The sequence below is a fragment of the Passer domesticus genome, chromosome 2 (genome assembly GCF_036417665.1).
Source record: "Passer domesticus isolate bPasDom1 chromosome 2, bPasDom1.hap1, whole genome shotgun sequence".
NCBI lineage: Eukaryota > Metazoa > Chordata > Aves > Passeriformes > Passeridae > Passer > Passer domesticus.
The window spans coordinates 58,124,010-58,268,188 of NC_087475.1; the positions used below are offsets into that span (position 1 = coordinate 58,124,010).

At 35.8% G+C, this 144,179-nt stretch overlaps 1 long non-coding RNA gene across 1 annotated transcript; it reads left to right on the forward strand.

Moving 5' to 3' along the window:
• The first annotated feature begins 26,472 nt into the window (after nucleotides 1-26,472).
• Nucleotides 26,473-71,273, forward strand: LOC135295446 (uncharacterized). The gene is made up of 4 exons (XR_010357548.1): nucleotides 26,473-26,674; nucleotides 67,800-67,891; nucleotides 69,685-69,742; nucleotides 71,022-71,273. It is a non-coding gene; the product is annotated as an uncharacterized LOC135295446 (long non-coding RNA).
• Nucleotides 71,274-144,179: the final 72,906 nt, after the last annotated feature.

Here is a 144,179-nt window from a genome sequence, read left to right on the forward strand (position 1 = left end):
ACATGAATATTTTGGGGTTTCGTTATGAGATTTTGAATAAGAATATTTATGCATTAAAGATAAATGTCCACGTTTTGAGGATAAACAATGATAAATGTTGTTTTAAAAAAATCATGTCATGAAGCACATTTTTGTTCATGAAGAAGACATAATGGCTTTAAACATCTGTTTTCCTTTGTCTTTTCAGAATTTGGATGAGGGATTAGGCACCCCAGTGGGAAAATGGGAATCTCTAATTTCCAAGAAAGCAAGCTCCCATTTCTAGCTCTGTAGAGAAATGCAGTAATAAACTTTAAAATCACAGTGTGTTTGTGTATAAAAACTTGTTACTGATCCAGGACTGATTCTTCTACAGCTTTGGCCTCCAGCCCAATTGCTTCAGAGAAGAAATGCCAAATCTGTAAGGGGAAGGAAGAAACATTTTTATGGCAATTTGATTTAACAACAAGAACAACAACAAAAGAATCCATTTGAAGCAATTTAAGGATTACGAATGGAAAACTTGGGTTTGATGGGACATCAGGAACAGAACAGATGAGGCAGTAAAGATACAGAGGAAATAAATATATAAAATTCAGTTAAATATTTAATTCTGTAGTGCATATATATTTACTGTATATGAACATGAACATAATCTTGTATCCAAGTTTGTACTGTTTTAAGGCTACACCATTTCAGTCAAGTCTAAGTTTTATATTTATTTTAGCTGCCACTAGTTAGGCATTTAATCATTATGGTTTGAATGAATTCATTATGAGCTGATCTGAAATAAAGAATACTCCTTTACAACAACCTGGCTAGAGGTGAATTTGCTCTGCCAATATTACTCTAACTATGACTGAAATCTACTTTAAATTCAGACAGAAATTTCCTAACTGCAGAATTAACTGTTAAATTAGACCACTTCTGGAAAAAATTAAAGAAAAAAGAAAAGGATTGCCAAATAAAATAAAGTTTATGGATTGAGAATTGTATTAAGTGAGCTCTAGAAAATGAAATAAATCCTGAGGTATCAAAAAATGGCTGATAATGGACAGTTGACCTTATATCCTTTGCTTAAAGAAAATTCCCTAAAACTTAATCTGTAGAAATCCCTAATTGTGGACTAAGATAGACCACTAGGTTTTCTACAGGTCAGTTTTAGGAAGCAGACCATGCACATAAGCTAATTTTTTTGTAGAAATGAATAGTTTAATATGTTACCGCATACTCAGTTCTGACATAAGTGCATTTGACCTGGCTCAGAAAACCTTGGATCTGCAGGCACATTTATTGGTACTTTGCACTTGGGGTGGTTAAGAAATTATTAAGAATGCTTTAAGTGAGGAGTAATTAATCCAAAAGACAAATAACCCTGAACAGCCAAATTCATTTCATAAGTGGAGATTTTATTTTTTCTTTATGAACCAGTACCAAATGGCACTTAAGATACTTATCTACCAGGATTTTGACCTCAGAAATATCAGCACCCCAGCAAATTGATGAAGCCTTCTGTTTTTCTTCAGTATACATAAAGATGTTCAAATAAGACAGTGAAGGGTATTAATCAAAGGTTTAATTTGTGCTTACATAAAGTAGGCAATTGGCAAATGATAAATTTTATTCTGTGTACATATGCATAACCTCTGAGTGTTTACTAACCATTCCTAAATTATTTATAAAATTAAATGTAATGCACAATCAATGATACAATTATTTTATCAAATTATACAATTTTATTTGTTTCAAATGGTGTAAATCCCAATAGTACTTCCTAAGTGCAAGAAACAATGGGTTGTAAATAGCAAAACTTTCCAGGTATTTCATAATGATCTATGTTTCTGCAGAATTGCAAGTCCTATTGCTCAGGTTTCCTGAATAGGTCCCATAAGAAACTTGTGTATCCACTTTACTGAAAAAAAAAAAGAAAAGGAAAAAAGAAAATGTAGTCATCCAATTGAAGGAACTAGAATTTGGGGGGCTGGTATATATATTTACCAGCTTATGCAAGGAAAAGAGCCATTCAAAATCAAACTTCTTAAGAATTAGCAAATATGTCAACATTAGTACAGGATCAACAGTGTTTGAAGAAGCTCAGGAATCTAATCTTAGTGTGATCATTTGATTTTCACATATTGTACTTCAGGCAGTCACATAGGATCATGACCAAGTCTCAAGCTAAACTTTGCAGAAAATCAGAGGACTTCAAAATTATAAGTCATGCTTCAATTAAAAAAAGAGCTCCATACAGATCTGTAGCTCACCTGACTGGTCTGAGACTGTCAGCAGCAGAGATTATATAGAGGAAAGCCTGGCTTTGGAGTGACATCATCTTCACTCTCTCTTGGTGGAGCATGTTGCGCTATCAGGCATGATGATGCCTGGTGAGATTTTAATTCAAAGTAATCGATTTGAAAAGGAATTCAGAAGAGTGATAAAACACTAAGGCAGATTATTGATAATGCGAGTAAATAAGTGAGTAAGTGTTGAAGTGTGATTTTTAAAATAGGGATTAGAGTTCCATTTCTGTGTGCCCTTTATCATTTAATCAGACTCATCCTGACTATCCTGAAACAAAGTTCACATCCTTATCCCACCGGTGTAGTTAATTATCATGGTGTTTTACCTATTTTACAGTGTTAGAGGGCTTGGATTAATTTTATTTTAATGCATCTTGATTTCATACAGATAAGTTGCTATTTAGCACGTTATTTCACTGCACAATATGTCTTCAAGAGTAGGAAAGAAGAAGGTTAGCACAGATGCATGCAGAGTTTCTGAAAACCTGTGATATTGCTAGTCCTGCCAAGATCCAAGTTGTTCTGTGTCAATAAGGATTAAGAGATTAGTTCACAGTATCACAATTAGTTTTAGACTTGCATTCAAGATCAGAAATAAGAATAGAACTGGCAAGAGTCTGACTTCTTAGAAACAACCTGGTCCAACTCCTCTGCCATGGACAGGAACATCTGGCACTAGATCAACTCATTCAGGAGTGAAGCGTGACACTCTGCAGAGGGGGGACACAGCTGGTCAAACTTTGCTTCCAGTGGTGGTTTGAGCAAGCCTCCTGTTTGGTGGGGCAAGAGGGGTCTTCTGACCAGTGATAAAGTCGAGCAAGGAGGGTCTCCTGTTCTTAGTGCCGAAGAATGCTGAGACCAGCTTGACCAAAATACCAGGCCCACCATGAGGACATGCAAGACAAGGAGACCCTGAATGAGGCTGGGAGCAGCAAGGATGTGCAGACACTGATACAGAGTCAAAAGTGTTGAGTAGAACTGCTAACATTTTTATTATCACATATCATGTTTTGTTGAACAAGCCTGAAAGCACATATTCAAAAAAATGAATATATATGACAGTCAATCACTTTAAAATGTAAAAAGTCAGTCTCATTTTTGCAAAGTGAGGACTTCTAGTGTACCTCCCTAAGATATGTGAAGATCCTGGCCTTGTATGAAGAAGTCCCTCAAGGTTACTTCTCCAGCCTGAGAGAAAGAAATTGCAGTATGGTGGTTGGTATAGGTAAGTAACACCAATCTCTACTTAGCAATTGTTTTGTTAGTTTTAATATTGCTTCCATATAATTGCTTTAATATAATTGCTTCAATATTGCTTCAAAAATAGTGCACTATACTAGTGTACACTATACTAGTGTATAAGTAGGTATATCCATACTAGGTATAAATCATTCTGATTAAGGTATTTTTGTCTAGTCATTATTGCAATCAATTTAAATAAATAATTTTATTTATATAAGGATATTTGGTTTTCCATCCTTCATCCTGAGGATGAACTTTCATTATAAAGTTGTATAAAGGTCCACTTACACATGTATAATCCATTAGCCATAAACCCCTGACAAAGACTGGGCCTAAGATTCAAATCAGCTGTATCTAGACTCCTCTCTGAGAAGGACCTCACAAAGCAAGGGGATCCTTTTTGCACCTCATGACTCGCTTGGAGGCCTTCTCTAATAAACTTTGTCTGAAACTCCCACTCCGCCTGTGACACTTCATGATATTTATGTAGAGCCACTCCTCAAGCCTGTCAGGACCTCCCCGAATGGCAAGCCCTCCCTCACACAGATCAGCTGCCCCACCCACCAGCTGCCATCATCTGCAAATTTGCTAAGTGTATTCAATCCCAGGTCCATGTCGCTGATGAAGACATGAGTAGTATTGGTCCCAGTATGGACCTTTGAGAGACATGATGCATTACTGGTCTCTACTTGGATGTTGAGACATTAATGATGTCTCAACATCTCAACATTAGCTCTTTGGGCATGGCCATCATTTTCTAATCCATCTAACAGTACATCAGTCAAGCACATACATCCTCAATTTAATGGCACTTACTGATCACAGAGGTAAGGCTGATGGATAGTTCCCAAGGGGTTTTTTTTCACTTTTTTTAAAACTGGACATATTTCCCTTTTCTAAGGGATGTGACTTTTATTCTTATTCTTCTTAATGCTTCTCAAATGTTATACTATATAAAATTTGCCAGAATTTTCTATTTTCAAAGTCAGGTCAATCTTAGAACCAAACACCTCTTTAGAGATTGCAGACACCTGGACTTCTAGTAGTGAATCTAATCAATGTAGTCTTAGAAGCTGCAGTTCTGTCATTGATTTAGGTAGACTGGAACAGTCCTATGCACTTGTACTTTATTAAACACTTTAGCAGTTGCAACTGGTCTGATGGTTACTGTAACACCACTTATTTTGCTGCTTATAAAAAGAGGGGTGTGATGACTTCAAGAATTGCAAGAAAAAGCAACAGAAGTATTATTAATGTATAACATGAGGAAGAAAATCAGCTGTTCTCACTAAACTCACCTTCATGTTTTAAAAATTAAGGGACTCAATAATATTCAAACCCTCACAGTAGACAGCATTAGAACAACAGAGAACAAGGAGAACAGAGAAGGAAGCATGTGCCATACAATTGCAAGTCTCATGAATGCCTTTCATTCCTTAAAAAAGGAGAGAGAAAGAGAAGATGTAGCAAACTAATTTAAAAGCAAAAAAGTGTTTTTTTCTGAATTGCAGTTTTTAAGCATTGACTCAATTTAGTGTCAGAAGCAGAGAGTAGCATCATTCTAGATCTCTTTTCTGGAAGGCATTCCTTTTCAAGAGAAGACTTAAATATGTGCTTAATGAGATGAAGGCAGATGCTTAAAGATAAATTTACATGCATGCTTGAATCAGGGCCTACAAAATTATAGGCAACAGGCTGGAAATATAAGCCTGAAATTCTGTCCTTCCCATCTGGACATGTAAATACTCGTCAAATGTTCCATACCAGAGAGATGGGGTATTTATCTGCATGCTGCAAAACATAGCCATGCAAAAAAGGAAAGAAAATTCTTACAGATAACAAATATGACAATTTTTTTCCTTCTTCAAAGACATCTAAAAACAATTGAGGAAATCAAAATACACTTAATAAGATTTTTTTCTCCATGATTAAATTTGACCTGCAAATTTTTACATTTTGTCATGAGTACAGTTAGTGCTCTGGTGACAAAGTTCATAAATCATGTAGAGTTCTTCTATATCTTGACTGAATAGAAAGAAAAATTGCAAGAAACAATCCACAAAAATATTGTAATAACACAAAAAATGCTAGAATTTTGAATTTATTTTCAATAAGAATTTTAGAAGAATTTGCAAGAGTGCTCATGTTAGCTTTCAGTAAATTTCAAGAAATGCTTGAAATATAAAAGAAATTAATTAGATTTCAACCCACCTGTCTTTGTAGGTAGACATATAATTCCATTTGGTGCTGTTTACATTTTCTCTAGGGAATGTATTAAATGTATTAATGTATTTCTCTAGGTTAATGTATTAACAATGACAGTGCATTTCTTATCATCATGCTTCTACTAAGTGTACTTACTGTATTAATAAAGGAATCTAGATTTATTAAAGGTATATCAGGTGCATCTTCTTTATAAGAGCCACATGTCAAACCTTTCTGCTTCATTTTTTTCCTAATTTTAACATTAATGGACCTTAACCTTTTGCGTTATATACACACAATATCTGCATGGTGTAGTCATGACTCTCTGCAGTATTTCATTTTATCCCTGTCATATCTTGCAGAATAATTTAAACTATCACTGTTCTGGTTAATATCCCTCCCTACCCAAATCTTCTGGAAAAAATCCTTGCCATTTCCCTGAAATGTACACGTGAAAAGTTAACTCAGAGGAGTCCCATTTATTATCTGTTAAAAGCAATAGGGAGTTTTTGTCACTGCATTTGCCTTTTAAGAGTATTTCCCACTATGTCTTACTTTGCACTTAGGCACTTATGATCTTAAATCTTTATAACTTCTCTGTGAACTCAGCTATTTCTCTTAGTGAAGAAAATTACTAATGATTTACTTAAACTGGAGGCATCAGTCTTTTTCTCCTCATGATTAGTTATGTCCAGAGATATTAAAATGATTCCTTTTCCTTCCATTGTATTCTTCCACAGGCTTCTTATTCTCTGTATTTCCTTCCTTCTCTCTACTTGTTCGAGCGAGATGACACACAGACTTTTACAGAAATACAAAGTGCCTGAGAGAAGCCACTCTGTTATTTGAAGAAGGTCTGGTATTGTCTGACCTATGAGCTCACTATTGGACCTCGAGACTATCTCAGGTAATGCTATTGTTCACTGAAGCAGATCCAGCTCTTGCAAATTACTAGTTGTCATATGTTTTCTCTTCTCTTTCAAGGACTGCTTCACAGGCTAAATGACTAGTAATGAAAAGAAGAGGATAGTCTGTATTTAATAAATCTATTTTATAGCAAAACACACTGGAATCATGTGATTTGTAGGCTTACCATTTATTTGTGCAGAATAATAATACTGTGTGACTGAGCACATAGGTATAAGAAATTGCAGTTTTATATAGGAGTATTGTAAGGGGCACAAGAGAAATTCTCCCACTCTTACAGGGTGGAAAGTGCTGGGAACTTTGTGTTGGGCAAATATAGTAAGTTACTTATTTTTGACTTTTTTTAAAGCATGCAGTGTTCAAAGAGAGGCAGTGTTTCTTCATGGCTGGTAATAAAACAGGAGAGAACTTGTCATAAATCAAGACTGTGCAGCAGACTTGGCGAGGCAGCAAGACAAAGGAGAGTGGGCGGTGAGGTTACCATGTGAAAAGTAAATAAGGACACACTGTACACTCTCTCTCTTTTTGTTCCTTTAAAAATTCTTATTAGCTTGCTACCATTTTTCTTTACCTGCCTTGAATATTGAGATCATAAGCCTTTCAAGAGCAGTTCTGCTGTTTCTATATTACATAGTCTATAGGCCAGTAATACCATGTTCAGATTCACCAGTGCTATAAAACTAAACTTTATATAATATAAATTAATATCCAAGAGACATCATGATATTTTTCCATTATATATCTTACAACCTGTTAGCTTAAAAAATAAATTTAAAGACACAAATTTGTAAAAACAGAAATAATGCATTTAGATGTAATTATATTTATGTATATGAAATATAAACAAACATGCACACACATGTATGCATGCACACAAAAGTATATCCTTTTGTTATGTTTTTATCATACATCCACATGTAACAAAGTGTCTCTTTAGTGGAGAAAAAACCCAAATAAATTATTAGGTGTTTGTCCCATGAACCACATAATCTACCCCTACAAACTATTGGTGTCTCAATCTCTGTTGATTTAAATTTCATCTCCCATCATGTACCACAACAGAACATTGGTTTTTACCTTGACCCTTCTTTCAGTTTCTACACTTGAGGGAAAGTGCAGATCTCATACCGTTCTTACCAGTAAAACAACAGGAAGTAAAATTACAAGAGCAGTTTGTTCAAGTTTGATAAGGATTAGACAAGATATTGTAACAATCATTATTCTACATTCAAGGGGAAGACATCAATTATATTAATACAACTTTCCCTGGTGTGATAAAGGCTTTTCATGACAGCAATTAAGTTAATCTCCTACAATAGTGAGGCTTTGTGCTATAGTAAATCCCACATGAGAATGACCATAAGACTCCACGTCATGTAGTTTCATGTCTTGAAGTTAGCCCGTCTCATTCTCTAGTGAATCACAGGGTTTGTTAGATTAGTTTGTAAAGCAGAAGCAGAGGCTGAACCAACTGCAACTGTGTTGAAGACAGGAAGGAAACAACAAACACAACTGACCCAGGGACACCCAGAGCCTAACAGAGGATTCAGGTTTACAATTCCATATGCCAGTGATTACTCAGGTTCTTGAAAATGACCCAGATTTATCCCTCTAATTGTAAAACCTTCCCCTAAGGTAACAGATTGCACCTTTTTGGCAATACTCAAGGGTTTCTAATCAGTGCTTTTTTATGTTACTACTTTCCCATACATCCAATTGCTTATATCTCACCCCTATCTTTTATTCTTCTGCTGTGAACTAAATAAGTTCTTAAAATTAAGTGAGATAAACCAAGAGCTGAGATGCATGTTCATCTCACTAGAAGCAAGAGTTCAGTTTAGGATTCCCAGTGGCAACACATAGTGGTGTTGGTCAAGGTAAATCCCTTTCTCTTGACAAATCATAACAGGCATTTAGGAAACCTACATTCATCGTATATAAAAAAAACCTACCACTGCAGCCAAAATCTTTCCTACTCTTTCAGTTATCTGAACATGGGCATCTAGTGCCATCTGAGTGATTTCAAATTAGCCTGATTGTCCTCCAGTTACCAGTCCAGAAAGGTATATATCTCCCGTAAAACCTCTAACCACTTCCATGCATGGACTTTCTGGTTCTCATGTCATGTCCAGACAAACACATCATCCGGTTGTCCAGCTAATAAAATCTGAACTTCTCATTTGTCCCTCAGAGGAGAACATATTCTCACTAAAAGGTAGTAAAGTACTAAAGTAGAGGAAGGTAGATAATGTCAGTAGTAGGCATTTTATGGTACAAAAATGTAAAGAAAATAGAAGGAAAATTAAAAAGTGAGACAGTCTGATGCATATATCTGATGCAAAATTTCAGAATGTCTGTTATGGCCTGTGGAGCCAGTAGGCTGCTCTTGCTGGCAGTGAGGTGAGGAAAACTGGCAATGTCCTTGCTCAAGATGAAGGCTATGTCTCCACAACCATGTCTCCAGAAGCCTTTCTGTCACCTTAACATCCCTGTTTGGAGACAACTGTGCTCAATCATCCAGAGAACTGGTCTTCTCAGCAGCAGAAGTAGCACTGGCATTCATGATGGTAGTGATGGCAGCTGTCAGCTCTGTAACACAGGCAAGGCCCTCTCCACCTGCATGCTCTAGGCAGAGGGCTGAAGGAAGCCACAGAGACCCCAAGGTTTCATACTGAAGTTTAAAAATGTCACACTGCCATCCCTTCAGCACTGTAGCTGGAGATCATCTGCATGATGAATATTCCATTGGAAGAAAATGATCTGGAAGTTGCCATCTTGTCATATCTTGAGGTAGCACTGAAGAATTCATACGTGTCCCTGCCAATTCAACAGAAGAAACTGGTCTGTATGCTTTATTATTTATAAAGAGAAAGATATCCCTTAACTGAAAAATTAATCAAAAATTCATATAACCCTTTCGTTTGGTAAGCATGCTTTATATTGTATTTGGCAGCAAAGAAGGTGAGTCACAAATCTACAGAAGCAGGAATGACTTAGTTAGGACAAGAAGTCTGTTTAACTCTCCAGATATTTAGCTTTCCTGTAGTTTTATCACAACGCAGATTTTTAGACATTTTATATTCCCTTAATTTTCCTTTTTTTAAAATATCCTTGATATCTCCTTTTAGTATTAGTTACCTTTTACTGTTCTTTTTATGGACTTTTTTCATATTTTCTCTACTTTAATTCTGCCTTATCAAAATTCTTCTTGAGGAATACCTTCAGTGCAGGCAGCTCAGGGTGCAAATACAGAGCCAGCTGCAGGTTGAGCTCTGGGTGGTTAGAGACAATGATTCCAGAATGATTTTGCTTTTATTACTGTCTTCATATATATATCTATATATATATATATATATATATATACACATACATATTATTTATATATTTATATATATTCCAACTTTACTGTTGAATATTTATATGGTTTGTATCTAGCCCCAGTACTTTTCCCTACCCTGACAGGCACAAAGAGGCTCCAAGCTGGGGCTCCAAGTCCCTATATTATCTTGGCTCTTCCTGGGAGCCAAGGTTCAAACCAGGTCTTTGAGACATTTTCATAAACAAAGTTTAGTTCCTATCTAAGGGAAGAGGATTTAGAAAGCGGTTGAACTGAGGAAGAATAACCTCACCTCTTATATCTCTAATTGGAAATTTTTGTGTTATGCTAATTTTCTAAACATGTAAAACTGTATTTACCCCATGCAGGGGTGGGCATTTTCCATATCTGCTCTCCATATCATTTCCATATCTTACCTTCAATAAAGACAAGCCTTTATATTGCCTCCTACACTAATATTGTCTCAAAAGTGCGTTATTTCTAGGTCCTCATCAACATCAACAAAAGGCTGTGAACTGCTGATTTTTTGCATAAAAATGGGCTCAGGGATGTGGGGTGACTGGGACCTGTTGTCACTCAGTGACTGCACACTCAGTGACACAGCAGAGGCAGAGGATTCAGTAGGAAGAGACAAGACTTTTTTGAGGTTTCTATAAATAGTGTTAAGAAAAGATTGAAATGAAGGGATTCATATATTTCCTGCTAACTTAATGATATATAGGTGTGAAAACTCAACCTTATACCTGTTCTAAGCATCAAAGTAATTGAGCTTCTCAGTAGACTTTTAGACATAGAGTCATGAAAAACAGATTCTTTTTTATACAAGGTCTAGAAATAGTAAAAGAAACAGAAAGAGACCTATGCAAAGCTAAGCAGCAAGAGTTTCTCTAATGTTTCAAGAATATAAAATTATATTCTGAATTATGCTTGGAACAGTTGTATCTTTTGATGACCTGAGATTTGAAATATGTAGATTTAATGTGCTAACATTAGCTAACAGAGAAGGCCAACACACACTAGAGTTTGAGCATAAGGATAAAAGAAGAGGGTGTCAAAAGGGGCCTCATGTGAAATTCTGTTGCTGTACTAGTGTCACACATGGTGGTAACGTCATAGGGCACTTTCCTCTGTAGGTGTTAGAGCTGCTGTCCCTGGGTAGAGGCTTCAACACAAACTTAAGTCTCAGGAAGCAGAATCAGCTCTGCTCGTTTGAGGATGGAAGGAATTCCACAAGAGATGCACTTCTATCCTGCGGGGAAGGTTTGCCATCATGGAGGAGCTGCTCCCACAAGTGGAGGAATTAAGAGCAGAAATGAGCATCAGAGAAGAAGAAAAGGAAAAAAATCGGCACTGAGACTCAGCAGCTTGAAAAGCTTCATGCACCATCTGCAGAATAGCAGCAGTCAGGATTCGTTCCCACCGTCAATGTGAATGAAAATTTTGGAAAGGGGGAAGGATGGAAAACTAGTGGCTGGCTATACAGGATTGCTATCTGCCAGGGATCAGTTTAACAAGGAGATGTGCCAGGTCCTGCACCTGAAGAGGAACAGCTCCATTCACCAGTACAAGCTGGGGCCATCCAACTGGGAAGCAGCTTGGCAAATAAGGACCTTAGGGTTCCAGCCGGGAACCATGAACCAAAATGGTATCTTGGACTCTCACAAGAGTATTGGTATCCTGGGCTGCATGAGGAATAATGCCTACTTGTCAATCCTTCCCCCATACTCAACACTTGATGAGACCACACCTGGAATGCTCTGTCCAGCTTTGCATTGCTCAGTACAAGAGAGACATGTCAAGATTCCAAAGAAAGGTCATTAAAATGGTTAAGGGACTAGAGCACCTTTCATATAAGGAAAGGCTGAGAAAACTGATGCTGTTCAGCCTGTAGAGGAGATAGCTCATTGGGGATCTTACTAATGTATAAGCATGGCTGAAAGAAAGGAGGGAAAAGGCTGTTTCCTGTGTTGCCCAGTGACAGGAACAGAGGAAATGAGAACAAACTGAAATACGGGTGATTCAGTCTAAACATCAGAAAACACTTTTTCAGTGTGAAAGTGACTGAGCAGTGGCATGGGTTGACCAAGGGTGTGGTGAAATCTTCATGCTTGAAAATTTTCAAAAGCTGTCTGGACATGATCCTGTGCAACCAAGTCTAGGTGGCCCTGCTTGATCAGGGAGATGGATGAGATGATCTTGAAATCCCTTCCAACTTCAGCAATTCTGTGATTCTGTGATATAGCTCAGATTTACCTTTTCCTGAGGATTGAGCCAATAGAGTCAAGTCCTTAACCTTGTGTCTTCTGCGTTTAAACACCTATATGATTCTGATTTATTGTACACTAAATCTAAAATCCAACATATATTTCTCAGTCCAATTCATTCACAGCAGAATTGACTATATTTCTAATTAAGATTCCATATAAATTTCAGTAATTATGAGATGCTGGTTAGAATGTGAGGGTAGCTGTTTCATTTTTGTTAATGAACATTTCTACATGTAATTGTTGTAAACTATCTCTGAACTCTGTTTTTTGCAGATTCTGCTATTCAGGGAGGAAACTGAATGTGAACAAGGGACCCATGAATAAGTGAATCTAAGACCTACAGAAATAGTTTTTACATGTTCTCTATCATAAATAAATGTAGCAAGGAAGAGGGGACATGTCAGGTAAGTACAGTAAAGCTGTATTTTTCACCAAGTCTCTTACTCAGTTTCTGTCTTTAACTTAAAATGACTCACAAATTTAAATAATGCATGGCAGGAATGGTAAATCTTATGAATTACCGAAGACACTGGGACAGCTAAAATAATCTAAGAAATTGAGACTGACACTTTCGTCTGGTCATGCCATTAAAGAATCAGAATCAAGAAATGGTCATCAGGCTGCAAGGGACACGCACAGGCAGTGTATCTTACTATGTACTTCTGCAACAAACCCCTGCATACAGAGTAGGATTTTTGCTGACTAATTACTTTCTTCTATTAAAAATGTGTTTCAATGTGACCGATAATGTAGATTTTCCAGAAGTTTATCTTGCCTACTGTTTGCATGTGTCTGCTACTTCAGCAATTGCAGTTTGTTTTGTGTAATGAACCCATATTTAAATGTCCAAAGCATTTCCAATTACCTTTGCTTCCTGTCTCATGACTGTACTTTCCATCTTTCTCACTGCAGACCCTGTTGGTTTGCCCTCCTCACAGCCATTTGAAATTTTGATGCAAATGCCATTTTCCTATCTCATTGCTTTGATCATCTTGCTGCTCAGCTTTGCATTATTTTCTTAGTCCTCCTGTATGGCACAAATTAAGTGACTTGTTTCAATTTTAGAAGCTTTCCATGACCTTTTCCATTTTTTATAACTCCCATCTCTTATCTGAAGTTCATTCCCCAACTCAGAGTATTTTTGAGTAAGCACCTTTTTATTTATTTTTTTTTTAGTGCGGAGACATGCCTCTTGCTGAGAGGAGTTTTTTATAACACCATTCTTTTCTTATTATGTGTACAAAAACATGAAAAGTAAGAAGGCTGTTGTAATACAGTACTTATCATGCTGACAAACTTTGTCCCGTGGCCTCCCTGTACTGTGTCATCTGTGTATCTCTATTTACTTGTTATGCCACCACTTTGGAACAAGGATTAATTTTTATTTTTTGATTGTAGACCACCTTTTAAATGGGCCACTGCTTCAGAACTAGACTTCATAGACATTGTAGGAAGTACAAAAGTACTCGTAATGGGTCAGAAAGAAAGAAATTAATCATGCTCCAAAATCTTGCAATCTAACTCTAAATCTAGAGATGGCAGATGGATATGGACAGACAGATGGTGTTGAGCAAAAATTAATACAAACAATTACCAATAATAGAAATAATACAAACAAAAGGAATAAACATACAAATAACACTTATGATATGCATAAATAAAATGCTAAATAAGAAAACAACAAAATTAGACATATCTAGAGGAGAAACATTTACAGATTGAAAACTAGCTCAGAAAAATACTATTTTCACCCTTCTCAGATAGTCATAGATTCAAAAAATTTAGTTGTCTTGCCTAGGTTAGAATCAAGAATTCATCAATAAATAATATATTTTGAGCAATGTGCACATATTCCTAAATTTAGATCTTCAGCTTAGTTGCCTAAGTTACAAAATCAATCTTTATAAATCATTTTACTACAGAAAGGAAAGAACCACTTCTAGGGGACAATCCCTATAATATTAGGACAGGATACACCAACCATTATGAGAATCTATATAAAAAATTCAGATAAAATCTTCTAACTTTAAAGTCAGATAAGGAAAATGAAGATGTGTATATATTGGAGAAGAGATATAAAGCCTGGGAAATAGCTTAAAATTGAACCTAGATTTCTCAAGTCTTGTCTAATCATCATAGTTCTGAAACTTCCTTACCAGGAAGCAACAGTCCAGTAATAACAAGGTAGATTTCCAGGGCAGGATGTCAAGAACTCAGTTTTAAAGTAAACAGACTTTAAATAGAAATTGTCCTTGAAGTGCAGACAATTTCAGAAAATAGATCCGTCCAAGTCTCCAATCAAAAAATAATAAATAATTTCCCTTGAAAATTTAAGATTTATTTACTTAATATCCTATTATTTTTAGTAATTTTTAGGATAAAATGTTTATATTATCCTTAAAGGTGTCCTGTATTTAGGTTGGCATTGTAGAGAGGTGTGCTATATTTAGGTTTGCATTTTGCCTTCTTGTAGCAAAGCTCAAAATTTCTGGTGTATAGCTCTCTAGTTGATAATACAACATATAAAGTCACTATTTCTGCAGTCAATATTTGGATTACTGGGTCAACATCTTGTCAAGTACACATGTACAAAGCTTCAAATGACTAGAGAGTATGTTAAATGTTACTATATAAACTGATACCAGGAATCAAGTGGAATTAAAATGTAGTCAATTGGGACATCAAACCACAGACCTCTTTTATTCAGATGTTTGAAAATTTGAAACACACAAGAAAAAAACAGCATCAGAATTGCTTGAAAAAAGATGGGGGAGGGGGAAGTCAGTTATGTAGATAAAGGTGTTATTAAAGTAATATTCTTTCATCCTTTTTTCACCTTTTTATTTCTATATTATGTACCCATTTTCATAACATCTGTGTTTTGCAACATAGAATTTGACATTTTACTAGAAAAGGGGGAGAAACAATGTATTTCAGCTGTAGTAGTAAATCAGTTACTGGGTCTGTTTTTCTGTAGTTTTGTATATGGAGTTTTCATTGTAAGCAAGACATTTGGCAGTGTATTCCTCCTCTGCCCTTCTGAATATCTATGGTAAATTTGTTTAGTGAGGGCAGAATATAAATACAAAAGTGAGGATTACTTTGTGGTCTGTGTGACTAAGTCAGAAAGTGCTTTTGCAGACACAGATGATCAAGTTTGGCAGAGCACACTGAAGTGCTGGGTGTTGCATGGAGCATGACTGGGGTCTCTCAGGGGTAGGACTTCTGTCTGTCTGGAATACTCCAAATTGATATACTACATGCCATTCATGGCGTGGATATCTATGGATGTGCTTGTCAGCTCCAGAGCCTATGCAATTTAAAGTAATGGATTTACACCTCTTTAAAGTGAGATTTTTTTTCTCAGATGGAAAGCAAAGGCTTAGCCTATTGATGTGAAAATCTCCTTAGATACCACAGCATATGTAGACATCTGACTAAGCTCAGCTTATGAGGAAAGATACTATCCTACAGAGGAACTCAAAGACAGCCAAGGAAATACTTTCCTCAAATCTGTAGTATTTTGGATGTGCGCTACAGACTACTGGAGGAAGTGAGGAGAAAAATCAGTTATTAACCCAAGTGCAGGTTACTCAAAAATATTTGTACACTCAACAGTACTCCGAAGTAGTTTCAAAGGATTCAGATATCAAATCTCTGAACACTGGGCAGTCCAAATAACATAACATAACATCTAACATAATCATTATAACATAACTTATTATGATTTTATAGGGAGTTCTACATATGAACTTCTACAGACATGAACAAAGTTATTTAGGTATAGCAGTTACATTGCTGAGGGCTATATATGAACAGATATAACACCAAGAGAACCAAAAAAAAAGTTACATGAATAATAACCTTTTTAAAAAAATCCCCACAATGTTCAGAAATGTTTAATTCATTACTTGCAAGAAATTCTGTCTTCATTCAGTTTCCTTTTAAAAAAAACCGTAATGGTTCCCTTTTTGTTTCGGGCTTCTATTTTTAACCTCATCATAGGCTTGTAGTTGAAATAATTCTCTTTTAATGTTTAATAAAATATTTTAATTTCCCATATTAGTATTTCTTTCCCCAGAACTTATTGGGAATCATTAATAAGTTTTCAAAAGGTTTTCTATGCTCTGAAGATATGTAATATCCTCAAAACATAACCTGAAAAAAGTAGTGTAATGTCCTGAACTGATCTGAGATGAAAATCAACTCCAGGACCTTCATTTCCAGACATCCTAGAGGCAAAACTGGCCTAGGATTTTTTTTTCCCAACCCTTCTTCATAGCTCACCATTCATCACTTGTGGTGTACCACTCACTCATTGGTGCTGGCCAAAGTGGCCGCGGGGCTGACCTGAGATCAGTTCTGGAGCAGAAATGAGAAGAGGACGAGAGGAAGCAGTAATTCATTAAGTTCACATGAAAGTCAAGAAAAAGCAAATCTAACTGTGCCCCAAGGTGGTAGCCAAAGAGGAATGTAGTAGATTTAAATAATATAGAGGGTTTTAATGCATCTGCTCACATTATCTTGTATTAGCACTGTAGACTTACTTCCCTCAGCAAAAATAACTTTTGTAAAATGTATAATTTTGAGTGCTCTGAAATATATACATATACATTTTTCTTTCTTTTCTTTTTTTTTTTTTCTTTTATTGTAACATCTAAGGTTCTCTTTCCATTGCTAGGCTGATACAATTTAACAAGAAATTTCACCCTTTGCTACCCTGAATATATGGATATAAAGTCGAAGGTGTGGACACATTTTTGGCATGGGGAAATAGATTACTCAGTTGTTAGCAGTGCTATTACCACTTGCAATTGTTAGTTTCTCATTTCCTCTTTTTGTTTGAGAAGAAACTTTATATCCATCATTAAAAATAGTCTTACTTTTATGTGACGCAAAAGAGAGTCTGGATTCAATATTGACTGTATCAAATTTGGATATTTAAATCAAAGTTCCAGTGAGGTCAACTGCACCATCTGTAGTGACAAAAAAGAAAAACATTCAAGAACCCTGATACACATTTGTAGATTTGTTGATTTTCAGAAACCTACATTTCTCAGCTCAAAATACAAACTCAATGCCCAGACTAAATTATATTAGTTCAAGAGATTACTAAACGGCATGGACTTTCATAATATTCAGCTTTAAAATGACATAATTTTTCTATTTTAATGGACCTATGCAGTGCAATTATTCATAGAACTACTGTGCAGATAATTAATATTTTTCATCACCTTAAAAATGTTGGAGAATTTCTGTGTTTTTGAGGTGTTAATGAACGACAATAATTTTTTCAGAACTTGAAACTGCAGTAGGTCAAAGAGATGCTTTGCTAAATGCACATTTGTTAAATACATAGAATGGGACAAAATTTCAAGATTAAGCTACTAAATACATAGTTTAGGCATTCAAATCAGTGACTTAACCTTAGGATTGTTGACAGCTGTGTCTTCCTTTCATTGCTTATCTGCAGTGAAGGGGGAAAGTTATTGCTGCCACTTCAGCCCTGGATTTAACTGTGGTACTTCATTGACTTCTTATTATTCATTGATATTGAACGTACTAATATGAGGAAAGAAAGAGGTAAAGCCTTAAATGGTTGCAGATGTTTGACAGCAAAATTAGCTGCCAGTTTTCTAGATAAGATGTAGTATTTTTACCTAAGAAAAGATTAATCCTCCACACAGATTCTGTCTCCCCTAGGATGCCCTTGTACTCCAATGTACGATTCATTACCAGAACTTTTAAAGACAAATACCCTCCTCTCACAAAGTCACTGAGCTGCAGCAGTAAAGAATGACATGAACCAGACAGACAGATAAATAACACAGTCTAACACTGAATAAGGTTTGACCACTTGGGGGATAAAATGATTTCTATTTTGTTTTGTGATTGTGTGTTAGATTCCGTGACTAATGAATACATGGCTATGTCTCATCATCTGTAGCAAAGTGCCAGAAGTCCATCTTTATGGAATAAAGTTTCCTGTGCTGGAACAAAGGGATTTTTATGGAAGCATGCCTGACTGTTTGTAACTCTCTTTACAGAAACAGCATCAGGAAAAGATGGGGTTCTGTTCTAAATGATCACCAGAGCTGAAAAGATGCAATATCTAATTACAAATTCAATACAAGGATTGCAAATGAAATGTTGATTGCAAAGCGGATAGTGAATTCCTACATCAGATTTAGTGCAGCTAGTCACTTTGTTAAATACTTTATCACCTTCTATTGCCACAGCATCCGCACAGCCTCTCCCCCCAAAATAAATGACAAAAGCTTCAAAGCTCACCTGGACCCAAACCCATGAATGCAAAAATCAATGTCTGGCACTGGAATATTCAGAAATGTTATCTGCAGCATTTCCAGTGGTGCACAGTGAGAGACTGGTTTTGTACAAAAGTGCTTCTACTGCTACAGGGACCAATTTTTTTCCATGTAGAACAATCCCATTCCTTCAGGTAAGTGAAGGATTACCAGTCTGGAACATGCCTGTTCTTTTTTGCCAGCCACAAACTAATCTCACCTTATTCACCATGGCAACATTGACACAGCTGTCTATCCCTCTGTTTCCATGGTAAAGGACTGGTAGATAGTGCTCCACTGCTTTATGCCAGACTTCTGATTCTGTCACAGATCTCCAAATATTCTAATGGTTAAAATTTGTGTAGAAGCCTCTAAAATGTCACTGCCCCTGATCTGGGCTTAAACTCAAAACCAAACCTTGAATATTAAAACACACAGGAAACAGCCAAAATCAAAGCAAACCAGAGACAAAAGACCTGGTCTTCAAAAAAAAAAAAAACAAAACAAAGAAAAAAATAAGATAAACAACAGTCTGTGAAAGAAACAACCAATTAAAGCTTTTTTCAACCATAACAGATAATGTTGAAACTTTTCCACCAAATCATAGGATTCTATTTAGGCCTTTTTTTGCTCCTCTACCCATAGCCTTTAAAAAAAAATCTCCTAAACACAGCCCTTGTCAAAACTTTCACCAGTTAGAAAGCTTTGAAGCAAGAGTTATTTCCCAAACACTGAACTCTTTAAAGTTGCTTTACCACACAGAGACACAACATTGAATTTACAGGTAAAAAACTACAAATAGCACCATAGTCCTTCTCAGCAGAGTGAATTAGGAGCTCTAGGCACATTTTCAAGTACTATGTTGTAGCAAAAGTTACCCTGCATCGTTGGGTCTGAGCACTCCCAAATGCTCTGGGTGATGCACATCCATTACTTTAGGGACCTTAAAAGCCCAATGTGCATGAACTGCTTCTGAAGAGTCTCCATCAAGCCCTGAAGTCACTTTGATGCTTTCAACATGTTTATCCTACCTCTGTTGGAACACAAGGCTATCAGAAAAAGTTCAAAAATTGTATGTAGGGAGTTGTGTCTGTGAATAACTACCTTATGTGAGTAATTATCTGCTATAGAAATTATTGCTTTGCTTCTGATAAGACAAATACCTACCAGTTACTTTGCCCCGAGATTTCTCTGTTTTTATGACAAGTCTGTAACACTGACTTTAGTGTATCCATTCCTATGGACTTTATTATTATTCGAATATAATATGCTACTGACATGGTTTTGGGAGCTGTGCTCAACAGCACTGATTCTTGATCTGAATGCCAAGACACGTTTTGCAGTTTCTAAGTGTGTAGTCAGTAGTTAGGTATAGAGATGCGGTCTGGAAAGATAATTTCAAAATTTCCTTTCAAAAGCATAGGCGTAAATACATGGGTTTATTTAGATACCTGACATTATCACTAAATTTCTGAGCCTGTAGGTATTACCTTGCAAAATACTTCAGTAGGAGAGTCAGTGCTATTGTATCTTTCCAGCAAGTTCCTAGTATTCATTTAGATTTTCCTTACTAGGTCACTTCATTAAAAAAAGATTAAAGTCTACTCCAGCTAGAGGCATGAATTCCCACTTCTGTTTTCAGAGAAGTCTGATATCAGTGCAATTCTGAAATAATCTTGGTTATAAAAGCAATGTTAAACACAATCGTTAGGAGACCATACATCTCTTCTGAGTCTTTAGTGGGTCACCTAATTCTAACCTTTGTAGCACTTCAATGAAAGGGAAGTCTCCTGAAGAGTGTAGCTTTAAAGGTGAAGGAGCTGAGGTAAGTCCAAAGGTAAACACAACACAAAATCACAACAGTGACATCTGCTGCAGTATTTTCCTTACACCTTACTTACAAATTCATAACTTCCCACACATGCCATTTGAAAAGAGATTCACAGAGATCAGTATCTGAGATAGCAGTTCCCTGAAATACTTTTGAGGGAGAGAGGCTTTCGTCAATTAAACAGCATTCTGCTTGGAGGGAAACCACCTTGGAATAACCAGCAGATTAATAGTATATCATCTCTAAATCATGGTCAGGAAAGGATTGCCTATTCTTCATATTAATCCAATAACCTTCCTAATTCTTCACATTAATCCAATAACTAGAACTAGAAATTAAATTTTTGAGGGAAAGTGGGTGATATTTACATTCCTCTCTAGTCAAACAATGGGGTTTGAAACACTGGGAAGGCTCACACATAAAAACTCTTGAACAGAGAAGTTTTCACTCCCGATTTGCACGTGCAAAGCACACTGATCATGTGAGAAAAGCATGAGGGAGGGTTAGCCATGGTATGAGCACACATTGAAACATGCCTCTGTGCACAGCAAAAAAACATCCATTTAATTAAGGTTGGGGGGATTTAGGTGCAAACTGGTCACTATTAAACGGCTTTGTATCAGAACCTTATGTCACAGCAATAACTTGAATGTCGTGGGGGCCTCACCATCAGAAACACAGGAATGGACAGACCTTAACAGTAACAAGGCAAAGGCAATTGTGAATACTTCTGATTGCTTAAAGCCTGAACTTTGGCCACTAAAAAGGGCTTTGAGGTCACAAATTTCACATGCTAAGTCCCCTTCTGACTTCTGACTCCGGTCAGCTGAACTGTGCTGACTTTCATGTTTTACTCAAAAGATTAAGTGTATTCATTTGGCTGTGCATGTTTCAAGAGCATTAAAAGACTGCTAAAGCACATGCTCACCATGGGCCTGATCAAAGCCTTCTGAGATCAATGGGAATATTTCCTTTGACTTCAATGGGCTTTTGATAAGATTGCAAATTACCCAGTGGAATGTTAGCCTCTGAAGGATGGTCCTGATGTTGGCATACCCATGGGCACAGCACTGGAAAGGATCTGGATCTGCACCTGGGTGATGCACAGCATCTCATGCTGGAGCAGATGCAAGTGTGGCATCTCGTTCTGACATCTCATAAAATGCCACAGTGGTGATAAAGGAAGCATATTTTGATTGACAGCTTCCATACTAGCTGGTACTTGAAACAGCTTGCAGCCACATCAGGATCTGGCAGGAAGCCAGACCCCATTCACAATAATGGGACATCATACAAATATCAACAGGGCTGTATCCAAGCCAGCTGTTATTATTAATTTCATGTCTTTTAAGAAGAAGAGAGGATTTCAGCCATCTGAAAGGATTTTTCAAAAGAATAATTATACTGTTTGGTGATGTTTAATTTCTGTTTACCTCTGAATGCTTCTAAAGTTGTAGCTAGTGGTCCCATATGAATTGGATTTAGAGATACAATTGCTGTTTAATTTAGCTGATTCACTTGAGATGTCTTCTGTATTTTTGTTACAGGAGGTGATTTTTGAAGAAAATGGAAGGCAACTGAATGTTGACAAAAATAAAAACCCATGAAGATGAACTTTAGAAAACTGTGCATTGATATAAGAATCTGCAGACAGTTTAGAAAATAAGAAAAAAAATTGTTGCTGTTGTAGAAAAAGGTTCAACAATTGGAGATTATAAGTGAACAAGCAATTCACAGTGAATCATCTCAACTCCATGGATGTTTCCAGTATCTTCATTCTCTTCTGCCTTAAGAGCTAGCTTGAGAGTAGATGTGCTACTCTTTCCTGTTATACTACTTTCTTTTTATTAGAGAGAATTTTCAACAAATACAGATTCAAGTTCAGCTATATCTTTTCTTCTGCAACAGCTGAAAATTTCTAGATGTTTTATGGAAAAGATTTAGTCCCTGTATTACCAGGGTGTGTTAGAGTGAATACAAACATAAATGATAGTGGAAGAATAAAGAAAACCCTAACCTCAAAGATTATGTGGACTGATCAGGTAAAAGGGGTAGAGGTATAGTCAAATTTACAACAACTTAGAGTTTCATAGCTCTTTTAGGGGATATAGATATGATATTTTTGTGTGCAACAGATTGTCAATTCTTCTTTTGCCACTGTTTCCATCCTTCTATTGATATAATAATCTGTACGTGTGTGTGTGTGTGTGTGCATACATATATGTATATATGCAAATATATATATTTGCATATATATATATAAACAACAAAAACTACAGATACTAATGTTAGATGAACCCTGCAAAATGTATTTTCTTAAGCCTAATGTGGAGTTACTTTGAATGACAGATTTCAGAAGAAACCCAAAATTATATAAGTGGGTAGATGACTTTTAAAATGTGGAGAAAATTCAAAAAGGTTTGCTTATGATACAAAAGCTGTAGGGGCAGGAGAGGGAGGGTATCAAAGGAAACTTCTGTTTCTGCATGACTGAGGGTGGTAGCATGAAACCTTTAAAGGAAAGCTTTAGACAGAAAAGAAAGATTATGAGCCTGGTTTAGTCATCCAGGTTTTGATAAATTAGTGAGCTGCTTAAGATGAGATATGTGACTTTAAAAGAATAAAGGTATTTTTGAAGATTTTGTTTAGGATACAGTAGTGGAAAACCCTGCAAGCATAGAAGAAATGAGGGGAGGGAGGGGAGGGGAGGGGAGGGGAGGGGAGTCCTGATCCCAAAGAGAGGTAGTGGGAAAAAACCCTACTATCCTGAAAGAAACCCCAATATTGGTCACACACATATTGTGAAAATATACAAATACAATGGGATTTAGTTTCATTTGTAGTCATCACTGACACTGGTGGGTTCACTGCTCTAGAGAGTTTTACTTTCACACTAGAAAGTAATTGTTTAGACAAATAATACATTGGGGTTTTTCCTTGACAGATTTGAGTACTATTTTCAGTCCTAATCTTGTTATCTCAGTCTCTATCTTTTTGTTTTTTTCTTGCTGTTTTATCTTCAGATTTCAAATAACCAAGTCAAAACTTGGGTTTCAGAAAAAAATATACTAAAAAATGAGCTCTTCAGAAATACACTTGAAAATGTATGTATCTCTAAATTAAAGCTGCTAGACTTTTTACAGCTCTACCTTAGGAAATTTCCAACCTGCATATGAAATACATCTGTGCTTTCTGTGCTTTTAAAGTTGTTACTAGCCTGACTGAATGTGCAGCTGGTAGTGATCTACAGTTTTTGTTTATCCTGCTGAGTGAAAATGAGGGAGGACATATTTGTAGACTCATTCAGCTAAAATTCTGAAATGCTGTCTCATATACTTTATTCTACTGAAATGATGCCTCGTTCAGTCAGTTTTCTCAGAGGTTCCTTTTGCTAACAATAAAGCTTAATAAATCAAGCACCCAAACTTCTCATGTTTAAAAACAGCTGTATGTCAGAGTTTATGTTCACCTTAAGCTGAAAGAGCTTTCTTAGCACAGGATTAGAAAAATATGGGATTGAGGGCCAGTTATTTTAGGTAGCAAATAAAATTTCTAGATTTAGAAATTTTTAGGTTAGCTTTGTTATGATTACTACTTATGAGCTAAAATATTTTTACAGAATTACTTTGACACATGCATTAGTAAAGCAGCATACAACTTAAAAGTAAAAACCTTGTGCAAAAACTACCCCTCAAGTTATTATCTTCTAAAAATCTCACCTCTGTTTCTATAAGTTTGGACCCTGAAAATTTCCAAAAATTTTAAGATCACATTTATAAAAAGAAAAGTTGCTTTTACTTAAAATACATGGAAGACAATATAGATGGGTTTTATGCATCAGTCTCTCTGTATGGTATCAATGCTTATAAGTGTATTTGCCACTATTAGTAGGTACTATAGGTATATCCCTCTGCTTCCTTTTTGACAGTGTCCTTGTTGCTTCTGTTTTTCCTTTTTTTTCCTGCCTGTGTTGTAGTAGCTCTTTTTCTGTCTGTGATACACCAAGATACAGTATTCTATGTTTTTGTAATATGCTGTTTTATCTATGTGGAGTTCTGTCTTTTTGCTCAACATCTCGTTGAAAAGGACAATTATTTTCCTGAATCAACACTCCAACACTTCAACAACTGTTGTGAGTAGCTGGGCAGAGAGGGAGGGGGGTTATGTATTTGTTGATGTTTAGGGGGGTTTTCAGTTGCCTTTTTTTTTATCTTTCCTTGAAGTCACAGATAAGCATTTCTCATCTATTGAACTTTTTACTCCGTGTGGATAAAATCTGATATTTTATGCTACAGTGTGGGATTCTCTTTGCTTTTACAGCTACTGGTGCCCATGAGTCTATTTATCTGTTCATGTGATTTATCTTGAAATTGCTAACTCAAAAAAAAAGAAAAGGGGGGAAGGGCAGGAAGAAAGAAAACTTACCTATCTATTTGCAAGAAGTAGAAAAAATTGTTTTATTTCTGCTGCCTTGTTCACTAGCTTACTCTTGCATTGCATATACATTTTTTTACTTCTGAGCTTTGAGGGTTCTACAATTTTTGTTCATTAAAATAGCCTTGTGGCTTAAAGTATTTGGTAATAATGACTGTGTCTATCACTTCATAAAAGTGCTATGCTTTTCCCACATAAGCCATTGTTTTTCTCAAATGCTGGGTGTCTATTCTGCAAGGCAGTCCCTCTCCATAGCAATAGCAGAATTTTTTTTCTTCAATCTTTTTCTTTTATATACTTTTCATTCAGAACACACTTGTAAATCACTCAAGTAATAGTCTATTTCTTTGGGCTGAATTTGTTACTATTCAAGTCCTCTGGTTATTACCAGTAGCTCTGCAGTTCATCTCAGATTTTAAGGATTTTCTGTTCAGTAGACTTAATGTGTAAGAAATTATAGATAGTTTTTTATTTCTGGAACTGCATTGTTAAAGTTACATGTTCTTTTCAATTCTTTTGGTCTTATGAAACAGTTATCTTCATTTTCATCCATGTTTTATTTCCATTTCTCATTTAAATTTTTCATGCACCATATTCATTCTGAAACCAATGTATTCATTCAATGTCTACTTCTGTTTGCCATACAATTGTATAATTTAATAAAACTTTTGTATTGACATAACTTAGCAGTTGTCATTCTAAATAGAATGGGAAATATTTTGGTGTTATTGGCTTATCCATATTGTATGTAGACAATTAATTGGAAATGGATCTATTTCATAAATCCAAAAGCTAAGTTACTGGAAGCCATTCTTTATTAAAGAGGTTAGATATTTGCCTTGTCTTTGATTATGCCATCTACTCTAAAAAGTATGGAGATTTCTAGCTGTAAATCACCATTTTTTACTTCCAGATTTTCTAAAGAAGTATAAGAATTGGTTGAAAGAACTCTGCCATAAGTTTTTTGAGGAAAATTTTTCTTTCATAAAATTTAAATGCTCAAGAAGATTGCACTCTTCTGGGCAAATATTATTTTAGAAAAAGTTCTTCATAACTGCAGGACCAAAACAAGGTAGTTTTTTGCCATTTTATAATTTCAATATTCCTTTTGCTTTTTTGGATCACTTATCTTCCAGTCCTCATTCCATATTCCTCCACACTCCATCTTTCTGATTTCCCTAAATTTTATTTTGGTTTCTGTTTTGTATTTGCATGGCCAAGATTTGGTAGTGGGTGGCTACAAGGGGTGTTTCCTCATCCATCAGCTCCCAAGATGGATGTGCCAGTAGCCAAGGCCAGCCACTTAGAAATGGTGATAATGCCTCTGTGATAACAGATTTAAGAAGGAAGAAAAGACCAAAAGTTGCTGTAGAGTTGTAATTGTGTTCAGAGAAGAGCAGAGAAAAAACATGTGAGAGGAGCAACTCTGGAGACATCAAGGTCCGTGGAGAAGGAGAGGTAAGAGATGCTCCAAGTGCTGGATCTGAGATTCCCCTGCAGCCTGTGGTGCAGACCATGGGGAGGCAGCTGTGCCCCTGCAGCCCATGGAATGCAGAGATCCACCTGCAGCCCATGGAGGAGACCCATGCCAGAGCAGGTGGATGCCTGGGAGAAGGCTATGACCTCATAGGAGACCTGAGGAAAGGGAAGCCCACACTGGAGGAACCTGTCCTTGAAGGACTGCACCTTGTAGAAGAGTCATCCATTCTGCAGCAGTATGGGGAGAACTGTTGCCTGTGGAATGGACTCACGCTGGAGAAATTAATGGAGAACTGTCTCCTGTGGGAGGGACCTCACAGTGCAACAGGGGAATGACTCCTCTCCCTGAACAACAGGAGAAACAACAGGTGATCAACTGGCCTTAACCCCATTCTGTGCCTCCCTCCACCTCTGGGGTTGGATGTAGAGCCGAGAAGGAGAGGGGGGTAAGGGAAAGATGTTTTGAAAGTTCTACTTTACTTCTCATTATCCTGCTCTGATTTTGTAAGTGATAAATTCAATTAATTCTAATTCTAATTCTGGTTTGTTTTTCCTGTGAGTGATCTCTGCCAGTCCTTATCTCAGTTTATCAACTCTTCATTACATTTTCTCTCCTCTCTCCAGCTGTGGAGTGATAGAGAGCCTTTGGTAGATTCCTGGAATCCAGACATTGTCTACCCACTACATTTTCTTTACTTAATTTCTATATGAAAACAAGACAATGAGGTAGCAAATTGCCACATACTTCACTGTGTCTTCTTTCACTACATAAGAAGGAATTTTTTCAGATCAATTGTATTTCATGTGGACCAGTATGACTCCCAGCTCCCTGAAAGTGTTTGAGCTCAACCTTTTGGGTAAAATAGTAAAGTTGCATGACTGGAAGCTATATTTCTGACAGATTGATAGGTATTAGGTCAGTGTTCTCCATAATTTCCAGGTATTACTGGAAAATACTTTCTCTAAATCAATATTTAGAGTGTCTTATTTCAGAACTGCAGCAATACAATCTCCATGTGAGCCTGCTCACTCTGGGGCAGGTTACTTGGGCAGAAAAAGGTAAGGACTGATGAATTTGTCTTTAGGCCCTGCAAAGAGAATGGGAAAGAGTGAGTGCCAGATGGCCAAGAGAAAGATATAAGGAATCTGTTATGCTTAAGAGTAACAAGTGATCCAGAGGGTAATGTTTCCTTAAGGCATAATCAAGCATTCAGGAGACAGATGGTGGAAAGAGTAGGGAGTCAAGACAGTTCTAATTAGTCCAACACCATATGGAGTTGCTTCTTTTCTAGAAGCTCAACCTTCTAGACAGGCCTGTGGGTTTACCTACTGGACATCCCAGAGATCTTTGAAAGTGTTTAATGACTCACAACCAACCCACTTGCCCAGATTTTTATTTTACAAAAATAAGTGGATGATGTTAAGTATGGGAAGCCCGATTCATAAATCTCCAATATGAAACTAAGATGTAGCTGGACTGGGACTATACCAGTGATCCAAGAAATTAGTTGACTTCTTAAGTCTGATATAGCTAGAGTCTACAGAGGTACCTGAAATATTACTTCATTTTGTTTTCATTCATAAAAACTCATCTTCTTGCTTCCAGACAGCATGTGGGAGAAAGTATTGCAATTCTGCTGCTGTTATATATGTGGGCTGTAATCCTGTTTTGCAGCTTTTCTTGGCCACTGTGATTATCCCCTTTATCACTACTCCTAAAAAGTAGAAGATATCTTTTGTGTCTTAATTGTATTTATCTCCACTTGTATCCTTTTTCTATTTTGTTCACAAAGTCCCACACCATCTGTACATGCTGGGAAAGACAATGGCTTTTAGTCCTGGGAGAATATGAAAGAGAAAGCCACTAGAAAGCATATCTACAGTTTAGGGTAGATTGCAGTGCAAAAAGGCAGGGACATTTCTAAGAGGTGGTGATGGTGGTCATATAGGGACAGTAAGACATGTGAAATCAGGATATACCAAATCACATCTGCACAGCACAACAGGCTTATTCAGTTGACTGGAGTCCTCATCAATACCTTTACAATGAACATAGCATCTTCTGTATGTGTCAAGAAAATATTAATAAAAAATATAGTGATATATTTTTCTGATACTACCTGGCACCATTAAGAAACCCTGAAAACATGTAGATCTTCTTCAGAAACAGAAAAGTAGTTTTCTCCCACTATCTTATACTTGTATATGTCTGTTGTGAGTTCAATTTTAAATAAAACTGTTATAATTTGCAGCAAGTGATGTTTAAGTCCCACTGTCGCAAGAATCTCTGACAAGTGGTTAAGTGCATTTGTCAAACTTTGTCCTCTACCTGAAAAAGTAAATACAGAATCCAGATCACCTAGTATTCTAATGCCAGAAACTGCATTGGCATTCATCTTTACGTGTTTGGTATCTCAGTGTCTTTGAGTATAACTTTTTAGCTGACTCCTAGAACTTTTGCACAAGACAGACTGCCTCCTTATTGTCACCAACCAACTACTGCATATTTTTATCTTCATTCATATTTTAAAGAATTTTAGTTTTTTCACTTCCTATGTTGAAGAAAAAGTCCTTATCAGCCCATTCTTATTTTTTTCTAATATATTTATTGAACTTAACCTAAATGTTTATAAACCATTCATTTAAAGACAGGAAAATATTTTAGTGGAGATTTAGTGACTCCTTTTCAATTCAACTTTTTTTACATACTGCTAGACATCATTACAAATAAACTGAGACTTATCAACTGGCACTCAGAATCTGAGGCACTCTGGGTCATGCTTTCTACAAAGATAACGCTCATAAGCTATGAGTGAAATTACCTGCTTTTATTTCTTCTGTTACCAAATTCAGAATTTAAGGAGTGATCTAGGCTGCTCTTCTTTTCAGCTCTGAGTCCAAAGCTTTACTATCCCCTAAATCTCTATCTCTGTTCAACTACCCTCTAAAGCTGTTGAGAGAGGTAAGGACTAACAAGAGCTGAAGTACCAGCATTACACAAAACCTAACCCCTAGTGTTTCTCAAAAATCTCAGTACTCCTCTGAAATCAAAACTTGGCTTAAGAGCAATTAAAATACAGAATACAGAAATGTGAAAGTAATAGTCTTAAGAGAAGCATTTGTGCTCTATCAGTTTGTACAGGATGAAGCTGATTTGCAGTTTCAGAATAATTGCCCATTATTTAGAATTTGGTCTGGTCAGTGTGACATCTTTATTGACATATGTTTTCATGGAATTAACTGTAAGAGAATAATCTCAACAACTCATTTTAAGTTAGATGTGTACCTAACCTAATTGTCTAGGTTCTGTGTATAGTCAGAATGGAGGGTCACCTCCAGGGTACAACTGATGACATCCACATCTTGCTCAACACAGTAATTCAGATTCTGTATCTGATTCATCTTTTCTATCGTGATGTGTCTTCTTCTCATTTAAAAATACATTTGACTGGTAAAATTACTGTGGTCCTCAACATTAAGTACCTAAGTAAACACACTGTAGAAATAAATGTTTTTTATTTATTTTGCCCTCATGCACAACACCTCTGGATCACCTGACCACAGATTCCACCTGCTGTCTCTATGAATTAGTTATTCATGATCCTCAATATAGAGTTGTCGCTTCAATATGTCATCTTCATTAACAAACTCCTAATTTCTCCTGAAAATGACTGCCCTGGTGTTTGTACAAGGCCAGATACTTTGCTCCTCTTTATTACTAGGTGTGCAGTACTTGGTGGCAGCTAATCTTTCATTATGATGGACAGGAATGAAGTGTACTGGAACATAACAATTATAGCTTGTAAGGTGGAAAAGAAAGCAAACTCACAAAATCTGTAACTGTTAGGGCTATTTGAAATTTTTTCTCCCAAGATGGGCATGAAGGGTTTGACTATAAAAAGCCCAAGGAAAAGAAATTGAGGGCTGATACAAAGAGCAAGTAAAGAGGCTGTGTGCATAAGTCCATGCTGTTGTAGAATAAAGTCTTTACAGCACCTAAAATCAACGCCAACCCCTCAAATAAAACATGGCTTTAATCCATCAATGCTTGAAATGCATTTTATTTTACCATAATATTCTTTTCTTTTGATACAAGTCAGTGCAAATTTCATTGGTAGTTTTCTATTCCTGAATTCTGTTTTATAAATTATATTTTACTGCGGATTTTGTTTGTTTTGTTTTGTGCATTTTCTTCTTAAATTAATTATTCATTAAGCATTAACTTTGGGACTGAAATTAATTTCAATAAAAACTAAAACATATAATCATATTTTTCATGACAATTACTAAGTGTACTGATTGTATAGAACTCTGAATGTTAAATCGGCCAAACTTTTAATTCCTATTTTTAATATTTCATATATTTAAAACTACTATTTAGGCCAGATTTTCTGTAGAGATTTTTTTTAAAAAACTATTTTTCAGTAGAAGACTTCTGGGATTGTTCTTCTCCATTCCTATTCAGATTCCAGATTTAAAAATAATTCCAATACAAAGAACATCTGTTTTGAAGAGCTAATGAAAAAGATTGCTAGAAAGAAAAGGAAAGAAGGTTTTGGTTTTTTTTTTTCAGTAATAAACTAATTTGCCACCAGTAGGACTGTGTCCCAATCGATTCACTACATTCATTTAATAAAATGAAGTTATCTTGTCTTAATTTAGTGTTTTTATATTAACATAGTTGTTTTGAAAATCAGATTCTTATTCATTATGCCTTGCCTATGAACATCCTTTAATTCCAATGAAAATATAATTGCACAGGATTGTAGAAAGCTCTTTTTTTTCCTGGAAAGTTAAGGTGGTAAAGAGGTCAAATTATTTTGACATCAATTTTTAGCTGGACTAGCTCTGCTTTATGAGGAAGAGGGGACAGTGATCTGTTGAATGTACATTTCCTTGACTGATGTCCCAGGAGAACAATTGCAGGGTCAAGACAAGTGATTTCCTGGAAGGGACTGAGACTCCTTTCTGGAGGTTTTGTTAAACCTGCTGGGAATGTCTAGTTCTTCCATAAGCTTTCATTTTTTGAAACATTTATCTGTCCATATGGGCTAACAATTTTTCATAAACTAAACCTGCCTTACAGAAAGGAACTGTTACACACAAATTAAATATTTGATATGTGGTAATGTGATTTATGCAGATTTTTTTCCCCCTGCATGTATAAAGAGAAAGATGTTGATAAACTGTAGCTAATTCAGTAGAGAGTTACCATAATGGGACAGGATGGAGCACTTGTTCTGCCAGGAGAAGGCAAGGAACAGGGGCAGATACAGTCTGGAGAAGAGATGGCTATGGGGGCAACCCACAGCCATCCTCAAATGAAAAGAAAATGTCTCAAAAGCATTAGTAAAGAAATAGTAGTGTACAATACTCATTTGTTATCCAATAGATGGAGTTTTTTCCTGAGCTTTACTAGACTTTACCCAGTCCAAGTTCAAAGAGTTCAATGTTAAAAAAATCATTATATTAGCATTAAGAAAATGTTTTGGTTTGGCATTGCGAAGAAAAAGGAGAAATCTAAAAAGCAAAACAGCATGAAAATTCTACTGTTGAAAACATTGAACAGTAAAACACTCAGTTTTGTCAGTCGACAAGGTGTAAAGTTAATTGTTCTAGAAATGTTTCTACTAGCTGTTCCTATATAACATTAATGTAAACTTACTTTGAGAATACAAATTATTTGTAAACAATGGCTTAATCATGGGAATTTTACACAGTGATATTTTCCACCTGCAATTACTGAATTGTCTGCTGATGGTGTTGTCCACTTTTCCATTGCCTTTTCAAGTTTCTCCATGAGAAGATGAGAAAAACTCATTTTAGGGGTATTAAAAGTACACAGTTAGAAAGTAGGTCTGGGTAAATGGTTTGGAAAAAATCCATATTTTATCATGCATGAAAAGCACAGAGCACAAAAATAATGCAAGGAAATAATTTCTTATGCTATTTTAGCCATCTTGTGTGTCCACATTTATCTGAATACCAAACCCAAACATCTTGGGTGATTGATCATTGCTTCATGAAGCTTCTAGTCTGGATTTAGCTTGCCTTTATGCAACCATGCAATGACACAAAATGTCATATGTGATGGATATGGCTTTGAGAAAAACACAAAAGAACACAGAAACAGCATTATGAAGTTTTCTCTGCATGATTTTGATTTATTTGTCATCCATTCTGAACATTAGTGAAAATAACAGAAAATCCATTAAGGTCTTTGATCTTTGAAGAGAGGTTTTGCGCAAAAGAAGCTTTACCAGGAATCATGGAATCCACAGTATCATTTAGGTTGGAACAGACTTCTAAAAGCATAAGACCCCATTGAGTCATCTTCCTTTGTCTTTCCATTCCTCACTTCCTTGAACACATATCCCAGCTACAAGTGAATTTGAGATGTGATGGCCTTCTTGAATTAGATATGTCAAGGTGTAACTTTCAAAGCTCTTGGGACTGAAGTTTTTTGCCCTGCTTAAAAACCCAAGCAATGTAACTATACATGGAAATATACAGGACTGAATCCTCTGCTCAGTTCAGAAATTCTGTGTGACACAGACACCAAGTGATAATCATATGGTTTCTTTCTATTTAGCACCACTACAGGTTGGCTTGCAGGGCTGTGAGAGCATTTCTGCTACCACCACTGCACTCCACTGGTACATGGGATCCTTTCCATCCTTGTCAAGTTCTGCTTTGATGTCCATAGTTCAGGAAGACAGTGGTTTATACTGTGCCACAATATTTGTCTGAGTAAAGTCTCTTTCACAATAGAGTGGCAGTAGTTCTGTTGCTTTTGAGAAAGATTATTTCTACACTAAATAGGACTAAAGATTTCTAACTTGGTGATTGTGCCAAAAAATGGCCTTGAAAAAGTTGAAAATGGACCTTAAGGACCTCAAGGATCTTAACAAGACATCTTGCCATTGTTATATCCATCCTATTCTCATGGAGTCTACTGTACAAATTAATGAAAGGTCGTTCCAGAACCCTTTCCTAGATTTCAATCCTCAACTACACTCCTCAAAGGTAGACCCTTTGCACATTGCAAAGAAAATGTTAATAATTAATACAATACTTAATGAGCTGGGTAGGAGAAGTTTGCTAATAAGCCACTTACAGAAATTGTAGCACTCATTTTAAGCCATACCTCAGTGCCTAGATTATTGAATCACACACTTATTGAGTTGCAAGTTAAGACAAAACAGCTATCTTTTTTCAAATACATTAAATTATTATATGCATACTATACTTATACATACATTTTATATCTATTTTGATTAGAAAACACTTAGAAACTCTCATGATAAGCAATTTGCCAAATAAAAATATCATCACTTAGGTATTAGTAGAGTTGGCAAGAAAACAGAAAATGCTATCTATTGAGAAATCCCTACATTTTGAATAATCATAATTCCCTAAGAGAAGAGAAGTCAATTTTTCAAGGCATTTTTTGGATTCAAAGGGCTTAAATGTTTTGTTTTGGAAACACTGATGTAACCCTTCAAAACATTAGACCAAAGAAATATGCTTTAAATTTTTAAGTGTAACTAATATATATATATATATATAACATATTAGGTATAAAAACTGAAATTGAATATCTTATTTTTGCTTTCAATCATACATGTCAAAGAAACTGAAATATTTTTTTCATACTTTTTTATCATGACAGAATTTTTTAATCAACTTGATCTCTTTATTTTCCTTCTAATTTTTTTCCTATTAACTGCTAAAACTAGTCAGTCATGTACTGATCCTCATAAAAATGTGTGTAGTAATAGACGTTGAGGGCATTTGAGGTGGTGGAAGATGAAAATAGGAAAAAAATAACTTGAAATACCTCCCTGCATAATAAGTGCAATCCTTGCAAGAATAAGGCACTAGTTGCATCTGTCTGGAGGAGTATACACAATTCTGGTGAAGTTCAAAAATATTAGTTCAGACTGATTACTAATATGAGAAAGGGTTTTGAAACTTTCCAGCCTTTTCTGTTGGAAAATGTTTCAGCCAAATAAAATCAAAATAGACTTATTTTAGCTAAAAAATAATTTTCAATAGAATAATAGTATATATATTGTCAATTAATAACTTCTGTTCATAAATTACAAGCAGATTCTTAAAATCTGAATTTTTCAAGTGTGTGTCATGAGAATACAGCTGATAAAATACATATTTTTAAGTAGTAGTTTCCTAAATTTAGGATGAAATTGTGCAATATGTTTGCTTACAATCGCAGGGATTAAAACTAAGTAGTCCATGAGCTGCTGGGTGGTGCTTCAATAAGTACCTGAGGTTTTTTTAAAGCAAACAAAACTCTTGTTTGGCTTGCAAGTTTTCTTTATATGAAAGATAGGACAGAAGGGGCATTTTTGATAGGGAGAGAAGCAGCTAAAACTGCAACCATTAGCTTAAAAGCACTTTCAAACCCAGTAATACAGAGATAGCCATTAAATGCTTTTCTAGTTCTATATGCTACCCTCTCATGTTGCTAAAGGACAGCGTTTCCAAGCATGCCAACCGAGGAGTATTTTAAATGAGGTCTTTAAACAGCGATGTGGTGAGAAGGCAGTCTGCTGTGTTAACACCTCTGTTGTTAAAAGATAAGGTCATATTTCTCATTGTGACTTTAATGGCTGCTTCTTACTCTGTGTTTCTGCTCCCTGTGTGGTCTGTACTTATATCTACTACTTTAATAGCTACAGCAAATTTTTAGCATGACCATTAGCACAGTAGAACAAATGCAGCATGAAAAAACTGCTAAATTATTTCTCAATTAATGTACCACCAGCAAATTTGCTTCTTCTTCTTCTTTTATTATTGAGTCTATATCCTTTATCCAGAAAGCATAATTTCTAATTTCCATCTTGCATTTATTTTATCTCAGAAATCCTTCTGAGTTGGCCAATATGTCAATAATAACATATGGACTATGAAACAGGATGTCACCTTTAAAAGTCATAGATCTTTACTTTTATATTTTTATTGTTGTGTTTGATTGAGTTAATTTAAAGATAGGGAAAATAGAAAGTGACACCTTTTTTTTACGTCTTTAAAGAAAGTAAAATATAAGAGGCATTACTTAATATTGTTTTTATGGGGTCTTTTTCATTATAGCAGTTACTGCTTTTTAGATTGTTTTCATTGAGTTATTCTTTTCCTCTCAGTATGTATAAAGTGAATTCAGATTTCTACAGCATAGGATGGAAAGAACCATTATGATTATCTATTCCAAACACCTGTGTAGCAGCCCCTAAAATATGAACCTATACTTCAGGCATCAAGTTCATATCTTCTGCTTGAAGGACAACAGATCTTTAAGAAACACCCAGTTTTGATTTAAAGTCTTGATTCTCTCTGACTGATGTTTGCACCATTCTAACAAATGCAGCAGGCTTCGAAGCATTCTATAAGCAAATGGGATCTTGAAGTTCCCCCTCCTTGAGTTTCATGTTAAAATTGTTCATTTAATATTGACTTTCACTGTATTTTTAGTGTGTTCAAAAAAGAAAAAAAATCTCTTAACGTTACCAAAAACGTTAAAGAATGAGTGACGGTTTCTACACAAAATAACATAATTAATATAATATAATATAATATAATATAATATAATATAATATAATATAATATAATATAATATAATTTCTGAAAACAAAAAAAAAACAACCCAAAACCCATTACTTTAGTTATAGCAGCTGCAGACACAAAGCCTGCCCTACAAATTATAAGTGAGAGTCGGTCAGAAAGCCCACCTTGATCTTTGTCCTTCTTCCTTTGATTGCTAAATTGCATGAAGTAGATAAACACTTCCATCAGTTCTGCTAATCCTTCTTATAAGATTGTACTTACATAGGTTTTCTGTGACTAATCAAAGGAAATATCTGAAAATTTTGTGAAAGTGAACGTTTTTTGGTGTTCACTAAGAGGCGTAGCAGAGACTTCCGAGTAGATTTCTGTTCTTCAGAGATAAAATAATTTACAATAAACAAATATACAAACAAAAATTAAAATTAACTAAATCAACTTGAGAAAAAGTAATTTTGCCTCATGATGGACCTTATTTTAGAAAGCATACTTTTTTTTCAGATGAAAGGAAGAACAAATCTTTTATTTGGGATGAAGTAAAAACTTTTACATTCAAGAGTCTTGCTAAATATCTTGTGAAGAAAGAATCATATTTTTTGTCTACCTACGAACCTAATGAGATATTACATACCCATTTTCTTTACCTTTATAGGAGAGGTGGCATTAAGGGAGTGATAAACATTGATAAAAGAAGCTCTGAGAGGTCATCTAACCTGTCCCTCAGTCCAAAGCAAGATTAGCTACCAGTATGTTATTCGTGATTGATACCTCTTCAGTCTGGTCTTAAATGCTGTCAAAGAGTGTTTACAAGATCCTTAAGAAACCTATCCCAAAGTTTCCCAGTTCTTATTGTTACAAATTGTTTTCTATACATCTGAACTACAGCTCAGCTACTACAATCCTCTCTCCACTTGGGCTGCCTCCAGCTTGCTGGGCACATTGCTGGCCACTGCACGTCAGCTAAGGCTTGAGCAGTGGTGAATAAGCACAAGGATTACTGGCTGTGTTTTGCAGAGGAGGCTCTGCTTGTACATGGCAGTCTGATATTTGCTTTCTTTGTAACAACATGACACAGTTGACTCATGCTCAGAGAGCAATCTGCTATAATTCCCAGATCATCCCCATTTGGCCAGTTGTTTCACATCCTATATTTGTGCAGCTGATGGTTCATGCATAACTGGAGTACTTTTCACTTGCCCTTTAATCTTGTTATACTGGATCAAATTCAAATCATCAGCTGTTTTATTCAGTGTTCCTTGGTGACAGCTACTTGAAGTATTGCTGGACATAGATTAATTTTCTGTGGGCAATTATTTTCTAACAGCAGATCTACACAATATTGTATCTGTACCTCCTTATTCCTTTTTTCCCACCGACTCTAGATTCTTAAGTAGTGACTTCCACAGATTTGCTACATGATGGTGCATAATTTTTAATTCACTTTATTAGGCCAAAGAAATGCCAAAGAAAGTGTTTTGTTTTTCTTTTTATTTTCTTTACAACACACTTTGCTGGTTAAGAGAAAGACAAAACAGACCTGAAGGATCTGACAATCATACTATTGTTTATAAGCCCTTTTAAATCATAAGATGAGATACAATTGCAGGACTAGGATCCTTGTCAGGACTTGTTGGGGGTGTGTGGTGTTATTTTTTGTATTAGTTATTTCCTTCTGCCTCAAAACTATTTATACTCATGTACACAGATGCTGAGTGAAAGGCTACAAGTGTCACTGTCGTACACGTGGGGTCACTGCAGCAGAACTGTGTGCAGCACAGTTCAAGGGGTTTACTTGTACACCATATTGAATAATTTACTAGGCTGCACCAAAAAATATGTATCATAAGGAAAAAAAATATATTGTATACATGATTAATCAATGTTTTAACCTAGCCAGTCAGTTCTCAGCATTGCTTTGTTATCAATATGAGCTTTATAAGGTGCTGTGAAGACAGTGCTAGCTAGGACACCACACAAAACCCCCAGAATTTGCCTTACAAATTTGAACTACTTTGTTTTCCAACATGTATACAACATCATATGTTATATATTTTCTATTTATTTTTATATATCAATTTATATAACTATTTTGAGCCTTACAGTAAATGTGCTAAAATAAAATCTTTGAAAGGCTATTGGTAAGCCACCTAAATATTATTAGTATTTTTGTTATTATTCTTCTTTAATATCAACCAGACATGTCAAGGGGCATCATTACAGGTGAACCTTAATACAAGAGCAAACCTTTTTTGATGTGAGGAAAATATGACGGAGTATCAGAAGGATTAAGTGTTCTGTCAAGGATGGTGCTGCAGTTCTGAATTATTTACAAAACATGGAATTCAAAATACTGAATTCTAGCTTTTCAGAGTCCCAGTTTTAAAACTGCACATCTGAGAAATACACTTTTTGATGCTTTCCAACTTTGGGGGCAAAGTTAAACACAAGTCATTTCTCCAGACTTGAATACTTCTATTGATTTTGGACTTTGAGTAAAAGAAAACTCAGCTGAGGTCACAAAGTTTCTACTGTGGCAGCCACAGTGCAAGTGATTAAAACCCTGTCTCTCACCTTAAGTGTTCCAATTCAGTCCTGTGAAGTTTAACACCTCACCTCAAGTCCCAGCCAAATCTCAAGGGACTTTGAATTGACATCACAAACACACCTCCAAGTTTAACAAAGAAGCCTAAAAAGACAAACAAGGAAAAAGAAATACTTACATGCCAGGAGCAGCTATTCCACAGAGATTTGATCCAAAGAAAGCTGGAAGAAAACACTGCAAAAGCACATTTTTTTACTTTCAAGGGCTGTAACTAGCCCCTTCTCATACCATACCAGGGCTCAAGACTGTCCAGATAAAACACTCTCATCTTTTACCTTAATGAACTCTGAACTGACAAGTCTTTTATGACAAATTCAGCACTCTAGGAGTAGCTTCAAAACTACGTGAGATTTAGAGCCCCATTTAAAGCCATATCTGGTTTGTCTCGCCTCTGTGACAGTTTCTCACAGTTCTCATCTGGGTCAGTAAATGGAGATCCCATGATAGGGAAAACTGACATCCCATTCATCTTGCTTTGCATGAGTGCTTTGCCTGTCAAAACAGCCACACAACAATGTTAGTTTTATATACTCTTAAGAAATGCAGCCCCAAATTGGCTGCCAAAACACAAGCAGGAAGAGTGCAGACAGGAGCATACACCAAGATGAGGAAACAAATTGAAAATTTAGATGACTACAAATAAAAAACAAGAGGTGTTGTCATCCTTCCTTTTTTTAGCCAGAGAGATGTATTGCCTTCTCTTTCCCCCCACATGCTAGTCAAAACCAGATACATGAAAAATGTCCTAGAGTTTGAGGTCAGTAAGGATGATCTGATCATTCAATTCATCCTCCCCCCAGGGTCTTATATCTGTTCCAGTACTCTTTAATATAACTCAATGACCTTGGTTAGGATCAGGCATCTTTTTCACCACACCAGAACAATTGGTATAGGCTTGCATTTTAGATAAGTGTGAGAGAAAGTGAAACACACCATGAGCAGATTGGACCACTTTTGTGCAGGGGAATAAAGTGTTCTAACAGACCATGGCATACTTCTGGTTGAAGATAGTGGTGTGCGTAATTTGACTACAATTCTTATTTATTCGAAATTATATGTAATAGGGATGTGTTAAACAGAGTGATTTTTGTTTACAAAACCCTTCATAAAAAGATGTCAACTACAACTTTCAGAGACCCACAGATTTTAGAGCCAGAAGAGGCCACCAGGCACTGTGCAAATCTGAAACTCATCAGAACAATAACCAAGCCAAAATTGGTTATCACCGGGGAATCATCATTAAAGGGGAATGTTATAAATAGCACTCAGAAGACTTTGAAATTCCTGTTTTGTTTGGGGATTTTTTTCTTTTTTAATTTGAAATAAATATATACTTAGTTAAATATATAAAAATTGAATTGTGTAAATTACACTAATAGGGGAAGTGATAAATCATGTTGAGCATAAGGCAGCTATAGAGATTAATTACAAGAATTTGTTAAGCTGGTCTCAGTAAATGTCTAAGAACTACTCATTTTCACTAACAATATCAACAATGTAAATGTGTTTATCTAGGGAACAGGAATGCATTCCCACTACACAGGAAAAGCTACTTTGAAAAGTGACTATGGTATTTAATGCAAAGGCAACTCAGATGAGGTCTCAAAGGCAGAACGACCAATATGTTCTTTGTGTGTATAGATTGTAGAAGTACTACTTCTCTGAGGAGGAAATAAGACAACAATGTGTCTCCTTTAGAGCTGTTCAGCATATGGAATGTTAAAGATAACAAATAAAGTTTTGCTGAGGTTCTCGAAAAAAAAAATCAGACTTAAAAGCCTGTAAAAAATAGTTCCTGAAGAACAACAGCAAAAAAATTATTTTGAAAACAGCTTAATCTAGGTAGTTTATCAAATTGAAACTAGAGAGGAGGTTTGTTTACAGTGTTTATATTCTTTTATATTAACAGAAACATTGTATTACATTATTGAAAGAATGAACAAATACCTTTGCTGTGTCATCATACTGAAGCTACACAACCATTCGAAGCATAAGCTTTTTAAAAATAAAAATTATGAGGACAAACATGTTAGTAAAATTGTCAGTTTGTAATATACAGCATATTAAAGAGAAATTATAGTAAAACCTTTACCCCTAAATTCTATCTATATTTCCAGGAAATAGAAATTAACTAAGAAAGTGAAAAACATACTGCTTGTGCCACAAAAAAACATTCAGTTATAGTAATTTTAACTTATATGATAGTAGAGAGAGGAAAGGAGTGATGAGAGAAGAACTCGTCAAATGAAATCCATTTCTACTTGAAGGTTGTAGGATTCTTTCTCTTGTTGCATTAGGATTATATAAAGAAGTACAATTGATTTTATTTTAATCTGCCTGAAGGAGATAATTATGTTTTATATAAATAAAATATACTTGCATACACACACACATATATATAAGAATAGGTAGTAAAATAAAGCAGTTCAGACTTTTCGTCTATTTGGCAAGATTTGACAGCATTTTAGCCTAAATAAAGTGAATGGTTTACTTTGGAACATTCTAGAAGACCTCATGCTACCCTTAATAAACAATGTGTTGCTTTAACTAGTGTTTAAATGATATGCAAGTCAAATTAAAGATGCCATTTGTCATCTGTACAAGTAAAGTGACTCATGCACAAAATTGAAAAAAAAATTGCCATCACAGTCTTTTATTTGCTGCTTCATCTTTATATAACATGAGGAAAAAAAGGCAGAACTACTTAAACTTTTATAAAGTCTAAAACAGATTATAAGGCAAATCTAGTCAATTGTAAATGCTTATGAAAGAAGAGTTTAAAAGGCATAGTGAATTTACTAGGCTCAAAGATAACCAATAAAAAGGAGATTAATTGAAAAGGGTAGGTAGATGAATGGCAGGCTTCACTTTACAGGCAAAGTAAATACAAATAGACTTCAAATTTCAAAAGCTTATGTTTGCAAAATTTTGGTATGTTTTCTACTGAGATATATTTCTATTTACATTTCATTGCAATTCTTTATAATTCTTTGACCATGATAATGCTGACATCTATATACGAAATTGAATAGAACAGTTTCCTTATATATGAACAGACGTGTCATATTTTCACTCTAGTTGTTTAAATCCCAGAGGAAAAATTTTACATTTGTTCCACACTGCCTTGTATATCAAAAGAAAATACACAAAAAAACCCAGCCTTGCCCACCTCTCCCGGAAACAATGGAAAATAATTTTAAAGCAGAGCATTTGAGATCTACTTATATTAGATGGAATTCAAGTAGAAATATAATATTTTAGCAATTTCATTACAAGCTTTCTAACTAGCATGGCTAAGGGCCACTTGTTAATGTGTAAAATAGTAAAACGGTCTAAAATTTTCATATCAAGTCAAAGTATCCTGAATTCCCAAGAGATGGCTGATTTCAACCCCATATCTTTAGAAGGATGTGGCATCTCTTAGTGAACCAGATATGAACTCTGTTTTATTTCCTTTCAAGTTTTCCATTTGTCATTATAATGGTGATATCATAGTGCTGTAGAAGTCAAAGGGACAGCATTACTGTTATAACTAGTGTCATCAGATATTAACAGTGTCTCATTTATAGTTAGATATTTATTACTGTCCAAATGTTCCAAATGTTTTCCTGTACAGGTCTGGATTTTGGGACTAAAATGTTTTTTTTTTTGTGTGGGTGTGCTGTGAAATCTTTACAACACAGTTTTAAAATGGGTTTTTCTATTTTTGCTCATATCAGTATGGTTGTAAGCACATTATTTTTTCTGTAATTTTAATTTGGATACTACTATAGTGTTTGTAAAGAAACAGCCCTTCTTTAACTCATTCACTACAAAGAAATGTTTGCACATCTAGTAGCCTTGCAAAGAAAGAAAAAGAAACTCCTCAAATCCCACACGTTTCCATAACAATCCTGCTATAGCTGTACTCAGGATAATTGCAGGTGCAACCTGATGGTTTCAATGCAATGACCTTTTAGGATCTTCACCAGAAAAAATGGAAAGTATTTCTATTATAGCGTCTTTATCACTGTCATCCTCCTCATCATCATAATCGCATACATTTGTATGAACATTTTCAGGACAATGAACCTTTGCCCACCAAAAAAAGGTTAGAAATTTTTGTTATGCCTCATATTTTATGTGGAGCAGGGCATACATCATATAATAATGAACAACTGTGGGAACATTTAAGTCAATAAACATTTTAAGGATGAGAGAAATTGAATCCCAAAACCTTAAATATCTAAAATACTAGTTGTTTATTTGGTTAGGTTTTGGAGGTTTAGCAAGAGAAATAGCAACTTTCTTTTTAGTTTTGCTGCAACTCTCATGAAAATGAATTTGTGTGTTTGTTTAAATGTTTGCCAAGGGCATGGGGAATGACAAACAGGATTCTCTTAGTTATGGTAACATTACAAATGACAATAGTTGTTAATGTAAGCACCAAATTAATTGAGCTGTAGCCTAAAAGTCAAATTTTATTGCAAGTGTGAGTGAAGACAATATTTTAGGTCCAATACACAATTGTTCATTCTTGAATGTTAACCATAGATTTGTTTTCATTTTGTCTCAATTATTTTTTTTTGTCTTTGTTTTACATTAGTCATTCTGCAGTAGCAAATGTGCAGGAAGGTGGTGGATAGACTCGTGTAGAAGAGATTTTTCCTGCTATCGCATCTTGCAACAATATGTTGACCTGAAACTCCACAGCAGTAATTCCAATGAATGTTACAGAAATTGCTTTCAATGGCAAATATTGCCTGTAGGCACTTTGCTCAAGGCCTGTGCTTCCTTCTTCTGTCACTCAAAGGGGCCCTCAACTCGTAAGAGCTACAGCTGGGCCCTCTCTCCATGGTATCTATACATGTATACCACACTGAGTTATCATAGGAGCACACTACAGCTGAGCCATGCAGCTCATAATCCCAGCTGAATGCTCCCACAGTTTTTAAGGCAAACACCGTGCAATGTTTTTACCTCATGTTTTCTAGACTCTATTCTGTGGGGTTATCTATGATATTCTGGAGTTTCAATAGTTTCAAGAAGCTGACATTATTTATGGAATTTTAAACAGTCTCCCCAAAACACTGTGTTCATTTTTTTAAAAAGTATAATACATCTTACTGACTTGACATAATTTCAGTTTAGACTGGAGAAGACAAAAATAAGGTTCTGTATCTTCCTTTAAGACTTAATACCACTGGGATATTGGGATTCCTGCTTTTCTGGTAGTATTCAATCGGCTTTGCTTTTGACAATAGTTTAGAAATTATACACCTGAAAAAATTTTGAAAATTATGTAATATTTAAAACTCCCTATACTTAAATCTCATATACTTGTCTTGAGATAAATTAATGTAGAGTTTTATAGAAGTAAGTAACAATAATACTAACAGCAAACACCCCTAATTCCCTAAGATCTTTTCCACAATGGTTTTCAGTGGGCACGTGAAGATGACATGACAATGGACATATGGTCATGTTAACAAAGATTATCTGGGGACTGTAATTCTTTTAAGTCTTCACTGTCAGATAATAAGGTGACAAGCTGATAAAATACTTTTATGACAACATCCTAGGCTGTATTTCCTAAATATGAAATAATAGGAAAATATCAATTTATTGGTTATGCAATCTACCTGTGACAATTCTGGAAAGATTAGTCCTCTATATCTGCATAAAAGGCATAGAACAAGAAGTGTATCTGCAGTCTTCTTGCCAATGTTCCACAGTCTTGACCCCATGTGGCTACTTTTTGAAATGAATCTCTGATCTTTCAGAATACATTTTTCTTTGCCAAGTCTGCTGCTGAAGTGCCAGCTACTTTCTAAAATTTGAGGTGTCTTCAAAAAATTATAGTTTTAAAATATATCTGAAACTCTTAGTCCAAAACTGTCCAATGTACAAAGCCAGTAAAGGAAAAGAAGCAAGGAAATCACACCAGGTGTGAAAGCAGTTACTTACCTTTTTAGCAGTTTTTAGCTCTTTAACCTTGGTCAAAACATGAATGCTGTACAATTTTTCTATTACTGAATAACATGCACTTTATGCTGTCCATTATAGCATCTTCAAAGTCAAATATGCTTGAAAGTGTAATAAATCAAATATTAGAGAATAATATACCTATACACAGATATTCTACAACCACCCAGGCAAGCTTTGTCATGCAAGTCCAAACAAATCAAATAAGATTTATCTTGCAGTCAGGAAGGTGATTCTGGATTTGTTTTTCAACTAAAAAAAAAAAAGACAACAAATTCCTTGGCTTCCTGAATCCTGTTTATTTCAATGTAGCATTTATTTACATGTTGCACATTATAAATTTACTTATTAATTTAGGCTTATACAATTTGATGGGTTAAAACTGTTTTGTGGAAAAAAAAGAACAGCGCTCTAGGTATTTCTGTTCAATGGAACTAGTGTTTATTTAGTACCTACCCAGTAGAAAAAACAATTAATTCTATGCTTTTACTTGACTGTGTCTGGTTTGTAGATTAGAACAGCTTTAAGACTTTACCAAGCAGAATTTAGTTTGGATTAGAGACTCATGGCTTTTTACATCACAAGTATCAGTTTGCTCACTGTTATAGTAGTTTCAGCTAATTTTCTTCATAGTAGCTTGTACGGTGCTATGTTTTCAATTTCTGATTAAATTAGTGTTGATAACTCACTGATGTTTTTGACACTGCCAAGGTTCTTTCTGTTTCTCACTCTGCCCTGCCACTGAGAAGGCCGGGTATGCACAAGAAGTTTGATGTTATGACATTGGTCTTTCCAAGTAAGCATGATCCATCCTGGAACCCTCTTTCCCTGGAAATGGATAAACATCTGCCTGACAAAGGGAAGCAGTGAATGAATTCCTTGTTTTGCTCGCATGCACGACTTTACCTACTAAACTGTCTTTATCTGAATTCACAAATTTTCTCTGCTTCTGCCCTTTTGTTTCCCTCCTCATCCCATTGTCGAGGTACTGAGGAACCTGTGTGGGGCTGAGCTCTGTATCAGGGTGAACCTACATTTACAAATATTTAAGTCCATTTTAAACCTAGGAAAGTTTTAAACATAGTAGGACAGAAATAGGTACTTTAGATACAGCTACCATGGTAAGTACAGATTTCTGCCCTAAGCAGGATAGAGTTCTACGGGTTTTGTACTTTGATGACATCCACTAGAAGACTAGTTCAAATTAAAAATGTAAATGTTAAACATGTTAATGACAAACAAACGCATTGTGTCAAAGAGACCTGGCAGAAAGCAGATCCTCAGTAGCCCATAGGCACTGTTCTGTTGCAAAGGCTCATGGAAGCTTGTTCAAAGAACAATGAAAACACTAATATTCTGATATCAGATTGACCTTTACCCACATTATATGCTGAAATGAACTAATACGATATCCTGAAAGGAAAATACAGAATTGTAGAACAGAATTGTGGAACAGCACAGGTTAGAAAGAGCCTCAAGAGACCATCTTGTCTAATGTTTTATGGGGAAGGGAGTCTGGATGATATTACCTAGCACCCTCTTCAATTGCACCATAAAAAACCTCCACTGAGTAGAGACTCTACAACACCCCTGGAAAGGTTGTTCCCCTGAATGACTGCTTTCATTGTAAAATATTTCTTTCTTATGTTGAGATGAAACCTTTCCCCGTGCAACTTTTACTCATTACTCCTTGTCTTCTCCATGTGGCTCCTCGTCAAGAGAGATCCTCTGTCTGGAATATTGTGATAATTTCCCTCTCAAGCCTTCTTTTGTCCAGGGAGAAAAGACCTAATTCCTTCTGTCTTTTCTCACAGGATCAGTGTCCCAGCTCGTTGCTAATTTTTGTGGCCATCTGTTGGATTCTTTCTAGCCTCCACATCTCTCTTGAAGTGAACTAGACACAATACTCCAGGTGGGGCCTCACACATGCTGAGTGGAGTGAAATGACTGGGTCTGTGTATCTGCTAATAATGCCCCTGTCCTTACTCTCTAGGATCTAATTTGCCTTTGTTGCTGCAGCAGTACTCTGACTTGTGTCCAGCTTGTTTTCACCAGGACACTCAGATTCCTTTCAGAGGGACTTCTCCTCAGCCACACGGATGCGAGCCCATACTGGCTCGTTGGTTATTCTGTCCCAGGTGCAGGACTTTTCACTCATCTTTGTTAAACTTAAAACTGTTCTTCCTAGGCCATTATTCCTATCTGTGCAGGTGTCCATATAAGACATCTCTCCTTTCTGGGTTGCTCATCTTCTGACATAGTTTGGTGTCATCAGCAAACTTGGTGAGGGCACTCTCAATCCCACGATGCAGATCACGTATAAAGATGTTTAAGGGCCCAGTACTGATCCCTATTGTATAATTGCATGTATAATTGCAAAATAGTTCTATTTAATAGAGGAAAAACACTAGTCCAATATGATGTTACTAACTGATATCTCAGTGCGCCGTGGTTTTGTGGAAAATAAACAAGGAAAAATGGAAGCCATTGTTTTTCATAATTTTAGGCATCATTAAGTCATATAAATATAAACTGATAACCAGGAGACCCTTATATATAGTCAGTAGAGGAATAGTAACATGTCAAAGAGATTTTAGGTACTCATTTCAGGAAAGAATGCTGACACCTATTTCTCTTCTGAAAAAGGGAAAAGAGATGACTGGCATCAACATAGATAATTACTCTTTAGCTGTCTGAAGATATAAGAGATTAATCCCATTCTGTGAAGTTAATTAAAACACCTTATAAAATATGAGGCTGTCATATTACTGTTTTCATATACATTTCCTCATCATTCTGTCTTTTAAGGGCTTGTCTTCACTCACAAGAAGACAAGCAAGCAAACAAGAAGCTGTGTTTATTAAAGCCTCAGGGAAACTAGCATGAGTAATATGAGAATACCCTTAACACAAGTCATTCTACTTTTACTCTGAAGTAAATTTATCCAAATCAGTTTCAGGTAGAGGAAAAGACTGACCTTAATGTGTTTACACATTTCTAAACTTCCCATCCTTTCTGCATAAGAGGGCTGACAGCTTCTTTATGCTTTCTCTGTATTATTACCCCTTTCATTCTGATAGTCACTACCCTCTGCAGTAGGACAATTTCCTTTTGATTATACCTTTCAAAAAGTCTGTATGAATATGGGATTCAAACAGATTTCCTAGGCAAGTCACCCATATCCCTCCTGTGAATATTTACCAGATTTCAGGAGAATGCCTTTGCTGGGAGTGATTGGTGTATAGCAGTACAGAAAGCTCTTGCACTGGCATGTTAATTGTGGGGTCAGTCTCAGGCTCTGTCCTTTGGCCTTTAGCTAACCTCACTGTACCCATGTTGATGCTGTACTGCTCTGCTAGTCCAAATAGCTTGGTTTAGTGATTTGGTTTTATAAATTGATAGAGTCTGATGCCTGAGTTGACAATTAGGTGCTCTAATATTACTGCATATTATAGGATGAGAATCCAAACTGAAGCCAAGTGACTGCATGTGAGCAGCCTCCTCCCATTTTCCTTCACAACAATAATTTGACTTCACAATACTAGAGATTGGGTGTTTTTTGTGATTTCACAATACAGCAAGAACTAATGAAATTCTAACATGCATATGTAGGAAAATTCAAAATTTAGTAATGTATCTTCTGGTGAGGAACATAAAAAACTTACCCCCTCATATTCTTATAAGAACATTTACTTGGATACACTAAAATAACAATATTCCTCTGAAATACTACTTGAGATTTTTAAGTTCTCATATGCAATGAAGTTCTAATTATGACAATGCAATACAAAGGTCCATCTCCTTAAACAAACATCTTTGCAATCTAAGTTAATAAAGAATGCTTGAAGGGACCTAGGACTAATTATGCTTATATTTACAGCATATTTCATATTAAATGAGAATATGTTTAAAAATAAAGTTTACAAGGAGAATTTATTTTTTTCAACCAGATGTGCTTTCCTCTTATTGCAGCTTAGACAAAAGTATAACAAATGCGATGATTTTTACACCAAATCTTGGTCAGCTATAAAATTCAGAGTAACTGTCTCATCTTAGTGGAAATGCTCTATTTTTACTCTGGAAAACAATAGAAGGCAGTGTCTATGCATTTCTCTCCTAATTGTATAAATCTCCTCAATAAATGGAATACTGAGTTGTCATGATTTGAGGCTGGCACAATGCCAGTGTCCTCATGAAAATAAACTTTCCCTAGTGGCTCCTGTGAGATGTGATCAGGAACAGAGCAAAGCAGGCTCCAACGTAGGAATAAAGGAAACAAACTTTATTAACTACAACATCTAAAAAGGAACAGACACAAAACTAAGAATGAAAACCCTCTAAATACATTCCTCCTCCTCCCCCCTTCTCCTCCACAGTATGAAATAACCCCATAGATTTCTACACCATCACCATCTCTCAGATAATCAACTCTTAGTCCATCACCACCCCTTAGATAATAGACTATCAAGTCCATCAGGGAGAGAGGAGTTCCCTCTTGCACCATAGGCGGCGCAGAAACACAACTGAAATCTCTTGTCTTTCCGTGTCACTTGTGGCACCGCCCGGAGAACATCGGCCCTCATGACTTCTTCCCTCCATGTCCAGTGCTCTCACCACTGCACATGGACCAGGACTGCCTTTCCCCTTTTAAGGATGTCCAGTTCCAACAAAAGCAGCAGTCTCTCAACTTTGGGACACCAGTCCCCCCCAGATTTCACCCCCTGGGGCCAAGGGGCCTCGTGGACAGAGATCTTCCCCTCCACAGAGACAGAGGGCATCTCACACCCTCCTCAGCCGTCTCTGTTCTCGCCACTGCTTCACTCCACTCTCTTTGGATTCAAGGCATTGCATCCCCCTAAATCCACTCTCTGTGTCACAGGAAAAACACAGGTCTGTCCATGGCCATACAACAAAGAGTCCAGCCCAAGGCCACTCCATCATCTCCTCCCACTTCTTCAGACATCTCTCATATGCACCAACTTTCATCACACCTGCTCATTTCCTCATGCTTCATCTCTCTCTCCTCATTCTGATTTAGGAGGATCAGTATTTGTAAGGTTCCCATTATTCTAGAAAGGGGTTAAAATCTTCATCTCTGTCTGCCCAGAACTCCCACAGCTGCCGGGCACTTTTTTCATGCTGCATCTCCCACTTCTTCTGGTTGGCTGGCCGTGCTGCCAGTCCATGATATCGAATTTCAAGTCAGAACAGGCACTGGCTCGCTCTCTCTATCTCCCGGGGGGTGTGTGTGTGGCAGGTGGGGGGCCTGATGCTTCTCAGGGCTCCTCCACCCTTCCATCTTGCAAGGCCTTCACCCCCCTCCTCTGCCCGAGGCTCCGGCCTCCCTCACCCGGCCCATGGCTTCCCTCCCACACCCAGCCCCAGCTGGGCAGGGGAGCTCTGAGCTCCTTCACCGACCGGGACCAAGAGAGAGTTCTCCTGGGAGTTCTTGCTTTTAACCCGCTGTGTTGTTCTCCCACAACCCCCCAAAAAACTCACTTCCTTCTTAAACTACGACATGGTTTATGTACTAGTCCACCTACTTTTTGATTCTCCTTAATTAATGTTAGACTTTTTCACTAAAATTAAGCTTGAAGTTAAATCAAGGAAAGCAGAAATAAAGTATCATAATTCCTGCACAAGTAAAATAGAGAAACTTGAAAATACAAAAATACAATTTGCCATCAGCACTAATTAGAGCTATGAATACAGTTATATCACAGCTATATGAAAAAATGGCATTTTTTAAAAAAACACAGATTTATTCTTTTCAGTGTCATAATTATTATTCTGCCACCTTCTGGAACCATTATGAGAAAAGAATTTAAGTTACTCTGTCAGAACAGGAAGAAAGACAGTTTTACTGTGTCGCATAACTTCTTATGAGACTCATATCATTATAGTCTTCTTAATCAAATCTGGATTGGAAGATCATTCAAGTCTACCTGTCGTTTTAAATCAAAATTTTTAACCTTGAGATGCAGCTGACAGTCGCGTTTTTGTCATTCTTTCAATCAAGGAGATAAATTAATAAAAAGAACATTTTTACAAAATGTGCACAGGTGTTGGTTCCTTTCATATAGCAAGACGTTAAATCACTTTTTTTTTAATGATTGCCCAGGATTAAAACCAAAACAAAACGAAGTAAAATAAAACAAAGCAAAGCAAAACAAAACCTAAGACTATAAGTTGGTTTGGATCAATCCCATAAAGCAATACGAAAATTAATAAAAAATATAATGTTTTTCAAATCCTTAGATAAAAAGTAAATGGCTAATTTTAATTTTCAACTGGCAAATTTAAATATAGGCTATTTGCATTTTGTAAAAATAAAGATTTATCAGGTAAAGTCTTTATTCTTAAAAAATATTGGTATATGGATTCTCAGTGTTTCCCTGGGACCAGAGTTTTGCCTTCCTGCAATTACAGAATATCTATCCAGTATTCAGAGAAGATACTGTGGTTTGCTTTATTTATGACTCTTTCTTTTCCTCCCATATTTTGGCTAGGTTCAGACTTCATTAAATGAAGTCACTGCAAGAAAACAATGTAGAGAGCATTGAAAATATAGTGTTGCAGTAAATGATTAGAAAAAAATGAAAACTTGTCTTTGAAAAACAAAAATAAAAGAAAAAATTAAACAATAAGTAGATTAAACTGGGGAGCTTAATATTGTACAACAACAGATGGAAGCTTTGCCTACAACATGAAGGAAATAAGGTAGTAAACCAATAATACCTTTAATATGTATCTGCATTTACTTATCATGCTACATGAAGCTAGCTTTATTGCTGATGGCCTGAGGATAAACATCTATGTTCTCAGAGCCAATATTACCTTTAGCATTTATATAAGGGTTGAATTATGTGTAAAACTAGAGAGAGAGAGATTAGTGATTTCTGGGCATCTGTTTGTTTGGCCTTGAGTGTTTTGTTTTTTACAATAAACTTTTATTTTTTAATATGATTTTTAACTTTAATTAGCTTTTTGACAATATGAAAGAGGAGTTTTAATTCTTCTTTTATCTCCAGAAAAAAAAAATATAGCAAGACAGAATAGAACTAATAACTGTAGCATTGCAGCCTGTTTTCAGTACTTGTGATGCATTATCCAAACATTTCTGAGATAAGGGAGGAAGAATAATATTTATGCGTGTGCATGTGTGACAGCGTGTGCTTGTGTGTGAGAGAGGAAATTACAAGATAAATCATTACATGACACATACTGTCTGAGGTAGTTTGGTTTATGTGCACTTATCCATGTAGCTGGATTATTGTCATTGTTTAGAACACACAAAATATCAACAGAAAAGTTTTTCTTGCTTTCTCCACAGAGCTGTTTCTCTAGAAAGATTTTCCAATGCAAAATGGAGGTCAACACAGTTTGCTTGTATGTAACTTTTAATACAACATTTCCTGTTAAATGAAATAATTTGTGGCTTAAGTCTTCAGATCTTGCTCCATTTACTGTACGTGTAAAGCTCATAGATCACACAGAGAAGAACATTAAGGAAACCAAAAAACATGGGGAAAAATCCTTTAGTTATCTCTGTGCAATCACTCTGTATTCAGAAATAGGGGTTTCAGATAATTCCAAAACCCCTGTGTTAGTGACTTAAAAATCTGATACATAAGAAATGCTGGATGCTGACAGCTTTGATCTACCTTTTTCTTCTTACTTTTGAGTAGGATTTATTTTCCTCCTGAAAATTCAGGAACTATGATCTTGATGGAGGAAACCAAAAGCAGGTTTGGAGAGAGGAGCATCACAGCTGCTAAGAGGGAAAAATATAACAGGAACCTAACTAGACACATGGAAAGAAGAAAACTTGCTAAGTCATAGAGAGGAACTGCAAAGATATTCTGGAAGTGTTTTTAGAAATAACAACTAATGGGGACAAAGGCATAATTCTTATCCCTTGGATTTTTCCCACAACTGTCTGCATGCACGCTTTCCCATAGTGACAATATTTTCGATACTCAGGAAATTTAAAACACTTTTGCAGATTAGTTTATTGTAGGGATGAGCAAAGTCCTAGAACAACTCTTGGGAATAACTGTTATCACTCATCAGGTAAGAAAAAGTACTACTAAAAAAAACTAACAGATTATTTTGCTATTTTTCTTATTTTTGCAGTACACTGTTAAGGGAGAAAAATACAGGGAAAGAGTTATAAAGGTTTTTTTGTTGTTTTTTTCCCTGTCCTAAAAAAATAGGAAGAATCATAGAAAGCTCAGAGACAAAGACAAAGGGAGTCACAAACATTAAAAATCATGCAGACAGAAAGGTTTAATGACCAGAAAGAATAGGAATTTTGAAAAAGAGAATACATCTGGAGACTGAAACAGAATAAACTGGTGGAAAGAATGTTCATATTTTCCTTTAGCCCATATTCTTTTTCTTCCAAAGGGCTAAAACTTCCTTTTGTAATATTGGTTTGGAAGATGGACAAATCTTATGAACATACCTATACCCCAAAGTTACTCAAATTAAATTGAGATATTAAGATATATGTATATCAAGATTCATACTACTGTTTTCTACTCTTTCCTCCCCACCCCTCAACACAATCATCAATACAAACTGATCATCCCTCAAATCTGTTGAGACTTCCAGGAAAAGTCTTGTAAGGGAATTCTAGTCTCAGTAATATGCTTTCCACTAGGACTAAGTATCCCCAGTGTTTTTAAATCTGACATTTAGAGCTACATGCAAATTATTTGTGACTGAGCAAATTAGCTAATTAAATAATTGGCTTAGGGCTTCATAAAATTTGGCTGCTATGGAAATGAGGCTGTCTGAACTTGCAAGCTTCATCTAAGCATTAAAAGTACTTCATGTCTTTACTTCAGATGAAATTGAGGTAGTAGCAGATTTGTTTTTAAAATGGTTGTTTATAGATTTCTTCTTGCATAGTTTCCAGATCAATGTGCAGTGGGATACTTCTCCTGAGAAGCACTGCTCCCAAGTAAGACTGCAGTCTACCCTCCTCAGGAAGAACTTTTAAGTCTTCGAAGCAGAGAACATCCCCTAGAACTGGCTCATTTTCTCCCACATTCTCCCAGTCTCTTGACTATCTACTCTCAGGGCAGATTCCAGAATGATCTTCCTAGAAAGCATTCTTGACCCTAAACACTTTTTGGGCTACACTGAGGTGACTTGGCAAACATAGCAACAAAATGTAACGTCCTTTCCTTAATATCCAAAAGGAATTCAATTCTCAAAAGGTGTTGTAACAGGCCTGAAGGAGGAAAAGGAGGGAGAAGGCCAGGGGAAATCATCCTAGCCTGTCCCCCCCATAGACTGGGTACAATTGCTAATGGTAGAACTTGAGCTAAGGGTAGGAGAGCAGCACTGAATCCACTCCCAAATGACCCTCACTGCCCTTGATAGTCCCATGCCATAATCTGATACCTCACAGTACAGCAACAAAGTAATCCTGATTCCTCTCCCTGCTCTGAAAATAACCCCTGTGAGAAGCTCATAAAGGAATATATGCAAGGTTAGGTACCACACCCACATAAAGTGATCAAGCCACATTTTAACTAGCGGTTCTATACCCAGCATAGCAAATGCTCAGATCAAATTTATTTCTAACGCAGTCTGGGCAGATCTATTGTTATCTCAACCCTTCCTGCCCAGCATTGTGAGCCAATTAAGGCTCTCATGGTCTGGAATAGTATTCCTCAATTTGCACCAAAAGCGTGCTGGCACTCTCTTCCCTTCCCCCTTCAACTGGAAGCACAAAAGGCATACAGAATGAGATATATGTTGAGATAAGAACAATTTGCTAGAAACACCAATAAGACAAGAAAAGGAACAGTAATAGAAATTATATGAATAACAAAAGTGTACATACAAAATTCCCACTAAACCCAGGAAAATTAAGGACAATAGTGAACAGGTCCTCCACTCAACCAGCTCTTTCCCTGACCAGAAAGGAACAACCCCTCTTCTAGGAAGCCAGAGTTGCTTTTCTCCACCTCTGATAAAAACATCAGATGGTATCAAATAACAAAATCTATTGGCTATATACTGTTTTGGGCTGGAACCAGACCAGTGGCAATGTTGTTACATTGCTGCAAAAGTTCCATGCCTTATCGGGGATATTTCATGGGCAGCACTTCAAACAAACGCCAACACCCTTCTCAGCTCACTAACACACTGTTTTATAGCACTCATCCTTATTGGACACAGCTGTGGCCTATTAAGGTCAGGCCTGTTCCTAGTCTTTGATAATTAGTACAGCTGCAACTCCTCAGGGGTGAGATTGCCTCCTACGCTATCTCTATTCTCTTACATATTGTCCCCCCACATGACAACAGAAAGACTAGGGAAAATGTGGGCCCATTTTTTAATGGAATGAGGGACCTCGTTACACATGACCAAGGCCAAGGTACTAAATGCTTCCTTTGCCCCCACCTTTACTACCCAGACTGGCTTTCAGAAATCTCAGTTCCAAGAGACTGTGGAAAATGTTGGAAGCAGTAAGATGGACCCTTTGTGGAAGACAATCATGTCCAGATCAGAGAATATATAAGCCAACTGAAAATCTAAAAATCCGTGGATTCTGGTAGGGTAAACCCACAAGACTTGAGGGAAATGGCAGGTATCATTGTAATGCCACTTTTGATGATCTCTAATAGATCATTTCAACTGGGAAAAGCTCCCAATGACTGGAGGAAAACAAACACCACTCATGTCTTCAAGAAGGGCAACAAGGAAGCGACCTAAGGAATTAAAAGCTAGTCACCTTGATCCCTGATAAGGTGATGGATTAGCTAATCCTGGAAGCCATTTCCAGGCTCAGGTACTAATAGAAATTAATCAGGATTAATCAGCATGGCTTCACCAAGGGAAAGGTATGGTTGACCAACATGATTGACTTATATGATGACATGACTGTCATGGTGGACAAGAAAACACCAATGATCACCAGTGCTGACCTGGACTTCAGGAAGGCCTTTGACAGTGTCTTCCCTAAGATTCTCATGCTCCTAATGTGCAGACTGGATGAGCAGACATATGCATAACATAAATATGGCTAAATGGCCGGGCCCTGACTGTGGTGATCAGCAGTAAAGATTATTGGAGACCAGTAATTAGCAATGTACCCTAGATGTCTGGGACCATGCTGTGATTCTCTGACCTCTATATTCTTTTTAATTTTAATAAAATTTTGTCTGTTCGGAGCTTTTTTCTTAGCTGTCATCCTGGAATACAGACACTGCCCGAATAAATAGTTGTATATTGCTTACTTTAAATTGAGTAATATTTTGGTTTTGCTAGCTAAGCAATTGCGATATATAGGATCCAACCAAATTTTTATTTCTATCTACATCTGCCATGAATTTATGGATATCATATTGTAAAAATATTCATATTTGTCGATTTTTTATTTCCTTGCCTATTTTCACTCAACCTTCAAAGCTTTCTTTGCTTCTTGTACTGCTGAACTTAACAGTGGGAATGGAGGAGTAGACATCCTATGACTTAGAATGAGAGGGAGCTCTATCCAGTACTGCATGAATTATGGAGGCAGCTGAATCTTTTGTTTTTATGAACAGGTGGTGAGATAAAAGATTTACATATGGGTATAAAATACAGAAACTTTCATGAGTAAATAAATTTTCTCTCTGCTTAAGAATTATTTCAAGAAAAAAGCATGACAGTCTGTCTTCTTTTTGTGGATATACCTGTAGCCCGACAAATATGACTTGTGCAATTATTAGTAAAAGGCCACAGGGGCTGTATTGACCTGACACTGCAGGGTTTCAGCAGTTATCTGGACTTGTCTTGGCTGGTTTTAGCTGTTAAAACAATTGTCTAATGGTCAAGTGACATGTTGACTACAGGCTAGCACTTTTTAGCTTAAGTCTGTAAGTGCTTACACATCATAGGGCTCTAACAAACCCAGTCACTCACTTTACAACAAGCAGTGGTGCTTTATTTGAGTCCCTTATCATTAAGTGAGGCCATTAATTGAAAAAGAGGTGGAAAACCAATTATGTTTATATAAAAATATATCTATATATGCATACATACATATATTTCAAATTCTATGTGGCTATTTCATTATCCTATTTTATTACATGTGAAAGTACACATATTCTTTTTGAGTACAGCACCAATATCTATCTTAGTAACTTTTTATGAAATTTTCAAAGGCCATCTTTGAAGTAATGAAAAAGATACCAGCAATAAGAAAATGTATAAAAATAACCCTAAGCTGACCCCAAGACTGAGACAAAAGTTTCCCAGCTATAAGCGTTAATGCATCCTGAGCACTGTGATGGTGGCTTCTCATAACGCTCTTTTACATTTTATTGGCAAAACCTAACACTGAGAAACACTGGGGAGGGTTCTGGAGAAGGCAGGAAGATAGCAGGAATTTAATGCATAGCATTTTCATGGGAATATTTTTGAAGAAGTGACTAGATAATTTACTCTAGAATTAGTAGCATCCATTGTAATTGTAGTAATAATTACAATTTTTATTTTGGGTGCAAGGTTAATACCTTATTTATACGAACAGTAAATACTTGAGTGCATCATACTGGGGTGGTGTGGTGGTGGGGTAAGGGGAAAGAGCAAGAAGCAGTGGAAGGAAACCACAGTGTTAGAGAAGGAAGAGCAGGTGGAGGTCCTCCATGGAGGAAAAAATAATCCCTGCAGCCCATGGAGAATGCACATTGCAGCAGATTTTCCTCATGGACCCATGCTAGAAAAGAGGAAAAAAGTATGGAGGAAAAAGTGGCCGACATGAACTGCTATGGATAGACTGTAACTCCCATTCCCCGTCCCCCTGCATTGCTCAGGGAGGAAGAGAAATCAGAGTCAGAGGTGAAGTAATAAGGAACCTGGGAATGGTGATACTTGGTGTTTGCCTTTTTGTTTCCCTATACCTCCAAGTATTTATTGTGTTTGGTAGTAAATTAAATGAACTTTTTCTAAGGCAAGGGGTTTTATTTCCCAAGACAGTAATTGGTAAGCAATCTCCCTACTCCAATCTTAACCCACAAGCGTTCTCGTTACTGTTCATAGATTTTTGCTTTGTCCTGCTGGTAGAGTAAGAAGGCAAGTGAGTGACTGGGAGGAAATTTAGCTCCCAAGGGCAACCCTGCACAATAATATTGGGATATTTGTTATTAGAATAATGTACTTGGTTCTTGCATATTGGATGACTAAGAAGACAAAGAAAATTGGAGACATTTATGTGAAAGTTTATGTGTCTTTTGTGAATAACATATGGAAAAAGACTGTCAGTCAAAGATATAACTGAGAACAAGGTTTACTTTTCCTGTTATGAGAACAAGAGTGAGACTTTTGATTTAAATATATATTGTAGGAACACTGAATTACCCAGTTTAGATTAGGGCTGCATATGTAATGTACAAAATCTTCTTTAATTGTGATTTGTTCCATTTTTACCCTAACCTCCAGTATTACTCCATATGTGAATACATTTTAGGAGAGCAGGGGGAGGTGGAAACACCATTAAGTGTCATCACAGAGAATAGGACTGATGGTGGTTTTAATTATTTTGCTAACATCATTGGAGCCATTACCTCATAATAACAAGTGCTGAATGGTCACCTTTTCCCAACCTTTCTTACCACTTATCATCAAAAATCAAAGCATAATGGGCAACAGCTGTTTCTGCTATTGCATGGATTTAGCTACACTCCCTAAGTGAGCAGTTTAGTTCACCAGCATTCATTACTCCACAAGTCCATAATTACAAACCCAAAGTTAATCTGCAAAACACTGGCATCTATTTTTAAGACAGATGAAGGAAGGCTTTTAGTTTTCATTATGATAATTTTCTTTTGGTTTTTGGCCTTTCTTTTTCTTTCCTTTGTCTCATTTCAAGATTCCACTGCCACATCTTCTCTCTTTTTAATTTTCAGCCTTATTATAATTCTGTCAGCCATTTCTCCTTCACAACTTTAAAGTTAAAAAGTCAGAAAGCTATGCTTCTCTGTTTGCTGGCCTTGCATCTTCGTAGGTCTTTGTTTATTTTGTTTAGTTTTTTAAATTTTGTTTTGTTTCTTTCTCCCCATTCTGAGACAGTGCCAATATCTGGGTGAAAAAATTATCAAAATCTAGAGAACATGTACAAAAGTTCAGGCAACTTCTACAGCAGAAAAGTAGAGAAAGAAAGCTGCTTATATATGCAATAAGTAATAAACATGGTAAATAAAATGTTTTCACTTGAATGGGAATGTACTGTTTGAGTTTTATAAGGGAAAATATTTTTTGCTCAAGGATTAATTTTAAAGTTGGGATGAATTTTGCAAAGAAGATTTTTCTTATTTAAACTATAACTGAAATTAGACATCCTCAGTTCACCATAAATATTCATTTTTCTATTATGTGAGGTACCTAAACAAAATTATCTCAATTTTCCTTCTTCATCTAGAAGCCTATTTTTCAAAACTCCCTGGAACTAACTGACAGTTTGTGTTATGTTCTTTCACTGCAAAAAAGAAAAATGTTGGCTTTTGACCATTTTTTGGCACAAGTCATAAATAAAAATTATGAATCAGATGCACTAAAAATATTTAAGTCTTAAAGATGACTTAATATTCCCAATGCACCAGAGGAGTTAACTCCTGCCTACATTATACAGAGGTACTGCACTGTGTATCCTGCAGTATCAGTTCAGAGAATTGTGCTGCTGACTTCTCTCTTTCAGTCCACATGGTTTCCTTTTCCTGGAAACAGAAGCACAGAATGTGATCTGACTGAATCTTAAAATCATGTGGAAGGCCTGGCCATATACCTAAACTAGATACCTAACCATGTATTTTGCAGAACACTTATAGCCTCTGGACTGAGTTTCTAAAATAGAGATAACTCAAATCAGTCCTCAATCCTGATTGATTTTTTTTTTAATTGGGCATCTCACTAAATTTCACTACTCAAAGGAAAGACAACAGATACTTTACGTTATTTCTTAAATACAATTAGTGTTATATTAGTTTATTTTTTTTCTGTATACTAGTCTCTGTTCAAAGCCATAAAGACTGTTGTCACAAAAAGGATTTTAAATGTTGAGGAAAAAGTGATTTTTACTATTCAGAACTATTTGAGATGTTTTCTCCAATTCCTATATAAATCAGACAGGTTTATAGTAAAACACCAGATAAAATGTAGTTCTTTTTATTCCTCCAGGGCATTACTGGAAGAGTACCAATAATGCAGCTTTTCAGATGTTTTGGAATCTGTGGGTTGCATAAACTGTTGTTCAAAGATCATTATGACTATCAGAGTTAGTTTTTCACAGGATTTTGATTGTTGTCAGCAATGAGTTCTATGCAAACTAAGACACAGTCACTAAAGTTCTCTATAGCCTTTAATCCCATTCAAATGGCCAGGCTTACATTATTAATTAAATTAATACACAAATTAAATACTTTTTATTTTTACAGCAGCGATGAGCTCCTTGACCAATTGATATACTGCCTCTCTAGCTACCCGAGCTTTCATCCTGACCTGTCACATGCCGTGAAATGAAGGACTATTAAAACACAGACCTACAGCTAGGATGCAAAAGACTGCTTTTTGTGCTGTTACAGGGAAATCTCTTTCATATGTGTAAGGCTTAAACCTGTGGATGTAAAATGCAAAAAAACATTTCCTTTCCAAAGAGAAGAGTCAGGCAAGTAGCCACTGTAGAGCACTCATTCTCACTGGTGATAGTAATGTGGCAAGTTGTGATGAGACAAGAAATTTTTTGGTTATCTCTACAGTTGAACATGGTATAGGAGTGTGACAGTGAGCTTCTAGTTGTTGATCCTGTAGAATTTATCATCTTTCGGGAACATATATGTCAACTGAGAAAGGATCTTGTCCTGTCCCCATGAAGTCAATGGCAAGCTTTATAACTTCAGGGACATCGTGATTTGGTTTGACAGAACAGGGGATGAACACTTCTATTTGGTTACTTACAATTGTTCATCGTTTCAGTTTCTTTCTTCCTAAATAGTTATTTTTACACATTGAGTTCCCTCACACTGACTTACTGATATTTTCTTCAGTATTTTTGGGATAAAATGCAGAAATGTTTATGTTTAAATGCTTTATGTTTAAATGCTTCTTTTAATATTTTCCTTTTTTTATTTTTTTTTTTTTAACATATTGCATCACAGTGGATATCTTCTTCATGGAACATTTTTAGACTTTGAAGGAATACCAGATTAGGTCTAGACTGGGAGGGGGAGATAATCCATTCTTTGTAGGGTTATTTGGATTTTCCAACTAAAAATGTTCTAACTTTCAGCATGGTTAATCTACCACTAATCCTTAGAAACCTTTTACCATAATGCTTCAAGAGAAGACAAAAATATATATTACTCATTATATACCTATTACCCATATGTTCATTTCATTTTTCTTACCTTTCATTTTGAGGAACAGCTGACCTCTCCAAAAGTAGGTTAATAGAATGGTTCTTAATTATGTCAAAGAATTACAAGGTAAAGAAAGGTAATTATCCTGTTTTCTTACTGCAGAATAGAAAACATGAAACTACTCACACTGCGGATGAAACTTGAAAGACATCCTACTTTTTAGATTCCTTACATCAGTTTAAAGGAGAAAAATGGAGATTTTAAAAAACACAATTTTGGAAACTGTTCTGTGTTTACTACATAAAGTAAAAAAAGATCTCTTGGAAATAAAAGTTTGTGATTTTTTATGTTATTGTAATTTTTTTTCCTTCCTTTTTGCTCATATCCCTTAACCTTCTTTATTGAAAGGAAATTATGCTGTTTGTCTTCACAAACACAATTCTTATAACCTTGACTTGTTCAAAAAGAAAAAGAAGATACTTTTTTTCAGTTTAATGTTTTAAGTTGGGTTTCTGTTTTTTTGCTTTTGATTTTTTTTTCAAAGATGTTTCTGAACTACAAAGCAGAGTTGAGCAATGAGAATTCAAATTCATCCATACAATGCATATATCAGTTGTTGAACTAAAGAGTTACTTTTTTTTTTTCAGTTCAAGAGCACACAGACATTTTCCTGAATTCATTTTTTTTAGCTTCCCCATTTCTGCTGATGTGGGATTTTTTCTGTTTATCCTTCAACATAGAGGAACTGGAACGCATTCTGTCATAAGGTCATCCACAGTAGATGTATATGTTCCAGTGTGACTAACTTAAAAATTTCTGATCTCAAGCTTAGGGTCTGGGAGCAAAATGAAAGACTAAAAAAAAAAAAAAAAAAAGTCTTCAATTATAAGAGAAACAAAAGACCAAACCCCCTCCCCACCGCCCATGAAACAGATGGTCAGAAATCTTTTTTAAAAAAGTGGTAAGAGATTGCTTGTCTCTAGAAGGATTAATAAACTTATTTCCCAGCAAGCACAGAAACTAATTTTTGAAAAGGCCTGCAAGAATCAGAATTTGATCATAGGAAGAGAAATATCTATATCAATTTATTAGAGTAATTATGTTTCATAAAGGCTCTTGGATTGAACTGTTGGTACATTGACACTTAAATATCTTAGTCTCCAGCTCACAGGAACTCTAAAACAGCTCATAGAATTGGCTAAACTGCAGTATATGAATACAGTACACAACATGTCTTAAAAAGGAAAGATTTATTTTTATGAACATGGATGTTTTTCATTTCATTGCACAGCAGTTGGTAGATGAAGCTTGGTGACAAGTAGTCAAAATGGTGAGGTCCTCCCTGACCCAGAATATGTAAAAACCAAAACCAGACAAAGGGACCCATACTAATAAAATTGTTGACTTTCCAGACAAGAAATTATGTCCATGCCTGGAAGCAGCAGATGTAAGAATTCAATCTCCTCATAGAACTGTTAATGGGAAGAGATAAGGAAGAGAAGAAGTGACTGAGAGTAAAGCTCTGAAACATTCAAACAGATGATAAAGGAATTGAAAGATCTTTTTTTCTTGTCAATTGTGGATGTTTGTTCAGTGCAGTCAGGTTTTTTTGGTGGGTTTTTTTTTTTTGTTGTTGTTGGTTTTTTAAATTTTTTTTTTTAATTTTTATTCAAATGAACACATAAACCAGAATTTGATACTCAAATTTTTGATTAAGAATTCTAGAACTTAGCTGTATTCTGAAGTGGGCATCTGGTGCAACTATAACAGGAGACATCTGTTTCTCAGAACAATCTAATATTGAATAAAGTATACAGATAGCAAGGGCATCTAAGCCAAGGAGCTAAAAGAACAACACAAGACTACTAGAGAACACAGATAATGTGAAATTCAGGACCAGAAAGGTAGAAAATACAATGCTTTCTTTTGAACAGTGAATAATAATGCTATTCTCTATTCAAATACTACAAGTACCCAAAACCAACACAGGGACCAGTGATATTAATTCAACAAGACACTGAAATGACTAAATCTGTTTTTCAATCCTATTTTTCCCCATAATATTCTCTGTGTAATAGAACAAATCCCATACATTTCTACTTACTCATCACAATTTGTTTTGCTTCTCCTTTCTTACTCTGTAAGCCTGTAGTCAACAGTACAATAATGTCTTATATTCCCCATGTTTCAGGATACACTTCTTTATTCAGTCGATGTTTTATCAAAATGTTCCAGGACCAGTGTCTAAAGTAGTTTTTCTAGCTTCCTTCTATGTTGATGCAAATGTGTGAATTGGATAGTTCAAAGAAATTTGCATAAAATTATCCTGTCCCTCAGTGGATATCTCTACTCTGTTCTAGAAGTGCATCTTTTAAGGTGTTTATAGGGAAATCATTACCTTTCAGAATATGTTATCCTCTGCTAGATTTTCTTCAGCTTATTAAGAGTATGCAAGTAGTTGGGGAAAAACACCAAGACAATATTTCCTCATAAACCTTTGAAGAAACTAATCTGAAAAGACATTTCAGGACTGAGAAACTCCCAGTGAAGAGGGCAGGTCCAGCATGACTTCTGCAGATCCAAAACCACTTTAAAGAACACTTCCAGCCATTCAACAACCTTACTTGCAACTATGCTTTGAGAGAAATAGTCAGTTTGATTGTAACTAAATTCTGGGTTCAATTTCATTGTAATCAGCTGCAGTGATGAGCAGCATTATTAGATTTGAAAGCATTAGTGACGTAGAGTAAAACCATGGAGAGGGCAATATAAAGAAATGTAGGCAACAGGTAAGAAAGAAGAAATATTATTGGATCAAATCTATAGCAGTCAACATACAAAATACTGTGCATTATTTAACAGAAAAAAAAAAAGAATAATGAGCAGAAGACACCAAACTGAGATATTGTAAAACCACATATACAGGTCATAAAAAATATTAAAACACCAAGAGAGCGAACCATCAGCTAATCATACAATGTCACAGCAGAAAGTGTATATATTGTAGTACAGTGTAATGTCTTAAAATTGTCTTACCTTGAGAAAAAATGGAGGAAAGTATGAGGTTCATGGGGATGAGCATTGATAGCAACCAGCAGAGCAAAGAGAAGGCAAGAACAAGCCTCCAAAGATGAAATTCCCTTATCAAGTGTAATAATTGAAAAAAGATAAGGGGATTTGATCAATATGCAAAATACAGAGGCTTTAATATTGATAGAAGTAAAAGGTATAATTTTTTTTTTATTTTAATCGGATCAAATGAAATCTTATCATTATCGTTGTTTTGTTAAATGTCTTTGGTTCTAAATAACTGCTTTACTTGTGTTGGTATGCTAAAATGTTTCCTTTTAAAACATTGGGGAAAAAATGAATTCTGTAGTTTCTAATACTCATTTAAACAAGAGAAGATTGGAATCTAACTTGAAGATTCTTCTCATGATAATTCCTCTTGAAGTATTTTATTAAGGTAGACAAAAGGAAGAATAAAGGGAAAATAAATGACATGACTACACAAATACATAGGATTTTGGTTTTCATCATTAAATCAGTAATTACAAAAATCAGTTATTAGAGACAGTTTATTCCTAAGGTCTTTTCCCTGGTCTTTTGCTGGGCATCAGTATTTCTGATTTCAATCAGCAGATTTAGGAATGGCTTTAAAGACTTTTCAAAACTAACATTAGGTAACATGAGAGACTTCAACGCTGCTTATTAATACACTTATATAACATTTTCAGTCCATATTGTCTCATCACAAAAAAAAAAGAAATTGTAAAGATTGATTTATTTGGGTTGTGACAGCCTTCAAAAATGCACATTATTTTTCGCACCTAATTCAGTGAGAAGAGCAGATGGATATCCAGAAACAAACTTTGGCCACTATGGCTACAGTTTCTTCAAGGAATTGCTCTTGCAGACAAATTACACTATACAAGAACTGTATTATGTATAGAATTGCTGCCCTACTTTAAATGCAGCTGTGATTTTAAAAAGGACTTTTTCTTCATACACTTTAGGTCCTCTATTGTTTTGTGGAAAAAAAAAAAAAGAAATCTCTTCTTAGGCTGACAACTAAAGTAAATTATCACAAGTTATTATGTCTTAGAAACCACTGGAATAGAGATATGTTGTTCTGTACTATAACCTAAATTTTCCTAAAATATGACGTCAATGTTTAAACAATGTTCTTGTTTAAAAAGTAAATCATAGAAATGTAGAATCATTTATTTTGGAAAGGACTTCTAAGACCATTGAGTCCAACCATAATTCTAACGCTGCCAGGTCAACCACTAAAACATTTCTCTAAGTGCTACATCTACACATCCTTTACATCCCTCCAGGGATGGTGATTCAACTATTTCCCTTAGTAGCTTGTTTCAGTACTTAACAACCCTTCCTATGAAGAAATTTTTTCCTAATATCCAATCTCAATCTTCCTTGGTACAACTTGAGGCCATATCCTCTTATTCTAGCCCTTGTTATTTGGGAGAAGAGACCAATACCCAATAGAGCATCCTTTCAGGTATTTGTAGAGAGCAATAAGCTGTGAGCCTGAGCCTCCTCTTCTCCAGAATAAACAGCCCCAGCTCCCTCAGTATCTCCTCATCAGATTTGTGCTCCAGACCCTTCACCAGTTGTCTTGTCTTTTCTGGACTCACTCCAAAACCTCAGAGGTTTTTTTGAATTGAGAGGCTCAAAACAACACAGGACTCGAAGGGTGACCTCACCAGTGCCGAGTATAGGGGGACAATCACTGCTCTGATGCTTCTGGCCATACTGTTTCTGATACAGGCCAGGGTGTCATTGGCTTTTTTGGCTACCTGGGCACACATTGGATCATATTCAGCAGCTGTTGACCAGCACCTATAGGTTCTTTTTCACTGAAAATCTTTCCAGCCACTAGCACTGCAGTCAAAAATCTTTCCCCAGCCTATAGCACTGCAGGGAGTTGTTGTGACCCAAGTAAAGGACCCAGGACTTGGCCTTGTTGTACCTCTTAGAATTGGCTTCAGTCTATTAATGCAGCCTGTCCAGATCCCTTTGGGGAGTCTTCCTACCCTCCAGCATATCAACAGTCCTGCACAACTTGGTGTGCTCTTCAACCTCAGATGGGTTCTTTGCCCTTTAGGACTGCTTCCACCAGGTTTTTATAATGTCTCATAATCTATCACATAGATTTCCTGTTACACAGTGGCTTTTTAGTGCACTGAGCAGTGTAGAATACAGCAATGCTCTTTAAATCCCAGTACCTCTGTCAAGGTTTCTAATGAAGTCACTATTACTATGTTCCTCATTTCTGTCCCCCTTTATTGATCCTATTGTTATTCCCAGCAATTGGTGACTGCTGAACTCTGGAATTCCCTCTTCCTGTAATGCAATCTTAAAACTGTTACCTACAGGGAAAGAGACACCCTTATTGGTCTCTGAACTTGGGTGTTGAAAGAGCCTAGAATGCAACCTTTGCCATCACAAACTGTATCAGAGCTTCTCCTGTAGCCCATTGTGAAATCTTCATGTTTTGGTATTGTATCTAACAGGTTATGTAGAAGACCCTACACATTGTACTCCAGTTATTAAATTCCTGTCTTACTTGGCAAAGGGGATTCTTTGTGTGGGTTGTTTTGGTGTGCTACATGTAATAATGAAGTCAGTAATCAGTTGTCTTAATATTGCTATTTTGACAGCTGGATCTTAGTATCCAAACACTTTTTATTTTTTTATTTTCTGAACAAATACACTTGGTCATCATTTATCTATACACAAGGAAACATTTATAAATAAATTTATAAATAAATTTATAAATATATTCTAGCTTTTATACAAGTGGTTAAATATCCAAGGCTATAGTAATGACTATGATGACAATGCCACCCTAGATTTTGGTAATACATGCCAGTACATTGTCTGCACCTAGCTGATCCAGAGTACTGATAAACTGTTCTTACTTTTCATTTCTTGTCATTGTGAGGTAAATCATCATCATTTTTACACTGGTCACTTACTTTGATATCTCTTTTAAACAATAGGTATTTTAAAACTGAAAAATGTTAATTGTAAAGGGTAAGATTTTTCAAAGTAATATCATAATTTCTGCTTCTGTTCTAGAAACTCGTAAGTGTGGCAAACTCCACTTTCTCCTTCAAGTCCAAACAATTTATCCAGCCAGTCCATTTTTATTCCTTTGGTTGTTTATATGAAAAGACAGATTGTCTCTAAATCCATAACACACTGAGTCATCCCACCCGGGTGAGATGACTATTTTTCAGACAAGAAAATGTCAAAGTGAAGTGTAAGAAAATCACCCTTAATGAATATTCATGTATTTAGCCCATAAAGGAACTTGAGACCGCGTAGCAATTCTATCAACAGATTATTTACCAATTTACTTGTGCTGCCACAGCTTTTTGTTTGGAATACTTTCTGCCTTTTTCTCTGGAAAGCACCATAATGAATTAATAGAAGAGATGCCTGAACTGAGGAGTTTGAACAGATATTTGAAATGTGACCTCTTGAGTAATAACCACGGTAAATGGCAAAGGCTGTGGCAGATTGAGTGGGTCATCACAGTGAGGTAATTTGCCTACATGCAACATCATAAAAAAAAAAAATCTTTAAAAATAGAACCACAATATTTTCGGTCTTACTTAGTTAATACTTTACAGTGCTGCAGAAAAAAAAAATTACACGTCTTGAAAAAGATATTTAACTTTTTAATTCTACTAAAAGAAGTCTATAGGCATTCCGCTGAAGTTTTTGTGATTTGAGATTGATCTGGCAGCAGGTGTGAGAGAGAAACAGAGATAAAGTCCAGCAAAAAGAAAGTCTGGTTAAAGGAAGCTCTTAGTAGTCTGGATCAGAAAGAATTATTCAGTGCACTGATATTTTAAATCACTCAGCTTACAGATAGGAGAGGAATTAGATGTTCCTTCATGTCTTTATTCCAAACAAGAAAGATCCCTGAAACAACATAAAATTTTTTTTGTGTTTTAGGTCAGCAAGAAATAGATGAATCCAGGACAGCTGCTCACTAGACCACGTCCTAGTTCTGCCTTGCCCTCCACTCTCTTTTGCCACTTGAACTGGTACAAAAAGCTCATAAATCATAATTGCAACATTGTAGAGTGTGTAAAACTATGATTCTCTGCCTATCAATTTTATATTGTCACAATGCTCTTTATTTAAAAAAATCTTATTCATAAAATTTGATGCAAAGGCGTGAAGAATCAAATGCATATTTGCACAGTTAGCCATTAGGCATATAGACATGTATATTCATCAACAGTCTCATGGAAAAAAGTCAATTTCAGAACTTTCCATAATAAATTCTTTTCCTACTGGGAAACAACAAACATGAAAAAAAAAATTCCTCTATTCTTAAAAAGGAGCTGAGATAAAGTTAGGTTTTCCAAAAGCAATGAATTCTTCTGTTCATTACAATGACAGAAATGGGATCTAATTAGTTTGCAAGGCTTTCTAATATGAAAAGCCATGCAAAGGTTTTGTTTTTTTAAGGGATTTGTCTCATTTTACCTCCCCTTCTGGTTTTTCTCAGTCTTCATGAGGAGCTTCACATCTAAGGGTCATAAAGATTGATTACTTAGATGTGAACTGTTTAAAAAAACGTGCTGCTTGCCCTAGTGGCAAGCAACAATCTCCTTTCATGTTGCTAGCTTGTCATTCTGGATGGGCAATGTAAAGAAATTAATTTTTAAGGCAATATTAGTCTTTTACTCAGTGCTTGAAAATGTAGATGGTGCAGCACACAAGTAATGATTTAACTAGATGCTAAGCTTTTCTTACTTCTACCTAGTTATAGTAGTCCTAATTGCAAAAATAATTCAGAATGAATTGGGAATCCACATCCAAAAAGTGCAAGTTTTTTCCAGCATCATATTATGTTAGTGCATTGAATGACACTTGCTGCTGGTGGTGTACAGCAGCAATGTGAACACTTGAGTTCCTCAGCCAAGTGCTGCACATCCCATGTAGTCTCAGTATTGCTTTATGGAAACCCTTTGGGCACATCTCCTAGGGACATAGCATGTGCTACACAGTATTCCTTCTATGCTTGATTTTGCTTTAGTAATAGACACAATGGGAAAGTGTCAAGATAGAGACTGAGGATATGTCAGTATCAGGCATTGTGGCTGAATAGATTTGCATTTGGGGAGAGCACACAACATAATGGGTAAATATGCACACAGCACTATGACTTTCTTGTTGAACATGGCCCTTCTGAACATCATTATATGTCAGGAATTTAAAAACTTTTGGGTTTTCTGGGTGACATAACTACTTCAGAAGGAAATTTTACTCCTGGAGAGAATATGCAGAACTGGTCTTCCCAGGCATTTATCTTATTTTCCTTAGAAGCCATAGATAATGAACCTCAGGTAGAAAACTGATACATTCACACTTCCTCCTACAATTCTACTAGATTCTAGTGTAGGGCAGCAGTGAGAATGCGATGACTAATGAAATAATGCTTTTCATCTTCCTAGCACAGTTCTTTATCTTATCTGGCATAATTAGAAGGCTGTCTGTACATTTGCAGTAGTCAACACCTTTACAGATTTGCTGCTTTCCAAGTTGGTATTAAAATATATGAATTTCCTCTCATTTGCACTTATGCAGAGAAAGAATATTTCTGCTGAGATCAGAGATATAAGTAAAGCCAGAATCAAATTTATTGTCTTAGGACCTCATTCTTTTCCACTCTGTATCTTTGCAGTTTTTTAATTCAAATTCAAAGACCCCATGAAGCTGTACATTTGTCTTCTGCAATACTTTATCCTGACCTAAGGAATAGTAAGCAAATATCTTGGGTCTGACAGATGTAAGCACCTTTTTTTTTTTTTTTTTTTTTTTTTGGCAGTGAGAAGTGGGTCTAAAGAATACATGGAACATAACTGCGATACCTGAAATGTATGAAGGTACTCCACTGAAATTGTAAAGTTTAACATATGAGGCTATGGAGAATCAAACTCTTTATCTAAATTTTGGACTTCACAGAGTAGAAAGCCCCAGTTAGTGTTTTAGCAAGGCTTAAAAGCTTCATTTTCTGTTGGGAAAACTGATTATAACATTAAAAATATTCAAATAGGCTTTTCACAGGGGAAATGAACTTTTAATTCTTAAAAATATCCATGGGGGCTTCCTGTTTTGAGGACATCTAGCACAGATACCCACTGTTGCTTTAAAAAAGATTTTTTAATAAACATAAAACATTTGAAAAATAACAAATTGAATTTTTAGTTAAGTTGGAAGAGGCATTAATTATGGACATTTATGGTAATAGAATATGAATTTCTGTAGCTAAAATCTTATTTCGGCACTATTAAAGCTATTATGGTCTTAGAGGGTGTAGATACCAGTTATGTTTGCATCCAGTACTGCTGTGGAGGACAACAGGGCTTTTTAAGATGGAAGACTTACTTTAGTCATCTGGTTTGAAGATGGAAGAACTTAGGTCTCAAAGGTTGAACCAGGTGACCTTGCAACATCCTTTCCAGCTTGGGCTGCATTATGATTCTATTAGTTGAGGAAAACATTCCAGTTCTAGGCATTGATTGAAAAAGCTTCAGGAGGTGGTTCCACTGTATGCATCTGTATTTTGTCAGATTAACTTCCCATTTTAGAGATTGACATAACAGTAATTTAAGTTTATACATTTTACTGTGTAATAATTAAAGCACATGGAAGCAAATGAAATTTTTTTCTGAATAAAATGTGTACACTCTTCTCTCCATTCCAGAACATTGCAATGTTTAGAACAGAAAAAAGACTATTTTGTCTCTTTTGTATCCAGCAGCAAACAACTTTTCATCCCAGCAATTTTTTTTCTCTGCATAGAGATATGCCAATATATCTTCTTTTTTATAGCCTCAAAATGGTTGCAGAGAAATGTACGCATTAAAGGATTTATGATGCATCGACATCTATAGGCAAATTTTATGCGTTGCTGATTTTAAGTATATAGACATCTATCAACATGAGAAGAAGTTGTAAATTGGCTGAGGATATGAGACTACTCATCAGACTGAAAAAAAGATCACAAGTCTTGTGGTAGATCACAAATAGCTAATAAGAAGTGAAAGGTTACTTAGTCTAGATAAAATTTAAATCATTCTTAGCTCCTGTGTATTAGATTATTATTCTTTCTCAATTTTTTCATGTTCATCTCTTTTTTTTTTCTTTTTTTTTTTTCTTTAGAGGAAGCGGTCTTGCCAAACTTTCACTCATTCCATCCTTGGAGAACTGCTAATTGTCACAGACATTCTCTGCCAGGACCTTAATTTTCACTTGGTAGCATTTCATACTCTGTGGCAATGGAAGATACCAGCTGTGTGGTATCAGAGAGAAGAGCCAGGTCTCTTAAAGAGCAGATTTCAAGTCCTCTTGTCTTGTTAAGTAAATGACAATATTGATGTTTATCAGTGGAAAGGGAGAAAATCTAACAAATAGACTCTGGATACTAGGCTAAAAAACAAAAGAGAAAAAGCTGTTCTTCAAGCCAAACTCATCTCTTGCATGGAGCTCATTTTGGTAAAGGCACTGATGTAAAGTGAAAGTAACTTTATGATGTCTTTGTGTCTGGATCCTTTTCTAGTCTTTGATGCATGTCAAAAGCAGATAGGTTTGGAATGTACACAGAGCTGGCATGACCTTTTCCACCCTCTCTTTTACTCTCAGGAGCAAATCAAAAGGGAGAAGGTAAAACAAGGTGGAAGACAAGCCTGGGAAGAGCTTACTTTCACCTCTTAGCACGAAAATTATTGAGGTAAAATTTTCATGCTAAGTTGGCATTCAAATCTTTGTTTTTACCACTTGTATTTTTATATCTTTTCACTCTGGTAGATCTAACAGTCCTGAAGTACTAAAAATTACAAATAAAAAAGAAATCCACAAATCATTTCTCAACGAAACCAGGGACAGAGTTGCTCCAGAGTTGCATGAGAAGTTCATGGAACAAATCCTAGGTAAACTGTACATTTAGAACAGGCTGAAACTGGCTGCTAACACAAGAACATTTCATAACAATGGCAAAAAGACAATTTACAGGAATCTTTTTTTCTATAAATTTAGATGAGTAGTGGACATACATTTTTCATGTGTGTCCATGGGTACGTATATAAGTACATATATCTATATCTATATCTATATCTATGTGTGTATATCTCTGTGTGTATGTGTTCTTACAGAATAGATCCAAAGATCCCAAAATTGTTTACAGCAATTAAAAATTAAAATTATAGCAGAGGACTGAATAGAACTGCATAAGCCTGATTTTGCCACAGGAAGCTGTCACTTCCTATAATTCCAAATTCTTTATTCCAAATAAAAGGACACCATGCTTTTTAATATGCCTGAAAAAGCAAAGAAAGCTTTTGTCTTTTTTTTTCCTTTCTTTGTTTTTAGTTTGCTGTTCAATCCTCTGGGCTAACTGGGGTTTTGCAGGGCCCCATCTTAGCCCCTCTGCTCTTCAACATCTTCATAAATTACCTGGACTCAGGACTGGAAAGAATACTAAGCAAGTTCACAGATGATATAAAACTGGGAGAACTTCTGAGTCCTTTGAAGGCAGGGAGGCCCTGCATATAGACTTCCACAGGTCAGAGGGCTGGGTAATCAGAAACCATATAAAGTTCAACAAGGAAAAGTGTCAGATTCTGCACTTGGGGACTTATTGATGGGACAGTCCTGGACTGATGGACAGACTGGGATTCCCCAGTCTGAACAGAGCAGTGTTGCAGGTCCTGGTTGATGGCAAGCTGAACACGAGCCAGCAGTGCCCTGGCAGCCAGGAGGGCCAACCCTATCCTGGGGGCATCAGGCACAGCATCACCAGCAGGAAAGGGAGGGGATTGTCCTGCTCTGCTCTGAGCTGGGGCTGCCTCACCTCAAAGGTTGTGTGCAGTTTTGGGTGCCACGATATAAGAAAAGATATTAAGCTATTAGAGAGCATCCGAAGTAGCATAAGGAGGATGGTGAAGGGCTTTGAGGGGAAGCTGTATGAGGAAAGACTGAGATCACTTTGTTTGTTCAGCCTGGAGAGGATACTGAGGGGAGACCTCATTGAAGTCCACAACTTTATTGTGAGGGGAAAGGGAGGGGCTGGCACTGATCTCTTCTCTGAGGTGACAGTGACAGGACCTCAGGGAATGGCCTGAAGCTGAGTCAGGGAACATTTGGGTTGGATATTAGAAAAAGGTTCTTCACACAGAGGGTGGTTGAGCACTGGAACAGGCTCCCCAGGGAAGTGGTCACAGCACCAAGCCTGACATAGTTGAAGTAGCATTTGGACAATGCTCTCAGGCACATGGTGTGATGGTGCTGTACAGGGCCAGGAGATTGACTTGATAATCCTTGTGGGTCACTTCCTTCACAGCTTATTCTGTGATTCTGTGATTCTGTCAGCTTGATTTTGTGATCAGACCAGTGAGAAGGTCATTTCATCAGAAAATTTATTACTTGGAAGGTGAAGATTAGTGTCTTTCGTGTTTCCTAGGAAGCGTTTGCATTTTTGTAAAGTATGCATCTTGCTCAACAAAGTATTATAGACACATTTTTAAATATTAATGTGTACTGTACATGCACTAGAGCATGCCCTCAATAAGTAAAATTCCTTAGCAAGGACATCACCACATGAAGAATATTTTTCTAACCATATGAGAAATATTAAAGCCTGGTCATGTTAGCTGAGCTTTGCCTTAAAATATAGCACAGGTGTTTCTGTGCATTGCTGTTTTCAGCTTGCTTTAGGGCAGGAGGAAAAAAAAAAGGAAAAATGAAAATAAAAGTGTGTCTTGTCTTTGCATGAAAAAATGGAAACAAACATGCTTTATTGAGAATATTTCATCCTTAAGCCCTAGATTTTTTTTTCACCTTGTCAGGCCCTGCTTCCAAAATGTCGCAGCTCTTCTTACTACACTAAATCAATGCATTGGTCTTCTAATGGACACAGCGCCATACTTTTCATATTTCTTTTGAATGCATTTTTAGGCCAACAGATTGAATACCTCTCTATTTAACACTTTCCTGTTTTTCAGTAGTTTTCACATGAGAGTATTTTGATAAAGACAGAGCAAGATTTTGTTTGTCAAATCTTGTTAAATATTAGGAGGAGTGAAAATATCACTTACTCTATTTTACTAATAGCACTCCTCGTTATTCTTATGGTTAAAACCAGCTTTGACTAATTATTCTAGGAAAATTTAGACAAAGACAAAATCACTGGTAGCTTGAACAGATGCAATTTAATTTACTTTCATTCAGAAATGTTTTACCTCTCTGCAACTGTGCTAATTAAATGTTACTTACACAGGACCTAGAAATCTCATCAAGCAGTTGATAACAGTGGAATTAAAGAAATAATCCCAATTCCCTTTAATAATGAATTTTTGATTACTGATAGAAACCACAGCATTTCATCTGACTGCCAAAAAGGGGTGCATGCATTACACACCTGAATTCCCAATATTCTGGAATTAGTGAAGGAGAAAAGCACATATTCAATACTAACTCTGTCTGTTGCCTGAGTTGTACAGAGGAAATCTCCCTATGTGAAAGTTCATTCAACTTTTGAGCGGAGGGACTAAAATTTAGACGGAGAACAGAAGCAAATGCTCACATCTGACTAGGTTAGGCTGGGTCCCATTGTAATCGATGTAGAGCATTGTAGGACACATCTCAGTCTGAAGTTGATACCTACAACTGGCTTAAACATCAGTGATTTTCCTGATGGATACTCTGATGTCTGATAGCAATTTCTGTGGGTCATAAGTGGGTTGTCAGAAAACTTCAGCAACAGGATAGGACAATGACATAGTAGCTGACATACAGACAAGTCTCATGCAGATGGTGTGGGGCACAGTCGAGGCATTACAATAAGATTTAGCTTAGTGTTCTTTTCTGTGACAGATGTTATTTTATTGCATTATTACATATTGGTAAAAATATCCTTTTAGTTTAAAGTCATCTCTAACTTTGAAAATAAAGAAAACCCTCTTCATCTAGATACAGAATTAGGCAACAAAGCATTTCTATAAATCCCTATTTACAACATGTTCAAGACAGGCAGTTATCTTCATGCTATTTGATGAAACTTTACTAACTGATAAGTAAATTCTCAATACCTGATAAACTGCTAGAACAATTAATAAAGTAGATAATTTGTAAGCACCTAGAGGAAAATAACTTGTAACTATTAGGCAACACGGACTAATCAAAAACAAATCATGCTGAACTAACCTCATTTCTTCCACTGATAGGATAACAAGCTTAGTGGATAAAGGAAATGCTCTGGACATACTATGTCTTGATTTTAATAAAGAATTTGATACAGTTCCACATGACATTCTCATAAGGAAACTAGGGAAATGTTGATTAAATGCAATCACTGCTAAATAAGTAAAATGCTGAAGAGGAGAAGAAATAAAAAAAAATTAAAACAATAGAAAGAAAAAAAGAAGGGGAAAAAAAGGGAAGAAAGACAACCCACAGAGCAAACATTAATGGCTAAGTGTTATGTTAGGGAGAAGTATCAGAGTCATCAACAGAGGTCTGCTTTGGGTCGAGTCTAATTCTATTAATATTCCCACTGTGTACCTGGAAAAAAACCCAAAACATGGTAATAAAAATAATAGTAATAATAGCAATAGTAGTAGTAATAATAATATTAATAATAATAATAACAACAATAATAGTAATAATAATAATATTAATAATAATAACACTAAACCACAAAAAACTTGCCAAACCCAGAAAATTAAAACATTAAAGCAAGTTACATTTCCTTGAATGTCTATAAATACTGTCACAAATCTTAAAACAAACAAACAAACAAAAAACAGACAGGACAAATCCTTGCAAAAGCTTTGCCCACTCTGAATTGTCAGCAATGTCATAAGAAGGTATGATGATTTTGCCTGGGCTGGGTCAGTCAGAATGGTTAATTTCCCCACACAATAATCTTCCATTCCAAGTTTGGGTTGAATCCAAAACTCAGGGGCTTTTTAAAACTTTTTTGGGGAACAATGTACTTCACAATGAAGTATATTGTGGAATGCGACCAGATCGGGGTGAACTTTGTGTTTGCAATCATTCCTATCCTTCTGAGACTCTTCTGGTGCAGAATGCCATTGTTTTTCTGACCTGCTGAGTTTTTAGTATATAAGTGATGCTGCTAGAAATGGGATGGTCAATTTTAATCTCTAGTTATGTAAATTTTAACTTGTTTCATGTAATTAAGAAAAATAATAGAAAAATTATGTATTTGATCAACATTACCAGCACAAAGCAAGGCCAGGCCCATGATTAACTAAACGTGAATTAACTGTATGATAACATTACAAACTCATTAATATTGCAAAGTAGAACAAAGTATATACAACAAGAAAGTGATTTGATAATTAACTGTTTGATGCTGATCAAGTTTTAGACAAAGTACTGCATACAGTTTTTGGTTCCATTTAAAAAAAGAAAAAAAAGCGAATGAGCAAATGGAAAAGGTTGAAGGGGAATCCAAAGAAAATTTATAAATATATGAAGAAATATTAGGATGGCAGGGACTATTATTCTTATTGGTTCATAAAGAAAAAATAAAAAATAATAAGCTAGTGTTGATGGATAAGGAGGAAAGAGAAAGAATGTGAGAATATGTGCAGGTGATAAAGTGACAGTTATTCTAAGATAGAAAAAAGGTATAGGAGAAGACTAAATGCTCTGTAAATGACTGAGAAAAAGGTATTATAATTTAAAAAATCAAAAAGTAAGAAAAAAAAGAGTAGAAAGCAGTAAGGGTACAATAATGGGATAAAGGAATTGTATGTTAAAAATAAGGAAAAAGGTACTGGAAAGAATGAAAAAACAAAAATTGAAATTTAAAGAAGTGCAAATAGATTATAACCACGTGTACATAAATTTCTGTTTAATTAGTCACAAATGCTGTTAAATTAGCAATGGGTGCTTAATGTCAGCTGTTTCTACTACTTCCTTTTCACTGCTACTGTCTGGCATGGCTGGGATAATCTTTATGTGAACCATAGGGTTCTTTTGTCAGGTGAATGAGAAAATAACTTTATATTTATGTAGGCTGTCCTGGGGGCTCACAGATGAAAAATATTCACACCAACATATTCCAAACCCTATTTTTGAAAGAAACCTATCAGCTGCACTATATTCCTTCTGGTGCTTCTTTCTCTCCATCTAATTTTATTGAAGTACTGGCCATTTGAAGAGATGTGGTACAACAAGAAGCAGATACATTAACAAGAAAAATCTGTCAGACACAAATACTAAAATTCTAAACATGTATTAGCCAGAACTGACAATAATGAAGAACCGGTCCTGAGTAAGTTCATAAAAAGAAAGAAAGTAAAAAATATTGTATACTTTCAGAGAAAAACTGTATGTTTCTGGTTTAACATTGTCTTATAATATACTCCAGCTATAAAGTTATGAGCAGGGCTCCTCCTAATATAATTTTGCATGACATTTTGTTTTACTATTTAGTGTGTGAAATTCAGTAAGTCTACATTTCCAGTTTACTCCCCCGGTTTTATTTCCTTTAGTCATTAATTTTGAGTTATTTAGGTCTACAGCAATAGGTTTTCAGCACAATCTTTTACCAGCTATATAAAAGAGTACAGAAAGATTCCTCTCTGTTCTCAATCATACAGTTTTAGTAAGAGGAAGATGACAGTATAATCTTCTAATGATAAGTCATGTAGAAACACTTTCACAATCTTCGGAGTGAAATGTCTTTGTTGCACAGTCAGTAAATGAGGAGATGTGCAGAAGTAAGATGTGAGTGAATCAGTTCAGGGCTTTTCTGCCAGTTTTTCCATAGGTTCCAATATTGTCTCTTTAGTGTACATCAATGCAGAATTACTTGCATTAATGTAAGCAAAAATAGTATTCCTTTTCTCAGTGGAACTAATATAAGAGTGGATGTTTTTTCTCTGTGTATGTCTTTTTATTTCATTAAAGACTCATCTCTCATTAATACCTTCTGTTATATGAATTATTATTATTTTATTAATATTATTACTACTACTACTATACCATTATGAATACCCACTATTGGTTGCAGATATAGAACAAATGTCTGAAAAGCAACAAAAGAGAAATTTCCACTAAAGAAAAGCATAGAGCACACATTCTGATTGCCTAAATGCTCTAAAATTCTTAGAGCCAAAAGAAACACATGTAAGTTTATGCGCACAGCTGCTGGATCTTTGCTACTTTCATTGGATGCTGTACAGCAAAAGCATTTTTTCCAAAGAATTAAACCTAAAAAATCTACCAGTTTATATACTTTCCTTCTATGCTACCCTAACTTAACCCAATGATGCCTACCAAAAGAAAAAAAAAAAAGACAAGACATTGTTACACAAAAGAGGATTGTGATTTTCTATTTGACTACCTGGACAAGTTTTATGAGGAGCAGATGAGGAGCTGGGGTTGCTTAGCCTGGAGAAGGAGGAGCTGGGGTTGTTTAGCCTGGAGAAGAGAAGGCTCAGTCTCAGAGTTTACCATGTGTACAACTCTCTGGAAGGAATGGAAGGAAGCAGGATGGGTACTGGGCTCTTCCTCTAAATAACAAGGTGTTTCTAATGGTGAAAAATAAAAGTGAGAGAAAGTTGATCTCTCAGGTAACAAGGCACAAAACCATTTAAGCGTTTCTAGGTCACAATCAACCTTTACCTGTTAAATGAACCTTTTTTTTAGCTGCATTTGCATATCAGTGAAGTAGATATTCATGTTTCTGGAAGAAACTTCAATTGTTAATGAGCAGCTGAAGTTTCCCTGTGAAACAATCCCATTCTTAGTCATAGCAAAGATCACCTTTCTATTGAAAATGTATATTGTAGTGCTAATATGGAAACCTACATTGAAAAGAAAAGACTGACATTTTTCCAATCACAAAGAACACATTTCATCCTGTTGCAGGAACATCTTAAAACACTGGTTCAGGTTGTGGTCATTTGAGACAAATTGTATGGCATCTGATAGAACTATGTGGAAAAAGTTGAAAAGATTGAAATTACTTACTTAAATTATCTTAAGTCTTTACAATGCATCTATCTTTACTGTCTTTACAGTTTTTACAATACATCTATCTTGCAGAAGGTGTGATTTTTGGGGGAGCTATATATAGAGAAGATATAGGTAAGAAATTGTGAAGAGTTTCAATTAAATTAAATTATATTTAGTCAGAACAACTTAAAAAGAACCAGCCAGGTCCTCCTAGTAAAATGTATTTTTTCCATCAAGTTTAGAATTAAGAGGTGAGAAACCCCTATGATGGACACGAAAATACTATGTGAGATAATGCAGTATCATGTTACAAATTAGATCCTGGCAGGTGAATGTTACTGTACCTGAAGTTATAGACACACAGAAGTATATTTACCCTGGAGAACCTCCTTGCTCCCCAGTTCATGGAAGAGTTTTTGTGCTCTTCATGTACAGTGTCAAGTAGTACCAGCTGTCTTTTTTTTCAAGTGAAAAGTCTACCCACACTGTGTTCTCTTCTGGTACCCATTCTGATGTATTGCAGCAGAGCCATCACACTCTCCAGCTCAGGTACTTTGAGGTCAAAAATAATGCAGAAAATCAGAAATTATATTTTAAGACTAGAACACAGGGTTCAGAGGAGACCTTGATCAAGCTGCAAACATACTTGTTTTTCTGTGAAGAGGACTAACTTCCAAGCGTTGTGATCACAGCCTTCTCTGCCTGTCCTGACTTGAGGCCCAAGGTTGTTCAGGGATGTAGGTGCAGATAAAGTCAAACAAGATGAATAAATTACCTGTAACAACAAGAAGCATACCCTCTGATTTGAATACTTCATGCATAAACAGAAAGAGTACTGTAGGAAGCTTGTGTTATTAAGCACCTGAATAGCATAAGTGTGTTAACTGGGACATGCCAAGGGAGATGAGAGGCAGTACAATGACAGAAATGCTAGTAATAATTGATTCAGTTCTTTCGATGAATATTGGTAAAAAGCAATTTTGGGACATGTACTAAAAAGCTAGTTTTAGATGCTATAATGATTGCCTCTTGGAGTAGTTATTTTAGATAATTCTAAACAGAGCATAATAAATTACTGACATTTTTATTACTTAATAGCCATACTGACTAAGGTACATTCAAATTATTCTCCTTACAGGAATTAAAAAATAAATTAAAAATTTACCCACCCAAATGTATAAAAAAGGGGACCTCTATAAAAATTAGTGATCCTAGAAAAAACCCCAAGAACTTAAAAGGAGGAGCTAAAAGGATAAAAAGTACTAAATATGTTATGAAATATTTTTAAGTCCAAAGTGATAAACAAACTTATGGTATTGGTTAGCAGAAAAATAAATAAACTCTTTAAATTAAGAGCTTAGTCTTAATAAAATAGAATTTATGATCAGGTAAGGAACATCTGAGTATCTTGAGCTCTGAAAACCTTAATGTAGAATCAAGTTAAGACCAAAAAAAAATTTAGAGAACAAGCTTGTGAAGGGCATGAAAACTAATAATAAGCCTTTTGTTCCAAGCCATCAGAAGCAGAATGTCTGCCAGAGAGTCTGCAGAGCTGATAGGTGATGGAGGTGTAATAGGAGAACACAATGAAGATAAGACCATGTCAGAAAAATTAAATGTGTTCTTGACATTGATACTCACTTCTGAGGAGTTTAGAAAGGTTTCCACAGTGTCTCTTTTCTCTGCAAAAATGTACTGGAGGAGCTATCCTAAATTGAAGTGTCAATAGAAGTGATTTTAGACCAAATAGATAAATGAATAGTAACAAATTGCCAAGACAAGATGGTATACACTCAGGGGTTTCTAAATAACTCAAATACGACCTTGTAATTTGATCATAGATCTTACACAATTGCTTAAGTCAGCTTCTGTATGAGAAGAATAGAGGTTAGGAAATTTTATGTCTTTTTTTAAAAGTTCCTTACAGGAACTTGGCAGGGAAGACACAGGACAGATGCAGGAAATTAAGAAATTGTGCACCTCATACTTTACACGTGGATTGGTAGAATAGGATTCATAGACATATAGATAAATACAATAAAATTGGTGTGGGAATAAAAATAAATTTTATTAAATAGATTCTGGCTCTTTAACAGTTTTATAATAGATAAATATACAGGCATGGGTGATCTTTATCTGGTTGACGCATTGTGCTTGGATTTTCAAAAACTTTTGACAAGGTTCTATGTAAAAGACACTAAAATAAATGTGTATTATATATATATATAAAGGAAATCAGTGGATTTCTAAATATCTGATAAAGGTAAAAACATAATAAATTTATGAGGACAGGGAAAAGGCAGGTGAAAAATTATTTGTTTTAACAATGAAAGTCCCATTATTTGTGAAAGGTTGCAAAAGTTACTTGCACAAGTAATTGGATGATAAAAAGAAAAAGGCAACACATGAAAAGCTGTGAACATAAGAAAAAGATAAACAGAAATTCTCACTGTCTACAAACTGAAAGCTTCTAAACCAGGCATTGTTAATCCAGAAAATAAAATTGCAGCTAGTCCAGATACACAAAAATTACAGTTCATCATTCACGGACAAATCACCCAAAACCAACCAAATACAAACCCCTAAGAGTTATTTGAGAAGAAAAATAGAACAAGGCACTCTTTTACGTAGCATAAAATAATTATGAGAACCATTAGGTGAAACTGTAAGCTAATAGACTCAAAACAACAAAGAAATCTATTTTTTAAATTTAACATATGACTAAAATTTTTAACTCATTGTAACATGAGTTACTAGATGGGTGCCAAAAGTTAAGTGAATTGAAAAATAAGTTAGATAAATAAGTGGAAACCTATCAAGGGCTGCTAAAAACTGATGAGATGCACACATTAGATTAAAAATTCCCCTAAGCCACACAAAGCTATGTTATTCTATGCTTGCTCTTTTTTTCATGAAACATTTTTATAAAACTTTTAAATATTTTATTATTACTTTAAGTAGCCAACACTACTGTCTGTTTTACAGAAAGGGAGACAGGAATGGGTTTTAATCTCTGATCAGAAAGCAATTTTCTTCAGTCTGCTATTTTTGTGAAGCCAGAATGCTAAAAAAGAGTCATTCTTTCAATATATAGAACCAGCTGCTCAGGCAGTGTCAATCAGCATCATGCTGAACAAGTATCATTCTTTGGTGAGTTATCTTGGTTTAAGCTATGTACAGACCTAAAGTTTCTTACTTGAGGCATAATTTTTTCTACAACAAGGCTTTTGATTTTGACTTCAGACCATATGCAATATGAAAATACAGATCTAGACATGAATATGAATTTTAATATTAATGTAAATGCAAATAATATAATTATAAACACAAATACAAGCATAAGGGTAAAAATAAACATATATATATATAAAAAGATTTCTTGTGTGTTTCATAGCATAATTTGAACACACGTGAAGAATTTAAGAAATTATTCAGTAGTCATTATGAAACTACACACAACTCAGATAAACCGTTCTTCTGCCCTGAAGGTATACAATAACTGTGGATAAGACAGCTTATTGTTGATGCCTACAAATACTACTTAGCAATAACCCAATTACTGCTACTTCTTAAGCCAGTGATCTAGGGGAAAAAAATCAGGTTTTAACTAGAATTAAAGAGAAAATATTTTAGAAACAATTACTTGTTTCATTTTCTTGATGAAACGTTTTAAAACTTGAGCTGCTCTAGGCAACGTAAGCAGAATTAGAAGGTAAATGCAAACTTAACACAATGAAAACTGTTAAATAGGCAGAAATAAGTACATCCAATTGGATGAAATGTATCATGTTTTTGAATAAGATGGAGAATCCTTTACAACAGTTTTGTTTTGTTTCCTTTTTGGAGGCAAATGTATTGAAGAAAACCTGAACTCTTTGTGAACCAGATAATATCCAAGACAATCTTGTATAAACAAACAAAAAAAAATTTCTCAGGTTACTAGAGAAAAATGTCCCCAAAAACAACGTACAAAGGTGGGTTATGGGATATCAGTTGATCATAGAATGCTAATATTTGTTTTTAGAAGCAATGATTTCTTCTGAGAGAATTTCATATGTATTGAATTCAATAAAACATTGAAATGGTGAATAGATTCTGAGTTCTCATGTTTGATTGCTACAATACCTGCAACTTCTGTTAATGGAATGTTAGCTTTTTCTGAATGAGAAAATCCTTGTTTCTTCATGTAATCGATTTGCCTTTCTTACTCTATGCCATTTGTCATCAGTAGTCTCCAATTGATTTACATTTATTTGAGTATCACATTTTCATTTAAGTCAGTTCAACTGATGACTTTGCATGAAATTTAAAAGACCATGCTCAGAAAATACCAGGAAGAATCTTCCAAATCACCTCAAAGAATATTAAAGTGTCTATGAGGTTAAAAAACTCTTGAATATCCAACATATCTTTGAACATTTCAGGGATGGGGTATCCACAATTTCTCTGGAGAGCTTGTGTCACTATGTCATCACCTGCAGACTACCATCTTTCCATTTAAAGCCCTTTGCCCTCGTCCAATTACTGTAAATCCTACCGAAAAGTCCCTCTCCAGGTCTCTTTTTGGATCATTTAGGTAGTGGAAGAGGTTCTAAGGACTCCCAGGAGTCTTCTCATCTCCAGGTTGAACAATTTTAATTCATAGGAGTGGTGGTCCAGCCCTGTTATCATTTCCATATCCTCCTCTGAACTTGCTTCAACAGATCCATGTCCTTCTTATGTTGGAGGCTGCAGAGCTGGGTACAGTACTCCACGTGTGGGTCTCACAAAAAAAGGGTAGAAAATAAGAATGACCTTCCCTGACCTCCTGGTCATGCTGCTTTTGATGGCGCCCAGGACACGATTGCCTTCTTGGGCTACAAGCACACATTCCTGGGTCATTCCCTCTCATTCAACACTCCCAAGTTCTTCTTTTCAAGGCATCTCTCTTAACCCATTCTCTGCCCAGCCTCTAATTCTGGTTAGGATTGCCCCTACCCAGGTTCAGGACTTTATATGTGGCCTTGTTGAACTTCATAAGCTACACACAAACCCCTCTGTCAAGCTTGTCAAGGTTGCCTGGGTACCATTCCTTGTCTCCAGGGTGTCGAACTGCACCACACTCTTTAATGTCACAGAAAACTTTTTAAGGGTTCACTCAATCCCAATGTCTGTGTCACTGACAAAGATGTTAAACAACTCCAGTCCTAATACTGACCCCTGCTGCACACTACACCTTGCTGCTGTCCACTTGTATTTTGAGCCGTTGACTGCAACTGAATGCAACTATCCAACCAATTTCTTACCCACTGAATCCATCAAATCCATGTCTCTCCTATTTAGAGACAAGAATGTTGTGCAGGACACTGTCAAATACTTTGCACAAGCTCTGCTAGATGACACTCAAGGTGACACTCAAATAAGATGACATTCAAATAAGCTCTTAACTGAATTACCAGTTGCTGTAACACTGTTGTAGGAGGCCAGAATACACCTTAAAAACTATCGTGCAGAGTGCTCAACATGCAGTATTCCCACTAGTGAATTGTTAAGACTGGCATGAAGACAGACCTCAGAGGGTCCAGCAGATACATGATTTAACACCATTCTGTCTTGTGAGGACCAGACTTCACAAGTTAAAAAAAAAAAGTAAAAAAATTCCATTTTGGTACCATGATTTTCCTACTAATTTATGGCCACAGTTGGAGGTGCAAATATTGATCTTGGAATTATGTGTAATTCAAGTCCTTGATAGCTTAGACATCACTTCTGGTCATGAACCCAAACAAAAGAGTTGAAATCAGCAAGTTCGTCCCTGGCATTGTATTTGTGCACCTAAGAAATTGTGTTAGAGCTTACAGAACAGATATTTACTCAGGACGAAGGGCTGCTGGTACTGGAATTTTGTTCTCCATTTCTACAACAACCACTGATATTAACTTGAAGCATAGAATAAGGCTATTTACCTTGCCTTAACTGTTTCTAGTATAGATAAGCAAAATCCCATGTGTACTTCTGGGGAATCTGAGTTTTGTTTTGATAAAACTTCTCATTTGTAATTTTTAAAATGAATAATTTTAACTTGAAGGCAGGCGGGCACAGAAATTTAAAGGACATGTATTTTAGGAAGAATAAAAATTAGTTGTCTACCAAAGAGATACATTTGCTGCAGAATAAGAACTTCAGAAAAATATATTTTATTTAAGAGAAAAAGTGACAAACTGGACTTTTAAGAACAGATCTTTTATAAAGAAAATAATATAAGGCATTATGTGTTTTAGACCACATAGTACATTTAAAGACACTTGAATCATATAATTTCATTAAGTATTGTAGAATTGTATAATTTTATTAAATTATTAATTTCATTATATAATTTTATTAAGATTTCACTTCTTCAACTACTAGAATACCAGAAGAGGTACACAGCTGGGTTTTTTTGTTTTTTTTTTTTTTTGTATTAACATTTTGCTATTTCTCAGGCTCTTCAAAAAAAGACCACAGTGCTGTTTTGACAAAACAGAACATTAAACTAAGGATCCAGAAATCACTGGTTTAGTTACCTAAATTAAGAAGGAATTGCTTATGGCACCAGTTATTGAGCAGCAGGTGTCAGAAAGCCATATAAATTTGCAAATGAAAATTGAGCCACTCAGAGCTTCAGGAGCAGGTTTCAGAAGGTTATAAAGATAGGACTAGGCTTTAAATCCTTGATTTCATCTTTTAAGTGTTTCAATTAAATTACATTTTTCAGAATTACCTACACTGAATGCCTAGCAATAGGTGATTTCACACAGTATAACAGACCACTAATACACAAAATAGATGCACAAAAGAACATTTGGCTTGAAAATCTTCTGAGATGAGGCATTTAGAATTGCCCTAGGAACATGCTGTATGAATCTAGCTGTAGCCAACAAGCTGAACTGCATGTGTGATGAATTAATTACTATAATTTCACTTGTAGATAGGATTCAGGGCAGAGCAGGGAGAAAATTATAGACAGACAATCATAGGTCTCAGGAAAAGGTTCTGAGAAAAAAAAATCTTCCCAATCCTAAATAGAGCATCAGTAAAGAAGCAATAGAAAGTGTTCCCTTTAAGCTGATTGTATGAAAATCAGGCTGGACCAAGATCAGAGTTTTTTTGTTTACAGTACATGTGTCATACCTCTCCCACTGGGATATACCCATAGCTTCAGTCTGTTTCAGTCTGTCTTTCCTGTTTATTTCTGTGCTCACGTCAGTGGTGACGCTTCACTGCTCATCTGAGTGCCTCCATCTGCCTATGAACAAGAAATCTTTCTTAAAACATTTAAAGTACATTTCTTATTCTTTCTAGGAGGAATATCAAGTTTTATGTAAGCATATATATTTGGTAAAGCTTAAAAGTCAGAAGCACCAGTGGCAATCTGAGATCTACAACATTTTCTTTTTTCTTTTATTATTTTTTAAACTTGTATGATAACAGGACTGATTTGATTTCACATGCAGTTTTAACCAGCTTAGTAAATTCAGTTTTTCTCTAATTTGTTTTGAACTACAAACAAAAAAGAGTAGTAAGACCTTAAATTCATCCTAAAAAACTAGGAACCCTTCAGGTCTTGCTGGATAAAAATAAGAGACATATGGGATAAATTAGTTGTATCTCCCATTCTGTGATGTTGACAGCTTAAGAGTTTTCTGAGATTAGTGTCCTGCCAATGCCAAATGCATTAAGAAAAACGTTGCTGTACAGGCTTTTGTTTATTTATTTATTAATTCATCTGTAGGAGAAAAAATAAGAGCAGATGAGGATAAATCTGATCATCCTTAAGTCAGCTGATAATATGCCTGAAGGACATCAAGAAAAACCTGAAGCATTAATAAACTAATGTGTACTGTATGCCCCACTTCATTTATTCAACTTATACATTCTTCAAGCGTTACGCATTTGTGCATTTATTTAATTTCTATTAAAATAGGACTAAGTAAAAGAAATCTAAAATCTAAATATTCTTTCTTGTCTCAGATATTTATTTCTAGATAAATGCAACAGTGACTAATTAACTATTTGCATAATTTGCACTTCTTTTACTAAAAAAATAACCTGCATGTAGTATGATTCCTTTTAATTTCAATTTTATGATCAAAAACATGTGTAATCAAGACCATCCAATCTCCCTTTACATGTTACAGACTTAGGTTATTCTTTTGTCTGCTGAGGCAGAATGTAGGACAGGGAAGTAACCAGTCTTCTAATCTGTTATTTGATTGTATACTGAATTATTACTGAAGAAAAAAGGTTATTGATTTGAGTGCTTGAATGTATTTCTGTACTCTAAACATATGCACACACATGCACACTTATAATTACTTCCTTTCTTTTGTTAGGATGATTTCCTCCTGGTTAAGTATTAATAAAGGCTTCTGACTACTGATATTTTTTTAGCTGACTGCACAACCATTTTGACACACAGTCTGCAGATTTCATTATTTCATATATTTTTTAAGAATAAGAGGCTTAAAATTTGCAAGCTGACAATAAATCATTTAATTTTCATTAATTTTATGACATATGTGGTTTCTGCATTTGTAGCAGCTATAAAACATCTTAACTTCCTAATAAATCCTGAGTAATACTCATCTTTCACCTTTTTTTTTCTCTGTTGTTTTTTTCCTTTTTTTCTTTTTCAGTAGGAAACAGTGCACCAGTTATTACCTAGGGAACAGTTGTTTCTGTCTCCTTTACAGATCCATATCATTCTCAAATTTGCATTCTGATGAAGAAGAAACAAATGTTACTTAAATCCCATGAAGTGTGTTAATTACACTGAGCTCCATGAAATTATGGGTGAGAGAGCCAAAAAGAATTCTACAATTGCATCGTGGGTCTCTTGAGCATATCTTGTTAGATTAATGTCTTTGTCACTCACATGATAACCTTAAAATTGCTATTCTCCCTAAGTAATATTCCCTGAACCTCAGTGATATGGAAAATCTCACACAAAGCTAACTAACAGATGCAGTTTGTATTGTTTACATAAATGATGCTGGTACTTTTATGAAAATAAATAAAATACTTAATTTCATTAGCAAATGCAGCTTGCTACTTTCATTTAATTATTTTAGAGTCCTTCTTCTGTGCTTCTCCATACAAATCATGGTGCAGGTGCCTGAGACAGTACCTCTTCCTAGTATGTCCCCAGAAGACTTGCTAAAATGACATAACTACCTAGGACGTAACATTTTATTTTCTTTTGCTTTTTTTCCTCCTACTTCTTTAAAAGCCCTAAATAACCATATCTGACTCATAACTTGAGTCCAAAAACCACTGTGCTATGTAGCAGGAGCAGAAACTGTCCCAGAAGATTTGACCACATGGATACGTGTCCACAGCTCAGCTCAAGGTTTCATAAATACAAGTAATAGGGAATATTTGCTGTGCCAAGGCCTGAGGTGCATGCTTCATATTCCCAGCAGGGGACATACTCCACCCTCAGAAAGCTGCAAGTCTTCTCACAAAGTCACAACTATGACTGGCGAAACTCAACCCATTGGAAATCTATATTAGATGTCAGACCCATCTAAGAGACAAATCTAATCCTTTTGGCTAAAAAATAGCTCACAGCAGTCTGCTGCTTCTAGTTTACTGATATTTGGAAGAATGGTTTGGTTTGGCAATCAATGTCCTAGAGCCACCAAAGACCTTGATATTATCTTTTTTCTTTAAGCCCTTAAAGAGGATTACTAGGAAGAAAAAAAAAAAAGCAGGGAAAAGAAAAAAAATTTGTGATCTTATATGAGTGCCATCAGTATTTAAGTTTTTCTTTCATGAAAAATAAAGCCACTAGTAAAAATTTAATTACTTATAATGCATTGTAAAGAGTTGTAAAATTTACTTTGTTAAATGAGAGAGATGGTGCACAATCAGGTGTGTCCTATGATATAAGAAATAAATATTTTATCAATAAATTTCTTTTTGTCATATCAATACATCAGAAATTGTAAGTGATAAGCTCAAAAGATAAGAAAAAATGCACTAAAATTAAAGAAGCATGTCAATTTTCACTGGTTAAGAAAACAGCCCAAACTGTTTGAAAACAGGAAGGATCCAATTTTTCTCAACTTCCTACTAAAAAAAGCTTTTTACCAATCGCAATAAACCAGACTGACTTTATATATCAATTGTAAAACATGACCATTTAGGCTTTCTAATTCTGGGAAGGAAAGAGTTATGCTTATGGAAGTCCATCCATCCAGTCTCTGCAAGCCTACCAGATCTATAAATAATGGAGAAAGGCCCTCAAGCTAGGAATGCCAAATTTAGTATCGCCTAATGAAAAGATAGGAGAAAAGACCTAAAATCCCTTTTCAATTAACTTCAACAGAAATGGGGACCCAGATTGAAATCTAGAAGCCATTGGTAGAGGCTTCTTTAACAATCTTTATAATCTTTGTACAAATAACTTCTTCAAGATCACAATTAAAATGTCTGTTCTTGCTGTGCATTTAAAACTATATCTGTTTTTTCAAATCAAGGCTTTTTGAGCTTTACTTAAAGTCACTGTAAGAAGAGGAGGGGAGAGGCAAATCCTCATCATTACTTTTAAAAATTACTTAAAAGCAACTGACAGCTGAATAAATGAACGTCTGTAAGGACCTTTGTGGAAGTCTGTCTACAAAGTAGATTGAAAAAGTGTTTTGTTCTAAATCCTAATCTCTTCTGTGGTCTCAAGAAGGCTAACACAAGAAGATTGCCACAGAAATGAGTGATATTTGTCACAAGACATCTGCTAAGAAACAACTAAAGTGCACTCTCCTTGATGGGTGGCATGTAAGGGAGGTTACCCAATCTAATGTTTACCATGAAAATTCAAATCCAGCGTTAAGAGATTTTCTTACTGTAGTTCTTAATGAAAAGCACCTTCTGGATCAGTTATATCAGCAGGCTGACAGGAAATGAGTGGGATATCAAGACTTGAAAGCAATAGTTTTTAATCTCTGTAATTCCCAGTTTTACCCTACAGTAAATAAATTACAGTGATGCTGGCAGACGGTGATAGGAAGAGCAGGAGTCTGAAAATATTTGTGCATAAGCTCAAGACTTGTTATCCTGAAATCACATAAATGAAAATCCTTTCTTTGAGATCAATCCCACACACTCTGTTCTGCATCACTGTGAAAGTAAATGCAGAAGTGATATACTACCTGGTTTCAGTGTCTTGTGGAGTGATCAAGCACTGAAAAGCAGAAAAGAACTTAAGAATAGGTGAGGGACTGATAAGAAGTTAGTCAGGGCTTAGGGAAAGAGTGAATGACAATGTAAGCACCTAACCTTTTGAGTTTTGTCCAACACTAATCAGTGGAAGTAAGTGAAATTATATAACAAAAGCTTTCTATGTCTAACCTATTCATTATTCCTGTCTTCTGTTTTCAACTACAGAAAATATACTATCCATTGCTGTACCCCCTTATGTGGCTAGGGTTACTTAGGGACCAGTGAGGAAAGCAGGCAAGCTGCTTTCCCTTAAATCTTTCTTATTCAGGAAACCCTGTATTGAAAACCTGGAATTCCCTTCTATTTTTATTTCTATATCTTATTCTCCAGTTTAATCCTAGCAAACTCTGATTCCCCAGCCACCCCTGATGTGCACCCTTAGCAAATTTGCAGATTATACCAACAACCGTGGTGTTGTTGACACACCTGAAGGATAGGATGCCATCCAGAGGGACCTGGACAAACTCGAGAAGTGGGCTCATGGTAATGAGATTCAACAAGGCCAAGTGCAAGGTGCTGCACCTGGGTTGGGGCAGGCACCAGTATGAACACAGCCTGGGGATAAACAGATGGAGAGCAGCTCTGCTAAAAAGGACTTGGGAGTCCTGGTGGATGAGAGGCTGGACATGACGCAGCCATGTGCACTCACAGCCCAGAAAGCCAAATGTCTCCTGGGCTGAAGCAAAAGCAGTGTGGGCAGCAGGGAGAGAGAGGGTATTCTGCCCCTTTGCTCTGGTGAGACCCCACCTGCAGTGCTGCATCCAGCTCTGGGGCCTTAGCACAAAAAAAATAAACCCTTTAGAGTCTAGAGGAGGGCCACCAAGATTAGAGGGATGGAGCACCTCTCCTATGAGGAAAGGCTCAGAGAATTGAGATTATTCAGCCTGTAGAAGAGAGGGCTTCTGTGTGACCTAATTGCAACCTTCCAGTTCCTGAAGGGAGCCTACAAGAGTGATAAAGAAAGACCTCTTTTTAATGCAGGTTATGATAGGACAAGGAGGAATGGATTCAAACTGAAAGAGGGTAGGTGAAAGAGGGTAGGTTTAGACTAGATATTAAGAGGAAATTCATTGCTGTGAGGCTGGTGAGGCACCAGAACAGGTTGCCCAGAGAAGCTGTGAGTGCCTCATCCCTGTAAGTATTCAAAGCCAGGCTGGATGTAGCTCTGAGCAGCCTGGTCTAGGGCAAGATGTACCTACAGGATCTGGAACTAAATGATCATTAAGGTACCTTCCAACCCAAACCATCTATCATTCTGTGATTCTATATTAAGATCACTTCTGCCTGCACCCAGAATGATGGCTCACAGACAAGCAGGGGCAGTTTAAGTCACACTTGTCATGAGTCCTTTGTCCTGATCTTTCACTGCACCAGATACAAGAAACCAAATACACTTTTGTGCTGTTAGCATGAGAGGTAAAAAGAGACAGTCCCATCCTTGTGATTTTCAGGACTGGTTGGTATCTTTAATTTGCTTCTGTACTTTTCTGTCTCCTTTGAAAAACAATATAGTACAAACAAAAATCAAAAACTGTGTAAAACAGCCTGTTTTATGTTTTTCTACTTATTACTTGTAAAGGTCCAGGTGGTCAATAACTGTTCCTTTATAAAGAACATCTGAGTAACACAGTGCTGCACTAGCGTATCCCAAAAAACTACCCTACACAAGGTTCACCAAATGAATTATACAACACAAACTGACAAATGTCCCAAAAACTGATTTTGCAAGCAAGGCGAAAAAAAATGTGTGAAAGAAAGCCACAGTACTACAAAATCGTCGTCCTTTCCATTTATCCCTTTTTCCTGTTACTGCTATGCAAAGAATTCAACTGATTTTCCTTAGCGCTATAAAGAGGCGCTGATAAAATAGTGCTATAAGGGAGCACTGATAAAATATAGAAACAATCACATCCTTCCACATATATACAGATACAATCTTTCAAAGGGATTTGCAGATAAGGAAACATGCAGATGTGGTATTTAAGGACATCTTTTAGCAGTGAACTTCACAGCGCTAGGTGATGGCTGGACTCAATGACCTGAAAGGTCTTTTCCAACATTAACAATCCTGTTTTCACATGCATGCCTTCTTTTTATAAATAATAAATATACATTTAATTGTAAATATCCTCTATTTCCCCTCTGTCTCAGTTAGAATTCTCACTTAAATTTAAGAAGGTGGTGGGGTAGAAAGATTTGGGAAATATTCACAGTGTAGATACCTTCTGCTCTAAAACTGCTGCTGTTCCAAAGGAGCTAATGAAGTGCTGCAACTCCACTAGCTCAGTCTGACAGCCATTACTCCCAGCTCTGCAAACACTGCATTAAATCTCTGTGTATCCTTGGTGACTGTTATTAGTAGTCCTGGGTGCATTTCACAAGACACTTGGAATTCAGCTAAGAAAATTTTCAATCAAAAACAAGCTATAATAGTGCTAAAGATATTAGCACTAACTCTTGTTCTCAGAAGAAGAGGGAGAGAAGAAAATTCTTTCTGCCTAGAATTGTTTGATTTTGATAATACAAAATTTCTAAAAGAGCAATTCTCATACCAGCATCTTGTCCCTTGACCTTAAGGTCCCTTGACTGCACACAGCAGTGTGCAGTTTTCTTGCATGTTTGGGCACAGTAATTACGTTTCACATAGAGTTTTAGATGATATCCAGTACTCAGACCCTTTAGAACATCCATCTACCTCTTCCAGCACCTTAAGTCAATCAAAAAACTGCTTAGACCTTTAGGCCAACATTCAATTCTTACCAATCTGATCAACACAAATATTCATAAGTCAGGAAGCCTCCAATATATTAATATTAATATTATTATTATTTATATTCCCATGAAGAAATATGGGATTATATGCTTGCCTGACACCCTTTGTTTTAGAGGAAGTTCAGACACTGAATTCTGGTCTCAGCTGAATATCTGAAATTGAATGGAATAAATTGGTTTTAACATGCCTTGATGTTTTGGATCACTGCCTTAGTTTCTAACTCAAACTTATCAATGTCTTTCAAGTAGTACAACCCTGGATAAAAGCAGGTAAATAGAATATACTTGTTTTATTTTTCAAGACCTATTACCGTAAGTTCGCCAGCATTTCAGATAAAGTGCCACATTTCTGTACCAGCACTCTTCTGATTATGCCAATAGCATGCTTATTTCTTTTTTTCAACAATAATGAAGCAAATGTTTTGTATTTTGTTAGTTACTTTGAAATCTCCTGTCCACTGAACTTGGGGAAATAGTGTATTTTGGATTTATCTTTATGGTGTTGCTGACTTACCATACCCAGTTACATATGTGAGGATCTTCACAAACTTGTATTTGTTGATAAATCTCTGCTGGCTGACAGCTTTGCTCTCTTTGAATGTCCAAAGTGAGAGTCTCAAGAATAGACAGAGGGTTTTCTTCAACTGCTAGTGAATCCTGGCTCAAAAACTTATATCGCTAGCAGCAGCATGATTCCCTGAGTTCTGCAGCAGGCAGGATTTTCACTGGCAATGTTCTCGGAGATGCAATTGGCCCATTTCTCTGCACAACATACAGTGCTGAGCCACAGCTGTTGTGCTAGTGCCTTTAAACCGGTGTAACAACCCCTTAAATTTTTTTGTGATATCCAGTCTCAAGAACCAGTCTTGAGTCCTAGCAAAGTAAAAGGGTGAAATACATATTTTTTATTCTTTACACCTATATTTTTTATCTAAATTCTTCAGCTTGAGATGAGTTCAGCCTGTTTTCCCTTATCTTCCCATACAATTGAATATAGTGCTCACAAAACAATAAATCTGCCATGTAGTTTTCCTCTAAACAAATTTTACCAGTGACATCTTTTACAGGCAAGACAACAGGCCTTCTATCCCTGTCTTGGTCTGCTGATAACTCCAGATAAAACTATTCTGAAAAGCAATGCTTGTTCTTGGAAACTTCAAGAGAATTTGAGATGAGGTAATTTTTTTTTCCAGTTGTTTGAGTCTTAATTTGAAGTTAAAGATAAATAACGATGTAGTCTAGTCTGTCTTTTTTTGCACTTTTAAATATCTCCATGAACTTCATTCTGGCTCAAATTAGGAGTTTCTGCTTTCCTAGTTGCTTGATATAGGGAGAAGATTTTTTAATAATTTCACTGTAAAAGACCCTGGGGTTTTTGTCTTCCATGAGTCTTTTTTATTTCCCTTGATTTAAAACAAAATATTTGGCTAGTCAGAGTGACAGTGTAACCCTATGCATCCCACTTATTTTATTCTTTTCCCTTATGGTTTATTCAGGAGCTGGTTCTGCCTCCAGTGAAACATCATCAAAACTCAATTTGACTTCTGGGAAATGGGAATACACATTTAAGTGGCTATTAATTCCAATGCTGCACATGCAATACAATTTCCAGGACAACAGGAACACCTTGCAAAAACTACTTCCTCCCATTCATAAAATAAAATAAGAAAAAAAATCCTTGCTCAGTAACACTGGTGTGATTATGAAACATTTCCTGTGACAATAATGATACATGGATCCATTTGGAATTTGTACCTTAATAGTTTTCTTCTTAGATAGGGTGTACGCATACATGGAACGAGTATGTGAATGTTTATGAATGGAGAGTACTAGCATTCCACTTTTGACTTTTACATGTGAACAGATTTTTTCCTTTCATCCCCAGTAGTTTTATCTATCTACCTGATTTTGGGCTGCTCCTTTTTTTTTTCTCTCATCTTTTCCTCTTTGTGATGGATAGAATTAGATAACTAAAATCCTGTAACTGACACAACTTAAGATGAAATCCTCTAGAGAAAAATCAAAGGCAGATGTGAAGAAATGTTGCATTTAACTCTGACCAGAGCTCTATGTAAAGAACTGTGGCTAATCAATACTGGCCCTATTAATTCTTATCCTAGACAGATGATCATTGCTTCTGTTCTTTCCCCAGAGCTAAGTTACTTTGGAAAAGAACAAAAACTACACATATGAGTTAGTCCAAATATAGAGGAAAATATTTTGTTTATATTGTCAATATAGTTCATTTCATAAACTGAATAGAATTTGGTTTTATATTTCACTCCACATCAGCTCCAAGTACCCTCAAAGCAGTTTTGAAGTATTGGAAGCAGTCAGTGATTGTACAGTAAGTGTGTAAGGCATAGCCCAGCAAGGGTAACACAGAAACCTACATAGTAGAACCTGTTTTTGCTGGGTGATGGAAAAGCTGGGCTACCTTCCTTGTGGGATTCTGCACTTCCACCTGCCTTGCTAACTAGCGGTGGGCTGCAGGTGGTTCATTTAAACATTTCATTGAACAGCACAACACATCCTTTACGCAGCAGTGCCCACATTAGGCAAGAATATGCATGCCAGTGAGCATGACAAAGGAACCATATTAAAGTAAATCTTTAGGTAAATATAAAGTACTTGAGCTTCAGCTGGTGAATGTTGGTGTTGCTTCACTGCAACCAACACAATACTGTTGATTTCCAACAGCTGAGGATCCGGTTGTAAGTTTTAACACTGAGCCAGGCCTCCTTCACAATTGTCTTAAGTCATTAAGCTTTATACTTAAGTGTGTGGCCTTATCCATTGTAGTTACATAGCTAGTTTATCAATTCTTTAGGAGTTCTGCTCTGTTAAGATGAAAACATGTTTAGGTAGGATTTTCCTCTTATCTCAGCTCTCATCTAAGCATAGAAGTAAAGGAAGAAAGGGAAACAACGTTCAGCTACAATTTCTTTTTCACATTTTTATTTTTTAATTCAAAAATCAAAATGTAGGGGGAAACAAGCAGTGAACACACATTCAGAGGAAAAGCATAATATAATTTTCTAAAGCCTACCTTGCTATTATTTTATCTATTCTTTCTTATAAATATTCATCAATGCTGTCAATACACATTTAGAGGATTGCTTACAACCACAGAATCCAGTCATGCCTGTAAGGTATCTTCATGGCATTGCAGTTAATGGAATTAATATTCTTGTAAAAAAAAAAAAAGAGAAAAAAGAGGCACATCTCCGCCCTAAATATTGTGATGATTTGGGTCTATATCTTTCTCCCTTGCTGGATTGTGGCCAAACTACCTCTAACTTAACAGCTGTCCTAAAACAACTTTGTCCTAAAAACAAAGATATTTCAAGTAGTACTCAACAGATAAAACAGATATATCCATGCATCTCTCCAAACTTCATCTTTGAAACAAAGCATTTCATTACTCTTGTGGGGAGAATAAAGAAAGATACCACTACTCCTGGCATTTTTGAGTTTATGATAAGTTTACCTCTTCAACAGGATGGGGACAAAATAAGATGAAAATTTTAGTGGGTTGAGACAGGAAGATCACCCACCAACAACTACCACAGGCAAAACAGATCAAATGTGCAGAATAAAATTTTTCGCCAGTTAAAAATTGAGTAAGGAACTAATACAAAAACTGAAACAACTTCCTCTCTACTCCCTTCTTCCCAGGATCAACCTCACTCCTCCATTCTCAACTGCTCTATCCATTTTTTGCTAGTCTGAGCAGTGCAGGATAATGAGGAGCAGGGGTTGTTCATTATGCTTCATTTCTGCCTCTCTTTCCTGTGCTCCAGCCTGGAGGGGTCCTTCAAGAATTTCCCCAACAGGAGTCCTTCCCACAGAATGCATCTCTTCTAGAGCTGCTGTAGCATGAGTTCTCTACCATGGAGTACGGTCCAACAGGAGCAGACTGATCCAGTGTGGGACACTCTAGGGCTGCACTTCTTACCAGAAAATCTGCTCCAGTGGGGGGTCTTCTCCACAGGATGTCCACATGTTCCAGCCTGGGGCTCTCCATAGGCAGCAGTATGGTTATTCCCCTGCAGTCCTCCGTGGACTCCAGGGGGACAACCTGATCCACCATGATTACTGAGGAATTTCTGCTCTGGTGCCTGGAGCACCTCTTCCTTCTTCTTTAACTTTGGTGTCTGCAAAGATGCTTCTCATGTGTTTTTCCTTATTCTTCACATTGCTGTGCAGCATTTTGATCTTTCTTAATACATTTTCTCTGAAATGCCATCATCTTGGTTGAGGAGACCTGCTGTGCCCTTCAGTGGGTTTACCTGAGCTATCTGAACTAGTTGTTGTCTGACACAGGGCAGGTTCTGGCCTCTGTTTGCATAGACCAACCCTGCCACCACCACCCCTGCAGTACTAAAAGAAAGGCACATAAATGTAATTGAGAAAGCAAATTTGCATTTCAGGTATTAATACATTAATCATGATAAGGAAAGGAGAAACAGCTGTCCTTTCTTTTGTAAGATAAAATTTATGAAGAAACTGTATCCACTTGATGGCGGAAAACCTGCTTCCAAATCCAATTTCTTGACCACTGTTTATAGCTGCTCAAATTATTCAAGAAAATACTTTCCATACTGGTGTTAAGATTTGTTCCAGAAAAAAAAAAACGAATTGATAGTGAAAGTGTTTGAAATTCCCTCATCAAACTTTAGACATCTGCAAACTGGTGACCTACAGCCAAATTGATCCTTACACTCTTTACAATTCAAGAAAGGAGAGAGTCTTCACTATTTTTGAGTGAAATTCTTACCAAGTACAGATGGCCACCTAAATGCAGGAAGACATCTTCCACTAAAAGTGTTTGTTTATCTCTGAGAAATGTAGTTTAGCTGCCTATCTTTTGTCACATAAATTTCACCTCAAGTATTCTATGTTCAGATTTCTAGATATTGAGATACTTAATAAAGACCATAAGCTTGAAGTAAGCTTGATGTATTAAGACGTATTGAGCAAGCAGAACCACATCTTTAGTATGAAATGCTGAATTTAGTTATAGACAGGTGGTAATTAGTAATCTAGAGTGACAGAGAATGAAATTCCAACCCGTGCTCCATAAATATTGCAAAAATTTTATATAAGCAGAACATTTTTTTAAACAGATGAACTTAAGAAGACCTGGTTTGAATACCAAACAGCTTATTGGTTGACAGATGGCTCTGGTGATATGGGTTCAGCTCCCTACAGCAGCGTGCAAACTCAGACAGTGTCTTCTAGGGGCACAGGTGCATGGTCCAATCAATACATTGCTGTGCAAAACCTGGAGAAGCATCTTCCACCAGGAGTTTTCAGGCAGTCTAACTGGACAGACATGATCTGAGAAGTGAGATGAATAAGTCTCAAATGGGCAATTCAGAGATCTTGGTTTCTGTCCAAGTTCCAGCCAGGAATGGGCATGGCCAGAACCCAGAGGTTATTCTATAGCACCTCATATCATTACTGAGAGCAGGGAGAGGGGAATCTGTTCCAGGGAGGAGGGTCTCCAATCCTCTTGAGGAGTAAGGAGGGCAAGCAGAGCTGTTCAGTATCTCTCATCCAGGGCATTTCTGTATGAATAGTCTTCCTCTCTCTTATATCCTCTGTCATTAGTAGTGCTGCTGTTACCATTCTTTTTCTTATGACCTTGATGTTTCCCATAAATTGTCCTTATCTCAACCCATGCTCTTTGCCTTTTGTGTCTCCAGTCTATTGCAGGGAAGAGGGAAGGGGGGAACAAGTCCTGCATAGTTTTAATGGAAGTACTAAATGGGAGAATACCATTCCTAAACCATGACATTTTTACATTCTGACCGTACTGAGACATAAACCAGAGCCTTATCTGTTTAGTGCTCCCTAGATCTAGGTAGTTTTGAGTAGACATTTAAGGTTCTTAAACTACTTTAAAACATAAATGTAGGGACTTCCAGTGTTAGGCAACAGGTTTCCAATGTGTAGGCTGTAGTTCTTCAACTGGCATTTAAGTTTCTTAGCATGTATCTTCTCACTTCTGATATGAAAATGAGTTATGGCTTTTCTGGCTATACATATTTTTATTTTATATTTTATATATACATATATTAATGAAAACTTTAAAATTAAATTAGGTGAGCAATATTTGGGAATATAATTATTCTAGCAAACACAATTTGAGGGTTTTTACCAGAGGAAAGTATACTTGCCTGTCTGATATTGAACTGTATTTGAATAAAGGAGGTCCAAATCTGCAATATTGCTATACCCTTTCCTGCAATTAATTTAGTTGCAGAAGGGGGCATGTGTTGGTCTTTGCCTCTTCAGAATGATGTGCATTGACAAGGTGAAGACCTGGGTCCTATTCTGTGCAGCCTAGGAACAGGTTCACATTGCCTAGGTTACTGCTTGCTTACTTCTTCATGTGACCAGTAGCTAAGGAGAGCTGTGAACAGACTAGAGAGCATTTAGCAAGGCATGATGATGTGCCATCCTCAGCATGTCAAATGTGGTACATAGCTCAAAGTTCACCTTGTATGTATTGCTTCTGCTGTGGTTATAATTTATAATTTTTACAGTGCCCGAAAGAGTATTTCTAGGCAAGGAGTAATTCAGCAGCCCAGCAGTTTCATTACTGCAGAGTCAGGCTCCTGTGTTCAACACATTTTACCTTGCACTTGCAACACTCTGCAGTTCTCCAGGCAGGATGAATACTTAGGTGTACAAAGGAAATATGTTACCTTAAAAAAAAATCCATCATTTCTCACTGTGAACTGACTTAATTCTTATAAAAAACTAACAAAAGCTCATTATCTCTAATACGAGACAAGTTTAACCTCCCATATCAGTAACATCTATAAACTATTTGCCATGTTCTTACTAGCCAGTCAAGTAAAGGAGAAGGAATTGCTCCTTACAGATTACAGTCACCACTAGCCCTCTGTTACAAGCATAAAAATGCATGTCAAACTTAAAGTATTTTGGATGCAAAAATCTCATAATTCCCTTTTGCAAACAGGTTTTCCCCTTGAAGATAGATTCACAGCTATTCAGCAGATTCCAAAATCTTTATAACTGTAGAGACTTCCACTTTCTACTCGGGGTTTACATTGCTTGTTTGAAGATTTTGTTTTGTGCTCACTTTAAAACCTTTCCCCCTTATTTTTGTAACTTTTTTTGGTGTCATCTTCAAAAACTATGCTCTCCCAACCTGCCCTTTCCAGTGTTCTAAATATAAATGTGGAAACAAAGAAACACATATTAATAAATAAAGAAGCACAGGTGTGCCTTGCAGACAGTAAGTTTTTTAAAGTCCTTCCTGAATTCTTGAATCATTATCCCTGCATAATTTATAGTATGTTACCATGTGCAAACACTGAACCTGGCCCACAAAGAAGAGATGTGAGTTGGTTCAAAATCTTATCTTCACAGTAGAAGTCATAAGCTATTTGTTTCATTTTCTCCCATATTTTCTAATCAACAGAGTATGCAAGAAATATAGAAAATATGCAGTTCATTATTGCCTTTCCACCTTTCTTGCTCAGAGGCAGAGATGTTGATAGTATACTGGTTGAACACCGAGTCCTCATCAATGTCATTGTTGTCCCATGAGTTTAAGCCTTTCTTTATGATGTAAAAATGAGGAGGGGGAAAAAACATTGTCAAGAACCTGCCAGATTCATGTGCTGAAGGAAAATAAAAGGAAAATTATTTCTTTTTGCTAATTATATTGACTATAAGAACAGCATAGTACACATCCTGGTCCTGAGAGTAGATATGTTTTCTGAAGACATATTTTAGTAGATGGATTCAGAAAAGTGACAAAAACCTGGATTCTTTTGTGTTCAAAGTAGCTTTACTTTGCTTCCCATGCAGAGAATGCATTGGGTATAATACCTGAACTTCATTCTCTAAAATCATTAAATATATCAACAAATTGTAGTATATTTTCCTCTTTCTGAATAATATTTCATGGGGTTTGTCTCTTTATCTTCCTTGAAGAACAATTAATCCTTTAAACAGACCTCAGTGTGATGAGATAGCCTTAGCTATGTTCAGAGAGTTGCTAATTTATTCCTGTCCTCAGCAGGACATTTGGAAATGGCTGTGTCTGACATGGGATAATCCTGGCCTCTCCTCCTAGAAGCCACACGTGCAGCACCACTCCTACACCCTACAAATCTTACCATGTGTAGTTAATATACTGAGGAATACAAGATTTGTTGGGTTTGGGTTTTTTTTTTTTTAATTACAAAAACTGTGAACAAAACATCATGAAAATACTTGACTTGAAAGATAAATTTGTGAAGTTTTTACAGAGAAACTAAAGATCACTGACATCATGTTTTTCAAATGGAAATAATTTTTTGGGAACACAACATTTTCAAAAACCTTTACCTATTTTTCTTTTTATTTGGTGCAATTTATTACCAATGTAATGATATTTAGAAATAAAATGAAAGCTAAGAATATGAGATTTAAAACTTGAAATTGTTGAGGTTTTTAACACTATTGATTTGAAATGCTGCATTTTAGAAATGTCAAAATTAAATCTGTGATTTTTTTTCTCTTTTACTATATTTATCCCAGGCTATATTGCAGTGCAATTTTATAAAGATTTTTTCCCCTCTGCTACATGGAAATGACTCATTCTGTGTTTTTCAGAATAGCTGAAGATTTAAGCATCTGTCTAAAGTCCACATTGTGAAATTGCCTTACAGCTATAGAGAATCATTTTCACCTGAAAGCTGAGAATAATATCTGTGAGGAAACTAGAGACATTACTACTGAATATAACTCAGTTGCTTAAAATTTTACTTTTGATGAATCAACATTTTCTGCTAAGGGTTTTTTTTTTTGCTCTAGAAAGATGTTCAGTTAATTTTGTTTTAGGACCTGTCATGTCATGTCATGTCTACAACTTCAATGACCCTGCTTGCTGAAGCTAGTTTTTTACCCTTTTTAGTGATGGAAACAGTAATACAGTCATATGCATGCAGTATCCATTGAAACAAAATCAAGCCTAGGCTCATTTTCTTCTTCAGTTTTTTTCAACAGTAGTTTGTGAGTTGTGTAAATGTTTTTAATGGCAGCAACATAAAGTTTTTTCCACAACTTGCACATCTTGAAATCCCTCGCTAACCAGCATGGCTTAGATGAGAACAAATAGAACTGAATGAATACCAGCTTCTGAGTTGAGGATGTGGTATCAGAGGGGTCAGATATGCACCTCATGTTTGTACAAAATACGGATTTTTATTTCTGGTTCTAAATTTGACTGTATTCAATTTGGCTATATTCATGACCAATTTGAGTTTATGGTACAGGCATTCTCATTTGGTGGATTTTTATTTCTGAAATAGCTTTCAATACCTTGACTGGGCTCCCAGTTCAAACCCATTTTTCTTGGCAGAAAAACTTTGTTTCAGTTTGTGATTTAGAATACTCATTCTGTCATCTCACTTTAGGTTTTTTCTTTATCATGTGAAATCTCTCGGGATATTTCTGTATCTCATCCAGATTTTCTTTATCCACTCCTCTTCTGTAGTGTTTATTTCTCTAATACATTAGAATTAAGGAAAGAGCAGAATTACACAGAAGACTGTAGGAGTGTCCAGCTAATTTACTTAAGCTTTCAAATGCATAGATACACATTTGGGTTCTTTCAGACAGTTTTCATTGTAGTACCCTGAGGTGCATGACTAATAATTATTGACTGTTTTTCAGCCATTATCTCATCTGGGATGGAATAGCAATGAACACTACAGATTTTCCTAGCAGGCTCAGGAAAGCCTGCTCACAATATAAATAAGTAATCAACAGTCCAGTGCAGGTAGAGCCAAAATACTTTGTCAGGTGGATAGCTTCCTAGCAAACCAAATTATTTTATGCATGGTTAGTTACACAGTATATTTCTACATTTACTTATATTGCTATGCTGCATTTAGCTGACTAATGGCTCAAGAACTTTATTTGCTAACTTCATCCAAAGCACCTGCTGAAGGATTGCAAAAATAGAAATAATTTCTATGGAATCAACAAAGGCAAAAAACCTAACAGAACCACAAACAATTTCAGCTGCATAGAATTCAATACTTGTTACAAAACACAATGATTTCTTAATAAAATCACTGTAAAGATCTGGCCAGAAGACCAGTCATTAGGGAGAGCAGGACATATTGATGTACAGCTCTCAGTGACACTTCATGGCAGATTTGCTGAGGTGAAGGTAAGGTTCTGGGGCTGTAGCCAACCCATCAACATGTCCTTGGGCAGCATGCTGAGATGTGACATGGCAGTAACCTTACAGCTGAACAGTTGTGCTGACCATATTGATGCTGGATCCATCCTGATGTTATCAGTGGATAGATAACATCCATGGGATGGTTTGTCTCAGTCACAATATGGTAACATTTAAGTGTATTTTTAAGTCTTTGCCTTTTTGACAAGGCAAAACTATAGCTGTCCTCCAATAGAACATGTTAAAATATATATTAGTAAAAGTTATTATTTATAAGTCTCTAACTGCCTAAAAATATATGCCAAATAAAAAAAAAAATATATTATTCTCATTTTTGGTCATCTTCAGTCTTCTTCTGTGTGGTAATCTATATTGAAATGAAAACAAATAATTTTATGGGGTAGTAATTAACAACTGAAAGGAATACTGTGCCCAGATGTTAGCTTGCACAAGAACATTGATTGGGGGTGTAGGAAAGAATGGGAAAAAATTTTACAGGTTTCTTTAGGACTGAGAATATTTTTTCTTTAAGCTATACTAGTTTAAAGAAAATATGTACAAAGTGCATATAACAAAGTACTGTTATGGTACAACCTGCCATACAAGTGTGTGTCTTTATTCACACACAGGTAATACCACAAAAATATCCCATATTCAGAAGATTGAATTTTATAATAATTGTTTCATGACTCTTAACTGCAAACTAGCTTTGTAAAAATTATAAACTGAGCAAACCAAAACCATTAAAGTACCAAGTAGACAAGTTGAACAAAGGATGTAAGTCCTCTGCATGATCCTCTACTCAATGAGCTTAATGCTGTCATAATACTCCATCTGTTTAGAGTGACATGCATATTAGATTGACACAATTGGAAAAAGAAGTGAACCTCGTGCAGCCCAGCTGGCATACATCAAAATAGCTGACTTGATCTTAGATCTTTAATATAAATTAGATAAACTTTGTGACTCATATTTAAGGAAAAGTATTTTTAAAAAAATCTTAAACCCATTGCAGATGGTCTCATGTGGAAACAAGCTGATTTAACCAGTGAACACTTGACATATATCAATATAAAAGAAATTGTCAAATGTAATGAATGCCTTTAAAAGTGACAGTCATCCACTCTGACTATAGTCTGGACTCAACCACAAAATAACAGAGGGTATCACATAAAATACCTTCTTTATTGACAACTTCTTCAAGGAAAGAACATCCAGAGCCCAGTCAGCTGATAGAGAAAATGAGTTTAATTTGAAAATAATGCACTTGGCAGTTTCAATGTGTGTTTTCAGAACGACCACAGATTTAAACGTCAGCTGACATTTATGTGAGATGACCTTTCCAGAGCATTCTCAAAGCCCCAACTTTGCTGATTGTTTCATTAAATGATTGCCCCTATTCAGCACTGTTATAATCCTGTGAAAAGTAAGAACAGACTAGAAAATATCCTGATCTTGAACTGTGTTTGAACAAATAATCTCAGTGAACACAAGAGATTTTCTTTTAATCAGGAATATAAAATCAGGAACATAAAATCAGTCCTTTTTTTATTATTCCAAATACATTTCCATAATAGAAAATCAAGATAGAGTCAAAAGCTTCAATGTTATTTACTGTTTGAACAACACTTACTTTTTTATTTCAACACTTACTTTTTATTTTGATAGAAGGTATCACAGTATCTGTACTGAAGGGAACCCAAAACTGAATGGTTACATGTATTGTTATCAGTCTAAGCCAAGGAGATACCTCTTGGACATATTTGCATGGAGGAAATCCTAAGACCCAGCTGAAATCATGTAAAAGCATTCTAGCTGAGCTGCTCCTCAGGGTTCCACTTCCCTCTTTTACATTTTCATTGCTGAGAATTAATCCCTGTTTTGCTTTTCTATTCCTTTAAACAGATAATGAATACATTGATAAAATATCACAAAATGGCTAGCTTTTACAAGACACATCCCTAAAGGAGTAAAATAACCTCCTCTGAAAAAAGACAGCAGAATTATGATAAATGTACACTGAATAGAAGTTTTCTAAAAAATACAATTTAATATTGAACTACTGGGAGCAGAGCTAGACCACATCTATATACTTCTAAAAGTATATCTTATTATTCATTATGCATATTATAAGTCCTCTGTATAAAATCTAAAAGCATAGTAAATTTAGAAAAAATTAGTTATAGCACAATGTGGTTTTCATGTCTTTGGAAAAATTTCTTTGTATATGTAAGCAGCTGGATAAAAGGTTTTCTTCATTTTATTTCATTTTAACATTTCCAGTCTGTACTCACTTCTCCCTGTCCTAATGCATATATTTTAAACCTTTTGATGGCATGTCTCTTTTCACTCAAAATAGTGCAGCCTTCTGAGAAGTATAACTGATAGGGCAGGATGCAGCTGCTTGAACTGTAATCAGTACAAAATGAATTGACCATATTACATTAAATCTTGGTTCATCAGTTTGCATCAGCCCTAAGGTTTTGTCACTGATGTATGATAAATAACAAAATCTCTTGGATTTTTTGACCCTTTGCATTCCAGAACTGTAGCTTATATCATCAGCTAGAAACTTTTCATGGTGCTTATTTTAGGAAGCTCCTTTTCAGTACACTTCTGTCTAAATAAAACTCATCACTATGGAATATTGGAAATTAATTTTACTTTTTTGCTTGAAATTCCTATGGCTTTATTCCATTTCTCATGCTTGAAATTAAGCATCCAATATGTTGTGTGGTTATGTTTTGGGGTTTAATTCCCTACTGACTAAAGAACTGAACTAGCTGTCAGCCAATTATCTGGCTACTGAAAAGTTGAAAGTTCAAAAGTTAAGACTACTGAACTTCTGGGAGATTTTTATTTAATTGAAGCAAAATTTCAGGACTGAATTCCAGGTATTTCCATGTGTGCAATTTTAAATACTATGAATAAAATCCACCTATTTTTCTTAGTCTTCCATATACACACATTTAAATGCACACAAAATTATTGTCTGATCAGTACCAGACTTTGTTTTTTCTGTTTTAATGAGAATATAATCTCTTTAAAATTTTTATTTTAGAACAATATGAATACTGTAAGAACTCTTAGAAAGATACTATGCACTCCACAGCGTTTTCCACTGATTTAGCATGTACTCCATGTACTGCTAAATCCAATGATTTAGTATGTGCTAAGATTACATAGGAGAGCCTATGTGTCTGTGATATAGTGTCTCTAACCTGGTTTCAAGACAGCCCATGGCAACTAAGCACACTGCAAACATCAAGTTGCTGCTACATGGCCTACTTACAGAAAGAGGACTTATATGGTTCTGTATTTTCACAGCAATCTATCTTTTTGCTCTCATTTAAGTTTCATAAGTAACATTTTGTTTCCAGAAGTTGCCTTTATATTTGAAACAAACAAAAAAAAATAGTAATCTACCACTGTCATAATTTAATATTTGCTTAGATACTTAAAATTTGTACTGTACCTAAATTTTATGTCCTGTGATTAAAAAATGTAACTGCACCAACATGTATGAATTATGAATCACAGAATTACAAAATGGGAAAGGTTGGAAGAGACCACTGGAGGTCACCTAGTCCAATACCCCTGTTCAAGCAGGTTCTCCAGAAAAAAATATTAATCCTTTTTAAGTGGTGGAAATTGAATAGACAGAAGAAGTAAGCAGGGGAGAATTTTCAGTATTAATCTACTCTGATTTATAAGTTTAATTATAAATTGATCATCCAGATCCTTCAGAAAGCATGCAAAAAGTCCAGTTCTGTCTTGCCTTCCATAAACTGAGGCATTATAGAAATAGTAAATATCATTGACAGCTGTCTACCAACTCAAAGAAATCTAGTATTAGACGTGAACATATGTCATGACCAACAAAATTGAAAACGGCTGCAGAGAATGAGGAATTAGTTGGTGCATTGATTCTTAGTTGATTGGGTGACAAGAGACGGGTTCCCATTCCCACTTGCGAGCATACATGGGCATTGCTCAAGTAGCTCCCTGGGGAAGAATGAGACACCAAAAATATCCATGCACAAACATGTCAAAGTAATTAGATGGGTTGTATGCCTGTGTGGGACAGAGAAGTTTCAGGATATTAAAGGTTAGGAAAGAGTAGGTTAATTAAGCCTGGGTTTACGTGGAGTGCGTCTATTACTTAGGAACAAAGCAAATGACTGCAATCATTGAGTGGAAACATAAAATGTTTTCAGAGCATGTGCTCACCAAAGGGAAAATTTCCCTGGCAACCTAAGCAATGGACCTGTGACATTCATCACACCGGTTCTTTTTCACATGCTACATTGTATTTTTTGAATTAATAAAGTCAGAAAAGTGGGTCACAGAGTGGAACATTTGCAGTGAAAGAAAATGCCATGTAAGAAATGGCAGATTATTTGCGGTAGTCTGAGGTCAGCATGCATCTTGCTGAAGCCTTTCAGAGTGTTTTATGACTGCTTTTGTACCTGGCATATTTCTATTTTTTAATTGTATCAATGTACTACATTGATATAATGATCCTCAACAGCTTTTTTACCTCTAAGCATCATACACCTGTCCAAGTTTCCACTTACAGGGAATCTTAATTATCCTACGAAATTAACAAAGATCTAAGTTATCTCATCCAGTGAAAGTTCAATAGCACTTGCAAAGCAGATCCTGGCAGCATCAATTTGAAAAATTCAAGTATTGCAAAATCAGCTTCCATCTGTTAGGATAGATAAAGCAACAGTTAACACATTGAAAAGATTAAGTGGGTATATTGGCCAACATTCAGTAATTACAATTCCTTAAAGAAAAAAAAAAAAAAGGTAAAAAAGTACCACACAGTGAACATGGCCTCCTTAGGTAAGAAATATTTTTCCAATGGTGAAATGGAAGATGTAAACTAAGGTCTCATCTATCTATAAGTTTGAGAGTATCTATTTTGCCAAAAGATATTTTTCATCACATAGATATAGACACATAGTCTTAATTTTAAATAAACACTAAATAGAAAGTAAACTGATTAAAAATGTTGAATGGCAGTGCTAATTAAAACCATTCTGAACTATGCTTTTATGTACAGGGAATATGAAGCTGAAGCTTTCTTGTTTCTAATACAGAACTCTTGGAAGCTGATTTTTAGACATGTGGTAACTCCATCACCATAACAAGATAAAATAAGTCAGACCTGCATGAGGCAAACCTACCAAAAAAAAAACCCCAAAAAACAAAACTACAAGTCCCTAGTAGTTTTTTTAGCTAGAAGATGGTCTGAAAGTTCTTGTGACATCAGAAAACTTATATAAGATGTTACAAATACTAAAATGGAGAGGAAAAAAATAGATGAGCATCTCATAGGTAAGATGGTGTCTTCCAGTTGATGCAGGGTACTATGGCTTCATCGTAACAAGGCATTTTTTGCAATCTACCACTCCTCAATGATATATAGCAGGTCTGCGTAAGTAAAGGGAGTCTCTAATTGAATATTTATATGGCTTAGGGTTATTGCCTGACTCTGCCACTGATAGGAGCTATAAACACATAGTGTGTTAATTAGTGTAATGATATGACAGCAATATATGTATTTATATGGCAGCATTACAAAATTTTGCTCCCTATTCCTTCAAGTTGAATTTGAATAAAAGCTTTTGAGATCCTAATGAAAGTGTGATACATACATCAAGGAAGTTTGGGATAGGACAAATGGCCAATTATTTGAACTACATTGTTAAAAATGTTGAACATGATCGAAACTTCATCCTTGCTTAGAAAGGAACTTGAACAAGAGCTTGATGACACTTTAGGCCAAAGATGTCTTTAGCACAATGCAATGTAAGTCATGTGCTTTATGAAATACTAGTTAAAAAGCAGTAGCAATATTGGATCCCTTGGAGAATCTTTCTCTTGCTAGATTTATTCCATTCCAACTCGAAGTTGTTGTTGTGTTAGCACTCTTAGTTCAGAAACTGGGACCCCTTGTGAGGAGTTTTTTGGTTCTGGGTAATGTTTAGTTAGAACAGAGGGATGGTTTCCCTGAAAGCTTGAAACCCAATCACACGACTAAAATGCAATGATTTTAAAGGAAATACAGGAAAACCATGACAATAATCAGAGTTGAGCACTATTCAGAGTTGTTTGATCGTTGCCAAATTTGTCAACAGTATAATGAAGAAGAGTTAGAAAGAAGAACTGCAGGAACAAAGATTTAGTTTTGTAGATATTAAGAAGAGAAAACATGCAATTATGGGAAAGAAATTTCAAGGTACCAATTTGAAAGCCAGACTAAAAACAACATGTAAAGATCATTGAAAACAAAGTCTAGATTAAAAAAAAAACAAAAAAACAAAGTGACAGATAAGGGGAAGAACATGAGAGGTGTTAGTTTCATGTACAAAAGACCAAGACACAAAAATGTCAGAAAATGTTCTGGGTATATAGCAGGGAATGATTGCAGCTGTTGAGGCTAAAGGAAAAGATTCTTTCATGACAAATAGTTATTGTGACACTAAAAAACAAACTTGGCCATGAATGTGTATGCAAAAAGTTATAAATAAGACCTTAAATCAAAAAGATGTCTAAAATGTAGCTTTAGTTTTGACATGAAGATCTCAATGGATGTCCGAGAAGGAGGCAAATGTCTTTCTTTCAGTGGCTGATCTATGTTATCACAGCACATCTTTTTCTATTCTGTCCCCCTTATCTCTTTACCCATATAAGTTAGGACTCTCCTGGATCCTACAACCTTACAGGTGGAAGGGTTATTTTTTTAATTGATTTCTCAGACCCTGACGTAGCACTAGAGCTGATGAAGTTCATAGCACAGCACCACAGATCCTTTTGGTCAACTTCAGGCTGGCAGCTGGGATTAGCAAGTGTATATTGGAAACTGCACTGGCCAATGATGCTTTCCTCTACAGAAAAGGACCGGCAAACAGACTGCTATAAACTGCTTTCCCTCATAAATACATCATAGGAGTGTTCATGTTTCTATGTTTGTGACAAAGGGAATGAGAACTGAGCTTTTGTTTATAAACCACAGCTATTAACTGTGACTATTTTAAAGTACAGTAAAAAGAAATAAGTTAAGCCTTATGATTAGCTTAAAACAAAAGAATTAAAAATTTAGAATCTTAATTTATTTTGAGTTTGTAAGTTGGAAGAGAACTCAAAGGAAATCTTTGAAGAAGAAGGCTTTTAAGATGAAAATGTTTCAACTCAAAAGCACTGAAGCATAAGATTTATTGTACAGCTGTTTTGGTGTTTTTTCCCTTTGTTAGAGTTCATTGAAATATACTATAATAAGTTAGTGATTTTGTAACTATTCTTCTGCGAATGAAAACATTACTGCAAGGAAGATGAGTATGGTCAAGTGTTGCTGGATGAGAGGAGGGCACCACCATGTTCTTCTGCACTCCAGAACAGCAGATAAGGAACTTCTCTGGTGGAGAGAAAGCAGAATTACTGAGAGAAAGGGTTAGTCACAGGGAAAATAAAAGTGCAGAGAGTTGAGAGAAAATGAATGCATACAGAAAATTAGAGACAGGAGAAAAAGGTCTGAAGGAACAGAAGATCAGCCAAGGCTGCAGATGTGAGATTCAATTTAGTTAGAGAACAAAACTGTGTCAGTAGGAAAATGAGAAGACAGATTTACACTGGAAGATGTCAGTCAGGTCACAGGATTTGCTTCACACAGAAAATGTATTTTTGCTTACATATGCAAAATGTCTGTTGCTCTGGGTCAAAGTATTTTGCTGGTAGCACATTATTTTATAGAAATACAGTAACATTTTGAACACCAGTTTTTGAATTGCCACCTCCTTTGGACATTTTTATTTGACTATGAAGCCTCCCTGCAAGCTGTACTGCAGATAGACAGGTCTATTGGACACTTTATCAATCTATCCTAATGGTTATGGGAAGACAGGAATGTTTTAAATTCCTTAGTTTGAAAACATTGAACTAGGGATTTAATACTAATAGGCAGTTATAGAGCTCTTAGTGAAGAATCCAAGTCTCTCTAAAAAATCAGTTCCAAAAAACAATACTAAAATACTTCAAAACTTAAATGTTGTCTACATAAAAATTGATTACAAAAATGTCAAGCAAAATATTAACAGAAATATTTCTGCCGGAGATGATAGAAATTTCTTGAATAGTGAAATTCTCCATGAAAAAAGTGTCTTCAAATAAATATTTCTTTTTACAAAATATTGGAATATGTAACAAATTTTGATGAAATCATTTGAAAAAGAAAATTCATTTCAGTTGAAAATAGAAATTTTAGGATTTTTTCCCCAATTAATATTTTTACTTTAATGTAGTTCTCCCAGCATTCTTATTTATAAATATAATAACACTTGCAACAATAATAATAACTGTAATAATAATAATAATAAAAATAATATGTAATTTACTTTGAGGGGCAAGAAGTTTATCCTTTCTTCTCTGTCTTGTGTTCTTAACACACAAAGCATATGTGGTCGCAGCATGTGGTTTTGTCTCTTTTGCAAGTTCAGTCACAACAGCACTGCAGCCTGTTGTGAGTTTCAACTGTGTTTCACAAACACCTTGAATGGCCCCAAAGTTGTACAAAAATAGGCTACTGACTGTGACTAAAACATTCACAACTTTGCCTCTCAGGATTTTCATAGTTTCCCATGCATTTTCTGCAGCCTCTGCAAAAATCATTGTAGGATGATGGTCACAGTGAAAGAAAAAGGGAACTGTACATACTCTGAAAAGTCCTTTCCTTCCTACATACAGGACTTCCATGAACTCTAAATCCATTATCTTTCCTCTGCATCTTCCCCACCTTGAAGCAAAATGCTTCTTATATCTCCTTGACTACATTTCCACATTCTGCTGTTTTGTTCATCTTTGAAGGAAGCAAAGCAGATCTGTTTGCTGAATCTTCCATACACTGCAGTTAGAGATTTCCTGTCATTCATTTCTTCTGCATATCCTAAAGCCCATTTACTTCCTCTATGTTAATTTCCCTGTGGTTTTGGATATTTTATTCCTGTCATTGTTCCTGTGATAAGACAAGATACTCATCTCCTGACCATCTGCCTCTGTTCTCTGAAGTTCTCTAACTGGAGAATTTTGGGTGTAGCTAGAGCAAAGTGAAGCCTCTAAGCTCACTTAGCAGTGTGCCGAAGGAGGGTATTTCACACAGATGCATCCCAGCAGCGCTGTTTCCATTTCCTGACTCCTCCACAATCCTGGTATGACATGTGAGTGGGTCACCTGTGATATGCCTCTTACTGGAGAGGCTGGGATGTCCGAAGAGAGACTGCATTTTAAAGGGCTTTCTATTAATGAGAAAACAAATAAAGAAAAAAATTTGCAACACTTTATCATGGTTTTGTTTCTTTTATATCCTCAGATTTACCTTCTCCACAGGACGTGCTGATGTTCCTAGTGTGAGGTATGATGAAAGTCTTCCTTTTCAATATGACCTGAAATAGCAAGGCAAGAAAAGGTATAGGAGCAAACTGACTGATATGAAGCAAGACCTAATGTCCCAGTACTTATGGCATCCAGTCACAAAACACCTTGAGATCATTAAAAACTGGCCAAGCATCTCATCAGGGATCAGAATTATCCAGTTGTGTATCTCATGGAGTTCTCTTATTTTCACCCTTCTTATTTTCATCTGAGTATGTCTCAGGAAGGCAAAAGACCCTGCAAATAAATTTTCATGGAGCACTTTTGAAATTACAAAAGTCTGAAAAATTGTAAACAAGTAAACAGGAACAATAATAGTCTAAGTGACTCATTGGTAATTATCTTCAGTACTAAACAACATTTTAAATGGTGAAGGAACCAAAATAAAGTGCATAATATGTGCAAAATTCAACTACTTAATTTGATTAAATAATAATGAAAGGTATGGATGCATTAGTGTATTTTAAAATGTTCTTCTTTAAGTTAAAAGCTATTTTTGTCTTTTTGCCACATCACAACTTTCAAAGAGAATTGATTTCAATCATTAATTGTATGCATCCAAAAAGGCACAGAAAAAAGTATATGATAATGCATTTTGAATTATTTGAATACTTCAGTCCTTTATTTCCACCACCATCCTCATCCTTATCTACGGACATTTTAATAAAGCTGAAGCAATGCATTTTACAATTGATCCGTGTAATAATTGTTCCCTCATTTTAATGTCTGTTGTGCTAGTTTTAGGATAAGCTGAGGTTTGCAGAAGATGACTGAGGTATGCCAAGCTGCCAAAAATTCATTGCAGTTTATAATTTAGAGTCAGTCTTGGAAAGTTGAAGAAGAACATGGGAATCACAACCACAACAGCCATATGGCCCACACAGCTATACCAAATGACACTATAAGAATATCAAGTAATTAATATCTCAAAATGGACATAATTTAAATGCTTAAATAGCCTCATATTAAAATATCTTTAGCTGTTTAACTCAAAGAATATGAAGATCCTGACACCTATTGACACAGCATTTGCATCGTCTCACAGTCATACATCACTTTCATGAATACTCCAGAGAAGTGAGAAGTTGCTGAAACTGTCTGATAGAGCAGTCTGAAGGAAATGCAAAATAAGTGACACTACATTCTCTATTCTTCCTGACTTTTTTATCAAGAAAATGCTGTCTGGCTTGTTCAGCATGGTAGCTCACAGTTTTCTCCATTGCTATTATGCTTAGGAAAGACTGGCTTTTCTGACCATTGGAGAAAACACTTATATACCCAAGTGAAGAGAAAACAAACCTTTTAACTGTCTCCTCTTCCAGCTTAAAAGTCACTGAGTTTGAGGGAGCAGAAGCTAGTGTAATTAATTATTTTCTCAAGACCCTTTCCTTTGTAAGTTTGTCTTTCCCTTAATGTCTGAGATAGGTTAGGAAGATTTTTTTCTGTAAAATAATTTTATGCTCAACTACTCTGCTATCAAGACAACTGTTTATAAACCTACTGGTGCCAGGAAGATGTTTGTCAGCAAGACATCCATGAATTTAAAGAGGACGATTGGAAGGTGACTGGCCGCTCAGAAGTCATAATGGTTGTTCATACTGGTGTAAAATGTGACACCAATTCTACCATCTCTGATTATGTAAAAGGAAATGCAGTGAAAAGGAAATAGCAGTGAAAAGAAACCGTTTTATGCTTTTGACATGGGAATTCAGGCAGTAGTTGTAAACCAGTGTATAGAATCTTTTTTACTGCCTCAGTTTGTATGAAGAACAAGAGTAAATTAATCTTGATTCTTTCCTGTCTTCATTATCTTTTTTCACTTAAGTTGCACTAATCAACCATTGTCCCTGCCAAAACAGGATAGAACAAATTGTCTGTTGGAATACCTGACTCTAACAGAAAGGCCTCCTGATATTTTTCTAGGTCATTTATTGTAGAATTATAGAATATCCTGAGTTGAAAGGGACCACAAGGATCATCAATTCCAACTGTCAGATCTTCACAGTTCAATTCAAGAATCACACTATGTGTTTGAGATCATTGTCCAAACAGAGAAACAGAAGCAAACCTCTTGGTGCAACCAAAAAGTGTTGTTGCAACAGCACTAAAACGTTGTCAACAGGCAGTAGAAACTCCACATCTGTGTTCTGTAGTATAAAATCTTTTAGTGCAACGGAAGTTCATTGAGGAAGATAAGAATCAGCAAAAGTGGCAAAGAATCAGCATATGTATATACATGGCACTGCCACTTCCCTCATCTCTTGGTAGTTGTGCAATATTTCCAAAGGGAAATTATTATAATAGACTACTTGCCAGTCTGCAGTTTCTTGTCCAAACTAAGGTGGGAGAACACTGATGTCCTGCTGTGTATGTTGCACAGTTGCTTTGATTTAAAGTTGTTTTGGATTTACGATCAGAAAAGATGGTGTTTATACTGTGCATTAATATGGATAAAAGTTGGCTCTATTATGGCAATCTTTCATCTACATGGAATTCTAAATAACCTATCAGCATAAACACAACAAAAGCATCAATGCATGGTTAAAAAGGTTTTATAAAAGAATATGTGGATTTTTCCAGCACCCACTCCTGCTGACCAAAAGACAATATTCACACACTGCATCCAAAAGTGGATGGCATATATAGCTGTAAAACTCTACTGAAAATTAACTGGGTATGTCCCATGAGTTAAAGCACAGGATTTATTTGGAAGTTTACAGATTTGGTAATTAACTTCCTTAATTTCTGAGTGTTGTACACACTCACTGCAAACTTCCTCCTTGTTTTATATAAACTTGAATATATATATTGAACTTGTCACATTTCAGTGTTTTCTTCCTTGCAGTTACCACAGATGAACTTTCAAAAACCCCAAGAAATATTCAGTGTTGCAAAAAACAATCTTGTGCTAAAATTTTGGGGTATTTTGTCTCATTTTCAAGGTGTTATAAACAGCAACAAAGTAAAAAAAAAAAACAAGCCTGAAAATGAGAAATACATTGGCAGAGATTTTAAAATAATAAGTACACAGCAGGGTGTGGGGTTATACTACTGCCTAATAGTTGTTAATCTGAATAAATAATATGTTTTTAATCATCAAGTGGCATTTAATTAACCTGCAATAACTGGCTTATTAATTCTCAATTAAATCATTATTTGAAACACTTAATTTAAATGTGAATGATTATATTTTCTGCTACCTCCTATAAGGTATCTCACTATTTGTAATTAATTGCAGTTAAAGTTTGGCATTTGCTCTTCCTCCATGAACATCAAGGACAGGTTTAAAAAGCTTCATGCTGTTTATTAATCTAAGTAAACCAGAAGAGCAAAAGATGGGGAACTCAGAAAACAAAATAACCCAATTACCATACACTCCAGTACTACAATATGATATATTTACACTTAGTCTCACACTTAACCAATGCTCAGGGCCAGATCCTCAGCTAGAGGAAACTGATAAAATTGACTTAAGTTACTGAGATATTACAATTTTTTGGTTTGTATTTTGGGGTGGTTTTCGGGATTTTTGTTTTGTTTTGTTTTTGTTGTTTTGTTTTTTTTTAATTTGGGATTTTTCTTTGATTTTGTTTAAATATAGGCAATCTGATGAGTTTTGCCTAAGAGTCTGCAGCAAAAATTAATTTCTGTTCCAGGAAGCTTATGGTCAGGAGTACAGGAAAAAGGCAATATAATATTCTGGTCCTGTGGTGGATGTTCATCCTAGTATAAAAAGAACATTTACTAAAAATTTGAACAAAAACAATGACCTGTAACTGGGAGTAGAAGAAACTGGGCAGAGGAAAGTATGGCACTACCAAGAAAGGCTTTGAAGGTTTACTCAGAAAAACAGACTTATACCTATGAAGGATCATCTTCATGCATATCCTCAGTGCAGGAGGACACCTTCAGTGGTGATTTAGAGCCTCTTTACATGAAACATTTCCTTTGTGGAACCTACTTCCCTCCTTTGATTAACGAAGATACTTGTGGAGACTCATTTTCCTGGCGTAAGCTTAGTCTTTGACTATTTGAGGTAAACTAAAGAAAGCTATTTGCAAAGATAAATGCTGGAGTGCTCCAAAATGGCATTAAACTATGCTCCAAGACAATGCACAACTTTCTTCCATAGACTGCTTATAGCCCAGCCAACATAAATAAATATCAATATTCAAACACTGCACAAAAGCTAAGTTCTGAAAAGGTTGTGTAACTTTTAGCAGACATACCACTAAAAGAAGTGGTGTGTGTGCTAAAAGCTGTGATAATAAGCTTGCATAATAGAACCTAATTCTTGCATTCACAGGACACGAATGCATCACAGGAATTTCTGTTCTATGTAAGATGAAGTTACTATTTACACCCAAACTGAAATTCTTTATATTTATATTGTACTCATGTGTTATCAAGCCTTTGCTTTTACATTTCTTTTGTTTTTCTCAATTTTTTCTCAATTTTTTTACTTTTTCTTTCTTTAATTTTTTCATCCTACAAAATTACCTTTATTCATTTTCCAACCAAGTTGTTTTTCAAATTTTTTTCTTCCCCTGGCAGTATAGGATATTTACTCCTACAACAACCACTAACATGCCAGAAAATCTCATAGCACTAAACTAAAATGACTGGTTTTTTTTTGTCAGAGGGAGGAAAAGTTAGAAAAATAGTAACCTTTTTTTAATGGACATAGTAGAACAAACATGATTGAGACATTTTCTTCAAAGTCATTTGATACAGGAATGAAATTAGACACTAATTCAAAAAAAAAAAAAGAAAAAAATTCTAGTGAAAGCTATGCCCTTCTTCTTCTTCTTCCCCAATTTCTTACTATTCCTTCCAGATTCTTTCCCTCCCAAAAGTGGTGCAGAAGTGCAGTAATCAGATTCACTTCAGGATACCACCCTTCCTTCTTAAAAATAGAAGGAAGCAGAGGGATAAAGGGTAAATAGAGATGTCCCTGAATGTTAGAAGAGGCACCTTGAGGCCTTCTATTTTCATCTAAGTTCTTTCCATTTTTATTTTTCTGTATTATATCTGCAGCCAATACCTATAAAACAGGGTGTTTTCTTGTTTCTTGCCGCTGAAAGCTTTTCCAAGAGCCTCTCATTTCAGGCACCAGATGCAATCACTGAATACTAAAGTTCCAGTCAGAACTACTCAGTTCTCTGAGGTGATGGGGTTAGAGGAGATAAAAAACCTCACCAGTAGAAGCTCGTCTTCTAATTTCCATCAAGGGATACTTTGAAACAAGTTCAGGTATTTTACTACCAGCATATCTCTGCACTAATGTAGCATTTCACAGAGTTTCTGCAATAACTGTCGTTGGGTCTTCTCATAAGAGCCCTATAATAGTCATAAATATTCCTCAGGAGAGCCAGATAGACTCTGAAAGGCATATAATAGCTATCATAAATGAATAATAAAATGTAGAAAGGACAAGCCGCCATGAAAATGGCAAATGAATATGATGACGTGTGTATTGTACATGAGTTAATTGTCTGAGTTTTATATTTACAGAAAATCCCAACTGTTTTCTGCTGTGCCAGCAATATTTATGGAAGAGGAAACATCCTCTGGAAGGTTAAGACTTTTTGTAGAAAGTATGAAGTAATTACAGAGTGGAAAGCTGCCACCACTCTTCTGTGCCTACTTCTTATGCATTTTCTTAAATTGTTTGCTGCAATGACAAATTCTGGAAGTTAGAGTCCAAGCATCATCTTTGTCCTGCCAGATGGTACAGATAATTCTTACTTCAGCATAAAAAACAAATCAGGGATTTCTAAAATAAGTTAAGACATGTGGATAGAATAATAGTGCCCTTCAAAGCCTTCCTTTGAGCCTTTTTGATCCTCCTTTTGCCGGTACTTTGACAGAGTAAGAATACTTGTCAGTTGCCAGGTTTCCTTAATGACAATCAAAAATTTGATTACCTTGATTCAAAAGTTGTCCATTACTTTCTGCATAACTTCATCAACTTCAGTCCAACAGTGTATGGTGTAGCATACCACACAACTTAGGAAATGGTTCTACTACTGTAAGTAGTCCCAATTAAAATAAAATTCATTGCATTTGCAACAAAATCTTTAGTTTTAATTATGCTGTCACAACCAGGCTTCTTAAGGGGATAATATAGCTTCATAATCTTGAAAAGACAGCCAAAACAGATGGCTATATATAGAAAATGTATACCAAAAAGTAGAAAGGGAAGAAAATTCGGATGACATCAGTGTATAGATCTGAGTAGTAAAAGTCTGGAAATCTCAGACCTGAAAGAAGTTAATCTCTTTGTCTATGCAAGGACCAATATAGGAGCTTCTATTTCAAAGCAGCTGTGTATGTCTGCATAAAAACACTGACAGTAAAGCACATTGCAAAGTAGAAATACACCATTACTATGTGCATAGAGAGTAAGGGGAAGTTTGGCTAATAGTGGCTCAATATTCTCCAAAAATGTTTTGCATCCTCAATTCAGTCCTTTTTGATTTTTGCACAAACTAAAACCTAACCTTAAGGCAACTCAATCAGCTCCTAAAGACTGAAATAATCTTTTTTCCTCAGCTTTTCATAGTAATCTTAATGTGTTTTAGTAAATCAAGAAGATACTGTAACCATTTGAAGTGTGGGATGGTTATAGAGAGCAAGCACCACTGTATGTTGAAGACTGTTCCTTATATGGTTCACTTAGATTGTGTTATGAGCATGAGGCTCTTTAAATAGACAATGCCACAAAAAGGCTGAATGATACAGCCTAGCTCAAAATTTCCTACCTGTTTGAACCTGAAGGGGAAGGTCTTGAACTTAGAAAATCTGCTCTTTTGATTGTAGGGCTTATTTTTTCCTGTTTTCCTATTTATGAATATTGCTTTCTCTTGAGTATTGTTCATCTTAAAAAATAGGAGTAATTGAAGTCAAATCTGTGTTTAATTATGTGTGTAATTTACTGATATTTAGATATGTTTAACCTCATGCTGTGTCTCTGGCTTGTTTTATAAAATCGAAGGCACAGTTGTACAGAGGTGATTTTTGTTGGATGTGAATTATTTTTTTAATGGTACATTAAGCCCTAGCCCTACATTGATTGCAAGTTACATGAATCTGTTTTGTATACTGAAAATTATGGCCAGTAGCCATTTTTGTTTTCTGATTCACAGATTTTGATTTTCCTCTTCAGAATTAAATTTTCCTTTGTTTGACTGACACAGAAGGTAGCAAAAGAGCAGCAGGAAAAAAGGAGACAGAGATGGTTTACAAGAAAATGTGAGCTGATGAATGTCCCTGACACTTACTAAATGGCCTGAAGCTGAGTCAGGAGAGTTTAGGTCCAATATCAGGAAAAGGTGCTTCACCCAGAGGGTGGCTGGGCGATGGAACAGGCTCTCCTGGAAAGTGGTCACAGCACCAGCCTGACAGAGTTCGAGAGTTTGGACAATGCTCTCAGGCACATGGTGTAATTCTTGGAGTGTTCTGTGCAGGTTTCAGGAACTGGACTCTGTGGTCTTCCAACTCAGCATATTCTATGATGTAATGATTTAAAGTGAATAACTTTGTACAGGACTGGACATTCAGATGGACAGGAATGAATCTCCATAGCAATACAAAACACACAACTGACAGAAAAGTGCATTGAATTTGCATTTATTTGTCTTCTCATATTGTAAAGTGCTGAGCTTTACATCATATCATCTCCTGAAACACTAAAAAAGCATCATTACACAAGCTGCACTTCTCTCGTTCTACTTCTAATCAAGTTCACTGGAATATAAGCTACTAAAATGTTGTAATTTGACCTGTAAAAAGTGAAGTTTTAAGTTAGATGACTGTAAGGATACCTGATTTTCAAAAAAACCAAGAGCTTTCATATGTCAGGATTGTAAAGGGAAAACAGAAGATAGGCGAAAGCCATGAGGCTTCCACGTAAGGCATTATCTGTCAGTTCTCACTACATTGTTTAGAACCATGTGAAACCTCCAGCTGTAGGATGAAGATTAGAAGAGAGAATCTGATTCTGTTTGCTTGCTGTGCATTTTCATATGCTGGTGAAATCAGGGGCTGCATGATGAGACTAATTTTGCATAGGTATAAAATCTGTAATATTGAGTGTCTAAATTATGTACCATGATTCAATAGGAGAAAATCTATAGGGAGAAAATACAATTATTAATGTGTTTGAAAAATACTAGACAATAATATTTGAAACTTTTAGTCAATACCTTATAACATCATATCAGAAAGTTTTATTCAGGTATCTAGGATCAGAAGTCAAAACCCCAGGCTTAGGTATTTAAATTCATATTTAGCTTTTAGGCTTACTGTGCATCAAAGAACTCATATTTAGATAATTTAGAATCTAGACAAGATGATCATAAAACTGAAACATACTTATTACTCCAACAGTCTTTCTCTGCCTTTATAATTATTGTTATCCATCTGCAGACGTACTCTTCTACTTTGGGTATTATGGTGAAATAATATAAAACTATCTTATTTCTTATGTTCAGAATGATAAGTAGATGGAATCTGTTCTTTTTTAAACTTCTCAGAAATGCCTGTGTAATTTGGAGAGGACAGTTTGTGAAGAAACAGACGCTTGGAGATCACAAAGGCACAATCCATATGTCCAGATTGTATTATGATGTAGAGCACAAATGTACTCCTCCTACTAAATAAACTCATATATGTCGTTTCTATTAGGAAATGACAAAGTAAGTATGTCTCATTTTTACTAAATATTTCAAATAAACTTTTAATTTTTTTCTTAAAATAAAATTGAGATATTTACACAATTCTTTTTTATAAACAATAAAATATTTTTTAAAAAAGAGAATTTGTGTGTGTTTGTCTAAATGTTGTCCTTTTCTTATTTATCTTGAGAAATCTCTGCAGATGTGAACCAGATAAATTAGTGGTGGCTGTATCTGAGAAACTCCAGATAGATCTGATTTCCAATAGAGAGATACCTTGGAGAAATGAGCCTAAAAAAATGACTTTATTTGCAAGTGCCATGTTATGTTATTCTGTGCACTAGAGGACTACATTTCTTTTTCCATTTTTTTTTTTTTGGTTCAGGGCCTACCTGTTTAGTTTACAAAAGACACAATTTATACAAATATATCAGTGAATAAAAAGGACTTCACTTCCTCATATTTTGACATTGATGTCAGTCTGTGTAGTGTTTAGTTATTTTTGCTCCTTAATTTCCTATTGTCAAAGGTTTTAAAATTTATGATACAACATCCTTCACACTCCAAACACAAAGAATCAATCTTTGATAGGAAAGTATCTCACAATCTGCATTGGCTTTTTTCAAAAACTTTTACAGTGTAAAGGTAAAAAAGCAAATTCTGAAATGGCTTTCAGTTGCTCCACCTAAAGGAAAGAACCTCTCTTGTTTGCTCTGTGTAATAACCTTGAAATGCTGCATCTACTAGCCATAGACTCAAAATATGATGGCTCTCTCTTTTTCTGGAAACACAATGCTTGTTTATTCTGTTAAAGAGACAGGGTCTCTAAAAAAAGAGGTCTAATAGTGAAAACTTTCACACTGGTTCTGAGTATGTAATATTAAATTGCATACTTTGCTTATTTGGCAGGCAAGAAAAACTTAAGCAGCACTAATTTCATCTTAAAATTTAGGACCTCACAAATAGAAAAAACAGAACTTTTTTTGGCTTTTTCTTTCCTTTAGAGGGAGGATGCAGTTTTCCTTGCCTCTTATTCACCCTGCTGATTTCCTGTTTTACAGGGTTTCATAGTTATGCCTTAGACTGAAGAGTACCTGTACTTCTCACTTAATCCAAAATAAGCATATTTTTTGTGCAATGGCAGTCAACAGAGTCCTTTTCTTTTTCCCAAGTGGTATTTTGCAAGACACTCTAGAAGCATATGCATTATTCACATACTAGATATGTAGATATTTGTCAGAGCAGGGAAGGGGAATGTATTTCCAAGGGCTAATTTTTGTCTATAAAGGCTAATTTCCCTAGAGTCCCTTAGAGTCAGTAGAGGAAGCTAGTATGATAGTACCCTCTAGAGAACAGTTCAGAGCAGGAGACTAATTAATCTCATGGGAGGAGGTTGTGCTGGTGTTGGCTGGGACAGAGTTAATTTTCTAACAGTAGCTGGAATGGGGCTGTTTTGGATTTGTGCTGAAAACAGTGTTTATAATTCAGAAAAGTTTTCTTTCTTGTGGAGCAGTGCTTACACAGCAACAAGGACTTCTCTGCCTCTCACCCCACCCCTCCAGCAAGGTTGGGCAAACATGAGCTTTCCCACTTTTGCCCTTCCAGTTCTCTCCCATGTCCTACCAGGGGTGAGCAAGCAAGTTATGCTTAGTTACTAGCTGGGGTTATGCCACAACAGAGATTAACCACGTTAGGTATAGGCAGGTTTGATGAATGATCCCCACTGTGGTCATGTACCTAGATTATGTCAAATGCACAGAGGTGACCTCTCCTTTTTATCATTTATTATTCCACCGAAGACTATCATCTGCAAAAACTTGCCAATAAATATTTTTACATCATTAGCATAGACACAGGAATGGATTGAGATTTGGTCCCCAGGGGACCTCCCTGCTGCTATACTGATACCTGTGGCTCTGGCTGCACACTTTGGCTGGTTAACATACTTATGCCATGCAGTTACCTTTTTTCTCCAGATCACTTTTACAGTGTAATTCACACCCATGTTCTTCAAGGCGGGTCTAGAGCAAAACTGTCTGCATCCACAACAAGCAGAACTTGACACAGACTTGCTTTTCATTCCTACGTGGTAATCCTTTGAACAAAAGACATATTTCCTGTTTTTGTGGGCTGAAGGATTTTTTCTTGTTGAAAACATAACTGGTGGTGTGAAGGCTTTGTTGCAGCCTGTCAGGGCTGAACTCTTATAGCCCGAAGTGTGTCACATGTCCTGGTATCGTGGTATATTCAAGGATTTGTGGATCAAGCACGCATGAACAAAGTATTGTGTGAAGCACATGGCAACAAGCCTATGGTTTAACCCTTCAGCCTTTTGGAAGCTATCAGTCAAACAAGCTATTCCCAGAACCACTTCCAAGTTTTATTCTATTCTATTTTTTTAACTCTTCAAAAGGAAGTTTAAAAAACATGTCCGTAGGAAAATCAAGAGACCAGATATGGCTACTACATAATTCTGACTATTGTCTGATCTCAATCTTTATATATTAGCAAAAAGTATTAGAAGTAGAATAATGTCTCATGCAAAATTTATTTAGCATTGAAATATTGATCAGAAGTCTGTTTTATCAAACTAAATAGGACAAAAAGTGGGTTTTATAATCCTGAATGGAAAGGAACTATCCATGTAGCAATTTCTCCCTTTAATATTCACACTTCTAAAGAAAAATTTATCCTTATCACATTAGAGGAATATGTTGTTTTTCTATAAGTGCAAGCAAATTTCATTTACACACATACCGATTCCTCTTTTGCTCTACATCTCTCTGACAAATGAAACCATCACTTATGTGAAAAAATATAATGCAAGATAACCCTAGTAAATTCTCAAGTGAGATACATGCACTCTGCAGAAGACAGTTTTTTTGTGACATAGATAGAGATAGTGGATCTCTTCTGTTTTGTCTAGAGTTAAATTAAAACTGCAATATTGTTATTTAAATCAGCTCTATGTGTTTCATTTTGTTTTCACAATGAACAACCATATGCACGAAAAAACAGAAATTTTTCGCCTCTGGACACAGAGATATGTGAAGATAATCTAAAAGCTTGCTATCTCCAAGAAAATTCTGGCATATAATTTGCATCAAGACCACCCTGAGAGTAAAAAATGTAGTTTAGTGGGAAACTTTTATTTGTACCCTGAAATTAAGGCAGCTGGATGAAAGAAAAATTTGCTCCTATAAGGATCTAATGTGATGAAGTTATTTCTCCAGCTACTTCTACCTGAAATAAAGATTATTCACAAAGTCTTACAGCAAATCATATAATTTTAGCTATTCTACAGACATGGAGGTGTGTCAACACAGCAACTCTCTCTTCTTTCACAAGAAAGAATATTACTAAAATGTATGCACTTACAACTTTTGTAGACAGCAGTGATTGTCTCCTACACATTTCAGTGACATCAGGAGCATGGATCTCAAAAATGCACCAAGGATTTAATTGCCAATGTCTATAGACATTTGAAGAACCCAATAAATTTTCTTAATCCAAAGAATTATATGAAATGTGTTTCAATGAACAAGCACAGTAAAGGATAAGAAAAAATTAAACATTTACAGCACATTATTTCTGTAATTTCCACAGAGACAAGTTGCTGTTATTTTCTTAGCAAAAAAGGCTTAAAGAACCTCACAGACTCAAAAATGAAATGTCCAGTCACAGTTATTACTTATTAAGTTCAAGATACATTTCAATCTGCAAGAGATAATGAGGTTTGTTTTCGTCTTCCAGTATTACTTTCTTAGCATGGGTAAAAATGGAAAAACATACATAATCATTTTTGCAATTAACAAAAGAACCACGAAGGTTTTTAAAGCTCTGTTTCCCCAGGCAAGTTTGGAGTCTAAACAGTATATAACAAGACTCTCTTAGAAAGAATCTTTCACCTAGAAGAGCAAAGCCTCATTTGTGTGGAACTCGGAAAGCACGATGTAAAATTTTCATAGCTCTGTGGCAAAACACAAGTGATTTTTAACTGATATTTCCATCATTTTAAAGGAAGGCACACCCACAAAAGTATATATTTTTTCTATTTAATATAAAACCTTTATGGAAAAGCATCTGAGTATCTTGTTGTGACTGCTGAAATTAACACAATTTTAGATCTGTGATTCATACTAGCACAAAGGGGAAAAATGTTTTTAAATCTATTTCTATGTCTTCTTTCATAACTGATCTTTAATTTTGCTTGAAATGTAAATCTGGCATTCTTAATTTGCAGCTCAGATGATTATGAAAACCTTTTTCATAAGTGATGAGAAACTTCTTTTCTTTTGCCCAGAAAAATATCTGGCCGCGTTTATTGCGGCTCATCTCTCTCATCTTGTATCTTTTTAAACGTATGTAGAATGTTTCACTTTGGTATTAGAAGTCCAAAAATTGGGGAGTTTTTTCTGTCTTTTAGCAGTGACTTGGTCAGTGATCTTAACCTAATCCCTTAGAGATCAGAGCAGCAAAACACAAACCCCCATTTTTTTTTATTTGAATAGGACTTAATATTTAGCATCCACTTGAGTATTTTGCATTCTGTTGGTCTGCGCCTCCCATCTGTGTAAAGAAAAAAAATGTTTATACCTTCTTCTTTCACAGATGTTGCAAGATTTAATCAGTTTGAAGAAAGATGGGGTTTTAATTGCATTGCAGGGAATTGAGTGTTTATGATACATGAGAAAAGATACAGTCTGACCAGCAGCAAGGCTCATAGAAAAAATATTGGGTTGAGGAATTTAAAGTACATCTTTCAAAGACTAGTGAACATAAAAGAAAAGGCAATGTTGCTTCCAGGTTCCCATTTATTTATTTATTTGGTGAAACTTTCATTATTTCATTTGGTATTTGCTTTGAAACTTATTTAAGAAAAAGGAAGTAGTTAAATATTAGTATTCCCTAAAGATACCCCCCTGCTGGATTTTTTTTTTTCTTCAATAAGCTCCAGAGTTAAGGAATGCCATTAGTATTAGTATTCAAAAACAAGGGGGATGTAAAGATTAGATGCATAAAATAGTGTTCCTTTCGTCAAAGAAAGTTCCCAGGGCTACTGGCATTCAGAGAAATAATCTTTCTTTTCTTTCTGATGAATTATAAACAGTAAAAATATGAATAATTAAAGGGAACCCTCCCAACTCCAAACCATAAAATCCAACAAATCAGCCATGAACAAAGGAAAGAAGTTGTAAGAGTCATTTGGGACTGATTTGGAAATGCTTCCTGATATTTTTAAATGCTAAATCTTTTGTGCATATGTATACATAACATTGATGCCTTGGGGAACTCAGCTGTTGGAATCAGTTTTAGTAATCTATTTTTGATAGTCAGGGAAGCATTTCTCAGTCTTCCTGCTTCCATCTTGCAGAAACTTGCATGCCAATAGGGGTCACAGGTGTCCTTGCAGATGTGACATTCTAGATGCCACCTTTCAGAAGAACAATAGAATTAAATATCTGGAGCAGATGACAGGAAATAGAAAGTTTCTGTTTTAAAATGTAATTAGAATCCCATATTTCTTCAAAAGGAAAAACACCATTGTTTATGACCTATATGTTTATCTTGTTAACCATTCATAAAATAAAAGTTAACTCCTGAGACAGATTGTCTGGGAGCTTTTACTGAAAGTATTAATGAAAGATGTGTTTTTAAAAACTAAAGATATGGGAAAATGGGTGACTGCAAGTAAAGACTGGATAGATGATACAATCCACAAATAAAAACAATATAAAAGGTCAGAAACTGTAACATATACAGACACATAGTGATTTTGTTTGTTCTTAAGGGAATGATGAAACAATTTTAATGTTAACAGATTTTATGTCTGAAAATCACTTTTTTTTCAGTAGCAACCTTTGGTACTAAGGTGGAGAACTTGTGAAACCTGCATGTTCTCTTACTGAGTGATAAAAGGTTTGTTAAATTCTGCCTTGCCTCCTAAGCTAAATAGAGACTAGACCCAAAATAAAGAATTATTAAGAAGGTTTAGGTCAACATACTAGAGGATTTCACAAAGATAAATCTTATTTCATGGTGTTTGGATTATCATGGCACTATGGCTCTGTTTATGTAGTTCATGTAAAATTTTAGTGCCTGTTCCTAAAAGTAAATAAAGAGGTTTATTTTTAAATCTTCAATTTGTTCAAGACACCATTGTGTTTTTCACAATGAAAACAAATTAATTTAATGTGTACAATTCTTTTTTTCCTCTGAGGTAGCAGACAGAGCAGAGAAAGATATGCTTTTTAAAATGTGTTTCTTAAATGAAAAAATAGTAGCAAAAATAATCTCAAATCTCACTCTTAATCTCTTTTCAGGAGGGATTTGACCTTGTCAGCATTTGCTCAAGAAACACGATAGTGTTCATTCTTTTAACTTTTAGATTACAGTTCAGAAATTAAGGCATGCAGGAGACCTATATTTAGTAGACTGCTATATCCTCATGGGCATTGTCTCACCTGATCCAGCTCAAGTTGTAGATTTGTCACTGTCTTAAGCAAAAAAGGCCAAATGACTGCACAGTGGATATGAAACAGATGTTGAGCACTGGGTGCAAGTACCTTTGGGATTGGAGACCTAGAGTGCATGTCTCAGGGATTCACATTTTAAAACGTTTTCAGAACATTTATTTTCTTCTATCTTCCAGATGTCCTGCTTCAGCAATGCCCCAAGAGGACTTGTCTCTAGCATCCAACATCCCTACCCTGCCTGCCTGCCCATGGGCTCCTAGTCCTGGCCCAGTCTTGGCCTGTGTCCATCCCCATGGCACATCCTGATACCTGGTGCTGCTCCAGTGCCCCACTTGTCCTGCTCATGAATGGATGGTTGGATCCCTCTTCAATCCCCACAGCTACAGCACCCTGGCAGTCACACTGCTCTCCCGTCTCAAAATCTTCCACAAATCCTGCTTTCAAAACTAAGTTTAATTTGTTGCCACATCAACTTTGAGTACTCACAGCATCCTCTAGTTGCAAGTTCTGACTCAAATGTCTGTTTTGGATCCAGCTTCAACTAGGGCTTGGGTTTTTTACACCTTTGTTCTTATACTGGTGAGGAAATGAGCTCTTCAAACCTTTTTATCTTTTTGATAAAACCCAGGATTATATATATGCTTACTACACCTCCCTCTCCTGTGTTTTGCAAATTAAATGGTTTCCCCACCCCTCACCATATATTTGATGATTTTTCTTTCTTTCTGAAATTTTCAGTCTTCTAAAGTTCTCCTGGGATTGAAACACAAAAAAATACAGAGTGCTTAAGATGTCAATGGCAGGCTGAAATAGTGACATAATTATGTTGCCATTTTAATTCCTGATTTCAGTTTCAATATGTCCCAACAGGTAATTTTTTGTTGTTGTTGTTTTATTCTAATTTTTAACAATATTGAGCATAGAGGTCTTGGAATGGGTCATGATCCCAGCATTCTGAGGCACTACAATTAGCTTCTGCTCAGTATTTTCCTAAGATTTAGAGACCCCAAATTACTTGTTTCGAGAACCACTCAAATTTGGGAGCATCAAATACCCTATGAAGTGAAAAATGAAAACTGAAGGACATTGGATGCCAAAGAATATACTGATGCAGAAAGCCACCCTTTTTCTATAACATATAACTTGAACAAAGAACAAATTTAATCTGTTCAGAAATTTTTCCAGTAAAATTAAGCTTTACCAGAAAAGACCTCTTCATTGCACATAAACATTTCTCTCTAAAGATCTTGAAACCAAGGAACTCAAGTGAGATCAAATACAGGACTCTGATGAAAATATGACAGAAGTCTCATCTGCTGTTAGTGACTGATAATTCGAGGCTCTAAATAGTATTTTAGATATGATGTGTTTTCCCCCTGTGTATGAACTCTAATTATCCATGGTGCCAGGACAGTTTGCTATGGGAAACACTTTCTGATCCCAGTTGCTGAGCTCCACCTCTAAACAGGGGCCATCATTTGGCTCTGTGGTCATCAGAGCTTAGCAGTGTTAAAGAGTTTTATACTCAAGTCTGGGCTCTTGGGATTTCCAGGATTTTTGGCATGGAGATGTTGAACTGGATGACTGTGACAATTTCACGTGGTTAACTGCAGCAGCTGACCTGACAAGAATATTAATTCCAGTGTAGCAGCTGCTGGAGATCAATGGCATGTGACCATAGGAAGCCCCACTGGGCAGATTGGCTTTGGCCAAAGATTCTAAGATGTCCTGCTCCTGAGCCAACTCATTCACCAGCCTTTTGATCCCCACCAAGAATTTAGTATTTGCTTAGCAGGTGCAGGTCCAAGCTCATTTATTTTACTTGATGGGGACAGACGGAAGAAGGGGGAAATGCCTTTTGTTGTTCAGCGTTTCTGTTCATGCAGAATTTAAAAAAAAATGTTTCTGCATGATTTGGTTCAAATATAGAAATACCATTATGTAGATTTTAGTACACAAAAGAGAGTGTCTGAATTTTGGCCAGGTGCTGTTCCAACCATTCCCATCTTCCCTGAAACAGGCATGTAACAAAAACAGGCTCTGAGGAAAAAAGTAAAAGATTGTCTGGTGTCCAGGGTGAATCAACCATGACAGAATGTTAAAAAGTAAAGCAAACAAATAGCAAACAAACCTGCCAACCCACTGCCCCCCCCCAAAAAAACACCCCAACCAAACTAAAGCAAAACACAACAAAATGCAATGAAACACAATAAAATAGAAAAAAAAAACACAAAAAACTCTAAAAATCTTTCAAACTAGACTTTGACATGGATTCTACATATACTCTTTTTATTAAAAATAGAGATAAAAGATCTTTGATTGAAAAGCTGTATCCAGAACAATAGCAAGAAAGCAATATTGTTATTTCACACAGCCATCTGGTCTTCCCTGGACCTCTGCAGTGAGACCCTGTTAGCCCTGATCTAGGTTTATTTCTTTTTTTATTTAACATTCTGTTGTTGATGGAAAGTGCTTACACATGCAGTATCAAGCCATTTTGTACAAATCTGTACTAATACTCTTAAAACCACACAGCACTCAGAATCCAGGATTAAGGCTTAAAACCAGATGAAATATATATTGGGATTCCAAACAAGTTTTCTTTCTTTTTATAATGCAAATGTGTTAATGCTCTGACCTCAAAACTGAGAGACCACAGCCTAGATAAATATCAAGAATCTGACAAGGCACTGCTCATCCTGTATAGGCCCCCCAAAAAAACAGGACTGCCACCTCCTAAATAGCAACAAAGTGAGATATCAAGGACTTACATCACAGTAACAAAATTTTGCTTGCCTTCTAATCATAATTTGAGGTAAGAGTATTGCAATATGTTCAGCTTACTGTCTCTTAAAACAATCTGTAATTTCACAAAATACAGTATTTCTTAAATCTGTTGTTTCTTAAATGAAAATATTTTAATAATTGAATGCAAAATACTGAAAAATTCTGAGACACTTTTCTGGCCTGCAAGAAGTTAATAATAAATAAATCATAAATAATAATGATAAAATAGTTCAACAGTAGCTTCTATTTCTCTGATTTTAAAGCATATATATTTTGTCATTAATGAATGTATAACTTTCAGTATTTTTTCATTAATGTAACAATCCAGATTTTTAAAAAAGTCACATATACTCAAACCCAGCATTACAATGCTACATACAGTTTTATGCTTAGCCAGATAAAATTCAGCTTCTTGTACATTAGACATTCCAGATGCTTAGAAAATGCCCTTTGAATAAAGAGCGATATTGATTTTGTTAATATTTTTAAAATATTTTCTACTGTTTTCAAAATCCCCCAAAAAAGGAAAAAGAGCAGATGCTTTATATACCTCTAAGTAAAATAAATATCCCCAATTTGTTTTATGGACAGGAAAGAATAAAGGCACTACAGAAGCTGTGAAAGGTGCTCTAATTTGACGACTCTTTGTTTCTTACTTGCAGCAAAAGTAACTGCAAGTTTTTTATATGTATTTCAGTACGATGCCAGCAAACAAATATACAGTCTTACCCTATTTTACCTTTTGAAGGTTTCTCAAATGTTTGATCATCAAGTCATGTCAAACCTGTAGAACTGGGATCTTTGTCTATGGTGCAGTCTCTTTTCACTGGGTTTGCTATATTCTATCAGAAGGCTGGTAATAAGAAGAGTTCTGTATGAGTCTATGCTCTAATCTGTCCTGTCAACATCTTTATCTGTAGCTTGCAGGAGATGAAAGAGTGAGTGCTCACAGAGTTTGCAGATGTCATCAAATTATAACATGTTTGGGGTAGTAGAGGGGCACTAGCCACAGGCTGCAAGAATGGACAAACTTTATGAAAATCAACAAGGACAATTGCAAACTCCTGCCCTCAGAGGAAGAACTGATTGCACACCAAGGACTGATCAGCTGTGGAGTAGCTCTTGTGAAAAAGACATGGGGACCTTGGTGGACCATGCGCTCAGTGTGGGTAACAAATTTTTTCATGGAAAATGACCAGTTGTTCAACAGAAGTGATGATTCCCCTCTATGTATTACCTGTTAGACCATATGTAGAATACCGAAGCCAGCTTGTTGCTGCAATTTCTCCTTATCCCTGTCAAGGACAAGGAAGACTTCAGCTTCTACAGCAAAAAGGTAGAGCCAGGTTCTTCATGGGGGTGCAGTGTGGGAGGACAAAAGACAGTGGACATAAATTGAGCAGAATACATAAGTTGAATATGACATACTAGCTCTACAGAGAAAACCTTTATACTCTGAAGACAATAAAGGTCTTCAAGGGGTGGGACAGTTTCCCAAAGAGACTGCCGTTTTTAACCTTGGAGTTTTCAAGAAGAAGCTGGGTAAAGACCTGGTTAATAACCTGGTCTGACCTCACAGCTTAAGCAGGTTTGAACTAGAAACTGGCTGAAGTACCAATTTGCCCACAGGGTTCTGTGATGCCACTGTATTTTTTAAAGTTCCTTACTATTTAGACTAAGTGTCTACTTTTTCGAGTATTGTGTTTCTGACAGGAATCAATGGTGGCTGCCTACACAGAAGTAGAAGAACATGGCAATTGTAGTAGTAGGGCAGTTCCAAGAAAGACTTCATGATCAGCCTTTATATCAGGAGACTCTTTGTTAACACTTCACCTATCAGATTCTCCCTATGACCCTAAAACTTTTCCCTGTTTTTTTGCAGTATCAAATGGTCAAGGAAGGCCTCAAGTTAACAGCAGAACAGTGTAAGAGGGCCCAGTTAATTATACTTTGCTTAGGTATCCACCACAAATCATTTACAGCAAAGAGATACTTGTCTCAGTAGTACTGAGATACTCAGTCTGGTCTTCTATATTCACTTATAAGACAACATCTGTATATGCAGGCAGCTATCAGCTTTCATATTTGTAAAAAATTTAGATTCTCAATACCACCAAAGCAGTCAAAACTTAATCAAGACAATGTTAGAAAATCATGTGCACGTGCACTCATCACTTAGGTGGGAAAGAAACAATTTTCTTAAGGCAAAGTGAGATTCAAAGTTTAATGTTGACTAAGTAAAGTGCAAATCCCAAAACTTTAGGTTAATAGTGATAAAATTGATAGCCAGGATTTTCCCTTTAGACAGATGCACATCTATAAAGGTACAGCCAATTTTTTTCTTGCAATCTTGCCAGGGAAGGGGAAAAAATGCATTACCAGAATTTAACATGCTATATGATTTTGTGAATAACCCTTCAAGCTGTCAGTCTTGGTGCCAAAACTACTGTGCGACAGCATTAAGCAACAGGAGCATGGACTCATTTCAAGCCCAGGTGCTGAGCAATTTTAAATGCATGAGCTCCTTGTTGTGAAACAATCATTCCCTCTGAGGCTGTGTCCTCATCACTCCATGAACTGTGCTCATGGTGAATGTGCATTTACTTGTCTTGTAGCTAGTGTTCACATGCAAATTTCCAAGAGAACAGATCTCCTCCTTTCTTTGCAGGATGCTGGCCTTGTAAGAAATAGAGCATCATAAAAAGAGCTGAACAGGAGGGTTCAGCACTCAGGGCAAGAGTAATAAAAGAAAGTTAGAGAGCAGATATCCTCTGATCCATGCACAGCCCATATACTTGTATCAGATAATGACAAAAAAAAACAACTTTCCACATTCAGAAAGGAACTAAGAACACTTACAGCCATAGAAGGCTTAGGAACTTACAGCAATTTATAACCCACGCAAATATGGTTTTCCAACACCCAAATGTTTAACCATTGCAGGATTTTTAATAGATCTTAGAAGTCAATTTCAGAATGAATTAAGGATGAGTAAGCAGTATACCATTTCTATAGCAAAGCTCAGATTAATTTTCAATTCTTAAAGCTACATTCATCCATCATGTAGTTCATCACATCCAGATTCAGTTGTCTAAAAGTTATTTGCCTTAGTTAAATCTGCATCCCTTTATAACACAGAGGCAAAATAGACAGCTCAAGATGAGATAAATCACCTTATAGGGATGCCTATTTCTTTCTTTTTGACTATTAATTGGGAACTAAAACAATCAGTTGAAATTACACAATCTGTGATTACTGAAGTATATATTTGGCAATTCGTTAACTTAGTTTTTCCACACAGCTGCTTTGATGTGTCTGTAAACCATAGGGTTAAAGAGTGAAGTACAGATTGGGGCAGAAGAAAAAATATGGGTCTGCAGGGAACAGGAGTACTTTCAGGTAATATTGTCAGCAAATAAGGATTTTTTTCCTAACTATTAGATCTACATATTAGAGGAGATAAAAGCATTCACAACATGTCACTTAAATGAAATTGGAAATGTTGCACTTATTTACTTCAGAACTGAAATTTCATTATCTATTTAAAACATCTGTTTTTTATTGTTATGTGAAAATTACCATATAGTGGATTATGAGAATGCTTTAATAAGCTCTGACAGCAGATCTGTGCCAGAGCTGGATGCTCATCAGTGAGTTGTGCTTGCATTGGGCAGCACAGAGTAGCTGCAGTTAGTCCATCCTCAAGTTCAGGGTCATGCTGAGAGGGGAGTCCAGCAAGAGGTTTTTTTGGAACATATATCCTGTTGTATTGGGTCTAGCTGGGAAAATTATGAGTTCATTTTCCCACAGCAGCCCTCGCAGTGCTGTGCTCTGCACTGGGAGCCAGAAGGGTGTTGATAGCACACCAATATCTTGGGTCCTGCTGAGCAGCGCACGTACAGCATCAGTGCCTTTTCAGCAACATTCCCTCAGCATTTGGCTTGAGGTGGGCAAGATCCTGGGAGAGGACACATCTAGGACAGCTGGCCCATATTAACCAAAGGGATATCCCACACCATGTCTGCTCAGAAATAAAAGCTAACAGGAGGGCATGGAATTCTTTATTTACAGTGTTTGCCTTCTGGAGCAATCACAACATGTGCTGCAGCCCAGCTTCTCTGGAAGTGGCCAGACATTGTTTGCTGATGGTAAGTAGAGATTTGTTTTTTTCCTCTTTACTTGTGTGCACACAAACTTTTACTTTAGTAAACTGCCTTATCTCAACCTAGGTGTTATTTTCCATCTTATTTTCTCTCTCCTGTCCAGCTGAGGAGGTGACTGATAGAGCAGCCTGGGGGCACCTGGTGTCCAGCCAAGGTCAATCAAACATGTCTATAGAAATAGAGCCAAAAAATAAAGCAGAATAAATTAGTAAGTACACCATCACAAGGTTCTAAAACAAAAACCACATGTATTATAAGAAGGAGATAATATTTTTATTAGACCAAAGGGTAGAAAAACAGCAAGCTTTCAGATATGTTAGCACTCTGCATCTATACTCTATTTTTCCAAATATAGGAAATATTTTATATATGCAATATAGTTCCATTATTTTTAGCTTTGCTAACATACCTTCAGAATAAAATAATAGTATTGCTAAAACTCATCTTCCCATTACTCACAACAAATCTTATTACTTAAAATGATAAAACTTCTATAAATAGAAACACAGCCCTAGCTCAATGAAAGAAAGCTGTATCATTAATATCCAACTATTCATTATGTTGCTATCTTGTTGCAAAGGTTTTGTACCTTATTTGTGATTTCTCATTGGTAGCTCCTCACAGCACTGACTCCTTCTTCTTCTCAGTATAGACAACAAACTCCATCCAACCTTCTCAACCAGCCAACCTACTCTTTTACAATGCCCATCTTAATTGGATCCAGCTGTGGCCTATTAAGGGCAGGCTTGTTCCTTACTCTTGATAATTAGCACAGCTGTAACTTCTTAGGGGTGAGATTACCTTCACTACTATCTTTATTCTCTTACATTCTATCTATACACAACATTAGACATTGGCAAAACACAGATGAGTGAAAACCTCATCCTATTATTTGTTGCTAATTCATGAAAGAAATAATCCCCCCACACCGAATCCTACAAACAAACAAATGGAAAAAAAAAAAAAAAACAAAAAAAAAAACCACAACCAAACCAAGACAACAACAACAACAACAAAAAAAACCCAAAAAGCCAAAACCTCAAAAAAAATCTCTGAGTCCATTCTATTACTGTTAGCTAGCTATCTGAGTATTTTCACTGGATAACTGTCGGGAGTAAATGACAACACTTTGTCAGGGACAGGCTGTAGTGGTGAGAAGGGGCCGATTCCAGCAGACCCACTGCAGGACAAAACTGAACCCCTCTGTCAAAATTGTGGCACTGCTGGAAAAATGTGATAAAGGAAGAAGAAAGTGTGAGAAAACAGCCCTGTAGACAGAAAAGTGACAGAAGGAGGAGGAGGTACTTCAGGAACAGGAACAGACGTTTTCCCACACGGAGGATCATGGAGGACCATGGTGGAGCAGATGTGGAGCTGCAGCCCATGATGGATCCCACACCAGAGCAGCTAGACACTACCTAAATGGAGAGCCCAGGCTGGAGCAGAGGAAACATTTGTGGAGGGAGGAGCAGGATCGAGGAGCACTTACAGGCTGACCCCAACCACCATTCCTCTTCTCACTGTGCTGTTCCTTGAGCTTCAGGTGGAGAAGGCTTAGAAGAGAGAGAACTTGGGAGTGAAGAAGTGAGGTCCGGCTTTGAAATGGGAGAGGAGGAAGCATTGTTTAAATGTTTGCATTTCTTTTCTCACCACACAACTCTACTTTTAATTGGCAATGAATTAAATCAATTTTCCCCAAGCAGAGTCTGTTCTGCCCATGACAGTAATTGGTCAATGATTTCCCTTTTCTATCTTGACTCATAAGCTCTGTCATTCCTGTTATTTCCCCCTGTCCTGTGAGGAAGGGGAGCGAGCGAGTGGTTGGGTGCTGTTTCTGGCAGAAGGTAACCCACCACAACAACTTACAGGTTGTTGTGGTGGGTTGTTTAAATGAAGGTAACATTTAAAAAGCTTCACCCAAATTCCCAGACACTGACATATATTACCAGTCTTACAGACAAGCAACAAAGACTCACTAAGAGAGTTTAGAATACAGCTTATCCTGAAATTACCTGTACAGGAAATTTATAAATTGCCATTATAACAGAATGAATTATTCATCTGTCTGTAACTAGTTTGTCTGTAACAAACAAACCTGGTACAAATAGGTTAGGTGAGATACATTAGAATTCTCAGAGGATATTTTGCATAGAATTTAGTTGTGCATAGGATTTATTTTCTTTATCTAACCACTTTTTCCATTTATAGTGATAAACATCCATAGTTCCTGATCTTCGAAGAACCAAGATTTGTTTTTCACATTATCTATTAGAAATCCTGAAATCTCATATGAAAAAATCCTTTACATGTTCCTTAGTAATTTTAGAAAAGGACCATATTATACACTTTAATGAACACCTAGCGTTTTACTAACTGAAATCCATTTCCTCAGTAAATCCTCAGTCAGCCTCTTTCTAAGGCTGTCTCTACTCTCTTCAGAAATCTCATCAAAGGACTTTTCTCTCTCTTTTGACTAGGAAAAGGTATTTAAGGTGTTTAAGTCTCTAAATGCTTTAAAAAAACTTGGTCACAGGTGTATTCTTAGAAATAGAGATATCAGCACGCAGAATAAAAGGAAAATTGTACTATACTGAGACTTCTATATGGAGGTCCAGAGGGGAATCACAAGTTCCATTAAGGATGTTCTCAGAATACATTACTTTTAAGAGGCACTGTAAAGCTACAGTCACTGATACTGTTCTGTTTACTATTTGGTACAACTACTGACTTCTCTAAGGTACTGTTTGTAATTCTAACAGTCTCTGTAAATAATTTTCTGAAGTTATGCTTGCTCTACAACTATTTTTTTCAAGTTTTGCTCGTATTTTAAAATTTCTTCATTAAGAGAAGAAAAGAATTATATACATTAACCATTAACATTTCAGTATCAGCAAGCTATACCAGAAACCTGTGAAAGAGGAGACATGTGTCAGTTGTGCTCATGTAACTTATGATGACAGAGGACAATTTTATCTTCAATGCAGTACCTCAGTTCCTCAGAAATCCTATTTTACAGTAAGAAGTCTAAGCTTTGAAGAAGAAACTAGTGCTAAAAGAATTATTTGGTTTTTGGTGTAAAAGGGTGGACTGGTCCAATTGGTGTCCCAATTAGATTAGATCAGTTACAGCACCTAAGCACCTATGTGATAGATCTATTACTAAAAGAGACCTGTAGGAAAGAAAATCACTTCTTTTTTCTTTTGTTCTTTTTTTTTTTTTTGAATGGTTTCCAATCATTGTGTACACCACAGTGTACTATGCTTCCATGGCACTTAAGGAAGCAAAATATTTACTATAATATTTACTATAAAATATAGTGAGAAACTGCACTTACGTATCTTCACTGCATACCCATAAGAAAAAAATATCAGAAGACATAGAAGGAAAATTTGAAAGGGATTGTGATGACAATGACTGTAGCTTGAAGCACTGTAAATAAAAATGTAAACTATTAATCACAATAGAAAGGAAAATATAAAATGCAGGTTGTTATTGAGAGACTGCCAAAAGACTAAATAAAGAATTTCAGGCTGAATGTCCCTTCCATGAAGTATAGTGGAAACTATAAAATATCTAACATAATATGACAAAAAAGCATTTTTCACTACAAAAGCAAAGCTCTAATATTCAAAATGGAAAAAGGGATGAAGAATCGCCCTTTCAATCCAGATTGGGGGGAAAAGTGTGTTCTTGGTGATTAAATGATTAGAGCTGTAGGAGCTCATCAACTCTAAGATCGGAGCACTTTGGTACATGAAGATGGAGATGCATGAAGATTATGGTGCACCATTTCCCCCATATCTAAATATGGGCTACAAGCCTTACAAGAGTGAAAAGTGCAGCAGGTAAATCATTATTTGTTTTAATAATATCTACAATATCTAGATAGTTCTACTTCTGTTCTCAAGTTACTGAATAAACATTGTTTTATACTTGAGTCACCCTTTTGTTGAAAGTGCCATTGTACAATTTCAATTATCCATGGTTTTAATAGTGATGTTTTCATTGTCATGAAGATATTCTTTGATAATAGGTACCACTTTCTATGTTATTTGATTGACTAAATATTTAGAGAGGCAATAAAAATTAGGAAAAATTTAAGAACTAATAACTATAACAAAGGTTTTAAATTAGTGGAAATGAGAGCTATATGCAGATGCTAAATGAAGCATTTGGACTAGAATTGGATCCAGCATTATGTGTATTGTTTTTAAGAAATATCAAGGGCTATGTGTGCCTTTAGTACAAATAAACATGGTTCCTATGGTTTTGACCCTCTTACTACAAAAAAAAAAACTTCGGTATAAATCTTTGTGCCATAATATTTTAAACTTGTTACCTTGATAGACTCAAAAACCACAGACAATTTTAATCAATCAATACTTCTAGCACAGCTGAGCATCTTAAGTCTTATAAATTTAGTCAGAGTTAGTTACATGTAAATGCAATATATTTCACTTATACCAATCTATTTGTATGCTACAAATGGATAATGTATTATCTTTACAATGTTTGTTGATGATTTCCTAGAAATAAACGTTCATGGGTTTGGTGTTAGCACACCTAATATTATTAATTATTGCTGGCCTCTTTGTAAGAACTTGGATTTGAAAGATTCACTCTTAGATTAATCCTATCTTTGCTTTTAGAGATAATTTTAGAGATAATACCAACACAAATGAGTTCAGTTTCGTTGTCATGTAAAAAATGAAGTGCAAGTAAGAGGAAACAAGGAGGAGGCACCTGCATTTTTCCAGAACTATAATATACCTATCACTGCATAATTTATTTTTAAATATGGAAAAAATGAAAAATCTTATCGCTGTGGAAGCAGTAAAAAAAGTGTGCTTCTACATGAGGGTTCTTATGTATGCCCAAGCATGCAAGTAATTGAATGGAACGTGTTCTTAGTTCTTTAGAATCTATTGCTCTAAAATGATATTTAGATTTGTGTAAGAGAGTAATTTCATATAAGTATAAACAAACAGGACTATCCAACCGTTCTTTCTCAGAAGCTCAGATTCTCAAATACTTTTTTCAGAGATTTTTAGACACTGTTGTGATGGGAACTTCCTCTGAATGTTGGTCATTTGTCTTCCTTTGGAAGCAGGAATAGAAATGAAAATTAGGTTGCTAAGTTAATAATAGGAGCACATATTGTAGCCCATTGACACATTTCTTCCTTAGAGCTTGGTGAGATGATCAAACTGGTTCATCTCTCCCATCAGTTATTGTTTTAGAGTCCACTTTGGGCATAAGGAAATATCTAACTTGACCAGATGAGATTTTGTTCCTTCATATCATATTTCCCTATGTGATAAGTCCTGACAAAGAAATGGGAACTAGTATCTGAGATGGTTGTTTCCCAGATATCTATTACTTACCTCCAGAGGGATCTCTGTTTCATATGACTCTGCTAATAACATCTTACATGTTGCAGGAGACATGAACAGAAACTTTTTTTTTTTTTTTTAAAGTTTAAGGTCTCCAAATAGAAGTTTAATTCCATGCTGAAACTAAATTCAGACTTTTAAGCAGTCTACCAAAGGGACCTATTTTCTGAGGTAGAAAGCAATATATCCAAGACACACTTGCTACCAGCTCTGTGTTTAGATGCTGGAGAGAGAAACAGAGGAGAGAAGTTAAACCAGATAAACATATGTGTCTTCTGTGTGTCTTTCACAGCCCATTCAAGCAATCAAAGATCAGAGTTATAAAATTCATCTTTTCCAGATTCTTTCTGGCATGCTGTCCTAGTTCAGAACCTAAAAAAAATAGATTTATAAAAATAGGGTCTTTTACTTGTTTTTGTTTTTGAAAGAATGACGAGAAAGTACCCCTCCAAATAATTTTCAACTCTAAATAATGATTGCTCATGCCTCAACTTCTTCTGTTTAATCTTTTTTTTTTTTTCACATGAAAATCTCTCCTAATGAAATCTTAGTTAGACTAATGAATATTGCTGGACAAAGGAACTGAAAATTATGTCAAGTAAGTAACAATTGTCTCTCCCAATGAGCAACTTTGATGCAAATCATAGAAGACTGGGCATTACATATGTTATCAGCCTTGAGCTTTTTCAGGGTCTATGTTTAGGTTTTCATTCAAGTTAGATTCCAGAGCTTCAATGTATCTGTGATATAGGAATCAGAGCATGATCTGAGTGAAAGCAAACTAAGTGTGTTTTTGAGACAAAACACTTGCTGAGATAAGAAACCTCTTGTTTGAAGGTGTGTTGGCACACATGTATCATTGAGTAGTGTGTGTTCAGCTTTAGATCATTTGCCACAGAGGTCTTACTGCTACTCCTGACAGATTTGAATTTTCAGATAGGAGATAAGGTTCATAATGGTTCTCGTTTTAAGAGTCTGAGATGTAGCAGCCGCTCCTCCTCAGCCTACATGAGGAGGCTGAAAAATTCAATATGAATGGCTAGCTGCCTGTTTCCTCAGCACAAAGAATAAACACATGCAAATAGTGATATGTAAACTTCTGCATTGTCTCCACGTCACCTACCATGTGCAGGCTATTTTAATTGTGACTCAAGCAAGTTAGAAGTATAACAGACCTATGCAAAAGGATTTAAAAGAGACTGAAATAATTTTCAGGCAGAACAAGACAAAAAATTAGGAAGTTCTCTGGATCATTTATGCTACTGTTAGTATGCTAATGTGTCACCATACCCAAAAAACTTTTAACTAATTTGGAAGCTGTAGCAGATAAACATATCAGTGTAGAGCTCAGGCTCAAAATCCTACTTCTCAGTTATAGGAGTTTCCTGATGATGCCTTTGCATTTCACTTTCCAGAGCTTGGCCGATAAACTCTGAACAATCCCTGTTTCACCTCAGTGTGCTGTATACAGGATTTGTGTCATTAGTCTTTTGCTCAGTCTTTTTGTTTGATTCTTTGGTTTAATTTACTGAAGAATTCTTTGTTTAAGACTTCTATGTTTATGATTACTATAGGTAAATAGAGGGAATGTTTCACTTAGTTATTTTTGATATTCAGAAAGGCAATTTCATTAGTGCCTAATGTTTTATGCACCCCTTTAACAAAAATACTGCTTATGCTATCAGTTGAGATTTCCAATGAAATTTTATCTTATCTATGCAGAGATTTGTATATAAATTATAGTAAAATATGTTATTAGATGTTGTAATCACATTATTGCAAGCAATATACTGTGCATAAGCTGTAATTATGTCATGATTTACAGCATAAAACTATCCTGTTTATTTTATATTGCATATTTAAAAATTATTGTTACTTCCACTTATATTAAATTGAAGCAAAAGCTGTTGCCCCAAACTCTATTAAATAGAATGTTTAGTTTGACTTTCTAGAACTTTATTCTAGACTCTGAATTAGTTGAGGTCTGCTGTGCATTTATATGCTGACTGCTGGATCTAAGATAATAACAATAATTGTCATTTTGTGTGAAGATAATCCTGCACAGAAGCTAGAATATTGACTTAAGTTCACAACTACCACTACTCCCTGCTGGTCTAGTTATTGAGCCACAGGTCTTCTTTAGAATGCTGTCATTATGGGTAAACATTTAAAAAAAGAATATTGTCAAAAGGCTTGTCTATATTATGTTTTTTCCCATGGGTATTGCTGCACCAACACAGAGTATTTTTATTTGCTTTAAAACACCCATACAGCTTTGACTTGGTTTCTAACTGGACTGAACACTGAAACAGTGGAAATTCATGTTTCCCTAAAGAATAGAAGAAAGAAGACTTTACTGGAGACTGAAGTTTTATTCAGGGACCTTCACATTCTTTTTTAATTGTGTGTCCTAGAGTTGCACACTGTATTTATGCTGAGGCTGCACAAATGGTGAGCACAGCAAGAAAATCAACTCTTTTGACAGTCTGGTGGTGGTATGTCTGGTTTTCCCACTTAGCAGACAGGGCTGTTGACCAGTGTACTGTTGACCAGCACCTCCAGACCCTTTTCTCTAGGCTGCTTTCATGCCACTCCTCTTCCTTGAACTTGTGCCTAGCATTACTCCATCCTGGCTGCAGAATCTGGCACATCATCTTGTGAAATCTAATCCCATTATTTTTAGGCCACTGCTCCAATCTACCTAAAACCCTCTGCAAGATGTTGCTCTCCGGGAGGATCAAGACCAGCTCCCATTTGGCATCATCAGCAAAACTTGTCAGTGATGCCCTCAACTTCTGCATCAAGATGTTGGTAAATATGTGGAACAGGACAGGTCCTAGAATTCAACCCTGACATCACTGATGATGGTCTCAGACAGTTGGATCCCCAGTCTCTACAACCCTTTGAGCTCTGCCCTTCAGCCAATTCTTCACCCAGAACATCATGAACCTGCTCATCCCACAGGTGGACAACTTATGTGGAAGAAGGTTGTGAGGATAAGTGTTGAAAGCCTTACTAAAATTCAGTAAAACTACATCCACTGTCTTCCCTTCATCCACTTGATCAGGGGCCTTACCACAGAAGGAAAAGAAGTTCATGTGTCCTGTGGGAAAGACCCCAAGCTGGAGCATGGGAAGAGCATGAGGAGGAAGGAGCAGCAGAAGCAAAGACATGGGCTGATCACAAAATCCATTTCTCACTCTGTATTGTCTGGAGTGAGAAGGTAGAAGAGTCACAACTAAAGATGAGCCAGGGAAAGAAAAGAGATATAGGGGGAAAATTCTTTTAGACTCATTATTGTTTCTTATTATCTTCCTCTGCTTATTTGGAAGCAAATTAAATTCATTTCCCCGAGTTGCTCCTGTTTTTGCCATGACAGTAAATACTGAGTGATCTTCACATTCTTATCTAAACCCATGAGCTCTTCATCATATTTTCTTCTTCTGTCATGTTGATGGAGGGGGAGTGATGGCATCTGGATGCTAGCCAATACCAAACCTCAATAAAAACCCCACAACGTTAAAAAAAAAGTTTTCTAATAATCTAGAATGTACTATAGTACAACTCTAGGGTTAAACTTTCCTCACAGACCTCAAGAAAAGTTAATATATTTATGCACAGCTGCATTTCTTGACCTCCTCTTGAGTATCTTGGTACTCATGTAAGAAAATGGTAGTTATTCAGTACTGCATCTTATTTGGTATGAATTGTCCTTTATGTTTTTCTAACCTAATCCCTTTTCATCTAGACAGCTGAAATTCTGAAAATACTATGTCTATATTTTCTCCATAAGGACTGGAATATATTTCCTGTGTCAGGTATTTGCTAGGAAGCTAGGCTAAATTCTTTAGTGCATCATTCCTCACACTCATTTATGTACCTAATTTATGGATGTTCCTTCAGATTGTGTTTTGGAGGTGCCACTCTCTATTCATTACATAGAGTGAATATTTAGACAAGAGTTTCAAAGTACAGGTGTAGATTTCAGATAGGAAGATAAGACAATGATAATTTTTCTTGCAGAATATAGGGAAGATATTGAGATCAAGAAAAAGAAGCACAAGATCATTGAGTGACAGTAAAGTTTTTCCTTTGTGTTTTTGCACTTTGACATTAGGAAAAAATAAAAGACAACATAAAACCCCTCAACTTTCTTGAAGGTTCTTGAAGCCT